This window comes from Heterocephalus glaber, unplaced genomic scaffold (genome assembly GCF_053883595.1).
Source record: "Heterocephalus glaber isolate CG9 unplaced genomic scaffold, H.glaber_assembly_v1.0 deba00001531, whole genome shotgun sequence".
In the NCBI taxonomy this organism is placed as follows: Eukaryota; Metazoa; Chordata; class Mammalia; order Rodentia; family Bathyergidae; genus Heterocephalus; species Heterocephalus glaber.
The window spans coordinates 10,185,806-10,329,984 of record NW_028258329.1 but is presented as its reverse complement, the minus strand read 5'-3'; the positions used below and the strand labels follow the sequence as shown (position 1 = coordinate 10,329,984).

The following is a 144,179-nucleotide window of genomic DNA, read 5'->3' as shown; positions in this document are numbered from 1 at the left end:
AGGATATGTTTAAGTAAATTTAAAAGAATAAAAGTTACCCCCTGTATATTATCAGACTATAGTGAAATAAAATTGGAGATCAATACCATAAAACACCACAAAACACCCACAAACACATGGAAATTGAATAACACCCTCCTGAACAACCAATGGGTCACAGAGGAAATTAAAGAAGAAATTAGAGAGTTTCAACAAGTAAATGATAATGCCAGTACAACATACAGGAGTCTATGGGACACAAGGAAAGCAGTTCTACAAGGGAAATTCATCACAGTAAATGCCCATATTAGGAAAAGAGAGAGGTCAAATAAACACCCTAATACTGAACCTCAAATTCTAGAAAAAGAAGAGCATGACAACTCAAAGCTTGTAAAAAAGAGGAAATTATAAAGGTCAGAGCAGAAATCAATGCAGTGGAGACTAAGAGAATGATATGAAAAAAATCAATGAATCAAAGAGGTGGTTTTTTGAAAGAATAAAATTGATAAACCTTTAGCCAATCTTATCATAAAAGGGAAGAAAAAGCTCAAATCCATGCAATTAAGAACAAAAAAGGTGAAGTCACAACAGATCCACCAGAAATCCAGAGGTTCATCAACACCTAGTTCGAGAACCTGTACTCTAATAAAATGGAAAACACAAAAGAAATGGACAGATTCCTATATACATACAAATTGCCAAATTTAAATGAAGAAAATATAGAAATTCTAAACACTCCAATTACAATGAATGAAATTGAAAATGTAATTAAAAATGTACCAACAAAGAAAAGCCCAAGTCCTGATGGCTTCACTGCTGATTTCTACAAGACATTTAAAGAAGAACTATCACCATTACTCTTTAAACTCATCAATGAAATTGAAACTGAAGCAATACTGCCAAATTCATTCCTGGAAGCAAGCATTACTTTGATTCCAAAACCAGGGAAAGACCCAACCTGAAAAGAGAACTACAGGCCGATCTCCCTAATGAATATAAATGAAAAATCCTCAGTAAGACACTTGCAAACAGAATAGAGAGGGTCATCAAGAAGATCATACACCTTGAAAAAGTCAGATTTATCCCAGGGATGCAAGGATCATTCAAGATACATAAATCAATAAATGTAATATACTATATTAGAAGAGCCAAGGACAAAAACCATATGATCATCTCAACAGATGCAGAAAAAGCATTCAACAAAATCCAACACCCACTCATGATAAAAACCCTGCAGAAAATTGGAATGGGAGGTCTTTATCTTAACCTGACTAAGGCTATCTATGAAAAACCAAAAGAGAACATCATACTAAATGGTCAAAAACTGAAAACTCACCAGGGACAAGACAAGGATGCCCACTATCACCGCTCCTGTTCAATATAGTTCTGGAAACATTAGCCACAGCAATTAGAAATGAGAAAGAAATAAAAGGAATAAAGATAGGAAAGGAAGAAGTTAAATTGTCATTATTTGCTGATGATATGATACTTTACAAAGAAGACCCAAAAAACTCCACCAAAAGACTTCTAGAATTAATTGACAGATTCAGTAGAGTAGCTGGATGCAAAGTCAACACTCAAAAAACAATAGCCTTCTTGTACACAAATAACAGACTCACTGAGAGAAAAATTAGGGAAACAATTCCTTCTATAATACATCCAAAAAAATGAAATATCTAGGAATCAATTTAGCAAAGGAACCAAAAGATCTCTACACTGAAAACTACAGCAATCTGAAAAAAGGAGATTGAGGAGGATATAAGAAAATGGAAAGACATCCCCTGATCCTGGGTGGGAAGACCCAATATAGTGAAAATGGCCATACTTCCAAAACTGCTATATACATTTAATGCAATGCCAATTGAAATTCCAACAATGTATGTCACAAAACTAGAGAAAACAATCCAAAAATTCATTTGGAACCAGAAGAGACCTAGAATAGCAAAAGCTATCCTAGGCAACAGAGTCATGGCAGGGGGTATTACAATCCCCAACTTGAAACTATACTACAAAGCTTCTGTGATAAAAACAGCATGGTACTGGCAAAGAAACAGACCTAAGGATACATAGAATAGATTAGAAGATGCAGAAACAACTCCAGACATACTCAGCCACCTCATTTTTGACAAAGGAGCCAACCACCCTCATTGGAGGAAAGATAGCCTATTTAATAAATGGTGTTGGAAAAACTGGATTTCAACTTGCCAAAGACAAAAACTAGACCCATACCTATCACCAAGCACTAAACTAAGATCAAAGTGGATTAAAGATCTAAATATTAAAACAGAAACACTAAATTTGCTGGAAGAAAAGTTAGGCAGAACTCTTGAAGATATTGGTATAGGAAAGGACTTTACTAACAAAACCTCAGTAGCATGGGAACTATCACAAACGATCAACAACTGGGATCTCTTCTCTTGCACTGCAAGAGAAACCACCAACAGAGCTAACATAAAACCTATAATGTGGGAAAAAAATTTTAGCAGCTGTACCTCACACAAAGGACTATTATCTAGAATATATAAAGAACTGAAAAAAATCAGACCCCCAAATTTAAAGACCCAATTTAAAAATGGGCATCTGAAATGAACAGACATTTCTCAAAGAAGTAAAAACAGCAAATAAACATATGAAAAAATGTTCAACATCACTGGTCATTCGAGAGATGTAGATGAAAACAACACTGAGGTTCCACTTCACCCCAGAAAGAATGGCTGCTATCAAGAAATCAACCAATAACAAATGTTGGCAGGGATGTGGGAGAAAGGAATCCTTCATTGTTGGTGGGAGTGCAGACTGGTGCAATCACTGTGAAAATCAATATGGAGATACCTCAAAGAACTAGGCCTAGAGGTCCCATTTGACCCAGCTATTCCCTTGCTGGGTATTTTCCCAAAAGAATTAAAAGAATCACACCACAGTGATATATGTGCACCCATGTTTACAGCTGCACAGTTAGTAATAGGTAAAGCTTGGAAACAGTCCAAGTCCCTATCAACTGTAAACTGGATAAAGATGTGTTTATTTTACAAAATGGAGTACTACTCAGCCATAAAGAATGAGAAACTAGAGACATTTATAGCTAAATGGACGCATATTGAGGCCATTCTCATAAGTGAAATAAATAGGACAAACGTGTAAATACCAAATCGTTTCTCTGCTGTGAGAAACTGAAAGTGTAAATAAGGATTAAAATGATTAAAACAAATTGATAATTTGAAATAGGAAGAAAAGATCCAAAGGGGTAGGGGATGTGGGATGGGAAGGGTAAAAGAAAGAAGGGAAAGGAAAATCGTGAGAAAAGGAAAAAATGGAAACAAAGTCTCTGTAAATAGGGAAGGGTGGAGGGGGTGAAGAGAGCACAGGTAATGGAGAAAAAATAAGAACCAAGATACATCATGTACAGGTACAAGTACCCAATGATAAATGTAAATCTATTATATACTTAAAATGTACCAATAAAAGAATTTAAGCAAAAAAATCCACAAAGAAATGAAAATATGGGTGGAAAAAAATTAATATTAACTTCAAGAGTTCCACTTGTGATCTTTCAAAGAACATAGATATCAATAGAAAGTGAATAAGTCCATTGAGATATATTGATAGTATGGTGTTCTTTTCAGCAATAATATAAAAATAGTGTGTGAATGACTCATTAGCTCTGGAAGAAAGCATCTAGAAAATACTTAAACATGTATCAATAATAACATGGATAAAAATATTGTGCTATAATAATACAAGGGGATACTACTCAGTGAAAAATGACATACACACATGCAAAGAATAATTCGTATAAAAATAGTGTTTATGAAATGAAGCCAGGCAAAAAAGATTATATATTAACTCCATTTGCATAATGTGAGAAAATTAAACTGTAGTGTTTAAAATACTTACTTAGGTGGCACAACCAAATGAGCAGGTGGCTAATCACAAAGGGAATGGTTACTTTTGCACAATAAGAGGTAGCAATAGGGAGCCGTTAACTTTTGGGAGGCTGATTATGTTCTGGTTCTCAATATGGTGGCAACTGCCACAGTTTTCTGTCTGTTATGCTCATTGAATTCCATTTCCTTATTTTATATAATTTTCTGCACAATTTTTCATTTTTATTTCAGAAAAGAGATACTATCAGGGGCCAGGGATTTAGCTCAGTGGTGCCGCCACCTGCCTCGCAAGCGCAAGGTCCTGAGTTCAATCCCTGGTACAAAAAAAAAAAAAAGAAAAGATATGCCTTACCAAAGAGATACTATCTGTTATATTCTCCTCACAAAATATATCTAGGTTATGGTGTCAAATGTCTCTATCATACCTGTGAATTTTGGAATTTAAAGAATATTGTATATAAATTTAAAGAATATTTTGTACTTAAATCACACTCAAATTTAAATATTGTTTTATGATCTTTATGCAATAATTATTCCAAGTTATTCATGTCAACAAAACAGCACTCTCTGACCATCTTTCACGATTTGCTTATATCTCATACAAGAGCTGTATGTCTTTGGAGACATAAAATGTTAACATAAGGTCATGTTGAGCATAGGGCCCAGCATGAAGCCATATTCTTAACTAAGATCATGTTAAGATCTGGGTATTTCACAGTGCAGACAACCTCAGGCACTGGAAATGTATCCAAACTATTTGACTGATGCTATAACTTTGAGAATTTTGCTTGAGACATGGAACAGATAAAAGATAAAAGCATAGCTCATAATCTATAGTTTAATCACCAGTAATTAATCACTGCACTTATTAATTTAATTTTAAAGACCGCCAAAGCAAATCCCTCAGAATGCACACTTTTAATCTTTTTTTATATGTAAAAACTGTAACACTCCATTCATTTATTAAGCCCTCACTTGCTACATCAAAACTCTTGCTTCTCACACAGAGAAGCTGTGTGTTATTTCTCTTTTTTTACCTCTACGAGCACAACTAACAGACACATTCAGTAAATGCACACTTGGTTTTTTACAAACTACATCAGAGGAAAAACTTGGTAAGGGCGAATTCTTAGAAAATGGTAAAGCAGAGTTAGGAAAGCCACAGCTGCAGTGGGATTATGACAGGAAAGCTGGAGTGCGAAGAGAAGGGTTGGGAGAAGCTAGCCATGTAGGCTCCTCTGAGGGGTAAGCAACATGGACCACTGGAAGTCAAACATCCCAGAATCATGTAAACTACGATTTAATTTGCAAAGTTAACTTTAAAGGGGGAGAGGGTGCTGCAAGAAGAAAAGAAAGGAAAACAGGAAAGGAGCATAAAAGGAAAGAGCTGCCTGGGAATTAGAGAAAACACAATTTTACTGAGGGTGACCTTAGAAGCTGTTAAACTGAGGAACAGAAGATGAGGTATAAAATTGTTTTGACCAAAACTAAATGTAAATCAGCTCTTTCCACAAACTCACAATAATTTTAAAGCTTTTTTGTTTTTAAAAGTTTTCTTTATTTCACTCAAAATGGCTAAAAGGGGGTAGAAGGAGATGATACTTTTATGATCAAATCAACCGGTTGGCACTTTTTTTTCCACTTTCAGACTAATTCTTTCAGAACCATGAAGACATAGATCTGACCATTTTTATCAGCCAACAGAACCCTGCCCCCGCCACCCGACACATTCATGGGAAGATCGTTTTAAATGGCTCCTTGGCAGAAATAGATAACTTTGTCTTTTCTAAGGAAAGTAGGAGAGCCATGGAGCATGCAGGTCAGGCGGTGCCCTGGAAGGGTCTCCAAGCAATGTGTTCCTTCAGCAGAGAGATTAGGGACCTGCGTGGCCAAGGGGCAGCAGAGGGCACTCCAGGCCAGAACAGGTTAAGTTGTGGTCACTTTATCTCGTGTTGTTGACGCAAAGTCCTGAGGCCATGGCCCAGGGTTTTCCTGCAGCAATCTGTTTACAAGCAGGTCAAGGACTTGGAGACAGATAACCATTAGCAAAACAACTTTTCTATTGACAACAGAGCAAAGAAAGGTGTGTTTGCAGATGAATTATCACTTGCTTCTTAAAGGAAAAATAAAGCTCAATCAAATCACTAAATCCCAGCTTTCTTACCCCTAGTACTGAAATTTCTGAGGAGCTAGGAGGAGTTGCTTGCTTTTCTCACAATCACTTTCCCATCTTATTCACAGCAGATAAATCTGTAAGGACACTTTTTAGGCTCCACTGATAGTTACAAACTATCCATTTGGGATGAAGAAATAATGTTATACTGGAATTACAAATATTTGGACTAATGTCAAAACAAAAAAAATCTCTGGAAAATTTTAAGAAAGTTTTGTTGCTGTAAAAATGAATTCTTAAAAAAAAGACAACTAAAATTTTCTACTTTGAACCTTGGGGTCGTGACCTTCATGCTGAAGATATTTTTGGTGAAATCTGAAGTTTGTGAGGACTAAAGAGAGTAGGAGTAAGAAACAGTCCAAATCCCTGAATGCAAGCAGAAGACAACAAAATGAAACAAATCAGCTAACAAACTAAATTCAGCAGAAGACTTAAGGTTATCAGAAACCATAAATTACAAAATAAAAAGCTTAATGAATGAATGAATAAAAAGCTTAATGAATGAGTGTAGTTAAGGCTTTAAAGACGAAGCTTGTTTCAGCTTGGAGTGTGTGCGACGTAATTCCCCCCAAACTGAGCAAAGCCAGCTTCTCATGGCGGGTCTAGGCTTATGTTAAGGAAAGCACTTGCATTTTCACTAAAGGAGAAAACTCTGAACTTGGGAATCTGCACATGGGTAAATATGAACTGTCTCATTAGAAAGATACTTCTCAATTAGTTTTCTTTTCATTCCTCTTTCTTTCGGCCCGCAGCCTTCTGACGCACACACACACAGACAGACACACAGAATCCTACACTTGCGAAGGGTCAGAAAGGTTCCTGGCGATTTCTTTCCATAGAAGTCCTGACAATGTGGCATGTGCAGTCTCGACAATGACATGCCACTCAAAATCCCTCCCTTCGGATTGTCACTCCCTTTAAAGGAGACAGCTAACGTGAATGAAACACTTCTTTCCCCCCGGAGACATCTGACTTGCTTTTATTAAACCCTGATACAAAGTGCCACTCAGAGGCCTCGGACAGTAGAATTCTTTATTCTCTTAACTAGCGATTCATTTGGCTCTCCAGAATAGTCTTAAAGCTCCATCGTTTTTTATATTTCTTATTTATTTTATGTTCCCACTGCTCCACCAAACACATTTATAAAAATATTGTCGGGTCCTGTAAAGTCTTTATATTAAAAGGACATTTCAAATGATCTCATCTTCACATGCTTCTGTCACTCAAATTGGAAAACTTTATGCCAGTTCCTTTTCAAGCTGTTAAAGATTAGCTTGATGTAGATAAGGCTATTCCCCGAACTCATTATCTGCCTTCCAAATGCACCTTAAGGACTCCTTAATAAAGTCAAGGTTACATGAAGAGTATTTTACTGAAAATCAGTGAATGACTATTAATAAATCTGCATTACAGACAAGTTATTTTGTCTGTCTTTCATCCTGACAATGGATGGGCTTCCTTTTTATCACTTTCTTTAAACAATAAGTCTATTTCCTAATCTTACATCATCAATGAATCAGTGATCATACTGGTTTGAAGCAGCTGAAAATATTATGGCCAATTTATAACTGATTGCCAGTCCTGCTGTATATATTAACCAAATATCTTTGACCTCTGCATCATTTCAAAATTAAAACTACTTCACCACTCTATTAATCTATTAATAGATTAATATTAATCCTAGAATTCATCTCTATTAATCTGTTAATTCACTCTATTAATCCTAGAATGTAGGCACACATACCTCTCTTTACTAAATAAGGACATGAATAGCTCCCATTAGACTGATATGTTTTTAGTCGTGCTAAAATAAAATTCCACTCCATATAATTAATGTAGCAGGTGTTCCTCCATCTTATATGAGTCTAAAGACACAACAGAGCTAACTACTTAGAAATTCTACTGTCATCCTCACCCAAGTTACTAGAACTCCACGCCTGACTTTATTTCCCAGTCTTTACTCTAAGTCTGTATGTTCCGCCCATACACAACAAATCTCACATGTCACTTTATAACAATCACCCCTTCTATTTTGGAAAAATGGTTTTTAACTCCTCAATTTCTCCTCTTCTTTTCACCCAATTAAGTGTTATTTGGAATGTGGCTTCATTAATTTATAAAAAGACAATAAATAGCAAGACCTACTCATCATGTAAGATTTGTTCATAGTGGAATAGTGGAATTTTTACTAGTTTGCTTTTATCACACACAACCAAATAGCAAGCAAATCTTTTAATGCTTGCTAACTAATAAGGAAATGTTCTCATCAATTGCTCTTTTCTGACAAACCTGACCCATAGTGAAATAAGTTTTGAAAAATTAAACTGAGGCTCTTCCAAGCATTGTTTTCTGGAATTTCTCCTCAACTTTCCAATGTACGCTTATAAAATGTAAATATAATGCGTTTATATCATGCTCCAATGTCACTGATAAACTTGGAATTTTATATAATTTTTTTAGCACTACAACTTTTTAAAAATTTGTTTATTGGTACATTTTAGGTATACAATATGTTTACATTTATCATTGGATGCTTGTACCTGTACATGATGAATCTTGGTTCTTATTTTTTTCCCCATTACCTATGTGCCCTTCACCCCCACCACCCTTCCCTATTTACATAAATTTCGTTTCCATTTTTTTTTCTTTTCTCATAATTTTTCCTTTCCCTTCTTCCGTTTCCCCTTCCCCTCCCACCACCCCTACACCTTTGGACTTTTCCTATTTCAAATAATGAATTATTCATTTTAATCCTTATTTACACTTTCAGTTTCTCACACTAGAGAAACTATTCGGTATTTACACGTGTCCTATTTATTTCACTTATGAGAATGGCCTCAATATGCGTCCATTTAGCTATAAATGTCTCTAGTTTCTCGTTCTTTATGGCTGAGTAGTATTCCATTTTATTAAAAAAACACATCTTCTTTATCCAGTCTCCAGTTGATGGGCACTTGGGCTGTTTCCAAGCTTTAGCTATTACAAACTGTGCCACTATAAACATGGGTGCACATATATCACTGTGGTGTGATTCTTTTAATTCTTTTGGGAAGATACCCAGCAGAGGAATAACTGGGCCAAATGGGACCTCTGTCTTTGAGGTATCTCCATACTGATTTCCACAGTGGTTGCACCAGACTGCATTCCAACCAACAATGGAGAAGGGTTCCTTTCTCTCCACATCCCAGCCAGCATTTGTTATTGGTTGATTTCTTGATAGCAGCCATTCTTTCTGGGGTGAGGTGGAATCTCAGTGTTGTTTTCATCTGCATCTCTCGAATGACCAGTGATGTTGAACACTTTTTTCATATGTTTATTTGCTGCTTTTACTTCCTTAGGAAAAGGTACTTTTTCAATAAAGCTCAATGTGATTCTCATTTTATGATGCAGAACTATTGGTTACCATGCTGGGAGTCTCAGGGTGGACCTTGAGACCAATAACGGAGCACAACCTTCCTTCCAGGTTCAAGAGTGGCTCCAGGTTGCCTTTTGGAATGATTCAGTTAGAGACAGGAAGGTACAATGGTCAGAGTAACAGATGAAATTCAGACCTCAGAACCCAGATCCATCATTTGCTAGGCATTTTTATGTTGCATAACATTAAATAAGAAAAGAAGCACTTAAAATAGAGGAAAATGGCACTTTATAAATTTCATATAACTCATTGATCTGTATCCTGATCTGCAAAATTGGACAGTATCCATAATTTCAAAAGTCTATTAGGAGGGCCAGGGATTTAGCTCAGTGGTTCTGCCCACTCCCTCGCAAGCTCAAGGTCCAGGGTTCGATCCCCAGTACCAAAAAAAAAAAGAGAAAAGTCTATTAGGAGAAGAAAAATCTAGCTCCATCATTTAAAAAGTAAAATTAAAATATATTAAAGAAGTGTTAAATACCTATCCCATGTCTTCTGTCATAGCCAACAAGTAATGACTCAGCTTGACCCCACATGAAACATATACATATACATAGCATATGCAAGTAAATAGAAACAGATATACACATAAGTTTATATATGTGTGTGTGTATCCATTTATATCTAAATTTTGTATGGATACATGTAAGTGCTATATATAGATCAAAATTTTTAATGTTGCCCCAAAACATAGCTAGGTGAAGTTCCTTGTCCTGTATCTAATGCCAGGCAGCTGGAAGCACAGAGATCTGCAGTATCCAGTACTTCCTAGGTGACAAGGCATCTGCAAAGCTTCATTTCCTCCATGAACACAGACTACAGAAGGCACAAGTCACATCCAGGACGATAATAAGCCATTTGGTAGCTCCTTGCATGATTCAGATCAGGCCATTTTCTCTGTAATTCTGTTACATATTTTAATTTTGTACATACTATTTATGTACACTAAAGTGCATTATTCCTTTATGTACATTGGTACATATATGAGTGCCATTTCAGACTTATTGTTTCTACCTGGCAAATTATTCTCTTCTTCTGATGACCCTTTTCATTTCTGGTAAAGATTTTGCTTTAATCTGTTTTATCAGCTACTGCGCCCAGGGTGGCTGTAAAGTTCTCTTTAGCTGTTTATGTGCTGCACTCACACACTTAGGCACGCATGCATGCACACACACAGAACTGCACACACACACCCATGTCAGTCCTCACTTTTTGCTTTCCTGTGGCCCTGGTTTGGGAACCCCTCTTGTAAAGCTCTGTAGGCCAAGTTATGATTGCATAATCCATTTGGGCTCTCCATCTTTTAGTTGGGAATCTAATCCATTCATATTTCTCACAGGTACTGATGCATATGATTTATTTCAAGTACTTAAGAGTTTTTCTCCTTAGAATTCTCTGACCTCATACTTTCTTTACTATTCTCTATTTCCTTAGTTGTATTTCTTTTTTCTTTTTCTTTTTTTTTGTTTTGCTTAATTTCTTTTATTGGCACATTTGAGGTACACAATACATTTACATTCATCATTGGGTACTGGTACCAGTACATGATGTATCTTGGTTCTTATTTTTTCCCCATTCCCTGTCCATCCTTCACCCTTTCCACCCTTCCCTATTTACAGAGACTTTATTTCCATTTTTTCCTTTTCTCATAATTTTCCTTTCCCTTCTTCCCTTTCCCCTTTCCCTCCCACTTCCCCTACCCCTTTGGACCTTTTCTTCCTACTTCAAATTATCAATTTTTTGTATTAATGATTTTAATCCTTATTTACACTCTCAGTTTCTCACACTAGAGAAACTATTCAGTATTTACACGTGTGTCCTGTTTATTTCACTTAAGAGTATGGCCTCAATATGCATCCATTTAGCTATAAATATCTCTAGTTTCCCTTTCTTTATGTACTTAGTTGTATTTCTTAAACACGCATGGGGGGGCCACGGCTGGTAGGGATTAAATTCAAGGCCTTGTGCATGGTAGCCAAGAGTTCTACTAGTGAATCACACCCTTAGCCCCTAAATATACTTTTGTTCATGATAAATAGCTTTTAAGAGGTATGGTACAATATGTACAAATATTGCATGTCAGTTTAAAAAATGAATTACTATATCAATGCTTATAATCACATTTACTTTTCTTTGAGATAAAATGTGCATACAATAAAATGCACAGTGCTGAAGTATTCAGTTCAATGAGTTATTTCAACTGCATATACCCTATAATCCTAGTAATCCAACAATGTAACATTCCTATCACGCGTTCCTATCACAGCAAGACTTTCCTTTGTTCAAGAACCCATTCAATTTTCAAGCTCCATAGGCAATGATAGCTCGAAGTTCTCTTCTTGGAATTCAGTATTACATCTTCTGAAACTTCATGTAAATGGTATCACATAGCAGGCACCATTTTGAAGGTCTGGATTCTTCCACATGACATATTGTTGTGGGCATGAACACTTCATTCCTGTTTATTCTTTCATATTCCACTGCCCGAATATGCCACAAATTGTGTATCTACTTTTGTATTGATGGAATTATGGGAGTATTTCCAGACTTCAACTATCATGAGTAAATTTGTTAGGAACATTCTCTCACTTGCTTTTGTGTGGGTATTTGATTGAGTACTCTTGTGGAAGCACCTTGGATTGGAATGGGTGGGTTGTAAGGTAGGTCAGTGTTTAACTTCATGAGAAATTGTTCAGTATTTCTCTAAAGTAGCAGTACTACTGGATAATCCTACCAGTAATGCACCTAAATTCTAGTAGTTTCATATTTATGTCCAATTTTTTTGTGATTACAAAATGATATCCCATTGTTTTTATTTGTATTGGCATGATGTCTAAATATATTAAGCAATCTATATTAAGTATATTCTTATGTGTTCTTTGGTGAGTATTCCTTAGTCTTTTGCGCATTTTGCTCTCTGTATTTTTTAATAATTGGTTTGTAGAACTTCTATAAAAAGACATTTAAAAATTTTTGACGGGGTGAATAACATATATTTCCAACCTGTAATAGCATCATCTCAGAAGCAGAATGATGAATTATGAAAACTTCCATATTTATCAGGTTTATGGCTTTGTTGGTGTAACCTGTCTTCTTTCATCCCAAGTTTGTGAGGTTGTTTTTTTCCATATTTTCTTCTAGAAATGTTAAATCTAAGTTCACACTCAGACCACATCCTAATTTTTTAAGTAGAATAATAAGTTTTCTTAAATGTGTCCTCCAACATTGTTCTGATGCTAAAGGAAATTCAGATGCACATCTGTACTCCTACCCCTCTGGGTGAGCTGAAGCAGGATGATCACATAGTCAAGCCCAGCCTGGGCAAATTGATATGAATCTTGTGTTAAGATAAGCGAGAGAGAGAGAGAGAGAGAGAGAGAGAGAGAGAGAGAGAAAGAGAGAGAGAAGAAGAAATGCAAATACTAAGGTTTTATTCTTCAAATATATTTTGCTAGAACATTGAAATACAATTGAAATCTTCCATTGCTCTCTTATTTTATATTGTTGCTAAAATTATTTATTTTTCTAGATTTTTATATACATATACTTTATGGATTTTTCTATGTATACAATAATGTCCACGATGAATTAGAAAGTTTTCTCCGATATTTATGCCTTTGACTTCTTTATTTTGCCTTATCATGTTGATTGAGACCTGCAGGAAATTCTCAAATAGAACTAATGAGAGACAGTGTATTTGCTTTCTCCCTAATATTTGAACATTGCACCCAAAAGTATGGTGTTTACTGTAGGTAATCTTCAGATATGTTCTATTTATTTAAGTCTTTATTCTACTCCATATTCTTGAAAGTTTTTCAATCAGTCATGATAAATGCATTTCTGAATCTTTTGATATGTGTGTATTTCTTCTGTTCTTTAATCTAGAACTACCCTGAATTGTGTTGATATTTCACTGTTAAACCAATTTTATCTTTCCGGGAGAGAACCCACTTGCACACCATGTTTTGCCCTTTTTATATATTTATTTGCTGGTACTTTGCAGAGGTTTTGTGAGTCTGTGTTCATGAGGAAAAATAACCTGGAACTTTCTTTTGTGTTTTATGCTTTAGTTCAAGATTTATCTGTGTACCAATTGAGGTCCAGAGGTCGAGTTCATTTTCATTTTTATGAAAATTTAATTACAAATTTAATTTATTTAATTGATATGTTATTCAGATTTTTTACTCTACTTTTTCAGTTTTGATGCCATGCATTTTTCACGTACTGTGTCATCTCATCTGAGTTGTTTTTGCTTTTGGTATAAGGTTGTTTACAACAACTCATTATTAAATTTTTTAAGTATATAAAATCTCTGTGAGAGCCACATTGCCATTCTTACTAGTTCTCTCTCTTTTCTCTCTCTCTTGTCTCTTTCTCTTTTTCTTTCTTTCTCCCTGTCTGTCTCTTCTTATTCATTTTTCTATGGGCTAATGAATGCTATTAAACTGTTCAATAAATTCACTTTTGAATTTATTGATTTTTCATTAGTTTTCTAAATAGTCAACCCCTATTCTTATTTTCATAATTACTTTTGCTTTACTTGCTTTGTATTTAATTTACTTTTTCTTAGTGGAGGAGTTCAACAATTTATTTTATAGTATCTTGATTTGTAATATATGCAATTTAATTTCCATCTCAGTACTGCTTGCATAGGAAACAACAAATCTTGATATATGGTGCTACTATTATTATTTAATCCAAAATATTTTCTGAGTTTTTACCTGTGATCTATTTTTGGATTCCTTATTAATACTGATATGTATTGAAAATTTTCCAAATATAAACGGTTTTTCCTATATTCGATAACTTGAATCTACTAGTTTCTAATTAAATTCCACTGTGGTCAGATATTATAAACTGAATAATTTCAACTTTCCAAAATGATTAGATATATTTCATTTCCCAGAGTATATTCTATTTTAATAAATGTTTTATGCACACTGGTTATTTGAAACATTCAATAGATATCAACTCCATCAAGGAGTGTAGATGCTTACAAATTGTATATATAGTTTGTTTCTTTTTTCTGCCTATTTTATCATATACTGAGAGAAGATTGCTAAAATCTCAAATTATCCCTTTTACTTTTTATTTCTCCCTTTATTGACACCAAGTGTATTTAGAAGTTTTAAAGATACACACATATTCAGTTCTATTATTGTTTTTGATGAACTCGATCTTTTCAACATTATTGAATTTTTTCATATTTTTTAAATCTGCTTCATAAATTGTAGCCATACTATGATATACTTCTTAAATTATTTTAAATTATATCCTTAGTTGTGCTTTAAGCATATAATATAGTAGGTCTTTTTTAAATTTAGTTTAAAATATATAACTTTCAGTGGATTTTTAGGCCATTTACAGCTAATGTAATTATTGGTATGATTTGATTAACCCTTCTATCTGAAATCTATTTTCTATTGATTCCATTTATTTCCTCAATTGTGCATGTGTTTTGGGTTTTATTTTTGTCTGTATTTGTTAACTTTTAGTACAGCATTTGTGTTGATTGACTTAGTGATTACATCATTTATTTTAAAGTGATCATGGATTGACCTTTAACTAATGAACTATTTTGAAAGCAATATATTAATCTTACTACTCTGATTCAGTTGATTCTTGATCTGATTCCATCCTTTATTCTCTTGCTCTCTTGTATTTTGTTGTTATAGATTCCATAATACATCATTATAATTTTGGTTACAAACCATCATTAGTTTTTTAAAATATATGTATATATAAAATGCAGGAGTTACAAAAATAATACTTTTATGTTAAGCAAGATACCTACTCTTTCTGATATACTTTAATCTTTACTGCAGTTTATCCTGAATTTCATCTGCAGTAATTTTCCTTTGACTAAAAGAAGTTATTTTAGTACACACAATAGTGTTGAACAATATATGCTTCAATTACTTGAGAATTAATTTCAGCTATAAAATATTAAAATTTTCTTGGAGAATACCTTTCAGTTTGGAATGCAACACAACAGGGTAAGCTGTCAATTTTTTTCTCTATCTTCTTATACAGAAACTCGAGAAGAAATACACCATTTTGCCAGTGTTCAGAACAATGGGCATTAGTCAATGATGTATCAAACACCAAGATTAATTCTCACTCTCCAGGCACACAGTGTTTCTTCCAACATACGTAGCAGTACATAACCTCCAGACAGCCAATAAAGGTTCCAGAGTTTCAACTGGGCAGTACAGAAGTTCAGTTGTGTCAGAGTGTGCTGGAGAACTGATCTGTACTCAGCAAAGGAAATTAAAGGCTTCTTAGGAGATAATTTCCCTAAAAGAAAGAAGAATCTAGCCACCGACACCATTAACCAGTATGGGAGCTAGTTCCCACAATATTTCCAGTGAGACTCAGAGCCGTTGATTTTTCTCAATAGTACATGTAGGAAATTCTTTAAGGAATCTCATAAGAATGTCAGAGATGAGTGCTGATGAAATGTTATAGTGAGACTTGCGCGGAAGACACCGAATCAGCCCACTGCAGACAGGCAGGTCTGTGCATGCCCTACCGGGGTCTCTACTCACAGGGAAGATGCCAAATCACCCCGCTGCAGACAGGCAGCCACCTGGATCCACACTACAAAGATGCAGAGGACACCAGACACCAGACCACCAGACCAAAGTACTGAGTCCTGCTACTCCCAGCCCAGAGGTAGGGGCTTCTGAGCTGCCATCCCACTGCTCCTGGTCCAGAGGAAGGGGCTTCATGGTCACAATACCTCCCGCTGCTCCCAGCCCACAGGAAAGTGCTTTTGGGCCACCATCCCTACCATTGCTCCCGGCCCCTGTCCCACCTGTCCCAGCTCAGAAGAGGTAATCCATGCAGCCGTTAACAGCCCCCCACCCCAGTTGAAATGAGAAGACACATAAATAAGTCTCAAAACCAGACTTCCAGATCACCTACAGCAATCCCAAAGGGAAATGAGATGGAACACTCTGATACTCAACCACCTGGACCTACTGAACTGGCAACAAAAGGGGAACTGGAAAAAATGAAATCAGAAATAATTTCTCAGATAACAGGAGAAATGGTGCCCCTAGTGTAAGACATGATTAATAAATCTAGAGGGGAGCTGAGGAACATGATGGAATTCCAACATAAGAAACAAATGGAATCCATAAAATAGATCCAAATAGATTTCCAGGACATGAAAAACTCCTTTGAAAGTCTACACAGCAGAATGAGCAAATGTGAGGACAGAATTTCAAATATAGAAGATAAGATTGCAATTAGTGACCAGGAAAAGAAAAATGGCTTCAAAATTATAAGGGAACATGAGAAATCAATCCAGCAGCTGCTAGATGATGCAAAGAAGAATAACATAAGACTGACTGGGCTCAATGGAGAAACAGGAGAGAGTGCAGATGACATAAAAAATCTCTTCACAGAAATAATGGCAGAAAACTTCCCAAGCAGGGGAAAACAGCTTGACATACAGATAAGTGAGGCATATAGGACTCCAAATAGCCTTGATCAAAAAAAAATCTACACATAGGCATATAATTGTTAAGATTCCAGAAACACAACAGAACAAAGTTCTCCAAGCAGTCAGAGAAAAGAAACAAATCACACACAAAAGAAAGCCCATCAGAATCACAGCAGACTTCTCAACACAAGCCATCAAGGCAAGAAAAGCTTGGAGTGACATATTCCAAGCCCTAAAAGAAAACAGCCTCCAACCCAGATTGATGTACCCTGCAAAACTATCTTTCAAAATGGATGGAGAAATAAGATACTTCCATGACAAAGAGCACCTTAAGAACTTCGTGAATCCAGCACTCCAAGGAATTTTACACAATATCCTAGGAACAGACATTGAGGATCACAGCCCCAGGAAGCAAAGCAGAATGAACCCACTTGGCATGACAAGAAATTAAATGCAAAGAGGGAGAGCCCAACAAAAAGAAAAAGTCATGGCAATGACAAGTCAATATGTTTCAGTTATAACCATCAATGTTAATGGTCTCAATTCACCAATCAAAAGAAATAGACTGGCAGAATGGGTCAAGAAGCAAAATCCAACAATATGCTGCATACAAGAAACACACTTAATTCAAAAGGAAACTCATAGACTGAAAGTTAAAGGGTAGAAAACAATACTCCATGTGACAGGAACCTGAAAAAAAGCAGGAGTAGCTATCCTCTTGGCAGATCAAGTAGATTTCAAACCAACACTGATTAAGAGAGATGAAGAAGGACACTACATCCTTGTAAAGGGAAGAATCCAAGAGGAAGAGATGACAATCATAAATATCTATGCACCAAACACTAGTGCACCCAACTATATAAAACAAATACTAATGGACATGAAAAGTCATATATACACTAATACAATTGTAGTGGGGGACCTCAACACCCCACTGTCACAAATAGATAGATCAACTAGACTAAAAATAAGTAATGAAATACTAGAACTCAATCGAACTCTTGAACAAATGAACTTAACAGATGTTTACAGTCTTCCACCCCACAAAATCAGAATACACATTCTTCTCAGGTGCACATGGGTCATTCTCAAAAATAGACCACATACTCACACATGGAACATGTTTAAGTAAGTGCAAAGGAATTGAAGTTATCCCCTGTATATTATCAGACCATAGTGTGATGAAATTGGAGATCCATAGCAAAAGAAACTCAAAAAATTTAATAAACACGTGGAAATTGAACAACACACTTCTAAATAACCAATGGGTCACAGAGGAAATTAAAGAAGAAATCAGACAGTTCCTTCAATTAAATGACAATAACAATACAACATATCAGAATCTATGGGACACAATGAAAGCAGTCTTACGAGGGAAATTCATAGCAGTGAATATGCATATTAGGAAAACAGAACGAGCCCAATTAAACAACCTGATGCTGAACCTCAAGCTTCTAGAGAAAGAACAGCAGGACAACCCCAAAGCTCATACAAGGGAGGAAATTATAAAGATCAGAGGAGAAATCAATGCAATGGAGACTAAGAGAATGATACAAAAAATCAAAGAAGCCAAGAGTTGGTTCTTCAAAAGAATCAACAAAATTGACAAACCTTTAGCCAACCTTGTCAGAAAAAGGAAAGAAAAGGCCCAAATCCATGCAATTAGGAATCAAAAGGGTGAAATGACAACAGACCCAGCAGAAATCCAGAGGATCATCAATATCTACTTCCAGAACCTACACGCCAATAAGATGGACAACACAGAAGAAATGGACAGATTCCTAGATACATATGAATAACCAAAGTTGAACAAAGAAAACCTAAAAATTCTGAACAACCCAACATCAACCAATGAAATTGAAAATGTAATTAAAAACTTATCAACTAAGAAAAGCCCGGGCCCTGATGGCTTCACTGCTGAATTCTACAAGACATTTAGAGAGGAACTGCTGCCACTACTGTTGAAACTCTTCAATGAAATTGAAAGGGAAGCAATACTTCCAAATTCATTCCTGGAAGCAAGCATCACCTTGATCCCCAAAGCAGAGAAAGACCCAACTGAAAAAGAGAACTCTAGGCCAATCTCACTAATGAACATAGATACAAAAATCCTTAATGAGATACTGGCAAATAGAATGCAGAAGATCATCAAGAAGATCATACACCCTGATCAAGTGGGATTCATCCCAGGGATGAAGGGATGGTTCAATATATGAAAATCAATCAATGTAATACACTATATCATAGAGCCAAGGACAAAAACCATATGATTATCTCCACAGACACAGAAAAAGCATTTGACAAAATCCAACATGCATTTATGACAAAAACCCTACAAAAAATTGGAATAGATGGTCTCTACCTCAAACTGATAGAAGCCATCTATGAAAAACCAATAGCCAATATCATACTAAATGGTCAAAAAGTGAAATCCTTCACACTAAAATCAGGAACAAGACAAGGATGTCCACTATCACCACTCTTGTTCAATATAGTTCTGGAAACATTAGCCAAGGCAATTAGACCAGAGGAAGAAATAAAAGGAATAAAGATAGGAAATGAAGAAGTCAAATTGTTTTTATTTGCAGATGGCATGATACTCTATATAGAAGACCCCAAGAACTAGACCAAAAGTCTTCTAGACTTAATAACCAAATTCAGGCAAGTAGCTGGTTACAAGGTCAACACACAAAAATCAATAGCTTTCCTCTACACGAATGACAGACTCACTGAGAGAGAAATAGGGCAAATAATTCCCTTCACAATAGCATCCAAAAAACTGAAATATCTAGGAATCATCTTAACAAAAGAAATCAAAGGCCTCTTCTCTGGAAACTATGGCACTCTGAAAAGAGAGATTGAAGATGATCTCAGAAAATGGACAGACATCCCCTGCTCCTGGGTAGGAAGGATCAATATAGTGAAAATGGCCATACTTCCAAAACTGCTATATAGATTTAATGCAATTCCAATTGAGATCCCAGCAGCATACTTCATAGACCTTGAGAAAATAATCCAAAAATTCATTTGGAACAAGAAGAGACCCAGAATAGCAAAAGCAATTCTAGGTAACAGAGACAGGGCAGGGGGTATCACAATCCCCAACCTGCAACTATACTACAAAGCTACTGTGATAAAAACAGCATGGCATTGGCAAAGAAACAGACTTGAGGGCCAGTGGAACAGATTAGAAGATGCAGAAACAACTCCAGACACACTCAGCTATCTCATCTTCAACAAAGGAGCCAAACACCCTCACTGGAGGAAAGATAGCCTCTTTAATAAATGGTGCTGGAAAAATTGGGCTTCAACTTGCCAAAGACTAAAACTAGACCTGTATCTCTCACCATGCAGTAAACTAAAATCAAAATGAATTAAAGATCTAAATATTAAAATAGAAGCTCTGAACCAGTTGGAACAGAGGATAGGTGGAACCCTTGAAGACATCGGTGTAGGAAAAGATTTTATGAACAAAACCTCAGTTGCCTGTGAACTAGCACAATCAACAAGTGAGATCTCTTCTTATTAAAAGGCTTTTGCACAGCAAGAGAAACCACCAGCAGTGTGAAGAGACAACCCACAATGTGGGAAAAAATCTTCACCTGCTTTTCCTCAGACAAAGGTCTACTATCTCAAATCTATAAAGAACTTAAAAAGATCAGACCTCCCAAGTTTAAAGACCCAATCCAAAAATGGGCATCTGAAATGAACAGACATTTCTCACACAAAGAATTAGAAATAGCAAATAAATACATGAAAAAATATTCAACATCACTGGTCATTCGAGAGATGCAAATGAAAACAATGCTGAGATTCCACTTCACTCCAGAAAGAATGGCTGCTATCATGAAATCAACCAATAACAAGTGCTGGCGGGGCTGTGGGGAAAGAGGAACCCTGCTCCACTGCTGGTGGGAGTGTAGACTGGTGCATCCACTGTGGAAATCAGTATGGAGATACCTCAAAGAACTAGGACTGGAAGTCCCATTTGACCCTGCTATTCCACTGCTGGGGATCTTCCCCAAAGAAAAGAATCATACCACAGTGATATATGTGCACCTATGTTCATAGCAGCACAGTTTGTATTGGCTAAAACTTGGAAACAGCCCAAATGCCCATCAACTGGAGATTGGATAAAGAAAATGCGGGGTTTTTTTTATAAAATGGAATACTACTCAGCCATAAAAAATGAGAAATTAGAGACATTTATAGCTAAGTGGATGCACATTGAGGTGATACTCTTAAGTGAAATAAATAGGGCACACATGTGTAAATACCGAATAGTTTCTCTGGTGTGAGAAACTGAAAGTGTAAATAAGGACTAAATGTATAATAGGTAATGTGAAATAGGAAGAAAAGGCACAAAGGGGAAGGAAGTGGGAGGGCTAGAGGAAAGGATAGAACGGAATGGGATTAATATGAGAAAATGGAAAAATAGGAACAAAATCTTTGTAAATAGGGAGGACTGGAGGGGTTGAAGGAAGGGCTGGGCAAGGGTGCAAAATAAGAACCAAGAGAGACTATGTAAAGGTGCAAATTTCCAATGATGAATGTCATTATATTGTATACCTAAAATGTACCAATGATTAGAATGAATAATCGATAATGCAAAATAGGAAGAAAAGGTCCAAAGGGGTAGGGGTAGTGGGAGGGGCAGGGGAAAGGAAAGAAGGGAAAGGAAAAAATGATGAGAAATAGGAAAAATGGAAATAAAGTCTTTGTAAATAGGGAAGCTAGGAATGGGGAAAAAATAAGAACCAAGATGCATTATGTAAAGGTACAATTCCCAATGAGAAATGTAATTGTGTTGTATACCTACAATGTACCTATAAAAGAATTTAACAAAAAAAATAGAAAATGTTATAGTGAATATGATATTTGTATGTAGGTGCTAGGAAATATAGAGATCCTTAAATTACATGAAAACAGAAACCTTGAAGAAAAGATGGCTGGGTTTGGCTGAATATAAATGTAAACTCCTGCAATCGAATTGAAACTTTGAAATTAATTGAAAGGTAAACGGTCACCTTAAGGAAAAATCAAACAAAATTATTAACCATTATGTCTATAGATGATTGCCATGTAGGCCACCACATTGAGGGGTGAAGACCCACTCTGATTGTGGGGAGCATCATTCAATAGGCTTTCAGACTGGACGGAGCAAAAGGGGAAGGAAGGAGAAAGCCAGCCTGCATTTGCAAGCTTGATTCTGCTTGAGCAGGTGCATTTTTTGCAGCTACCACCACCTCCAGCTTCATCAGCCTTTCAACACAGACTCATGCCAGCAACTCTCCAGGAGCTTCTAGGCCTTCACGCTTAGGCTGAGCCTGCATCCATGGTCCCTCTTGTCCTGAGTCCTTCATCTTCTTGGACTGGGCAGTGACTGCCTCCTCTAGTTCTCTATGTGCAGAGAACCACAATGGACTAGCCCATCTCTCATCCTGTAAGTCTAATAAATTTCTTATCATAATTACACAAATATGCTATTGATTTTGTTCTTCTAGAGGGCCTTACCCAATACAAATTTCATTTTATATTGTTTAGTTTTTATTGTTGGGATGAAATATCTGATATACACAATCTAAAGAAGAAAAGGTTTATTTCAGCTCTTCATTTCAGAGGTTTCATTCCATGATCAGTTGGTTCCAAGGCAGAAACCTCACAGCAGAAGTAGGTGTAGAGGAAAGCTACTCATTCCGTGACATCCAGGAAGCAGAGAGAGCAAGGGATAGCCAGGGAAGAGCTACATGGTTCAAAGTTATGTGACCAAGGGCCAGGGATTTAGCTCAGGGGTGGTACGCCTGTCTCTTAAGCACAAGGTCCTGAGTTCAATCACAATACCACAAAACAAACAAAAAACAAAGTTATGCGACCAGTAATCTACTTCCTCCAAATAGAACATACCTCCTAGTAGCTCAGTCAGCTGTGAACTCAATGAAAGGTTAATCCATTGATGAGATTAGTAACCCCAAGATCTAACCACCTTCCAAAAACCTTACCTCTGAACACATGAGCATTTTGGGGGACATTTTTTAACCAAACCATGATGTGCAGAGTCGTAGACAGGTGCAACAGTACATATTCCTGCTAAGTGAACGATGAGAGATATCATAGACCCTAAGAAAGGCATATCTATGAACTTTCCTATTGGCCTTAAAGCAACTGATAATAAAAACAGAAATCAGAAATGTGTGCTAATTTAAATTCAAAAATATTAATTTATCTTATTTATCATGCAGAAAAATTGTAGAAAAGGAAGGCTAATGAGAAAGAAAATGGGTGCTTTAAATGAGTTATGGTTTCTTCACTGATAGGAATTTATGTGGCTGTTCAAAATTATGTGGAAGAAAATGTAGCACTATGGGAGAAAAAATCTGTGTTTTATTGTTAACAAAAGAGCAGGTTGGCCAAAAAGTACACAAAAAAGTGTCCAGCATCTTTGGCTGTTAGGGAATTGCAAATCCAACACAATGAGCCTCCATCTTGCTACAGAAAGAATGGCTATATTAAAGATTTCAGGAAAAAAAATAATGTTGAGGTTGCTGGGGGAACAAAAGAGCCCTTCTACACTGTTGGTGGGAATGCAAAGTAATGCAACCACTCTGAAAATCAGTGTAGAGATGTCTCAAAAACCTAAAAATAGAAATTTCATTTGACTCAGACATACGTCCTCTGGTGTCTTCCCTACAGACTTAAAGACATCGTGTTTGAGTGATAAGTGCATTCCCATCTTCAGAGCAGCACAACTCATAATAACTAAATCTTGGAATGGACCTATAGGCCCAACAACAGGTAAATGGACAAAGAAAATGTGTATATAAACAATGGAATACCACTCAACCATAAAAAAGTGTAAAACTGAGTTATTTGTAGGAAAATGGATGCACCTTTAGAATATAATGCTAAGTGAAATAAATCAGACACAGAAGGTTAAATATCACATGGTTTCCCTTATATGAGAAATTCAAAATATAAATAATTTAAAGAGCAAAATTAAACATAGATTTTTGGAAATGGGAAGGTGGAGTTTGTGGAGAGAGGAAAGGAACACGGGGATGTGAGGAGATGGGAGGAAGAAGAGGGAGGGGAAGTAAAATTAAAAATGATTAAGATGTGATATGGATATGTACCACTTTCCTAAGATGAATCTAATTATTATGTACTATAAACATATAGTAATAAAACAAATAAAAACTTTAAAAATGTGTAAATATGTGAATACAAAGGACTGCATGAGTATTTACTGGTATATGATCCTTATCAATGTTGTAAATAAATTCTTAGAACCTATTAAATAACAAATCTACAATGATATAAAAAATGCATGGAAAATAAGGTTTTAGTGCAGTAAAATGCATTGTATTTCCAGCATGGAAAATAATTTGTTACATGGAAAGATATCTACAATATAAAAAACTATTTGTTTTGGTAGTTAATTATATTACTAATTTCCCTTCTTCAATATTCCAGTGAAATTCTTTTAGTACCCTTTACCTGCTAAAGGCAATATGTTTCAATAGCTTTATGTTATTTACACACTACTCTGGTTTGAATTTCTAAATCTCTATTCAGGTTTTGTTGTTGTTGAATATTTGGTTTTTTTAGAAACTTTCAGTGATTTAATACTTTTCCCTGGGTCTTTGTACAAAGATAAAATTTTGCACATCCTTTTACTTTTATTTCTAAAGGGTGGAGTTTAAAGAAATCTTATGATTTTTGCACTTGTTTAAGGAGATTTAATTAAATCTTGTACATGTAAGTAAGTTGTGGAATTTTTAATTTTTGCATAATGATACAAAATAATGTCATCTCCGTACTTCAGTTGGCCAAGCCAGGGTTGGCAAGGGATTATTACATCTCTAAATATAAACCATGTTTATCTGGGAAGAATTACAAATGATATCTTCTTTTTCTCACTCCATAATTTCATGTAATTTTCCACATTTTTACAGTAGCATCATAATCAGAAAAAATCATGTATGTTGTACAGGAACACATGCATAAACCTGTAGTCATTTTGGGGCTAGATCTAGAAATCATCTTGGGGTGCTCGATCTAGCTGCAATTGGGTGGGTTTTTTTCCCCGCACAAATCAGAAGACATAGCATCCTATAATGTCTTCTGGGGGCACTAGGAAGAGACAAATTTGTGTCTTATAGCCCTGAAAATATCGTATTTGTCTGGTTTCAAGAAGAAAAGTATAATGTAATAATTTGAGAAGTCAATAGCAATAGCTCACATAGGTATGCCCCAATTCCGTGGTGCTCTTAAAGCTTAGAGAAATTATTTAACCTGGTGCTGGCACAAATGAAGTTTGATGTATGAGTATGCCAATTCCCATCGAGATTGCCATTTTAAGAAATAGGAATAAATACCCCCAAAAAAATGGAAAAGAAAAAGAAAATATCCCTTCCTTCGAAACAAAATTGGATTTTCCGCATTTTGCCATTTTGAATTTCACATGAAGATGACCTTCAGAAAAACTGACCATTAAAATAGTTGTTAGAAAACTGTATTATTTACACACCAGGCACTTTTGAAATGGGGGTTTCAGGAAGACATAATCATACCGTACAGTGTAACCTACTTTGAAAAATGTAGGCAACATAGCAAAAAATATCCTTACATCAGACTTGTCAAGAAACAGAAGTTTTATTACCAAGGAATTTCACTTGTGCTGCTTCTTCTTAACACTAGCCCAGGGACTGAGAGGATTTGTTGATCTAATATAGATAGCGATGTCTTGGGTTTGTTCAGATTTATATGGACAGCATCTGAGGATCAGGAATTACATTTAAAATGTAATAAAATGTTCCTGTGCACTTTAACTTACAAATACTATACTTAAAAAAGTAAACATCAAATAATCCCAGGTATCTTTCAAGAAAATGTTGACATAGCTCAAGCAGCTCACACAGATATCTCTGCGTCGTTTCTAAGTAAACTTAATAAACTGATTTTCGTATTCTATTGCTGTACAATAAACTATCATATCTGGGAGAAGAGGAGATATGAAGGCATACATTCTCATTTGCTCCAAAATGTATGTTTTCTAGTTTTAAAAATGGTTTCTTTTCAAACACTACAAAAAAGTCCATTTGAACGAAAAGTATAGAGTTATAAAGGATGCTCTGTTACCAAAAGACTACTTTAAAAATAACAGTAGTCACACATAAAAGAGCAAAACTCTCGCACGTTATTCTCATTTTTGTAAAGCTCTCACAACCCAGTCAGAATTACTATTAAACTCTGATACTGAAGAACAAGGGGACTTTCCAGATTTAAACTTTTATTTAAACAGTCAGGCTAAATTTATTTTTAAACCTTTCAACTAAAACCTCCTTCCAAATATTCTGTGATGGCAAAACTAGGAAATCTACTCCAGTGGGACTTAAAAGCAACTGAACTAAAATCAGAAACAAAAGCAAACTCCAAACATCATTTTTCAAATCACAAGTTTTATTTCTCCTCTCATATCTGAGGGTGTTAACAAGAATCTTCCCCTCCCTACCCCTAATTCCAGTCCGCTCAATGCTCCTGCTTCCTTCGGTTTCATGGCCAGACCCAAGGAACACACACTCCAGGTAGGAAGCTGGTGATGCATCGGGGAAGGCTGAAGTCCTGTGATTTTACAGATCTTAATAGAACCGTTAAAAGCAAACGTCAACAAACCATATTTTAAGAGATCATATATTTAGCCAGAGTGTTTAACCCATGGAACCTCACAGAACAGAGAACAAAGAAATAAGCATTCTTTGTCTTAGTTTGAAGATCATGTTTCAATTACTCTTTTATTTTCAAATCACATTGAAAGATTATTCATTCTTAATGGGTTATTCCTAACAGAGAAATTTACTTTCTAACACCAAACTATGGACAACCATTAACATATTCCATTAAATTTCATTGATTGGAATCAATGGAAATAAATCCAAATACAAAGGTTCAAGTTTATATTCATATAACTGTACATGTACATGTACTGATTATATTTAGGTAACTGCACATGATATATTCTTTTAAAAATGTTGATTTGCATAGGTTTCATGTTAGGCGCTTAGATGTAAAAAATAATTTGAAAGAGCTTACGTGGTCTTAGTCTTATTTCCTTTCAGTGGGAGAAAAAATAACCCGTGTCACAATCAGACAAAAAATATTTTTATGTCAAGTTTTTTGTCATATCTTTTATTAATTAAATTTTAAATTCAAAATCTGCAAAAGAAATGTTTCGTGTATAGAGTCGTGTGCGTGTGTGTGTGTGTGTGTGTGTGTGTGTATGACAAAGAGAGAAAAAAATAGGGATGGAGAGAAGGTGAAATTTTTAGATTTTCCTCAGGACACAGGCTTTTTTCCTGTATTCTACAAAGCTGTTTTTAATTTTATCATATGAATTTGAAGTATGGCTGAACTTTTTTGATCTGAAACATAAAAGCATTAAAGTAGCATATTTTCCACATAGGGCCTATCATCCTTGAACTGAAGACATTTTTTCTAGTATGTTGATCCAAACATGGTGACTTTCACAGCTATTTCCCTGCAGAACCCAACAGAATGGAGTAGCTGCTATTCATTCATAAGCAAGCTGCACATTTCCATGTGGGGGGAGTGCACCAAGCACTTCAAAGGACTGTTCTTATTTTTGAGCCCCTTTTGAAAACCTAAAAGGCCATAAATAATTTCAATATGGTTAAAAATTTATTTTGAAAACATGTTTTCCAAAGGCTCATTTAGCAAGTTGCTACTCTGGAAATGGAAGGAAATGACTACTTCACCGACCCTTTGCGCTGGACATTAATTTCTGCTAGGCAGACATAAGTGTCGATCTCTTTCATTTATTTACCAAATTTTTGTTGAGCTCCTACTATGTACCAAGGGCAGAGATGGGCCCATTCCAATTTCTCTGACGGTAGAAATCTGCAGAATCTACTGAAAGTTTCCATTTTTTTCAGACAATAAAATTCATTTTGTGATAGTCATCCAGTAGATATAAAATTATGTAATTGACTACAAGTGAAGGCAATGACTACAAATAGAAGAAGCCACTAATTCATTCAAAGAATCTTGAGAATTCCCATGCCCCTCATAGCAAGCCTACCACGCCAGGACAATGCAGGCTGTAGGACTCTTTCTTTCTTTGGGCTGTTCTTAAGTGTGAACAGCACTTGTTGCTATCATGTTGACAAAATGTCAGAGATGCCAGTCATGTTATCATACCCCCAGCAGGCCACAATTACAGTCCGCCTCTTGTCACCCAGCACCAGCCAGTATTTGCTCACTGAATTTAACTTTTGGCTTCAGGAAGATTTGTTTAGGTTGTATATGTTTTTCCCCAGTAAATGTGGCCCAGGATTTTTATCATGAAGATTAAGAGTAAAACATAGAATTATGTATACAAATCACAGTGTTTTATTGTGGAATCGATAATTTATAGACATATTTTAAGAAGAGAAAAATAATAAATTTCAGATAATAAATTTATTTCCCTAAATATGGGCACTCTTTTAGAAAAAGAACAGAAACATTAAGGCAATTACTAAATAGTCCTTATTTTTTCTTTAATCCTAAACTAGCAAGACTTTATAGTCTGAATATTTTTTTCTCTTCCTCCTAGGAGATAAATTGAGATTTTGCCATCATATTGAGCCTTATTTAAATTCCAGCTTTGTTTTATATGGAATGCATCATTGTAAGCCTGTTTCTTACCCTCCCCGAGTCTCAGTTTGCTCACCTGAAGGTAGTGATGCCTTTCTCAGACAGTTGTAGCATGAATTTAAAGCAATTAGCATGGTGCCTGGCCCTTAGTAATTGTGCACTGCATGATAGATGGATAGCTAAACCACAGCACGCGATAGAATTAATGGAGTTTGCTTTTTGCAACTATAAAAATTCAGTCCTCAAATGACTTAAGAGGCAAAAGTGGTATAATTTTTCCGTTATAAATTCACTATTGCTCACCAATACACAGTTCTTCTCTGACATGGACACAGAGGCAATTGGACTGTACTTCCTCCTGGGTGATGAAATAAACAGGAGAGCCCTGTGCACAGTGTAGGAAATGCCTCATGCAGCACTGCTGCACCGGAACACGTTGTGTTTACGTGCATCTTCGCATGGTGGGAGGCAGAAGAGTAAGAGAAGAATTTCCTCATCGTGCTCCTTCATAAGGGCCTGACTCCCATCCATGATGGAAGTGGCCCCTGAATTCTGGAGGAGACTCATTCAACCCGCAGCACCAGCCTCAGCACCTAGCTTTCCACATCTGGACGGTGCACTCCTTTGCCTGCAGCAGTGGCTGAAGAAGCAGATCATACTGAGGTGCTGTGGGACCAATGGTCCAATGGCTAGGCCAGCTCTTGAACGACAGCCAGCTGGACAGCTGCCAGCCTCCTCATCACCAGCTAGTGAATAACAATAAATTCTGGTTGCCTGAAGCTACTGATACGGACAGTCTGTTGTGTTTTGTTTGTTCTGATTCATTTTGTTTTTCAGTACTGAAGATTGAACCAAGTGCTATTACAGTAGGCTACATCCCCAGTCCTTTTTATTTTATTTTATTTATTTATTTTGAGATGAGTTCTTACTAAGTTGCTCATGCTGGGTTCAAACTTGCAATTCTCTTGCCTCCACTTCTCAAAGATCACTTTTCACTGCAGCACAACTAACCTCTGTTCACAAGATGACTCAAGATAGGAAAATTATGTAAAAATAATTAGAAGTTGTCTTTGATTGTTTAGGATATATACTAATTTTTACAGTCCTCCTTTTTCTTCTCCTTATTCTCACTCCAACACTTTCTTACATTCTACTCTGATAGAAACAGTGGGTTGGCCTTACTAATTTAGGAAAGGTCATAAAAATACCTGAGTTTGGGAAGACAGCAAGAGCTAAAGAAGAAAACCTTTCTATACATCCAAGGTGGAAGATGAGAAACCAGGCAACAAAGTTTTAGGGAAGTTTCAAGACATAATTGTGAACCATGAAATAAATATTCAATGAAAACGCAGTTGATCAAAATTGATTGGGCAATAATTTTTATAGGTGTATGCACATATAAACACAAACCCATCTGGGAGCATAAAGCAAATAGGTTTAAAGTATAAGAAAGTTTTCTGCTTTTTCAACTCAAAATTATATGTATTTTCATTAAATCATAATTCTTTTAATCTGATTAGTGATGTTCTCTCACTGTCGCTCCCCCCCCCCCAACCTTTCCCTTCTTGTGAGCCGAGATCAAGTGCTTACAAGCACTCAGCATTCTCCGTATCGGCTGGACTTGTGGAAGGCATCAATTGAGAGAAATCCTGGTCTCTACCATTGGAGAAATTACAACATTCTAACTCTCATTTAATGGGATTCTGTTACTCTTGGGTCCTGTGTGGTCTTGAATACAATATGACACACAAATGTCTGGGATGTCTTAGAACACATCTGTAACTATGTTTTTTTCATAGATATATTACTGTGAAAAATTGAGACCTACTCTTTGGCCTTTAGTTTGTCATCTGTGAAATTAGGATGCAAGAATACATGCTGTATTAGGACCTAAACTTCTATTATTCTGAGCCTATTTTTTTCATTGTCTGCTTTTTTTTCTATGTAATTATTATTCTAACTTTCAGGAAGAGTCAAAGAATACCACAGTACTGACTATAGTTTTGTTTTGTTTATTTTTAAATCATTCTATATACATTACAAGTCTGAGTAGCAAGAGATAATCTCTGTAGGATTTTCTAAACACATAGGACAGATCTATATGTACTTTGAGGCTTTTTCTTAAATATTATTATATCGTTATGTGTCCTAAGCTTCCTTTTCTTATTCTTGAGGTAGCTTTTCACAATTATAAATTTTAGTTATTACATACATAGTACTGCTAAAATCAGAGAAGTTAAAATTTAAAATGTGCAGAAACTTTCACTAGTCAAAGAGACAAGTTTCCCCTGTATATATTCTTTTTCTGTGCTTGTACATTTATATGCAGGCATAGGTTTGCAGTTGTAATCATTTTCTGGATTTTTTTCATATTCTTCCTTTTTACTTAACTTCCATAATAGCCATTTTCTCATACTGTTCTGCTTTTCTTCACTTTTTCTCTAACACAAGTTCCTCCACTTAGAATATCCTTATATATTAGCAGTTACATTTTCCCCTTGTGCTTATCGATATTATTTATATATTGCCTTATCCAAGTACAGATAGTAATTCCAATAACAGATCTATAGGTATTATAGGCCTATTCCAATTTTGGGAGTATGGTGTGTAGTTTACACATACCTATTTTAAAATGGATAGGAAAAATTAAACCAGGTACACATGGAAACAATAAAACTGATTAAAGCATGGCAAAACAAGACCCCCAAGGAAAGATAAAAGGACATGAGATTATTCATTCTTCAGAAAAGAAAACCAAAAATGGGGGATCTTTTTAGGATGTTCAGAGATAATGTGCAGAATTATCATGAGAACAAATGTTTCTGGTTTTTTATTCTGTGTTGTAATAGAAAATGCATCAGTGGGCTTAATCAGTGATTAAGGTAGGCATTACAATTCTAAGATTGCATACCTCTGGGATAGAGGAACAAAACACTCATCAAGGAAACTTTTGAAGGATATAAAATACTCAGGTGGTACCCACTTCTCTAAAAAGGAATTTATCTTGCCACATGTTGACAATGAGAAGTTGTATTCAGCCATCCTCCAATTGCTTATGTTTGTTTTCCAGAGCATCTAACATCTAGTCTTATTACCCATAGCCTTTGATTAATTTATCATTGTTACAGACACAAATGTCATTATGAAAAATTTTCACAATGTATGTGAAGCTTATCCTTCAAAATAGATTTAGTCTCCAAATCCTACTCCTTTTTCTGGGACAGGTCGGTTTTTCGAGTACCAATTTCACAAGGAGCAAAGAATTCTCTGTAATAGTTTTCTACTCTCCTGTCCTTCTACCTTTTTGTCCAGTCTAATCAGCAGGTCCAGCGGGCTACTTAGATACAGATTTCACTCATGAAATTTTGGAGATTTTGTGATACTAAAAAAACAATAGCCACTATCACCACTCCTGTTTAACATTGAAACATTAGCCACAGCAATTAGAAAAGAGAAAGAAATAAAAGGAATAAAAATAGGAAAGGAAGAAGTTAAAGGGTCATTACTTGCTGATGACATGATACTTTACATGGAAGACCCAAAATACTCTCCCAAAAGACTTCTAGACTTAATTGACAGATTCAGTAGAGTAGCTGGATATAAGGTCCACACTCAAAAAACAATAGCCTTCTTATACACAAATAATAGACTCACTGAGAGAGAAATAAGGGAAACAATTCCTTTTACAATAGCATCCAAAAAAATTGAAATATCTAGGAGTCAATCTAACAAAGGAAGCAAAAGACCTCTACAATGAAAACTATACCACGTTGAAAAAGGAGATTGAGGAGGATATAAAAAAATAGAAAGATATCCCTGTTCCTGGATAGGAAGAACAGATATAGTGAAAATGGCCATACTTCCAGAACTATTATATAGGTTTAATAGAATCCTGATTGAAATTCCAACAATATATTTCACAGAACTAGAGAAAACAGTCCAAAAATTCATTTGGAACCAGAAGAGACCTAGAATAGCAAAAGAAATTTTAGGCAACAGAGATATGGCTGGGGGTATTACAATCCCCAAATTGAAACTATACTACAAAGCTACTGTGATAAAAACAACACGGTATTGGCAAAGAAACAGATCAGTGGAATAGATTAGAATATGTAGAAACAACTACAGATATGCTTAGCCATCTCATCTTTGACAAGGGAGCCAACCACCCTCATTGGAGGAAAGATAGCCTATTTAATAAGTGGTGTTGGAAAAGCTGGATTTCAACCTGCCAAAGATTAAAACTTGACCCATGCCTATCACCATGCACTAAATTAAGATTGAAGTGGATTAAAGATTTAAATATTAGGACAGAAACACTAAATTTGCTGGAAGATAAGTTAGGTAGAACTCTTGAAAATATTGGTATAGGAAAAGTTTTTATGAACAAAACCTCAGTGGCATGGGAACTTGCACAAAGAATCAACAACTAGGATCTTATCTTATTAAAAAGCTTCTGCACTGCAAGAGAAACCAACAGAGCTAAGAGACAACCTACAAGGTGGGAAAAAATTTTTAGCAACTGTACCTTAGACAAAGGACTACTATCTAGAATAAAGAACTGAAAAAAATCAGACCCCCCAAATTTAAAGACCCAATTTAAAAATGGGCATCTGAAATGAATAGACATTTCTCAGACAAAGAAGTAAAAGCAGCAAGTAAATATATGAAAAACTGTTGAACATCACTGGTTATTCGAGAGATGCAGCTGAAAACAACACTGAGATTCCACCTCACCCCACAAAGAATGGCTGCTATCAAGAAATCAACCAGTAACAAATGCTGGCTGGGGTGCGGGGAGAAAGGAACCCTTCTCCATTGTTGGTGGGAGTGCAGACTGGTGCAACCACTGTGGAAATCAGTATGGAGATACCTCAAATAATGAAGGCTAGAGGTCCCATTTGATGCAGCTATTCCCCTGCTGGGTATCTTCACAAAAGAATTAAAAGAATAATACCACAGCGATATATGTGCACCCATGTTTATAGCTGTACAGTTCGTGATAGCGAAAGCTTGGAAACAGCCCAAGTGTCCAACAACTGGAGACTGAATAAAGAAGATGTGTTTTTTTTTTATATATAAAATGGAGTACTACTCAGCCATAAAGAACAAGAAACTAGAGACATTTATAGCTAAATGGATGCATATTGAGGCCATCCTCTTAAGTGAAATAAATGAGACACACATGTGTAAATACCGAATAGTTTCTCTAGTGTGAGAAACTGAAAGTGTAAATAAGGATACACACTGGTGAAATTGCCTAATAACATATTTCTCGGACTGTGTTTCCATTGCGTGTCATATGACTGTATCGAAATATAAATTAGGGAGAAGTTTGGCTTATGTGGACTCTGCTAACTAACTGGAGTTTTCCAGGTCATTATTTGTTCAATGTTGATTTGGGGGACCTTTCTGAAACAAATCACATCCTCTAGTGTTTTATTGGTGCTTGAGATGCTTTTTTAAGTTATATGGAAAAATGTTTAAGTGCTTTTCAGTTTTCTTTTGGCTGAGTTCTACTGTATTTGAATATTATTGTAGTTTTTTTCCCCTTGCATTGTTCTTCTCCGAGTGGTTTTAATTTTTTGTATGTGTGTGTTTGATAATAAAGTTATTTAATAAAAATTATTTTAAAAATTGCCAGGTAATTTTCCAGGATTTTTTTGATTTTTTTCAATGTAGTTTTCTTGAATGAGTTCCTTTGGAGTTATTTGGTTCTCTTACTTTTAATCTCTATTCTAAGGTCTTCTAACTTGCCCAGGGTTCCTTATGGCAGAGGGAAAAGAACCTTCTTGGTAGAGGTTTAGAGCTTCTCATCATTAAGTCCAAAATTCCTTTACCAACACACTAAAATTTTTAGATCTTAAGAGTAATATGAATCTCAGCATTTTGCAGATTCTGCGCTTTAGAACTATTTATCATGGAGACTGTGGTCTCAGGCGCCACAAGTTCAAACAATGGCTGGGACATTGCCTGCTTCTCTAACCTTAGTTCTGTTATTCAACTTCCTTAATTATCAAATTAAAATTATAGCAGCACTCATGTCACATCTCCACCCCATTCTGAGTTCCAATACCTTGGAAGCACTGTTCTCTACTCCCACCATCTCTACGCCAACACAGATCTTACAGTGTTTTGCAAAATAGGCTCTTGTGATTCAGGCTGGGGGTGCCCATCAGATAGTCAGCACTTTTTCAAGGTTTTCCTCAGCCGATCTTTCTTGTCATTGCACTACTAAGCATTGGCCCACGTTCCCTTTGGCACCAAGAGGTGCAAGCCCTTCTCTGGTGTGACTCAAACTGTTGGATCAGCCTTTTAGATAAACACCCTCAGGGTTCTCTCCCAGGGAAGAATTTTAGCATCAGTCTTACAGTAATGACTCTGTGCCCTGCCTTTCTATTGCTTTAGTTCTGCTTTGGCTTTAAGTGTGTTGCTTTGGTCACCTCACCCCGTCACCTCTCTTCGCAGGCAGCAATCTCTTCACTTGTAAAGAAAAGATTATAACCCACAAGACATTGAGTGGATTGAATGTCTGTAAAGTAACCAGCATGTCATCTGGCGGTGGTGCCCGCATGGAAAAATCCACCCATCCTATCTCTGAACACACTGAATTATTATAAAAATCTAGTCAACCAAATCTATGAACAAATTTACAAACAATAAAGGCTTGATTTTTACTGATAAAATCTTAATCATTACTGAGAATTGTATCTTTTCCTGTTTGCATCTCTGGGCACCTTCACATTTGGTGCAAGGATTGTTGTGAATCTGGGTGACCCTGCAGGTGCAAGTAAGTTCTCCAAAGAGAATTCGGAGCGCGCCCTTTTGCAGAGTCGCCATTCAGCCCTGGGAAAAGGAGCTCCATCATGGTCCTGCTGCTGGGCTCTCTCACAGGGGTAATCGCGGTTCTTAATAACGACTCTAGGTGATTAGAGCAGACTGGGGCCACTTCGCAAACCCAAGTGCAGAGCATGTCATCATCTTTACTTTAAAAGGTAATTACTGACTCAGAAAATGTGAGCAATCTAACTTGGCCTTGTGAAAGTACTGGATTTCTACTCCTTTATTTTTATTCTTACTCTTTTTGAGATGACTGCAAAGAAAATCTGGCAATGACATGTCCACAAATAATTTACCGATCTTATCCCAGCACTCACTGAATTATTACAGTAATCTAGTTTTTAATAATCTATGAAAGAATTTGATTTTAACAGGAATTGATTTTTGAAGGAAGAAAAGACTGATGAAGGAAGTACGTCACACTAACCTGCTAATAGTAAGGGCTAAATATTTAGAACAAGTGAGAGTCACAAGACTTACAAGTAGATGTTTAAGGACCCAGAGGGCATATTGTTGCACTTCTCTGAGAAACAAGAGAAAGAAAAGCCTACCTTGGTGTAAATTCATTTGGAATGGGTCTAATTTGGCTATCATGGAGAACAGAAAAACTAAACTATGCCAATTAATGAAGAATAAACTGTGGAGGCTGTGTTTCAAAAGAAAATTTCCTCTTGAATGTCCTGATTGCCGTGTCACATCAAGTTAATATTTATTGAGTGCTCATTAGGAGCTAAAACTTGTGTTAATGATTTCTAGTGGAAAATTAAAAATTAATCAGCAAACTAGTCATTATTATTTTCTCGATTTAGCTGCAGAAATGACTCCTTGGTAGGAAAACATGACAAACCAGAGAAAGCTAGCATCAGCGCCTCCTCAGTCATCCCTGGACTCCAGCCACGACTGTGTCCTTGACTGTGGTTATCAGCATTCTGAAGAAATGCAAGCTCAAAGAAGACTCAAAGACATTGAGGGAGCCATGTCTGCTGCTTGATGGAGGATTTCCTGATGCCAGGTCCTCTCACTGGTTCTATTCATCTCCTCAGCAATCAGCTTATATTCTGGACTGTAGTATGGGGTCAGTAGATGATCAGCAAGTTTTATAATGTTTAGCCTTTTCATTTTATCTACCTTTTTAATATCCACCTTAAAATACAAATTATAAACATGCATACAAATTGTTATAAAATAGAGAAAAAAACTTGAAGGAAAAATATGGAATTGTGAATCTGACAAACATTATTTTAATTTTCTTGTACCAACTTCAACTGCATTTTCCACATGTGTTCTAAATCACAAAACTAGGATCCTATTGTATATTCTCTTTTGTATGTGGTTATTTCACTTATATCTTAAACATTTATCTTGTTATTAAATGGTTTTCTATGAAGTGATTGTTAATATCAGAACATAATTTCATTTTTTTCTTGAAATATAATGTTTAAGTCCTTGTTTTCACAAATTGCTTTGAAATTATAAAGCATTACATTTTATGGTAGGTAAATTTTGACTTTATAAAACTTAACTTCTTTCTTAATTATCAAATATTTCTAACAGTGATAAGTATAACCAACTTTAAGCAAATACCTAAGTTCAATATCAATCTTATGCAGATGTTAAATATTCATAAGTAATAAAATACCTCAACTCTGTCTATAAGTCTGTTCTCCTGATCTATGCTCCTCCTTTCTTTATCAAACATGACTACAGTGTGGAAGTTGATGATTTCCAGTCCACGACTGGTTTTAGTGCCTTTATACAAATGCTTTTATCTAAAACATGTACATGGCATTATTTTAAATCTTTTAAAGTGAAACAAATGTCAACATATTGGACAATTTCTTAAGATTTATATGTTTTAATACATTTAATAGATATAATGCATTGAATAATTTTTTACCTGTTAAGTTATACCACTATATAAAGAACCGTATCTGTTCTCCCATATTCCACTTATTTTCCTTTGGCAAAGAATGTTGAGGTGAACATTTTTAGCCTCTTTCTCTACGTAAGTGGAAACATTTCTCCAGAGGAGTCACACAGACATGACAACATGAGCCAGTGAAGTTTGTTTATCTTCAACTTTCTGCATTTTATCAAATTTCTTTCTAAATCCATTGTGCCAATTTCCGCTCCACCAAACGATTCAGGAATTCTTTCTTCCCACACATCATTCAAACTTCCAGGATTATTAGACATTAACTTTTGATTTTTTTTATTTTTTATTTTATGGCTTCCTTATCTTTTTCTTTTGTGGCTCTTTCTCATCTTGCACCACGTCATGCTCACTATATGATGATTATGCCCTCCCAGTAGGGAAAACTTTTCTTCATACATTCTTGTCTTTACACATCAGAAGTGTCTTGCTTGCGTATCAAGCTCCAACTGGAATGTTCACCACAGTGTCTGTGACTCACGGTTGGTTTCTGGGTTAGAGTAGATATTCTATAAGTAATCTTGATGAATGAATGAATGAATGAATGAATGAGAGAATGAATGAATGAACAAATCACTGATTAGCCTCTGTAATGATTCATCCAACCCAGGACTCTTGCTAACTGTCCATTTCTTTGGGATGTTTTCAAATTTACATTTTTTAGAGAAAATTTTGTGACAAAATATGTTTAGGTCTTATGCATGTCTGATGATTTTATTCTTGGCTATTTATGTATGAGTTGCTTTTGTGAATAAGCTCTTTTGTCTTTGGGGAGGTGACAATTTCTTACTTTTAGTGGGTAAAAAACAATAGACTCACTATATTTTGTATATCTTCATATTTTATAATGTGTCATTCAGTTGATTTTTTTCTCTGTATGGTAAAATATCTGTAAATAGTGATGTCTATTTTCTTACTGCTATTTTTTTGGAAATTTTTCACATTTTTCTTATCATGTAATATAGCTAGAAATACTTTTTGACTACCGATAGTATCACCTTATCTTGCCCCAAATTCTAAATTAATTTTTACAAAACCATCTATTTCAGATTTGCCAAGAATTTAAAAATGTAAGCGATATATAACACTTTTTATAATTTTGATTTGTATGTATTTGTTTGTGTAACGGTGATTGTTTTTATTTTCTTTTTTGGTTGCCAATTTTATGAATCATATTAATAGATTTCCAATTGATAACACTTCTTTACCTTTTATTAAATTCCAGTGGAACATATACTACCATTGTTTTGCTCATACTGGTGAATGTAATATGGTAGGATTGTATTTCATAATTTTGCTTCTAAAATTTAAATGATTCATTGGTATTCATGTTTATACTTCAGAAATGTCATTAATGAAATGAAAAGTATATAGCCAACTTCAGAGGCTACTGCCAGAAAGGTAGTGCTGTGTTTGCACAACGGTGCTAACGTGGACATCATCGGTGCTACCTACATTCAGAAATGAGTAGAGCATTTTCCCATCTTTTACCTGTTGCCATATTATATTATTTGTCAGGATTTTTACATTTTCACTGATAAATTGAAAGAATTTGCTACTCACACTACTTTAACCAACTGCATACTTTGGAGTCATCCTAGCAAAAAAAGTTTTTGATATGGTCCTTTGACTCAAAATCTAAATTATTTTTAATTAATGAGAGACTTACAGGCAGTGATAATTGTCACTTTATATTTGTTCTTATTATAGAATGCTAAACTTTCAGCTTTCTCTGTTTCTTTACTTTTTACTTTACTGTGTGTCCACAACTGGGTCAGAACACTGTCACTTTAATTTAATGATTGCCCTTGTAATTACTGCAAGTATATATGCGTCTATTTTTCCCTGATTATGCATGTTAGGTCAAAAGTAATGAAGTACATATTCAGAAATTTAGTATGCTTTTATATCTTTTTCCCACTCATTCACCCCCATTAGCAATGATTCATAGGTTGTGATTTACATAATTTAGAATTGTATCCAAATTCGAATTGAAAAATCATTATTTTCACAAGATTTATACTTCCTTCTTTCAAATGTTCTCTGGCATGCATGTTCATTCAATTCCAATTTTTTAATACCTAAAATTTCCACTGTGGTTCCTCCTCTCAGCTATCTGCTTCTACTGGTTCTTAGGCTACTCTCTTACCATCCTCCTTGTCTCCCCTCAAGGACTACAGTGTTTTCTTCTTAGATATCTTTCTTTCTTGTGGGAGAGGAATTGTTATACAGTACTTTTACTCTCTTAAGCACTACACGAGGAATTATTTCCCTTTCATTTCCAGAAATTCTTCAAAGCTCCCTAAATAGGAATGCCACTGTCCATTTTTCCTATAACTTCTTAATCATTTTCATGTAGAATTGCCAAATAAAATAGAGGATGACCAGTTAAATGTGAACTTCAAATAAGTAATAAATGACTTTTTCAGAGTGGTCTGTGTTATCTTGTTTAAGTTTAGTCTCTAAATCTGTTAGTCTGACTTTTGATGGACATCTATGCCCTCTTCCTAGAAAAGTCATGCTTTACCTCAATCCAGTTTGTGCTTCCTATTTTCATCCCACTCTTTTATCTATTATATAACTTCTTTATCCCATATAGCATTTATTTCTTAGTTCATGTTTGGAAGTCTTGTGTCACAGTGCATAGGCCACTGAGTCACCTCTTGCTTCAATTGAGGATCACGGGGCTGGGATACAGCTCAGGAATAGAGCACGTGAACTTCACATTCAAGGCCCTTGCTTCAGTCCTGAGCATTATTTTTAAAAATAAGGATAAAACTCTATTTCCTGCAGCTAAGTGAGCCTCTGAATGCTAGATACTGTGGGAGAATGGCAAAGAGGACCTCTTAATGTCCATAATTGCTTGTGGGTGCCAGAGTCACCTCTTATATTACAGCAAGCACTGAACATTATGAAGGGGAATATAGCACAATCTAAAGTTGAAACTATAAATTCCCTGAAGCTCAGAGAACATACATTCTGCTCAACTGTTTTTATCGTGCTTTCCTCAAATTTTTCAATATACCCCTGAAGCTCTGGTGTGATTCTTACAGTGCTTTGTGTGATATAGGACTCTTACTCCTAACACCTCCTTATCACTGCCATGTTGACTAATTTTGACCAACTTGTGAGTGTAAAACCACGTCACATGATCATTTATTTGCGTTACCCAAGTTAATAAGGAGATTTAACATTTTTGCAAGTGTTTATGGCAACTTGATAACCCCTTCAGTGAGTGACCTGTTAATTTATTCGTATACTTTTTGTTTGTCTCTTTTATTTCAGGAATTTTTCATATTCCAAAAACCTATTCCTATGCATTACATATCACTCAGTATATTCTCCAGGTTCTAGTATTTAGTTTTTTAGATTTTTGATTGCTAAGGTTACTGAAGTGGAATTCTTATTTGAGTACAAGGTACAATTTTGAAAACACAATACATTTGTTTACTTTAAATTTCTCACTTTATGAAGAGGAAATGAGAGTGGTAAAATATTTATCTATGTTTCCATTACTGGTTCAGGACACAAAGAAAATTAGAAATTAGAGCTCTTGATTTCTGGGTTAGTGATTTGGGATCATTTCAACATATTCTTCATTGAGCTCTGGATAAAACTGTACTCTTTGAGAAAAATATTACACACAAAGTACCTTTAATTCATTGTGTTTTGATACATATATATATGTACTGATTTTATTTTATTTTATTAACAAATGCAATGCTTAGGTGGAAATTACCTTTTGAGAGTTTGCCTTTCTTGTCTTTCTTCCCTGGTAGGTTTCATTTGATAGCCATGAACTGTGGATAAAGAATAAATATTGCTTTTCTGTACCCTAGGACCATCCTCTGCCTTATTTATGTCTGACCCAGTACAGAACTGCTGACCTTGGGAAGTTTAATTGAGACTGGAATTATATGGCACAGCTTGAGGCCACCTGAATTTAGAGGGTGTGACATACACAAAGACACACACATGTTGACGGCCTGATGAGCTAGTGTGTGTGTGTGTGTGTGTCTGTATGTCTTTAGTTCTGTTCAAATGACAGCAGTGAAACAGCCTATTGTAATTTTTATTGCAAAGAATTCTTATGAAACAATATAATACACCTACAGTCCTCTATAATTATAACATAGAATTTATGTGTTAAGTAAATGCTTAGCTACTTAAATATGGAAACTATTTAGGTTTTTAAAAAAGCAGTAGTTAGGTGTAATTAATTCAAGACATAATTATTATAATATTTAAAATTTTAAATAGCTCAAGTGCTTAATGAATACTGACATTTCCATTATGTTATTAAGATAATTTAATAATATAAAAGCAAACAAAAATTTGGTATATGATCTGTTTTAGCTAACCATTTAATTGTTTAAATGCTACCATAAATGGCCAATTACTAAAAATAATGTATTATATTTAATAAGATTATGACCAAGATTTCAGATTTAAATGATATATAAAATCAATGGTGCTACTCTTAGGAAGACAAAAATTAAATTAGTTTTTGTTTATTAGCTAAATTTAAAATCAATTGCATTCCTACTCATATATTCCCCATTTAACTACAAGGTAGATTTTGCACTTTTTTATTATGAGTGTTACTGTAAATAAACCTGAAGATTAAAGTTGGCAATGTTCATTCATGGTTCTTTTGTCTAATTATTGAAATAATTACACAATTACTTTCAGAAATATCATTACCTATCCCAAATAATTAGTTAACAGTATGCTAAAGCTCAAAAATATTGACAAAATGCTTCCATTTTGAGGAAAGTACAAAACTTAATGTTTTCATCTAACATAACTAAACCCAGTCCCAAAAGTGGTCTTTAAATAATCATAGATAAGATTAAATTGATCAGGACATAATAATGTCATATATATAGATATATTTGTGTGTGTATGAAAAGATTTCTAGAGAATTTAACTTCAATAACTAAAAATTTAAGAAAAATTTCTCTCTCCCTCCTCTTTCTTTCCCTTTCTTTCTTCCTTCCTTCCTTCCTTTCCTTCTCTCTTTCCTTCTTTCTTTCTTTCTTCCTTTCACAGAGAATCCTATGGGTATAACCAGTACTCAAAATTTGTGAAACAAAATGAAGGGCCCAAGTTTGCTCCCAAGATACTCACCCAGATAGAAGCTAGGCAGATGGATACTCACACAATCACCCACATAAATTCACCCATGAATGACCTTTAAAGCCATGAATGAGGTCAATACATCATCAAGTTATAGCACAGCTTTATTTATCAATATGTTACATGAAATTATTTTTACATTAATTGGAGGCTGACAGGATTTCTTTAGTCAAGAAATTCTATCTCATGTGATATAAAGTTATGAACACAGAAGCATACAGTTTTAAAATTTAGAATAAATGGTCAAATTTTTAGAAATTAAACACACAAAGAGTAAGGACCTATGGTCTTAGTCTGTCAAAAGTCCCAGTTTCTATACATTTTGTTTTGATAGGAGACTCCGAAAAAGTAGATGATTAATAAATGTTCCCTCACCTAGAAATCCGAATTGACAAATAAAAGTAAGAAGTATGATAATGATAATCAGCACTTATAGAAGGGCATGTTGCAGATACTGTCTACATACCTCACACTCGTTATTCATTTTACTCTAGCTAGTCATTAATCAGCTATTTTTGCACAGGGCAAGAAGGAACTCTATGTGGCTATTCAGATATGAGGCTGAAGTGGATTTTTTCACAGGAACCATAGGAAACATAGGGGTAAGGTTTTCAGCCTTTATTCAGTCTCACATTCATTTCTTATACTGAGTCATAGTATAGCACAGAAGCTGCAAATATTTATGAGATTCTTATTTATAATAAGTGGAAATGTTCAGCTGATATCAGATCTCAAATTGTTTCAGTAAGAGAACTAGATAGTTTACAAAATGGTACCTTTTTAAGTCACCAGAGTTAGACTGTCTTAACTGTGATAATTATATGAGCATCTCAATAGTTAACTTTAGGAAGACTGCATCTTCTTCATCCATGGTCCACATATAGTTAGATTTCTTAATGCCTTCTGAATAGCATCATCTCTCTTTACCTAGAAAATCTAAGACTTGATACTATAAAATAACAGGGCACTCAAACTTGAACTATTAACAAATTAGGTGTTGAATCATGACATTAAAAATGCCACAATTATCCACACAACCTATTCATAAATGGCTCTGGTTTTGCTTGTGGATAGTTACAGTCACTCATGATTTGATACTCAGAGCTATTAGCGTAATGTAACCTATTTATGGAACTGAATTTAGTACCCAGGAAGGATCTATTCCTGTGTTCAATGGAAATTATTCCTGAACATTGATAATAGTGTTCCAATCTTTCAGCTGGCATAATATAATGAATCACATAAGGTTTGGCCTATTTTTTTTCAAGCTACTAGATACATAGACATCATAGTCTGAAACTGTCTATAACTGAATGCTTTAAAAACATAAATCTAACTCCACAAAAACCATATACACACATACATCACGGAAGAACAAAAGATATAAAATAAAATGGCTTGAATACTACGTATTATCCAAATACAGTGACCTTTTGGGCAGATAGAGACTGGGAGTGAGGGAGGCTGAGGGTGGCTCATGCTCCATATTAGGCAGGGAGACACTTCATGGATTAGGGCAATTGCCCTTCTGAGAAGCAGCAGACACCACAGGAGCCCGTCACCTGAGCACAGATCAAACTCAAGGGGCAGACTCCAGAGACCCTGCCATCCGGATGCCAGCAGGGCCTCTTCTCGTCTAGATTTTCCTGTCTCTCCTCTCTCCCTAAGATCAAAGGCACCAAGATGGTCTCCTTGTATCTATGCAAACTTATTGAGATGGACCATATACACTTTTAAAGATCTATCTGATTTCGGTCAATTTCAATCCCATAATGGATCATGAAATATCTCTAAGAATCATTACTAACAGAACCTTGGGGTCCTTACAGAATTACATACATTGGAAATAAGATAATCCAATGAAATAAAAATTTCTGTATTTTCTTTCCCTAAGGAGCATCATAAGGAAAGTTCTCAACATTCCTTTGTAGATTTAGAGTTCTGATTCCTGGAGATCTCACTGAGTCCTCTTTGCTTTTACACAGGTTTCCATACAGACTTAGGGAGCTTCTTCCTTAAGTGTGTAAATAAAGTCTGTTTATTCAAATCTTAGACTTTGCTGAAAGACTCATAGGAAATCAATCCGAAGCTGTCATACCTGTAACATGACTCCAGAAGAGCATGTGTTTGCAACTGTGAATAGAATCTGTGCTTTGACAAAAATACTATGCATTTGTGACAAGCAATATAGGAACAAAAGTTCTGGACTAGGAGAAAATTTTGGATCTCTTATTTATTACATTTTTAATAGAAACTCAGAGAAAGCCTTATCTGCTGTCATTTGGTTTAAATTCCACAGTACTTTTTGTATTTGACCAAATTCTCTTATCTCTTATTTCCTTGTATTCTGACGTGCCAGACTCCTAGCAGTTGATATACTTATCTGTGGTTTTATAATAAAGTTTTAGCTTCTGCTGAGGGAAAAGGGGGAAAAAGTAGCAAGAAACAGAAAAGCTGCCCTTAGATTCTAACTATACCAGCTGCTTGAGTCCATTGTAAGACTGAAATCGCTCCCTGTTGTTGGCATGTTTGGGGAAGTTTGAGGGTTAATTTCTGCAATCAAGGCAGAGGTTTACACTGTACCTACTGTCATAGACTGATTTCTTTATAGAAGAGTAGGCAGGTATGATGTATAAAGTGTAAAGTAGGAAGCAAAAAGATAATAGAGGAACACACACACAAATGGTAAAACAAAAATACAAGAGAATAGAAATCACATAATCCTAAGGTTCAGTCCCAAGCAAGCCAATATTTGAGTTTCAAAATTAAAAACATAGATGGTTTTTGGCATGTCTTCCCTATTGTATATCAATCACTTTACTAATTTTAATCCCAATTCAAAAATTAAGGAAAATTCAAATACAAACCCCATTGACATATGAAAAAACGAGTTGAAAATTCAAACTGCCTACATTGTGAAAAAGTGTGAATTGAAAAAGTTTCACAGTTCTTGTGCAAGGAGATGAGACACAAACTCATAAACAAATAAACAAATAAATGAATGCATACTGTAAGTAGTTGGGGCCATGGACATACTTTTCCAAAGATTCACGGGCAGATGAATCCTTCACACTGGTTATTGGTCTAGTAAGATCTAATCCAATAAGCAATTGCAATATAACAATATCTGTTATGCACCAGACCCCATTCTGGATAGTTCTGGGTACGGCTGGTGCCAAGGTAAGCTCGCTCTAATCCTGACCTTCCACAGTCACACACCCATATGCCACAAGTGTAAACCCATCTGACCTCAGAATATCCATTTACAGGGACCCCACCACCCATCCCTCTTGAGGAAAGGAAACAAAACTCCATAACAGTTTAGAGGTATTGTTGAAATAGTTTTATGGCTTGAGCTATTTTCCTGATTCCCTGGAACCAAATACAGTTCAGTGAAATGATGGATTGCAAGAGGATTTCCTTGAAAGAAAAACTACCCTTTATAGGAAGTGGAGTTGCACTTCTAGGACTATACTGAATGTTGGGTAATGACAACACTGAGTTTATATCCCTTCTGAATCCTCTTTCTGGTTCCATTTAGCTAAATTTGATGCTGAGGTGCAGTTCTGCTGTGGAGAATATTCACACTTCGGTTTCTAGTAGTCATGAACCATTTGATACTTCTGCAAACCAGGGATCTTGGAAAGTGATAAGCTGTCACTTCATAGTGACAGTAAATTTATCAGTATTTCTTTGTGAATGTTCATAAGGAAGATGGAAAATCTCCCTCTCCTCCCTTGTCTTTGCTAACAGATGTTTTGCCTCTGTCACAGAGTACAATAAACCTGTAGAATAAAGAACGCAGAACTTATAAGGAAACATCAGCTGCTTTTGAAAGGAACAAACCTATTGGATTACTTCCAAGATAGTCAACTCTTACAGAATGTGACAACTCTACCTTTTCATTTCCTATTTGGCCTGCAGGAGATAGAAGATTTAGTGTCCTTTCATACACGGTAAGTCTATGAAACTTCTTCTTATGGCCTCTGGCGAGTACTGGAGGCTGGAAAAGAAATCACATTGCTTGAGATTTGCAGCAAGTATCCATATTAAGCTGCTTCAATTTGCAGTAAAGATGCTGGTGGCACTTTGCAAATATTGTCACCATTGACCTGCAAAGGTTGTACATCTAAACCTCTGAGTGCTGCTTTCATGTCAGCAAATGAGCTGTTTTCAATCCCTGTTTCACTCTTTTTTTTTTTTTTTTTTGCTCTTTTGCCAGGTTCCAAGCTGAGACTGTCAACATTACTATAACTTGTGATCCTGCACAGCCATCAGTTTAAAATAATTTCCATGCACATTTATTCAGGCTGGGACATAAGCAGGAGGTCCCAAAGTGGCAGGTTCTTGCATTACTCTAATCCAGTTACCACTGAGTTAAAATGCTTTCATTATGGTTTCAAATCCCTGGGAGAAAGTAGGTATGACAAGCCAGGGTCTGCTTATTATGCTTTAAACCAAGACTGACTCCATGAAATAGTAGCAAGACTGAACAAGTACATTTTTACATACTTTCCTTCTTCTGTCTTTCTTGGGTCATATTTTTAATTTTTCCTAATTTCAACTCTCTTCAAGGTTATTCAACCTAATTTTTTGGATATTTGGACAGCAAAAGTACAAAAAATTATACAGTAAATTACTTACTTATGCAAAGTCTTACACACCTTGGGCATGCATTAATGTGCCCTAACCCCCTTGTCAACTAAGATATTTTGAAAGCATCTAAGCCTGTTTATCTAAGCATTGGTGAATTATTAAAAATTAACTACTCCCTTTACTATGTCCTTAATTCAAATATTTAAGTTGCAATTTGATATCATGCAACTTATTTATTTAGTTAATATTTATGAAACAGCTAGCTAAGTGCCACTATTGTGCTACATGAGCTGTCTCAAAGGAAAGGTAGCCATAGTACAAGCCTGTTAAGCAGCTAACAGTCTTAAACAGGGAAAATGGACAAATCAGCAGATGATTTCCGTAATTTAAAATACATATGTGTGATATCAGGAGAAGGACAAAAGAGCGGGAGGGAAGTCTTGGGAGTACTGGCACAGATCCATCTCCTAAAGCAGACATGAAGGAGGCTTTCCTGAAGGAAAATGATGGTTCTCTCAGTGAGGCAGAGGGCTACAGTGTATTTTAAAGAAACAACAGAATACTTGTGTGCAGCATTATCACATGTGTAATATAGAAAAAATAGAAAGGATTTTGAAAGATGTTAGAGAAAGGAAGCAGGAGTAGAGGTGGCTTTATTTCAACACATCTATCTGAACCTCATTTAGACAGTGATGATACAGATGATTTCATTTTCAGAGTGAAATTTGCCCCATTCAAGGGTCTTGTGTTAGTACTCATCTTTATATCACTGTTACAAAATACCTGAGGTCAACAACTTATATGAAGGAAAGGTTTATCATGACTCATCATTCCAGAGTTTTCAACCTTAGGTCACTTGGATGCGGTAGCAGGAGAGTACATCATGGCAGCCTCCTTGGAAAGAAAAGAGAAGAGGCTAGAGTCCCAATGTCCTTTTCAAGGGCATGTCCCCCAGTGACAGAACTTTCTCCACTAGGTTCCACCTCTTACATGTGCCACTTTCCCATAGCACCAAGGAAAGGACCGAGCCTTTAACACAGAGGGCTTTGGAGGAGACCCAAGATGAATACCAGTGTCCAAAGTCAGTGTAAGTTAGTTCCTCATTCCTTGTCTTCTCGCCTAGTTCAGCCCAATTTTTTTCAGTATTTAATGTCTAGTAAAAGAAAGCAAAAGTCATAATGAAGGTGATATATTTCTATCTAGTTAATACATTCTTTGAAATTCTAGATCTTATTTTTATACTTTGTACATTCTTAGGGTAAATTATACACTGAATATAATAGTTACGGAGTGGGGAGGGCTTGCGTGAATGCACAAATGAGCAGGTGAATTTAAAATAACCAAAAAAGTTTGCTTCTTATTCATATGGACAACAGCTTAGCTTCAAAAATATATATGCAAGATTTATACTTTGGCATTTCTTCAGTATTTGGTTCAATAATTTCATTAATCATTGTAAAAGAATATGCTCAACTATCACCAATTTTATGCTTTTAAATACATATCTTGGAATCTAATAGAAAGTTATAAGTTTGAAGAATTTTATATAAAACTCACAAAGAATGGATTCAGCATCTGATTAACTACAGTGTAATACACAGTCAAAAATACGAACATCGTTGTATTACATTTTCTTAAAAAGTACTTGCATCGTGTCTCTCATAGAAATAAGATAACTGACAGTGTTTTTCATCTTTATTGTGCTGTTTTCTTTTGCAATAGTAAAATTAAGATTGCCTGACACTAAGTGTAAATGTCTTTGAGAAAGCTATAATTAGAGTCTAAGGGTAAACTAGAATTTGTTTCAGCACCAATCTACATTTCAGAAGGTTGAAAGCAATTTTGGTTAGAGGAAAGCTCTATAATTTTTCTCAAGTGACTGGTAGATAGCTTACATGAAAATCTAAATTACTCAAATGCTAGCAAGATAATAAACCAATTAACCACAGAAAATCATTCCTGCTATTTTGCTACATAAAGTTGTAATTATCAATTCTAAAATATTTTGAAATTTCTTCTTCAACTAGTTTGAAGGGCAGTGGTAAAAAAATATGACAAGTTAAAATACAAGAGTTTCTGATTCTACTATATTTTTAAAATGCCTATTGTATGCAATGCTATGACCCCGGTCCTAGAGAGGATTTTCGGAATGTACCAAATAGAAAACTTTGGCCTCAGGGTGTGTCTCATTCTACTTGGTTAAAAGAGACATTAAACACATAACCAAACTCTGTAGTACATTAGATGCTATGTGTTTAGGCAGTACATAAACGTTAAAAAGAAAAAAAAAAGTAAGAGTGCATAATAACTTAAAAGTTTACAATCAGTAGAGGCCTCAATAAAAAGGGAGACTTAATTTTAAAAAGTTGAAGAAAGTGAGAAATAAATCTATTCATTTCTCCTTGAGAAGAGATTTCAAGACTCTTGTGATGATTAATACAAAAGATCTGGGAACGGGCCACGAGTTGGAGGTGCAGAAAGAGGTGGCATAGCTGAGGTAGAGAGCAGGCCAGGCAGAGTAGGAGAGGGCAGCGTCACAAAAGTGAGGGTGGACAGGGGTTACAAATGGTGTAGCACCATTGGAAAGATCTGTCCCTTTACTGTGATCTCAATCTGTCCCTGGGATTAGGGACAGTGTGTGACATGGGATGACTTGTTCATTTCCTTTTTTGAAAGAACACTCTGACTTCTGCTAGGGATTTGTCAGCAGGGATGCAAGAAAGACACTGATAAGAGTGTGGATGACACGAGAATCTCGAGTTGCCACTAGCTGGGAGCAGGCTGGTAGCAATGGAAATCATGGGAAGTGGTGAGACTCTGGATCAATTTTGTAGGTGGAGATGACAGGGTTTGCTGATGAGTTAGATTTGTGACATCAAGAACAGGAAAGACACACACCTCAGCACCCATAAGAAAGGATTAAATTTTCCTGGGGACGAGTGATGCATAAGAAACTAAATCAAACTAAACTCAAACTTTTGTCTTCTCTTCCTAAAATGTGAAGCATGAAAATAGATGTCTTCCCCAAAGTAAAATGAAAGGGAACTTATGGGGTTCAGGGTACAGGTCCAGTTTTGAGTGTAGTCTTTACCACCAACTCAATGGTCAGTGTGATCATAGCAGCGTTATTTCACTCTGTTCAATTTTCTTATCTTTAAAGGGGTAACAATAATAGTGCTTATGTCTTAAATGGCTTGTGAGTACTACGGAGAACACCCATGAAAAGTAACTATCACTGTGAAGGACATATAGTAATCACATAGTACATATTAGAAAATGAGTTCTTTTTTGTAAAATGAGAAGCAAATAACCATTTCAACAGTGGTAAAACTCCCCACAAACTAGGAAGAAATAATTCTAATATTGGATATATATAAATATATATTTTAAAATATATTTTATATAAATATATATATTGGAGATATATATATATATCACAATTTTTTAGTACCACTTGCTGAACACAGAAATGGAGAGGTGCTCATTGAAGATAAATTAAACAGCACAGTCTTGGTTTACAAAGAACTTATAGGTTGGTGGGGAAAGAGGAAAATGCAAATACAAGATATTGTAGGAAGCAAAAAGCAAAGGAAAACAGTAAGGATGTTTGCCCTGAGAGTGGAACTAGATTGGCTAAAGTTTCCAAGTGGGCATATAGTAAATTTTCGAGCTATAGTGGCATTATGTTCAAAACCAAAAGTCAGTACAGGTAATTGGAGACACATAGCTATATGGAAAAACAGGGTCAGATTCTTGAAAATGGGATTATCCCCCAAAGTTCAAATGTACAATAATTTTAATGTGTACTACATGAGAGTTATTGTTACCTAAGCTACTATAAAAATGTTTGTCTTATCTTCAGACAGGTGAACATCCAGGGTACTCAGGCCAGATTTCCTCAAACAGAAATTCAGAAATACAGTTAGGGGAGCCCTAAATTGGAAGTGCTTATCTGAACTAAAATCAAAACCGTCAAGTTTGTCTCTCTCCCATTATTAATGGATGTTTAACACCCTGCTAAGCTGGTCTCCCACTCAGCTATTTTCTTAAAGTTGGTTGAATAACTGGTATTCTTCCTGCTCACAAAGTCTTTGTTAATGTGCATATTGCAAAATCACCCTAAGTCAACATTCTGTGTCATCTGCATTGAAGGGAACTAATGTATGGATTAGAGCATAATAGCATGGGTTAGAGACAAAAGTGAGTCACTAAAGTAGTTGGTTCAAAGGAATAAATAACTAAATCATTACCTTGATGCCTGACTTAGAAAGCTTTAGCTCTCAAAGGAATAATGTCTGAAATACAAAGACTTCTGTAAATAACAGACCCCACAATGGACTGCAGTTTGGTGGCTTATGATGGAAGACCATGGACCATGCCTACACTCAACAAAACACAGGATTTAGTAGAAAAAATGGGATGAAATTATGTTGATATTCAGCAAATTTCTTGCTAAGGATGAAAATCTGAAGCCATTATTATAGAAGAAATATGGTAGGTAGGGATAATTGCTTTGTATATCAAGTTTAGATATATCTGGACATACCTCCCTGGAAAGGATTTTACTCATTTATTGTAATCTATTCAGTGTGTCTGATGTCGGGGACACTTAGACAAATAACATTTGTATCTGAGGATGTCACATTAAGGAGCAGATATAACCCAAAGATTATATAGCTCTCTCAATAACAATTGGTTAATAGAGCTACTTGTGTCACTGTTTAAAGGGGTGCTGTATCTACATTTGCAATCCCAGACATGTGGGATGCTGAAGCAGAAGAATCACAATTTCAAGCTTGTCCTGGGTGACCTACTGGCTTAGCAACACCTGATCTCAAAATAAAACATGAAAAATAAAGGGCTGAGAAAATATCTTAATGCAGATTTCTGGGTTTAATACCTAGGTCTACAAAAAAACAGGGGTAACCTGCCTCAGGAGGAAAGGATGTGGTCAGTTAGTCATGCCTTGTGGGGATGATTTGAGGGAGACAAAGACCCCAAGTATCAGATATTTGACAGATGTTATCAAGAGAGAGTCATGAATATGTAAACTAATGTGTGCAAGAAAATGATAAGACGAAAAAGTTCAAGGAATGCACGTAGAGGTGATGAGAGCCAGAGAAGGCTTCCAAGAGGAGATCACACCTGATTTGAGTCTCAAAGGGCAATCATAGTTATACAAGGTAGAGGAAGGTGTACAAGCCACTCTAAAAGAGCCTAGTGTTAAGCACACCAAGAGGAAGATGAAGAAGAGGAGTGTTCAAGTACTCACAAGTAGTTTGGCCTTTCTAGAGCTGAGAGTCTAATCCAAAATGACCATGCTCCATCGATCCTCCATTCTTGCTCATTCTAATTCCTAAATATGTCTTAGACTTTGCCTGTTCTCTTCCTGTAGGCTATCAACCAGCATCAGCCATCGTCTTTCATGTAGGCTGTCACAGTGACCTCCTCACTGGATTTCCAGTAAGCACAACTGATTTCTCTAGCTATCTGTTTACTTACTGATTTATTCATTCATTTAAGCATTCACCAGCTTTATGGAGGAATTACTTACATGTCCTAAAACTCATTTACTTTGAGTGTAGAATTTGGTGATTCTTATTATATTTAAAATATTGTGCAGCCATCATCACAATCCAATTTTGGAACACTTCCATTAGTGCCCAAAGATCTCCTGTGACCATTAGCTCTCACAGCCATTCCTGTCCACCTCTATCCCTTGGGTGAGCACTGCTCATTGTCTCCATAGATTTTCCTACCTGGACAATTCACGGATTTGAATTTGTACAGTAAATTGTATTGTGTCTGTTTTCATGGATTTTGCATGCTATTTTTGAGGTCCATCAGTGTGGGAGAATGTCTAAGAACGTTGTTCCTTTTTATTACAGAAAGTATGTCATTGTATATAGATATATCCTGTTTTATTTATCCACTCACCAGTTGGTGGGTGTTGGAGTTGTTTTTACGTTTAACTATTATGAATAATACTACTAGGGACAGTGATACACAAGTTTATGTGCAGACACGTGGCTTCTTTTGCTTAGATACCTAGGAATGCAATTTCTAGGTCAGGTCACAAGGTAAATTTAAGACACTGCCAATTTTGCAAAAGTGGCTGGGAAAATTTTTAGTTCAATCAGCAACGCACACAATATTTTGCTGTTCAGATTTTTACTCCACACTACTGCCAGAGGGTTCTTTTCAAAATATATATATATATATATATATATATATATATATATATATATATATATGTCATGTTATTTTACAGCTCCAAAGGACTTCAGTGTTTTCTTGTTCTCAGAATAAAGCATCAAATTCTGAACAGAGCCCATGAGGACAAAGGAGAGACCTGGTCCTTACTTTTCTCTTTAGTTCCCTCCTGCTTTCTTGATGTGCCCTCTTTCACTCTATTCTGGCCACACTCAACCCCTCTCATTTCCTGAAATGTAACTCACTCCCATTGCAGGGCCTTTGCAAATGTTGTATCTAAGATCCCGAAGGCTTCCCCACCACACTAACATCCTTGATTTCATCTTCTTTAACTCTTAGTAACACCTACCCATTGGTTAGATATTCGATCTAATGCCACTTGATCAAGAAAACCTTCCCAGCTCTCCAGACTAGGTCAAGTCTCCTCCTGATATATTTTTTTCACTTTCTTGTTTTATAATTATATATCTATTTTTAAAATATTTTCGCTCCACCAACACAACCGGGTTTCTTGTACAAAGGACAATGCCGACCTTTGCTAACATTACATGTAAGAAGCATTTAGTAAACACATACTAAATGAAGGATAGTAAGAATTGAAGAAGTAGGGATGTATCAAATCATGCAAAGACTTTGCACACCTACTGAAGGAATTTCTTCTCTATTCTGTAGGTACTATGTCATTGAAGTGCTTTCAGATGGATAGCAATATAGGTATTTGTTTAAAGCAGCTTGTTTCAATTTACTTATGAGAAAACTATTTGAAGAAGCACAGGCTAAAAGCAGATAATTTGAGTATGTGGTAGGCATGTAGAGCAGGTTTAAGATTCAAGAGTAATTAAGGTGATTCTCATTATTCTAGCTTGGTAGATGGGTATAAGACACATTGAAATAGAATCACTGAAACATGAAAAAAATGATTACTATACAATTGAATTTATAAGAGTGCCACTCAGAAAGGAGTCTGGCGACTGGGTAAAAATTGCCCATGTAGATAATCATGAAACCATTGAGCTAGGAGAGAATGTTGGGTGTAGGCCCAGGATGGAAAGATGGGGGATCCCAACATGTCATGAGTCCCAAGTGAAATAAATAAATAAATAAATAAATAAATAAATAAATAAATAAAAAGATAAGAAAAAAGAAAAAAACCAAGCAAATCAGGGAGTCAAAGCAACAGTGTTTCAGTATGGACAGGTCAAGTACCATGGCCTTTTTCAGTTTCCCATGTACCCATATGCAGATTTGGCTCTCAGACAAGGACTATGTAGTCCCATGGCTTTAACAGGAAGAAAAGAAGTTGGTCCACATGATTTTACCTACCAAATTGTTGAAACTTGCAGCACAGGAGGATTTCTGATTAATTTTCTGTGGATTAGTAGAAGTTTTATTTTGGATACTCACAGGGTTTGTTTAGGAGATAATTGAGAATAAAAAAAGAAAAGGAAAGCTAGATTTAACTCTGCCCAAGTCTCTTCTTTCTTTCTTCCTGCTCCATCTGTTTTGACATCAAGACTATCTTGTTTTGTCAACTGTGCTGCAGACAGATAAGGATGGCAGATTTGCAGCTTAGTATTCATTAAGTCTCAGGTTGCCTTGACATCTGCCAATAGCTAGAACACTGTATTTTTAAATCTGAATTCTCTGCTCATTCACTTTTCCTGCTATTGAGGTTTAGTGACACAGCCAAAAAGCACCACTGTCACCCATGACAAGCTGCACTGTAACAGGGAGCAAATGAATGTTTTTAGAAAGCCAAATTACTTTGTATGTAATTTGAATTTTTATTTTTTTAATTTATTTTAAATTATTACAAAGATTTGTTAGAATAATTTAACTATGTGCATCTTTAATGCTTTTTGCTTATAAACTCTTCAAAAAATTAAAATCTATAGCCAAAAGGAATCATAATAAATTTAGGGTGAAATTTCATACATATTTCTTTTTTTTTTTTTGGTACCAGGGATCGTACTTGGGACCTTGCGCTTGTGAAGCAGGTGCTGGAACCACTGAGCTAAATCCCCAGCTATACGTATTTCAATTTTTCAACATGGCCAAGAAAACCTTTATTTAGCAAATATGTGCACCAATAATGCCCTTAAAATTTAGGAAGATCTCTTTAAAAAGGAAAAGATCATATTTAAGTGAAAGATCATATTTAAATGAAAAAATGCTTATTTTATATATTTGCAACTGATACTTTCATAGATGTACTGTAAATTTTCAAAGGCAGTATCTATTTATTTTCCAGCATGATCAAATGTATGAATTAATCTTTATGTGTAGCATAAACAACTATTTCTAAATATCAGTTATTCTATCAAAGTTTTAAAAATCATTTCTGATAATATTTCTCACTGGGGGAGTTATATTTTGAAAGATACAGCTTGAAGTGTTATTTGGGGGTAGAATTAAAAACTACAAATAGCCCTTAAAAAATGGAATAGGTAAGTTTCAACATTTTTCTATGAAATGAAATTCATATTTGTATCTTAAGATGAAGTCAATAGAAAAATAAGCTAAAGGTTTCTGTATATTTAATGAAAGATTTCTTTGATCTGTTAATAATCAGAGGAGTAACGAATACAGAAGTGAAGAAATTGTGGGTCAAAACTAAACTACCTGAATAAAAATCACAAACACACATATGCACACATAAAATATTTAAGAATTCAACAGCTATTTATTGATAGGCAGCAAAGATAAAGAGGCTAATATTCCAGACAAAGCAAACCACACAGAAATCAATTCCACATTTGATATTACATTTCTCCTTGAGGTAATTTCTAATTCTTTGATAAGCAGAGCCAGAATTGTCAGCTGAGATGCTGAGAATCTGCACTGAGGTCCAGGCAATTTCTAGTAGCCCAGGAACAATATTGAAGTTCAAAGCCCAGAAGGTGAAAGGGCTCTGGGAAGCAGCCAGAATTGTCACCTGGCACTGCAAAAATATAAGCCCCAGGATTAAATAAAAACTGAAAATAAATAATTTGTAAAAGGCCCAAGTCCAGTTTTAAACCTACCTAATTAATGATTGAGTTAAATAAATATAGGTCATTTTAAACTGCAAAAATAAGTGCTCATAGAAAGATAATAATGCCTTTCTTAGTTCCAAACTGTCTCTAAAGTTTTATTACGTGAGGTTAAGTATTCAATTAAAAATGCATTGAATGCACAATGAGAAGTACCAACCAACAGGCTACAGAAATAAGAATAAAATAGAAATAGACCATCAGAGATTGAGATATCTGACTTACTGGGCATGAACTTTAAAATAATTATTTTTAATTATTAATATGTTCAAGATTAACATGGTCAAAAAGGAGATACAAAGGTGAAATGAGTAAAGAATTAATATAAATTCTGTAAGAAATGTTACAATCAGAATTAAGAAATCAAATGATAGGTTCTTAGAAAATTAAATACAACTAAAGAGAAGATTAGTGAACTAGAAGATTGTTTAAAAGAAAATATTCAGACTGGAGCACATAAACACCAAAAAAAGGAGAGAGGGAGAGAGGAAGAGAGAGAAAGAGAGAGAGAGAGAGAAAACAAAAGAAAAATAAATGGAAAATACCAAACAACAACAAAACAGTGAAAAAAATTTGTATCCAAATAAAAAATGTTTAACATATATACAGTTGGAATTTCAGGATGAAAAAAAAGAGATAATAAGGCAGAAGACATATCTAAGGGATAATGACTAGGAATTTTTCAAATGTAATTAAATATATTAAACTCCAAACAAGATAAATACAAAGGAATGGCATTTGGGTATATCAGATCAAAACTTTTAAAAATCAAAAGCAAAAGTCAACACTAACAAATCATAAAAGAAGCCAGAGAGGGGCTGGAGATTTAGCTCAGTGGTTTCGTTGCCTGCTGCGCAAGCACAAGGACCTGAGTTCAATCTCTGGTACCAAAAGAAAAAGAAAAAAAAAAAAGAAGCCAGAGAAAGGACATACATTTTTAAAGAATCATCAATAAACTTGAAAACAGACTTCTCAACATGGTGATGTTCAGAGAGCAAGAGACTCCAATCCTCAAAGTGATGCAAAAATATTTCTATTGCCAACATATAATTTGATGCCCAGTGAACATGTAATCATGATTAAAAACAAAATAACAACAATCTCAAACAAAAACATAAAATTCACTGTCAGCTCATCTGCAATAAAGGAAATCCTTTAGACAGAATAAAAATGAGGCCAGATGGAAGAATTGAAAGAGGAAAGAAGATAATATGTGGGTAAATAAAAATAATTATGGACTACATAAAATTTTTTATAATATCTTATTGTATCTTAAATACAGACCCAATTAAACTACATTTTACCCATAACATACAGTTGAACATTCTGTGTAAATTGAATGGAAGTATTCTAAGTTTTTTGAGTGTTTCAAAAATTGTTAAAACGATAAATTTCTTGAAGAACACATGATGATATTTTCAGGGAACATGAAAAAAAATGAAATTTGTTTAAAAATACTAACAGAGGGAAGATGAAATGACAAAATAAAAACATAGAAGAAAAAATAGAGAAAATTAGACAGAAAGCAAGATTAAAAATATACAAGTATAACAATAATTACATTAGTTGCTAGTATAATAAATATATTAAGTAAGAAATATTTGTCAAACCCTGTAAAAAATAATTCTATAAGTTCTTTGAAAGAAAAATACATTAAAAATAAGAATGCATGAGAATCAAAAGAAAGTTGTTGTGACTAATATTAGGAAAAGTATATTTTAAGACACAATATACAACTACAGATAAATCTAGATGAATCAAGACATTAAGAAAGTAAATCTATCAAAAACATATGACAATTAAAATGCGTATGCTCACTGACAGAATGAAAAAGAGAAATAAACTTTAACACATCTTTCTCAAGCTCTACTGTAACAAGAATTTAGAGAAGATATAGGAATTTTTATTTATTTTATTATTTTATTTATTGTTTTTATAGTACTCATTGTAATAAAATTCTAGTTGACTTTAAAGTCTTATCTTTGATGCTTAAAAATAACTAGAGGGGTGGTTTGGGATGAATCAAAGTAGAATTTTGCCTAATAGACTTTAAATACTTTCTGTTTTTAAAAATAAAGTTTTCATTTCACATTACTAAAAGAAGCACAGTGCTCTGGATATTTTTTCATTGACTTATTTTTAAATTAAAGTGTAGCTTAAATTCAGAGAAGTCCTTAACTAACAAATTATTTTATTGATAAAATTCACAAAAAGATCATATAACCATTACCCCAAATCAAGAAATAAAACATTCACAACATCAAAGCTGAGTCTTTCTTGCCCTCATTCCAGAAATAACTGAAGCCTTTGAATTATGCATTAGTTTTCCTTTGTAAGAACTGAATATAGCTGGAGTCATATGGTAGCTGTTCAGTCTACATCTTATATTGTTCAATCTATGTTTTGTTACATTAGTGAGATTCATTCATGCAATGAAATGAAATTTTTTTCATTCTCATTCTTGTATGGTGTTCCACTGTAGGAATATTTCATAATTTACATACTCTTCCTGTTGATTGGCTTTGGGATGGTTTCCAGTTTAAGATTTTTATGAATAATGTCTTTATCATATTCTTAACAGATGTCTTTTGGTATATATCTGAACTCATTTATCATGCTTAGCCCTCATATTACTCATATTAGTCATTATATTTTCTTTTATTGCTGATTAATCTGGTCAGAATTGCTTGAGTTTTAGTACTCTTATAATATGCAATAATTGGCTGATTTGAATCTTTCTATTATATATTTTTTATTTCATTAATTAATGCTCTTATTGTTAATATTCCCTACTTTCTACTATATTTGGGTTCCATGTTATATTCTTCATCTAATTTCCTGTGATGTAGATATAAGAATTTTTTTTTATTAGGATTTTCTAAAATGTATATGTAAGGCTCAAAATTTCCCTCTTTGAGGGACCAGAGATTTAGCTCAGTGGCACCATGCCTTCCTTACAAGCCCAACGTCCAGAGTTTGATCCCTGGTACCAAAAAAAAAAAATTTCCTTCTTTGCATGTCATTAATTTCATCCCATAAATTTGAAATGTCATATATTAATTGTCATTTATTTCAAAACATTTTTAGACTATATGTATTTTTAATACAATGTTATTTAAAAGTTTAAGGTTTTATTTATATATAGAATGACATTATTTAAGGCATCTTTTTGCAAAATTAATTTCTAGTTTGAACCTGTGTAGTCAAGCATGTACTCTGAATTATTTAAAAACTTCAAGATTGGGGCCAGGGATTACCTCAGTGGTACCGAGTTTGATCCCTGGTACCAAAAAAAGGTCAAGATTGTTTTAGACATCGTGTTATAGGTAATTTTGATAAAAGTTACATTACAATGAGTATTATAAAAACATTACTCTCAAAGTATTTTTTAAACATTTATATTTGTTATTTGTTCATTATTTTTAAAGAAAAATAATATATGAGCATGAGAAGTAATTTACAAAATATTATATTAGATAAGCATAAATGTAGATAAATTGCCTATTAACATTTCGCCTGTTTTTTTCTCTTGTAGATTTGTAGAGGTTTCTTACAGATGAAAGGTACCATTTTCTTGATAGTTTCTGATATTTCAAATAACTTTTCTTACATGCTTCTCTGTCCTTCTTCTTTCTCCTTATTATTACTAATATTAAATCCCTATTTAGTGCAATCTTAGTGCAAATCTATTTTTCTTACAGCTTGTGATTTTAGTGTTTTGTTAATAAGCTATGCCATATCACTGAGTCACAAAAGTTACCTCGTATTTTCTTATTTTTTCATTTAAATTTTACCTTTTATATGCATATCATCGATCTATGTGGAGTCTGTGTGGTATAAGAAGGTAATATTTTCCAGTTATTTTTGCCTCCTGTTCTTCTTAATGGGTACATAAATGTCTCATGAGATAAATGCACTTCAACTTACTGGATTAGTGTGCAACTCATGACATGTCACATGGTCTTTTAGACCTTATTAAACCTAAAGTTGTAAAGAATAGTTTGGAATATCTAGATCAAAATTTTTGTCACTTACTTGTTTAAATTGCTATTTCCAAGCTACCCACCAAAGTACAGTTCCATCTATGACATGTGCATTACTTCATAAAGTATATTTTACCCCTTATCAATGTAATTTTATATAAAATCAAAGAATACCCACAATTTGAAATTCTCTTCTGGTATTAAAATTCTTTAATCATAGTGTATTATTCCATCACTCATGCTAATGGTTGGATTATGTTTTTACTTAAGATCTTTAACTTTTCTTGATATCACGTGAATTTTATGTCATAATACATTTTACACTATTTTCTATTTTTTACAAGATGAAAGATGATGATAAGATGAAATGTTGTATTACTTCAAAAACTTGAAAATAACAGTAAATCATAATTATGTCCTTTTGTTTGTAGTGCTACAAATTAAAATGAACCTCTGAACACCATATATTAAAATCATACATATCACTTGCAAAGTAATCATACAATGAATTTTTGTGTATTCTCCAAAGGGTTCTTATCAAATAGAATGATGGTAATTATTACCAAATATTCTGAAGGTACTTGACTGTAATTTTTGGCCCAAAATAAAATATTTGCTAAAACCAGAAAGCTCTTAGCAGTTGGTCCTAGTCTCAAAGACAGATTTTTAAATTATTTTGTGGAGAAAAATACACATGGCGTATAAATATATCACTAACTCAATTTTTAGTAAAATTCAACATTTTATTTCAGAGAGGAAAAATCTCCTATATGAGTGAAATATTTAGAGTCTGAGCTAAAACAAGACAGTAGGGATATGTTTTTATTTTAACAGCATATTGGCTAGGATCTGGGGTGACAGTCTCTGTCATTCATCGCTGATGGTGCTGGAAAGTATTACAAACTCTCTGGAAAACAATTTGGCAACGTAGACCATACATTAAACATAGGGTGTCGGTTAAAAAGCATGGAGTACTTTTTGAATAGAGTATATTATCATACTATCAGAAACAATATGTTTATGTATAGAAAAGTAGTGAAAATCATTAGTGAAAAAAAGAAATTTAAAACATTGGCTGCTTCCTTTTGCTCAGTAGGAAGCTGAATGTTGTAAATCCTACATACTCCCCTTTTAGCATCAATCATGAATTAATATTTATGCCACAAAATATGTTGACTGACTATATTACTTTTGCATTTCTCCATCATTTGTAGTGTTCGATAATCTCATATTTGATTAAACAAGTTAACATCGATAACTTCCCTTTACTTTATTACTTTCTCCTTCCAACAATTATTTTTAACACATTCATAATATTCCTTTACTGTATTTGGTAATGCATATTCAAAATAAAAATTCCAACTTTTGTGGCTTTCATTTCTTTCTACTCTTTTGTTCATGTCATATTCTTTTAGTTGTCCATTATTTTGATTCATTTCTAGTTGACTGGAAAATGCCCTCGAGGAACTTTTCCTTGTACAGTAGATTTCAGATGAACTTCCTGAAACCCCGTGGGTCTGAGAACACGTTTCACCCTCATCTTTGAAAGAGTCGTAGCTTCTCCTCCTTGGAAAGCTCGCCTCCCACGTCTGCACCTTCAGAGGGTGCAGAGATGTGGTTTGTATTGCAAAGAGTCTGTGAGGAGGAGAAGTTTACACCAAATTTCTTTCTTCCCCTTTTCTCGGTAGCCTCGTTTGTCTAGGTGTTAATGTAATGTGTTGCTTACATTTTCATTTTTTCTTCAAGTGCTAAATTCCTATCGGAATAAAGTTAAAAATCATTCTCTTTCTAATGTGGTTTGGATCTTGAATGTTTCCCAAAGCCTCGGGGATTGAAGGCTTGGTCCCAGCCCCCTGGACTTCTGGCAGGTGATGAAACCCTCAGGAGATGGGGCCTAGCAGAAGTGAGCTCATCTGGTGTGGTCTTGAGGAGAACATTAGAACTCTGGCCCTTTCTCTTCCATTCTTTGCTTCCTGGCTGTGGAGAGGTACAGACCTCCTGGACCACGTGCTCCCACCAGGATGTACTGTGCTGCCAGGGGGACAAGGGACAATAGACTGAAGTCTTTGAAGCCATGACCCTGAATAATAGACCTTTCCGTCTTTCAAGTTGAACATCTCAGGAATTTTGTGACAGTGACAGAAATCTAACATGATGTCCTTTAATACCTTTGCTCCAAACACTTGCATTTTAAATCTGAAGACTTTTCTTAACTTCAGTGGCATTCACCTCCTAAGGGGGCCTCTACACTGCTGAAGTGAGAACTCTGAAATCTCCCACACAGCAGAAATGTTGGAGAACCTACTGGGAAGAGGAGAGCCACCTCTTCAGTCTCTGAGGACCTGGCAGGAGCCAAAACCTTCCAGGTGCATGTGCTTTATTGGGAGCTAATGTTTGTAAAAGAATATAGAAAAAAAAGGCAGAATTTGATAGAGCCCCCTGCTGCAAGACAGACCTGACAAAATATAACCAGGAATCATAGCATGCACCCTGCCATGTAGAAGGGCCAAGCATCAGCCTTAAAATTCTTCTGCTCTGCTCAGGTATTAGATAAGACTGTGAGGACTGGACTTGCCATACCACTGGACTTACCGCTGAATCTGCAAGGTGCTTTGCCTGCAGGCTCCTGGCTGGCTGCACTCCTGGAATTTGAATGTCACTTTTTTTTTTTAGGAAAGGAGATCTCAATGGCTCAGTCCACTGCTGCTATAGCCAGCAAGATTCTCCCACAATGGGAAGTTAAAAGGAATTATGGCCTCATGGGGATATATCAGACTTGTAGATGGCATCTAAAATAAACTGAGCAAAATAGCCCAACACATTGGGCTCTCTCTCTAAGGTATTTATCATTTAATTTTTCACAAGTTAAACATTTGCTTGCATGATTTCATAGCAGGATAAATGTAAAAACTAAAATTTTTTTCAGTGTTGTTTACCATCTAGTATTCATCCATACTATATATTCTAAATGTCTCTATCTTAAATCATAGATTTTAAATTATTACACCTACATCAGATCTTAATGTTTGTCAAGTTAGCCATAATATTTATACAGTAATCACATGTAGGAAGAAAAAATGAAATTTGGCTCAATTATCAGACTATAAGTAGAAAATACAATTTTTTTTTTTTTTTGGTACTGGGGATCGAACTTGGGACCTTGCGCTTTCGAGGCAGGTGGTGGAACCAATGAACTAAATCCCCAGCCCACAGATTTCTTTTTTGAATTTAGGGTTACTGAGCTAACAAGTAAAAATACAGGATGCCCAGTTAAATTTTAATTGCAGATAAGCAAAAATATAATTATTTTTAGTATATCCATGCAATATTTGGAACTAGCTCATCATAAGAATCTATTCACTCGCTATCTGAAATTTAGACCTGATTGGATGTCCTACATAGTATCTGGCAATATTGTCTGTGTTTCAAAACCAGTATGTCTCCTTGCCACTGAGAACTTCACACCAAAATTCTCTGCGTTCTGCAAACCTCTCTTCTGCACTAAATCTAAATGACTCTGTGTTGGTCTGTATAGACCACTGAAAACAGACAATAGAGAGAGCATCCACAGCCTTTATAAAACTGTGTTGTCCAAAATGTATTTGTTGATCAAATACTTCATGCCATGCACCTCGCTAGGTGTTAGAGATGTGCATCTCCCACTGTGTGTCATGGTGGAAAGGTAATGAATCGTCTGGAAATGAAAATATCATCATGCAATCACATGTAGGAAGGATTAATATTTTGTGAAAAAAATTTTCACTATAGATTTGTGGAGAGGGTTAGGGGGCAGTGGGAGGTGGTATGCACTAGATCACTGGATCATAACTGTATCAGACCCATTTCTGGCAACAGGAAATTAATCATCCACAAGTACTGATGGTCATCCTTTCCTTCAGAGTTCCCACTCTCCACAGAATGTCAAAGGCTGGGGTCACGATGACCAATGGAGAAACCAGAAGCATACAGCTCACTACTTATCCCTGCAGCGGAAGAAAAGGGCCTGCATCTAAAGACAACAGGTTTAGAAGTAGGTGTCAGTATACGGTGACAGAATACCCCGAAACAGCAGCCAACACGCTGGAAAGTTAAATTCTCTTGTGTGATGAAAATTAGAAAAATACCAGAGCAAGCAGGGCACGGTGGTGGATGCCTGTAATGCCCCCACGCTTGGAGGTTGAGGCAGAAGGATCACAAGTTGGAGATCAATTTTGGCAACTTAGCAAACCCTTGTCTCAAGATAAAATTTCAAAATGGGCTGGGGATGCAGCTCAAGGCAATGGCTGTGGGTCCAATTCCAATGTGTATGTCTGGGGTGGGGAGGGCATATAATCGATTTTTCAGGGCTACAATTCTTAGACATCTCATCTTCAGAATATTTCCTTTGGAACTGTGATTTTAAACACCTCAACAGTTTGAGCTCTCACCTTAGATTTTTTTTTTCCCTATTTAATAGCAAAGCATGGTATCTTGCTAATGATATTGTAATAGAGTGATTATAAATATTGGGCTTGTTTTCCTAATCGGAGTAACCTTTTAAAGAGTAGGATTATTTATAGAATAGAAACAATTGAAAACATGTAAAAGTTTCTGGTGGCCTTGCTCAGAAGTGTAATCTGCTCAGGACCCTTGACTAAAGGAATAAGTAACTCCAGCTCACACTGTTATTTACCAGGCTGAGAGAAGAATTGGTCATATATATATATATCATATATATATCACATATACGTGTGTGTGTGTTTCCCTCTCAATAATGTTGGAATTTTCTTGTTATTGTTACAAAAATGATTAGAAAATCTTGTTTTCTTTCTACCAAATTTGACAACATTTGATCAAGTGAAAGCATAACAAAATAATTATAAGCACATCTAAGCATAGTGTCTTTTTCTGTTTACTTTTATTGTTGTTTTTTTTTAATCTCAACATTGAGGCTACATCAAAGAAAAAGACTTTTCTAGATGTGTATAGCACCTATCAAATAACTAAATTAAAGACAAACTTTGAACTGCACCCTATACAAACTATCTACTACACAGAATCATGCATGAATTTTAATTTAAAGCACTAACAAACAGAAATATCACAAAGGAATGAAATCAGTGCAATCAAAGGAAAATGATTTAGACCCTGGTGTATATATTTTTGAACATTTATACAATACCATAGGACTAAGAATCAAAGGTTTATACCCTTGAAATTGTGATGTTCTACATCCAAGACAATCATATGAGATATTATTTTAGGGTATACCTATCATTTTAGGATTATTTCTTTTTACAGGGCCAATACAATGTTGACAGTTGTAGCAAGGGAAAAAATAACAAAAAACCTCCACTCTCCAATTTCTAAGTGCTCCTTTAGAGTTGAGCATTTTTACAGAGAGCAACTTCACACTTGCCAAAGAAATAATATCCTAGAAAATGAATATGGAATAAATATCCTCAGATTAATGCTATATAAATACATTTGCTATAGATTTCATCAAATATTCATGGTTCACACATGTACAGGTCAAATTACCTTTAAATATTAAATTTCTTTCCAGTAGTGGAGAATTTCAGAGTTTTTTTCAGTGTTTGCAGGGTGTAGAGATGGAACCCATATATTATTATCTGCTGGGAAATTCAGTTTCTAGTTTAACTGGATCTCTAAGGTTAGAGGGAATGTCACTCACAAAACTGGGGAATAGCTTCATGTTTCTCTCTGTCCTGCAAATTCCAGCTAGAATTTAAAGATGTACTGAAAACATAAGCATTTTACACATATTTTAAAGAAGAAATAGGCTGTCAGGTACCTTGTGAATAATATGCCAGAGGCATAGTACACGGATCTCATTTAATACAACCAGACCTCTGAAGTAGGAATTATTATCCTTCCTATGAATACAGTAATACAAGAAAGGTTCAGAGGGACAAGAGATCCCGGGAAATGGTAGACACTAGGTAGAAACCTGATTCAACAGGGTCCAGCAATTTGAGTCTGTCACTGGCAATGTCAGTTGTCACACAGGGCACTACGGATCACAGTATGTTTTCAAAGCATTAACAAATTGAACAATGAAACACTGGCTACGTGTTCTTGCACTACAGGAGGGGAAATGCTCTGAATTCAAGTCTAATAGATCCGGGCTTGGATCCTGCTCCGCCTCTGACAGGTATGGTGTGCTCAGAAATTTGGCATCTCTCAGATACTCTTTTCATCAAAGATAAGGCAGGGAGAGTATTACAGAGACTGTGTCCTTCATGCTAGTGTCCCAAGACAATGTAGGAGTTAGGAGGGTCGCCACGCATTCCTGAGAAGAAGATGGGCAGCACCTGTCACCCATTCACCACCTCAAATCTTGATGTTACCTTTATGCAGATGACCACATATTCATTCCCCAAACTCCTTCCCCTTATACCTCCATTGGAGATTTTTGATGTTTCACTAAATATACTTTATTTATTGTTACAGAATCACTTAGTGAGTATGCAAATAAGACATTCAGCGTGCAGGTTTAAACATATCAGATTCCAAATTTGACCAAACAATTTATTATCTAAACTGGGCCATATTTTGAGTACTATCAATAATGAAATTGGAATACAGGTGTAATCCAGAACTATCCCTACATAAAGACAAATGATCAAGTTATATACAAACTTTTTTTAGTAGAACCATGCAACTTAACTCTCTATGCATAAATATACTTTAGGAACTCTATAATCATTTTCATAAAACACAAGTGAGTTGTTTGTGTATAGCAGGGGTGGCGAACCTATGGCACACACATTATTTGTTTTTCTTTGAGACAAAAGATGTTAATGCATGAGTTGCTGTGGGTGGCAGTTTAGGCCATCCCTGGTGTATACTACAGGAATAATTTTGCTAAGCATAAAAATGTTAAATGTGTCACAAAGTCTATAACTTTGGTCTACAATTCTTTTTCTTTCTTTTTTTATAGTTTTCTTAATATGGCAGCTGTTTAAAAAGTTAGAACGGGTCCAGAACTTAGCTAGTCCTTGACCCAGGTTCTGTTACTGCAGTTTACCTGAACATCCTCTCTCTAGTGTAACTCTAGTGTCTCTAGTGTCACTTCCCCCTCGGTGTAAGTAGATCCCACCCTCTGAGACCAGCTCATCTTCCTCCATTGTGCTGGGGACACCAGTGACTCCCTAGCATTGCACTGTCTCTGGGACCAACACAGGCCTCAGGTGGAACAGGCAGACATTTGACAATCTCCCAGCTTCAAAGGAGCATGAGGAGAGTAGAGATGTAAATGAGAGTCAGGGCTGGGATTCCTGTTTGGTGGCCCCTCTGTGGGCCTCTGGTGCCTGGGATTTCTTGCCCTGGACAGGGCACAGTGCACACAAGACAATGTCAAAGAGAACTGCAGGAGCAGGCGGAGAGCCAGGCACCTGCGCCTTGCTGGCAGCATGGAGGGACTCGGTGAAGCGGCTTCAGGAGGAGGGGAGGTGACAAAGACACATGCTGGTTCTCCATCTGACACTTACCTGCAGGACCATCTGTAACACCTCTTCAGATCAGAGAAGTCCAATGGGTCTGGGTGAAATGGGAACCCTCTGCTGCCACCACACAGGCCTTGAGCTGATGCATGGCTGCTTTTGGAGATCAGTGGCAGCCCTGGTTCAGAAAACCCCATCCGCCTAAAGATGCCCTTTGAGAATCCCCCAGCAGGTGCTGAGCCCTGATGCCTGTCTAATGGGCCTCCACATAGCTGCTCCCTTCTGCTGGTTGAATGAATCACTCACACACACACACACACGCAATCAATACTTACATACACAAGTGGGAACAACACACATAACACAATGTTCTGATGACTTTGAAACTGACTTTCACAGTATTGTAATCGCTACCTCCCCATTTTGTATAAAGTACACACGAGCAGGAAAAAAAACCAGGAATATCAAATGATTCAAATGATGATCGTTACCATGAGGAGGCTGCAGGTGGTGCTTGGAAGGTAGATGAGATGGGAGGTGGGGCTGCTATAAGGCCATGGGTGCTCTCCCAGGCCTTCAGGTGACCACTTCTCTGAGGATCTGTGTGGCAGCAGAGCAAATCGAGGTCCCTTCTATTCCTGACCAGCTCCTCTGGACCCTGAGTGGTATTCCCTATCTGTCTGCTTTACCTGTGCTCACAGTATTCATGGTAGAAATGTTTGATTATAAGCCAAGGTGAAACCTGGCTGGTTCCTCACTGCTGAGTAGCCATGAGCTACCAACCAGGGTATATGAAGGAGGAAGAAACTTGCATTTGTTCACATCTTTGTATTTGAAGGTCTTCGTCACAGACACCCTAGCCTTCATCCGATCAAAACAGTTGTTAAACTTTTATGTTTTATTGTTAAAATGACTTATTAATCCATTCTACACATAAAGAAATTGAACTGCAAGAGGTCAAATTACTTTTTTAAATCACATAACTATTATAGAGTAGCTTAAACTTAGACTCCTTTTGGCATGCCTACATTTGGCTATTTTGCTCAAACATCAAATATTTTCTCTTAATAAAAATAGTTATTTTGTAATTGTTATTCCATTTTGGTTCCTGAAAAATAAAGACAAGGAGCTTGGATTCAGTGGCCATGGAATTTAACTGCCATAAAATTAGGAAATTATTTATCAAGTATATTATTTTTTGTTGAATTGAAAAAATGTTTTGTATAGAGGGGCTTTGTGGCATATCTTCAATTACCTGGGGTTTTCCAGTCACAGTTTCCTGTAGCATCAGGGCTGAGGATCTTGGAGAAGTACTATGTCGACTTATCTGGCAAATAAATTACTAATACAGAAAATTTTAGGAAAACTCTATGACTAAATTTTTATCTTCTCTAAGACCAAATTATTTTCTCCTAGACTTTAACTTTCTCAAGTATAGAATCTCTTTAAGATTAGCCTTTTCTTATCTACAAAATGCACACAGTTCTCAACATAGCATAGTATTAAAATATGCTTATTCACTTAAATTATACAATATTTCACTTGTAGTTCTAGCCCTGAGAATAAATAAATATTTTCCTGCTGCTTTGCAAATTATATATGAAATTTTAAATGAAATTACTATTATTATTTTCTATCTAAGATATTGCAACTATCACTGAGAAAATTGAAAAGGATTGGTCAAGGTGACCTGGCTTTTAAAACTCGTGTTTTGAAAAGCCCAAAAAGCATCTTTACAATCCAGATCTGAAGATCTTCTGTATATCATTTTGCACTTTGTTGAATGAATAGAGACATCAGTGAATCAATCAATCAGTTGATCAATGAAACTATCATAAAATGAGCAGTAAAATCATGTTGTAAAGAAACCAGATAATTGACAATCAGTGCCCAGATTTTTATTTATGTGTTCTTAATTATTATTTTTTTTCAGAAGAGAGCCAGGCAGATGAATAATAAACACAAAAACACACCTAAAAAGATATCCCACCAAAAACAATTAGTCAAGAAATGTAACTAGCTAGATCAACGTGGTTGTTGAGGACCAAGCATGTGTATTTGCATAGAAGGGGCTTCTCAGGCTGTTTCTTGATGAAAAATACTCACCATGAACTGATTATCTGGCACCCAGTTTAAGTGGTTCCTTGTTGGCTATGGCCATTGTCATAAGCCTGGATTTAACATCAGAAGTGCTGCCTGCCATCTGCCTCCAAAGAGCAAATCTATTTTTATAATATCAAATTTGCAATAAAGCAAAACTACACACATGCTCAGTGTTGGATGAACTTCCATTTTTAACACGACTGACTTTCACTCATCTTCCTGGGGGCCTCCCGAACTGGGTGGCCTCCTTTCTTCTGCTCCAGGCCTTATCTCTGTTAAACTGTATGATTAAGATCCCACAGTCACTGAACAAACAGGGTAGGATTCTCCATAACAGACCTTTTGTTCATATACATTTCCCTGGCTTTCGTTAGAGAAGTCAGAGAACGGCTATCATCTCCACACTAATAATATCCTTCAGTAAATGATAAAGTCAAGTCCAAAGTAAACTGAGAAGCTTTATCAACATGTCAAAGCTATCCCCTTACAGCTCTGTACTTGCCAACTGTGCATCCTTTTCCTAGACAAAGGCTCAATGCACATTTAAAGGCACTTACCAGAGTGGGTGTTTGTTTGCCAAAGGAGAACAGGCTGCCCTCTGATTCCAGTCACCCTGGTTGTCACTCTCATCAGAGGAAGAAAGGTATAAGTTACACTCGGACTCCTTCCTTGATGATCTCTTGAATTGAGTCAGGGCAAGAGTCAGAGCTTCCTGCCAAGTTCCTCCTTCTCTTTCTCCTTGTAAATATTAACTGATGGACTTCTCAGGAGCAAAGTGAATTTCTTACTGTGAATAGCAAGAATGCTGTGGTCGACCAGTTACTCTTCCTCTCTATTGTCAGAGAAGATGAGTCAAAAGGGATTTACGGACCCAGTTAATTCTAACAGATGGCCCTTCCCCTTGTATTCTGTGAGGAGTTCGAAATCCATCCACATTCCTCTCCAATCCCACATTAGGCAGATTAACACACTGGCTTTGATTTTGGTAAACAGATTTTATAGGATGGACACAATACAAGACCCGAAAGACGGAAAAAACTTAGAAAAGCCTGTATCACAGAACATTGAAATTCTGTGCCTCTTTTGACATATAAACGAGGCTTATCTAAAAAGCAATGGAAACAGTGATCATCTTTCCCTGCTTTTTCTTCTCTTTCTTTTGGTGCATGTGTGACATATCACTCTAGATCCAGAAAAGGTTTCTGTGTACATGCATATGCTTGTATAATTTCTGCTGGACAGTATAAAAAATATACAGAATATATGCACCACGTAGGCACTACAGATCCAAGTTGCATGTGGCCTTGTGTAGGCAGTAACAGGAACAATTGAAAGTCGCTTTATCGGAGAACAGCAGTATGCTGGGTATTTTTCTTTCTTTTTTTTTTCATTGTGATTGTAAACAAACTTCCCCCTGGGATAGGATGGCCCAGGCAAGGTATGGTGAGGATAATCCCTCATCATAAAATCCCCATCTAAAAATCCTGTCAAGATTGATAGGGACTGAAGTGTACATAACACTGTTGCTCTGTTGGTTTTGTTTCAAGCACAGCATGCCTCTGAATGATCTGTCATTACAATTGGACCTGAAGGAAAGAAAAGCATTGGAGAGAAACCTCTCATTGCCACCTATAGGCTGGAGCAGGAAGATCTTAGATGGTAGCTCCAAGGCTCCAGAAAAGAGCAGCAAGAGGTGTTGTCATGTTCACATTCACACTCCTTCATTTGCGTTTTCACAAAGCATTTCTTAGGACAGCACCAGGCAAGATATTGGAGAGGATTCAAAGGTGAAGAAGGAAGAGTCTTTATTTGGGGGGAGCAAATATTCTGAGGACTAGAAAGACATTGAGGCATAAGCGCTTGACAGATGCTCAGGACAAAGAGGCTTTCCCGAACAAGTGACATTTGAATATTGCTAAGTGCCCTAAAAGGTCAATAGAGTTCTTTGGGGAAAGAGAAACAACTGCATTCTTGATTAGGGAAAATGACGTTAGCAAAGAAGCCGCACAAAAATGTGTCACGTGTTCAGGGAACTATAAGAAGATCACTGTATGACTGGAAGTTTGTCTGTGCTACGTGTCAGGGTAATTGGATGGTGTGAAAACAGGAGCTAGAATGTGAAAGGAGAGATGTAGACTTTGAAGGACCTTGTGCGCCATGCTATGGTATTTAGCATTGATGTGAGAGTCAAGATTGCACCCTCTTCTGAACCCATGGTATCACTGGGTCATGAGACTCTCCATAACCCATTAGTGTCACATATGGAATCATCAGGAACCTAACCCACAAGGCGTTGGGACAAAAACAGATTATGCACTCTTGATCCAAACTCTGCCATGTTGTAATACACCATCATTCTGAAACTTACATTCCGCTAGCAGTTGTTTCTCTTAAATGAGATCAGCATCTGCATAAAATGCAAAGCTTTTTTATTCCCACATTGTAACTGACACATTTTAGGGTGTCCGTCCAACTCACAGCATTACTTGCTTGAAATCTTTCTCCCTCCCCAGGGAAATCTGTTCAGTGACCTCTTGTAAATTTGACTATCTGCTCCCCTGCCAGCGTGTGGCATCAAACTCCCTCCCCAAGGTGGGCCAGTCAGGTTCCCTCTTACATACATGAACATTTTCACTTAACCAGAGAATTTCTGGGCACTGTATTAACCAATGGTTTGTCACCAGAGGGAAGACCTAGAATCAGCTCTTCCTTGAGATGCCAAAGCTGACATGTTCCCATACTCTCTGAGGCCCTTCAACCCAGGCTAACCCTGAGGTTCAGAATCATTCCAATGAGTAGCCTTTTTGCTTAAGTGAGCACAAGCTATTTTCTGCTGATTGCAAATAAATCTAATCATTAATACAGTTTATTTCATTTTTTACATTTTATTATTCTTAATTGGTATAAATCCTCTTGCTCATTTCCCCTTGACAGGTAATGATATATTCCCAGGGGAAGGGAAAGAAAACCTGTTCCATTTATTTTCAGAGTAATAGCATGACAGGACAACAAATACCAACTCAAAAATTTGATTTTTATACTCCCGAGGTAAAGTGACTAAGTCTAGTACGTTTTAGTATTGTGCCTGTACAGTTCCCAGAATTGTAACTAACCAGTTATGTCCATGATTCAACAACCCACTAGATACAAAGCCCAATTTACAAAGCTGGGCATGCACTCTGGAAGGGAGAGATAGGAAGATCTCAAATTCAAGCCCAGCCTTGGCAGTTTAGCAATACCCTATCTCAAAAACTAAACTTGGCTGGGAATGTAGCTCAGTGTAAAGACCTTAGGCTCAATCCTCAGTACCACAAAAAAAAACTTCCTCCAATTTTTTGAACATTATATATCACTTACTAACCTACCAGAAGGAAGATCCTAAAAACCCAAATCTTATGAATTAGAAAGATCTGTCTGTTTCTGTGTTCAAGTATTTTATGGAACTGGCTTTTTTCTATTTCATGAATGTACTAAATAACAGCCAATGCATCATGCTCCTGCCTAACCGCTTAAGAAAATTCTGAACAGTCAAATTGACCATTGTCCGTATCTCCCTAATTAGAGTTATCATTCGAGAGAGGTTGTATTTTGGGAAGGCCTTCAGCAGTTCTCAGAATTTCAGAGGAAAGTTTTCATCCATATGATCCTTCTACCCTCCCTCCGTCCTTCTTCCTGAGCCACCATCTGTGTAGCAGTATATTCCAAGATTGCCAGAAATTGCTTTAGCCAACAATAGATGTCACTATGTGACAGCATCCAAGGTGTTATGTTATGGTGGTCACAGACCAAGCTAAAGGGCTATATAGACTTTAGTGGAGATAGAATTCTACTGGTAAAGCCAGGAATAGTTTATATCCCATCAAAATAGATTCATATTTGTCTCAATCTCTGCTGCTCAAGGGGTTTCGGTGATTGGGGAAAGTCAGTACTGCACATCTTGCCCATACCCAGGCGCTAAGGATACAAATCCTACAAACCCTTCACTTAACAAGCAGCTGTAAAACAATATCAGCCAACATGCAAGTTTCAACTCCATAATTTTAGCAAAGAATGAAATATCACCAGGAATCCTCCATGATAACAATTAATTTTGCCTTCTCATTTATGAAAGGCTTTCATTTCCAAATCTACTTCCCCACACAAACACACCAGATAGAGTGTGAGATACATTGAGATGAGAGTGTTAAAGTCCAGACTGTCAAATTCCATCAGGCCACCCGAGTCTCTTAGAAAGCCCCAAGCACTCTCCTTTTACATATATTATAATGAAACAAATTATTCTGGTGTCGAAGACCTTGAACACAGACTAACCTTGATAAGCACTTACATCTAAACAAAAAGAGAATCAATTTGCATTTTCCTTTCTGCTGGCTAGCATAAAGCTTCATTTTACAGTTACCATTAAGGGTTAGTGCTATCTTTACATACTACATTAGGCAGTTTGTGTCCATTGTTCATGCACAGTTCCATTGGAATGTTTCAGGTTAAAGGCATTTTCACAATGATGTTGCTTTTGTCCTGCCCCCACGTTATTATCTTGAATGTGTTTATCCCAACAGGTCTCTTCAAGACCTGAAAACTGTCCTTTGTGGTAATATGTCAGACACCACCTTCAATCACAATTGGAATTGACAATGCTCAAGGTCTCAGGCTACACACACACACACACACACACACACACACACAGACACTCACATGTGCATACGCGTTCACATAGTTCACTAGGTTGGCTAGATACAGTAGGTAAAGCTGTAAAGCTCCTTGGACTGACCTTCATGAATTGTAATGAATTGGAACCTATATAGGCTAAAGACATCCCTTGAACAAATCATAGGATTCTAAACCATTTTCCAAGCTGACAGATGCTTCAAACCATGCCATGCATAGCCTTTGAATTATCATCTTCTCTGATCTATGGCCTCTTAATTTTATGGGGCAGAGGAAGCAAACCACAGGCATTCATTAAGCAAACATCTATATATGGGAAGAGATGGGAAGCATGCTCCTCCTGGAAACCACAAATACGTGAGTTAGAATAATTGAGAAATGGCCCCTGGCAGGTAGCGTAACACAATTATTATAGATGTAACCTTTTGAGAGGTAAAAACAGAAAGTCTTAACCTAGAAAGATAGATGCACTCTGTGGAAAAGAATGATCACCAAAGACCCATTTCACAATGTAGCAGCACATAAGTAGTGGTTACAGAATAGCATTCCAACATTGACAAATAGCTTGGTCAAAGATCAAAAATTAAATCATAAATATTGATATTTTAAAATTGAGTTTTCAAAATAAAGAAACACGAAAGAACCATTTTCTCCCAGTATATTTGACAACCACATTTCAAAACATACACAGCCATTCTTTATTGTGTATTAGTTCTATTCTCCTCTAATGTCCTGGTTCCATTTTAAATCAATAAAACATATATCTAGGATATTTTTACACTTTGAGAAAAAACTGACTCTTGAATGCTAAATACTTATTCTCTTAATTATTTTAATCGCATTATACTATGACAGAACTGGACCCTCAGATACTAAGGGACAGATAAAGTATCTTTGAAAATTATCCAGGGCCTTGTGTGAAACAATAATGATGGAGGAGAGGCTGAAAAACAGAAATATAAAAAACACTGGCAGAACTATTGATCCTTGGAATAAATGAGCATCCTCCAATCAGTTTAAAATATATTAACCCTCCACTCAGAAACTGCTGTATACTCTCTTTGTTGTCCAGTGAACAAGGAAAAAGCACCTATTAAACAAGTAAAAGTGAATGAGGCGTCATACCTATTCTGTAGAAGTGTAAGGTAAAGGTAGAGTTGACAAAGAAAGTAAAAAGTGTAATACAGTAAATGCTCAATTTCCCTGTACAAAATCAAAAATCATTTCAATATTACATCTCCTTAATCCTCATGATTTTTTTCTTTGAACTTGGTATTATTTATAACTAATTCTACAGTGGGCCGTGTTGGGAACACTGGAGACTCCATGAGAGTTAGGCAAGTAGTCTCGGCATGGAACCCAGTTTCCCTACTACCAGTGTCTAACAAAAGAGAGAGAGCAATGATTTTTCCCAGAAATTCCACAGGAGTGCAGAGCCCATGGGTATTTGTGAGTTCTTCCCTAAAGAAAGCAAGGCTTACTTGAACTGTGTTTGCAACTTGGCCAATAAGCTCCAAGCCAGGTCAGAGACATCCACTAAAAGACTGGAAGAATATTTATGGAATTTCATAAATAGCAATTCAAAGAATGTGAAGACCAAGTGCTGTCATTCAGAATTCTGCCGCAGCCAACAGGCATCTTCTCCTCACAAAACTAACTTAAATTTTACTAAAGAAGACTGGGAAACAGTTATTCTAGAATAACACAAGTGATTTTTTAAAAGAAATAATATTTTTATGATGATTGGTAGCTTCATCGTAAGGATTTTTATATAAAACTAAAAGCAAATGAAAAATGTTTATGGGTGAATATATGTGCTATGCAAAGACTTTTCCTTTACAAAAGACTTTTCCCTGCAGAATTCTTCTAAATGGTAAACTCCCCTGTTGCCTTTAAATGGTTGTTTACAGATCATTAACTACTCACAAAAAGGCTGGTAGAGAAAAGCTGGCAAACTCAGAATCTCCCATTGATTAGCCAGACTTCAAGAGAAAGAGTTCTGAGAGATAGAATTCAGTTTGCCAGAAATGAATTTTCATCATCAATTTTGGAATGAAAAATTGTATGCAGGTCATCTTTATATAAGATTTCATCCTTGCAGGCAAACAGAGCCCAAATCTTAACATTATTTTTCTTTTCTTTTTTTTTTTGGTACTGGGGACTGAACTCGGGTCCTTGTGCTTGCGCAGCAGGCAGTGAAACCACTCAGCTAAATCCCCAGCCCCTTAACATTATTTTTAATTTTGAAACATTTGGGCACCATTTAATATTAGTAACTCTTTTTTTTTTTTTTTTTTTTTTTTTTTGGTACCGGGGATTGAACTTGGATCCTTCTGCTTGCAAGGCAGGCGGCAGAACCACTGAGCTAAATCACCGGCCCCAAATATTAATAACTCTTAAAATTTGAAGACCTATTATCTAACTGGTGTTATGTAGGCTATTTTCAAGCTTATTTTTAATTCAATAAATAACACTATTACTAATACCCTAATACACAAATTTTTGTGCACATTTCTTCTTGATCCTTTAGGAGCAACTTGTAAAGGTAGAATTAATGTATAATACACACACAATTTTTAATGGTTTTGATACAAATTGTCCAAATACTTTTCAAAAAGGTAAGAAGTTTCAACATCTTTCCTTCACCATGAGCCTTTCTTATTGGGACTTCTTAAAGTGAACATTTTGAAATTCATTCCCAAAATTTTAGTTGAAAATAGTGCTTTTTATCATTTAGTATGAAATAATTAAATTATAAAGTTGAACAAATCTGTTATTTTAATAAACTTTAAGTGAACAATGCTGCCCTTGTCATTCCATTGCCAGTCCTTAGTAGTTCCTTCTTGATTTGTATGAGCTCTTCACATGTTAAGAATAGCATACTAAAGACACACTTAAGGACATGAAAATTTTCATATCAGCTATACTTTTTTCTACTTAAATATTTGCATTTCAATTTTGTTTGTCAAATTTTTAATGTGAATTTTGATTATTTTATCAAGTTGACTTACAAAATCTTTTCCCCAGTAATTAACAAAAAGTCATTCACGTTTTCCATTGCTTCCTATGATTGTATTAAATGCCTCTCCCAGCTGGATGAAGAATATCACTCTCATAATCTCTCTAAAACTGTCTTCTCCTTGACAATGTAGAAACGCTGTCATCTATTTTGCAGAATTCTACAGAATTTGGGGCATCCTAAGAAATGACATTTAAGAGCTTGTTGTCCTTAAAAGGTGATTAAAATAAAAGTTCAATAGTATTTATGATTATCAATGACAAGATCAGATATGTAAAAAGAAAACTCTGGCATATCTTGACCAAGTGAAGCCAAACAAAGTGCATCTTTAATAGCTATGAACAACACAAGAGTTAATATGCTCAAGCCAAATGTAAAATAACTAATTTTTATGAGCTGCTTTGAAATAAACTTGATGATGACCTTTGTCCTTTTGTGTTTGTTGCTTTTGTTTTTGTTTTTCTCAAAAAACCTCCTCCAAATACAGTGCAATAAGAGGCTCATGCGTCCCAGAGATGAACTGAGTCTCCCGCACCCTTTGCATTTAGGATCTTGGGAACAGATTTTCTCCCCTCCCGTCCACTGGCCCCAATCCCACTTCGCTGCCCAGTCTAATTCAGCTTGGACTGTCTTCTTGTATCCCCAGCTCCTATATGAATCATTCTCAGCACTGAGTTCTGATCATTATATACAAGGTCACTTTTTAATTAGAACAATATAGTAAAACATATGCTCGGAAGATAAATGAGGTACAAAGCTAGCTGTGCTACAGTGAACCCTTTTATTGGAAAGCCCTTAAAAATAATAAGCGTCATGTATAGTCCAGGGGCCTTTGCAACATATTTCAGCGTAGCAAAGAGCCTGCCACAGTGAATGAATACCCTGTTATAGTGAACAATCATTTGGCAGCATAGGTTATTTTAATGGACACATCACTTTAAACGAAGCCTTCACCATCTGTTCTGCCCTCTAATTACAGATGCAAAAAGAACATAATTCACAATTGCATCATAAAAAAGTAAGATATAAGTGATTTAAATGCATGTGTATCTTCTTTATTCAATGCAGCATGCAGCTGTTATGTTGTTTCCATGTTCCAAACACAAATGAGGAAAGAAATCGTTCTTCTCTGATGGAGTGAATTCATAGTTTCAGGATATTTTGGGGTGCAAATAAATTTGAAAATGTGTGTTCCCCTGGTACATCCACATCAGATGAGAGACGAAGCCAGCCTGTAACATACTCCATGATCAGGTACCACACTGATGGAGTGGGTGTTTGGGTTGAAATCTAATTTTCGGTTTGTTCCTCACTAGGCTACAGTTTTTCCATGACTGATCAGGCAAATGTACTTTTCTAATAATAGATAAGATAGATGGATAGATTATAGCAAAGAAATCTTCCTATAGAATAATCTGAGAGCCCAAGTTACCCCAGTACCACAGAGACAATTCTTGTCCCACATAATTCTTACATGAAACAATTCGGACCTCCCAAGATTCTAGCAAGATTAACTCCTTGCTAGAACTCTTCTTTTCCTCTAACGTCTCAAAAATTCCCTAGTATACCCTAGTGGATTTGCAATTGAAAAGTTACTTATTTAAGTGAAAATGCCTTAAAACATAAAGTTCAATGCAAATGTAACTCCTCATAAAGGATCTGTAACAATTCCGCCATTATTTGATACTGACACAATCATTTTTCCAGAATACAATTTTGCTTCTTAATGAAAAAGTTTCTTAAATTCACTCTATATATGCTCAATTTTTTTTCAGACAAAAAAATTGATAGTGGAATAAAATTTGAATACAGTAAAATGATTACTTTTTAAAGCAAATCCTTGGGAATAGTGCTAAAAAATGAACTAGTAAAATGTACAAAGAAATGATTTTAAAAGTCATGTAGATCATTGGAAATTCCATTCTGTAACTCTGTCAGTAATAAGAAAATATTGTTCAACCAAATTTCTTCTCTCAGCTTCACTATGATCTTGCTAAGAATGATATATATGTCACATGATCATTGTTAATTAGAAATTATTAAGCAGTTTAAAAATTCACCCTCCTCAACCAATTTAATTTGCATTTCTAATTTGCCTAGTAATTATTCTATCTTCATAGATTATTTAGAAATAAACACTATTTGGAAAAGTTTCAATATCAAAATTATAATTACTGAGTTCAAAATGTATGAGATTGCATGCTATATGTATATGAGTCACAGCTAATATAAAATTTTATCAATGTATGTGCTACTCATGGGCATATACACACAACACAGGTGATATTCAGCAGAATATGATTTATCCAGATTTCCCTTACAGGTAGCTATGCTTTCCATTGATTAATGCGTAAGCAGAATATTTTAAATAATCAGGAAAATGTATTGTTTACAACCAAAACACAAACAAATTTGAGTGCTGGAGTACTCTAATCCATTTCCAAACCCACTATTGAATTTATGTTTTTATGATAATCTATTTTAATTGGCCTTCTTCATGACTTTTCTTGATCACATATTAATTGATATCTGAAATAATCATTACATCAATTAATTCATAAAATTGCTTGATAGTAGCTATTATTTATTTAAATTGTCACTATTTTAAGAAAAATTTAGCACACAATGAGAAATTTCCATCAAAATCACTGGAACATTCTTATGTGCTTCAATATTACTCTTGTTTAAGAAGGTACTAAAAGGATACTTCTCTATTCCAGGGACTCTCAAATTTTAGCTAGAAGCAATATGAGAGAAGTATGAATATATTTTACATTTTATATTTTAAATAAAATATATTTAATATTTTAAAACTTTATATTGAAATTATATTGCTTCCAATTTTTTAAATTCTAAATTTAAAATCATAATAAATACTGGGCTAGGGAAATTTATGTTGCCCCTTCTAACACTGATTTTTATATAACTTCTGTTAGAGCAGAAATCCATTTAAGAATCCTTAAAATTGAAGGATTTCCCCCTTGAAAATGGGGGAAAAATTTTTGAAATATAAAAGAGAAAGCATCCCTTTTTATTTTTTCCTCCTGTTCGCAACGATCAAATCCAGACCCTTGTGCATGCCAGCCAAGTGCTTTACCACTAAGCTATACCTCCACCTTATTTTTTACTTAAAAAAATTTTTTTTGGTTAATTATCTGTGTGGGTATATTCTTTAATTAGCAATAACATGTTGAGTAATTTCAAAGTGTAAAATATTAAGATTGTCAAATATAAAAATGAATAAATCCAATATGGTTAATCCATAATACATTTTAGAGTCTATTTATTTAAATTTTTATTTTAGGCAATACATTTTACTAGAAGAATAAGAATTACAGAAAAATTGAACAAAAACAGCCACATACTGATGAATGCTTTGAAGTGAGACTCTGTATTAGGTTTACATTGGAAGAATTAGGAAAAAGTCAAATCATTATTTCTGTACACATGGCTTTCTGGAGACAAGACTGAATAAATTTTTTGTGTGATCAGTTCTCTTTAATAAAATATATATATATATATTTTGCTTTAGAAAGAGCAAAATGGATCAGCAGCAAAATTTTTACCTACTTGACACATTTTGTTTTCCATGTAAGTCACAGATAAACTCTCTCTCTCCTCACTTCCCTCCCTTTCACTCCCCTTCAAATTCCTCATTACCTTTATTTAAAGGGCAAAATTATTTGTGAAAAACGTGCTAATCATTCATAAATTCAGTCTACTTCCAACATTTCAGAACTGTTGTTACTAAATTTGACACGAGCATAAAAACAGTTGCATTCATTGAGACACTTTTTTTTCTGGTACCAGGAATGGAACTTAGGACCTTGGGCGTGCCAGGCAGGTGCAGCATCGCTGAGCTACATCCTGGGCCGCAGCTGCATTCCATGAATAATGTGTAAATGGAATTCAATTTTGTCTCAAGAATACCGGGTCGTAACAGACAAAATCAGAGGAGGGTTCGTGTGTGCAGGGAGTCATGCGAGCTTTTTCCAAGAAGAAGACATTGCAACCCCACTTTTCCACAAAGAGCCTCATGCAAGATGCATGAGAAGCAATGGTACGCAATTAGTGAAGAACATCTATCTTTGTCCTGAGAAGATTAGCGGAATCTAGTATTATAAATTCTCTACTAAGACCACACAACCCAATGAGGTGTTGATCTTAGTACAGGAACTGTGGGCACAATTTTGGTCATGATATACAGTGACACTTAAAGATGCATGGAGATGAGTGACGCTGATGTCAAGGACATTTCACACTTATACAGCAGTAGAGTGTGCTGCACTCTAAGAATTTACTGTATCTTATTCCACTTACTCTTTCCACCAATCTAGTGGAGAGAGTCCACCACCACATGAACAAAGACACAAGATGAGAAACTAGAGAACAGCAATGGTTCTGTGGAAATCTTTGGCAATTCATATCAGCTCACCTATACCAGCCCTAGTCCTTTCTATTCTAAATCAAACTCTGCTTAACAAATAATTATGACCAGACTAATAATTATGACTAGGAGAAAAACAAGACCAAAATATTTCATTACAAATTAGAACCAGAAAATATCATTATCATTGTATTTATATTGGCAGATGTACATTGTATATGCTAAGCAACCTACTTCTAGACCAAATGGAAAACTAACTCAAAGCATAGACCTAGAACAGTAACAAATACAGCTGAAAAACAGCATCACTGTATTCATCGGCGACAAAAGGTAATTAATTTCAAGCCATGTAATCCAGCTGTGTGAAGAACACTGGTTTAGACAATGGAGAGGGGACAAGAAGGTTTAATATTAATCCTTAAGGAGCTTAACGTCCCCTTAGACACCCAATAGTGAACTCATTGAACTATAATAATATAAGAATAAAGATATAACATTCTTAATTAATTCAAGGAACAACACCAAATCACTTTGGTATGTTTTATAACCTCTTTAACAGCCTCCCTCCCACCTGGATGGTGGTCACTTCTCTTTTTGTCCTTTCAAAATCATATGGGATGTGATTTAAACATGTACCTCATGGTTCTGAGCCAGGCTGAAACTTTGTTCTTGCATCTGTAAAATGAGATAGTGAGTATCAACCTCAGAGAGTGGCGACAGAAATGAGTCAAGAAAAAAAATGTTGAGAAAATTTCCTGGCACATGATTGACACTCAGTCAATGATAACTAACTTCAATATTATTATCGCTACCTAGCTCTATACCAAACTTCCTGACAAGATTTATCATTGTCCTGTGAGCTTGTTCCTAATTCTAACAGCTCCTAGAGACTACACTGAGTATTTTGTTTTCTCAAATGGGAATAATGAAATATGGTAACTTCCATGGTACAGTTTGTATGCAAAGAGAAAGCATTCACTGGGCTTGTAGAGGGTTCAAGGTTGGGTTGAAGAGAAGGTGAATGGAATTGTACCAGAGAATGAAACAAATCTCATTCTGCATGGAAAATCAAGGTTGTGGCATAATTCCTCAACACATAAGTAGAAAAGAGGTACTGTATCAGAGAATTATATTAGGTTTATATAAAAGAACACACACAAATATGTATATAATGTATATTAAGTTTGATAAAAAGGAACTAGAGGTTATTGATGTAGTTTAGGCAAAAAAATCTGAGAACAATAGAAATAGAAAGGTTATAATCGGGTCTTGGAATGAAGTAAGAAGCAACAGGTTTAGATCACTGTTACATATATTTTAACATATATGTAAGAAGCAAGAGAGAAAAGAAAAATATTCAGTTCAGACAACAAAGGCAGTGATAACAGTGCAAACAAGAACAGAGAAAACAGAACCTATTTTTCTAAAAGAGAAAAGGAGTTTGAAAATACTGAGGTTGAGATTTGCAGATTGTCAAATTGGATATGTTCACTAAGTCAGTATCATGTGATGTGGAATCACAGGGGAAAACAAAGCTTGAGAACTAGAAACAATGACCAACTCCTTAATTCCAATGATCTTCACCCGGGTACAGCTAGAATCAAGGTGCATAAGTAATCACAGGCCTCCCACAGAAGTTTCTTGGTGCCAACGTCAGTGAGAAGAGAGACAAAAACCCATCTAGCCATTCTTTTTCAGGTAATGCCCCTATAGCCTTGGTTCTACTTGGCCTCTTTGCACAGAGGGAGTTCTTTGGTCTTTGGTTCAAAAGAGTATCTTTTCACTTTATCTGCAGCCATAGTCCAGCTCTGAGGACAAAGTGAGTGAGAGACAAAGGAAGGTGTTGCTGGCTCAATACAACTCCCAGTCAACAGATCAGCCTCATGGTGTGGGTCCACAACCCATATCAGCACACAGACAAAAGGACTGAAATATCTACTTAACCTGAAATAAAGGTTTGTATCATGCAAAGTGAAATAAGCGTTTTGGGGAAAAAATAGTAAGATCTGTAACAAGCCAGGAAAAAAATGTTTATTTAAAATAATTTTTATACTCTGATTCAGAGGAGTGACATCAGGTCAATCACTGAATCCCATGGGGCTGTTCACATGCCAAGTCCCTGCCTGGAAAGTTGGCTTTTAATGGTGTGGTTACAAAACTATGTATCATTAAGTAGGGCTAAGAAAACTCCAAAGGAACGTCCATTCCAATTCCATGACACAGGCCTAAATATACATTGGTTGAAAAACTTGATCATGGACATAAATCAAATTCACTGTCCTGTCTAGATATCATTTAATGATACCTTAAATGAGGGTACAATCTTCAATATTCAGGTATTCTGAACCAGTATCTCATTTACTGTCTATGATTACTTATGAAGTAGGTCAGTGTTAGAATTTAGGAAGCAAGAAAGAAGACAACATAGTTTATTTAGATATAAGTCTAGTTTGCTTCTTTTACTGATAATAAAACTGAAGGAGGTTAAATGGTTGTCTAAGCTCAATAATGAGAACATAGAATAGGACTGAGGTCTTCCCTGAACACAACCCATGAGTTTTCATAAGTATCTTGCTGTCTCGCAAGTTAGAGGGGTTCAAAAGAAAACAGTGAGGAACTTTCTTGGGGCTGTGGTTGGCAGGATAACCCACGTGGAAAGTTCACCCTGGTTTGAAATCAGGGTAGAAGGTATAAGTGGTGTGAGGTTGGGAAGGATGAGAAAGAAGTCCCACCACTTTCTTTTTGTCAGCAGAGGTGCTCAGAATATTCTCTGCTTCTGACATCACTTGGCCCTGAAAACATGTGGACCCAGGTGACTTTGCTAGAAGCATGGACTAGAAGAGACAGACCTAAACACAGAGAAGTATAGCAAATTTTCCAGTCCTTCATCTCCTCATCACACAAAAATCCCCTATATATACCCTCCACCTGTTCTTTTTATATCTCCAACCAACTCAGGTTCCTGTTTGCTTGTCTTCAGTTGTTTTCCCCTGCTACAAAAAAAGCAAGTCTCAATAGCATGTCTGAGAACTGCCAAATGACTACGTTGGAGAGATCAGAGGACTGTGGAGCTAAAGAGTCAATGTCCCTGTAAAGAAGAGCAAAGCAGTGGACAAAGCAGAGACAAAAGATCATAATTAGGTTCATACTACTATTTCCCTAGAAACCAGACTTGCCCCATGAAAATGAGAGTACAATTCTGAGATAATTTGTAAATTCCTAGAAAAATCAAGGCTTTACTTAGGTAAAAATGAACATAAGTGTATCCTAAAAATAATGAATTCAGTGGTCTCAAAGGTAAAAGCAAAAGAAAATTACTGAAGTCAACCTTCTAAACATGATGCATTTACCAAAACTACTGTTGTAATTATGCAAAAGCTAACTATGGTAAGTGAGAAACAAGTGCTTTAAGCTCATGATAAAATATGTCAGCTTCAGAATTCTCCTAAAGAGAAGTTTAAATTGATGAGGAGAATCTAGTCAGTATAATCTGTTTTCAAGACACTTGTTTCCCATCTTGCAACTATTAGTTTTTAGGGTAGACATGTTTACGTAAGATACTCAAAGAAAGGATTCGGTCTCAAATATTTTCCCATCAAAGGAGCAACATTTAAGTCTCAGCCTCAAGCAATGTTCTCTGGAATGAAACTGTAGCAGAGTTGTATAAAAGAGAGTATTTGAAATACTTTGCATTAGTAATTTCTAAAATATATGTTCAGTTGTCAAATGAGGGAAAGAGTTGCCTTAAGTAAAGGGGTCTCTAAAGTTGAGCGCTGTGTGGGGAACAGGAGGGAAACCCAGCCAGAGGTTAGAATATCTGCCACGAGTTCGATCTGAGTGCCACTGTTGGTATTTCAGTAGAACTTTCTTCTACCATTCACGTCTCAACTCTGATTTCTCCTAAAGCAGGACACAAGGGGCTTGTAAGTATTTGAGTTTCCACATTTCCTCACTCTGCACGTAAAACACTGTTGGATAGCTTGGTAGAGCCTAAACTCTAAGCTCTTGGAATCTACTGTGGATACAGACAGGCCCACCTGGGGACAGGTGATTCTACCTGGGCATAGCTCAAACATTATCTTTCAATGAGCTTCTTTAGGGAGTGAAAAGACAGATCCAAATAGACAATCTGTAGTCAGAGGACTCAGCATGACATTCAGGCACAAGTATCCTCATCGGCCAATCCAGTCATCAAACTCAAAATGGGTCCTGTGTCCTGTATTTCAAATTCTGACAGTAAAGGCAAAAATGCTGAAGTTTTCTCTATGCTTAGACTCAGTCGACAACACACTAGTGACCATAGCGATCAAAGGCAGCAGACCACACAGCTGATGTGCTCTGGCTTCTAGCATGCAAAATTCTTACCTCTCCTTAAATTACTTGTTTTAAAATCCTATTACAAAAACATTCTCGGGAAAGCATTGTACTTTCTGGCTTAGTGATAATCAGACAAATACCATGGTAGTTTTCAAAAAAATATTCTAAATCATAATTGTACATGTTTTCAATTTTGCTTCCTGTGTTCATTTTTCTTCCTTCTAGTACCATTTTCAGGGATCTCAAGAAAATGAAAGAAACCACTGTGACCAAACTGGAATGCATAAAACCCCTACTACCTCCTCCTAGAGGACAAGGAACAGATCCCAGGACTCTGCATTTGTCCCTCCTTTATGCCTTCCAGCCACATGTCCACTCTGCACCCACAGAGCTATCCGGGCTCTTGCTCCCTAGCAAAAGGAAAAATAGTTCCATCTCCTGAGGCCGTAATGTGAGGCCGGGGAGGAAATGTTGTCTTTTGGGAAATAGCAAAATTGTGTGACTACATTAAAGTCAACACTATTTATCTTCACCTCTTGTCCTATGGGCTGACAAAGAGACACCACTGTTAGGCCCCACCCCCGTGCGCAGCTGCAATGGAAAAAAGGCAGGAACTGGTACTTTCAAGTGTCAGACCTTTTGTGCCGACTACTAGTTTATGAGGCTGATGTCAAGCACTGCAGTCAATGAAGGCTTTGTCCTAGGTGTACGGGGCAAGACAGTGGAAAAACTGCCCTCTCTTATATCCCAGGCCCATCCATCTTCCCCTTACCCTGTTTCTCAACTTTTCTGTCCCTTAAGCAGACAGAGAGAGGATCCCTCCTGGGTTAATGTACTGGAAAATTGCTCTGCATGTTTATGAGGGGGTCCCTTGCAAATGAAAGAAAAAAAGAAAGGAAAAAACCTGAGAAGAAGAGTCGTTTTTCCCACTGAACTCATTGGCCTTAAGCTTGTGGGTCTGACCCTGATTAAGAAAATCTCAATGTCCTGCTAGGAGGTTTATTGTGAAGTTTGGCAGAACATACTTCCGATTGAATTTTTTTATTATTTATAATCACAGAGTGGTTTTGGACAGCTCTCGTCCCCCACCCCACCACCAACTACCCTGACCCCAGAGACATGAGTGCGCACGCGCGCGCACACACACACACACACACACACACGCTCGTTCACATGCACTCAGTCCTCACCTTTGAAGAGGCCTCATCCACTTGCATCTAGTTTGCCTCTGACCAAACTATTCTGCTCCTTGGAGGAGCTAGCTTCCCCAAGGCGATTCCCTATAAATAGCAAACACGTTGTTTTCATATAGTTCCACGGAACCCTGGACCATGTGAACTGTGTCATGGATGGATGTAGAAACCAGAGGAGGCCGCGTTACGTGATATCACTCACTTGCTTATTTTAACATTTTTTTCTAGCTAAAAATAATATTCTCCATCTCTAGCCTCTTTCTCCCACTTCTATTTTATTCCTCCTTGGGAGGCGTTAGGCTAAAACAAATGTCATGTGAGTGGTTAAGACATCAACCATGTTTGCTCAGGAAATAAAAGCCTACAGTGGTACTAAGAGATTATATAAAACTGAGCCAAGTTCTTCCAGAAAGTTCTGTGCAAAAATCACAAGAAATTGGAACCCAAAGGTCTGAGTAATTACATAAAATATTAAAAAAGTAGAAAACGTTCACTTTAGAAGGCAGGCAACACAGAGCAAGTGTATCCTTTCAGAAAATGAAGGAAAACAAACTTGGCACTTTGACACACTGTCTTCCTCCTTCCATCAGGTTTGCAGGAATTACTGGCAGTCTCCTTTATTAATTTGGCCAGAGAAAGCAGAAGTAGGGAGGTTACACATAAAAGCTCTATGTCTCTGGGATCTGGATGAACGACCGAGAAAGATTCTTCCAAGACAATTTTGTATTTTAAGAAAGCCTAAAAGTGACCCAAACAAACAGGATCAATAAAATGGTGAAATCAGTCTTCAACTGTCTGAATTGTGAGTTCTGTCCCCCAAATCTCAGATAAAAATATTGACATAAAGTTATAATTTCCTTACAAATGAGTGACCAACTTTTCTCTCTTGCTAGGCAGTATATGCAGAAGGAGACAGAGCACAGCTGGGCTGTTTTGTTTCTGTTTATGATGTCAAAGCGGGGAGTTTCTCTGAAATGATTCTACTCTAGCATGGGAAGAGTTTCTTGTGCCTCCTTTCCATCTTCCTCAGTCTATCCATTCTGCCAGGTTTATCCCTGTTGAGATCTAACTTTCTTTACTGCAGTTCCAAACTCTTATTCTACTGACTCGGGGCTCGTTTTAATATTTAGTATGATTATAAAAATAAATGGGGTGAAGCTGCCAAATCGTGCCCAGGAGAGTGTGGGGCCATTGTGAAGTCAAACACACACATGAATAGGGACCCCTAACCTCTTAGCCTGTCCCCTTTTATAGAAGGGGGTCAGAAGCTTTTGGTCCCCGGATCTGATCCCTGAAGACCCTTAAAAAGCAGATGTTACTGTAACGTGCTAGAGAAATCAAGCATAAATATGACCTCTGACCTGGGTGTCAGCTGATCCAGCAATTCTCTTAGAAATTTACTTTTCACTTTTCTAAACGCCACTCTTTCCCACCATCCGCCTCCGATGGCTGGGCGTCTTCGCCTGGCTTTCTATGCCTGTGGCTGTTGCTCCAGCCCTTGCACACTTGCTCTCATTGTGACCTTTCTCTTCACAAAGGTCAAAGGCCGGAGACCTTAGGCCAGCCTCTTTTCTTGCTGAAGGCCACCTGATGAATCATTCCCAACTGGAAGAGAACACAGGGGAGGGGAGGACCCCGAAGGCCTTTTGAGAGCAACAACTGTGGCCTATACATCAGCATTTACACTGTTCTGACACTTTCTGAACTCAGCCTCCTGTCTGGGAACCACAGGAAGAAGGAAGGAGAGGAAGCACAGGAAGGTCTCAGTGGAGGGAGGCCAAGAAGGAGGACACTGCCCAGGAGAGAGACCGAGTTTAGTCTTCAGAGTCATGTTTCACAAAAAGTAAGAAAATGGTAACATGCGTGCTTTTCCTCCACTATAAGGAGTTTGGTCAAAAGGACTTTAATTAGCTATGTATTAAGAATTCTCTTGCTTCTCATTTACAAAAATATAAGTGATTTCATTTTTTCCAAGACATTGTAACATGTCACCTACAAGACAGCTCCATATGGGCAGACTGAGTAAGGAAGGACGGCGTTGGAAGCTGTGCTCTTTGCCTAAGCTACCTAGAAGGTACTTAAATTTTCATTGCTCTATTCTTCCTATAATGGTCTGGCTTTTGACTTAATCCAGGGGCCCTATATATTTAACCTGATACTGTTTCAGAAAATCTTTAATAGCCTTACAGGAAAAATTTGGAAATATTATTGGGGAGCATCGGCTGCTGGAGATAGAACAGACCCCCGAAAGAAGCCCCAAGATGTTTCTTCCAGGAGCCCTAGAGGAGCCACATTGCTTGGACTAGAACATGATTCTGTGATGGATGATTTAAAGCTCTATTGATTTAAAGCTCTTTCAAAAATCAACATTTGTGATTCTCTTTGATCATTTCAAAAAATTAGTAGACTAACAACAAGCAATCCTATCCATCTAAGACTATATGGTTTGAGAAGGGAAGTTACCCATTTTGTCTTTATCAACACTTAAAAAATAGGCTTGTGATCATCCTTGTTAACTTTAGATTTCTTTTATTGCATTGATTTTAATAATCAATCCTTAGAAATAGGAATTATATTTGTTTTTGCTAGAAAATGTGCTCACATACATAAATTCTCTTTATTACTTGCTTTGGCTTTCCTTCTAGTTTTTGTTTCTTCCCTTCATCTATTTAATAGTGAAACAATTAAATCTAGGGAATTGAGATATACTTTACCTTACACAGTCATCATTATTTGATAGTAAGAATGTTTAAATTCTATTCTCTCTTGTATTTTGCTGAAAGAATTTCCCTGCTTCACCTTCCTTTCTCTTAGGCAAATGGCCTTCCACAGAGGAGTCTTGGCCCAAAGTTCAATTCTCCATTGGCACATGGTAGGGTTCTTCCTCTTTCTCTCTCCAATTCATTTTCTCTTGGTCCATGTGCACTCACTGTTTCTCTAAAATTCTGAATTCAACGCAACTCAGATTCTTTTATGGGCCTATTTTAAATACAGATGTCTATCACATTTTTAACTCCATATGTAACTATATCATATAGTTGTCCATTAATTATTCATTTGATTTAAGAAGTCATACTAAGGATTCAATGAAATAGCATAATTATACCTGATGAGGGCAGATCTGGTAATACATAGATAAATACAAAATCAAGTATTAAATACAAATGTCATAGCAGAGATGTTGACTATTGTGAGAGAGGAGAAGATATTATTTGAATTACATCTTAAAGAAGATTTAAGAATTGAACTTGCAGAGCTATCTGTATAGCATCCAATTGAAACAGAGAATGCAGAGGTAGAAAAGGTATTCAAGGAAGGCCAGCAAGTTTGACTTGCCAGTGGCAGAGCCACACAGAAGAAAGAACAAAGCAGAAAAGATTAGAATGCGTAGCCACCTGGAAAGGATGGAAGGCAAAACCAAAATCCCTGAATGGAACAGATGCCTCTACACCTTTCAGGGGAAGCCTGTCCCACTGAGTACTGCAAGAACACCAGACATACAGTCTGAAGACCAAATTACTATGTACATTTCCCAACATTAGTTCTTCAGGTTCTTAAACAAAGTGTTTAATCATCTGACCTCTGAAGAATTCCTATTCATAAACAAGAAGAACAAAGCTCCAATACAATAATAGCTTCTCCCTTTCTGATATTAGATTCTGTTCACAAAATGTTCTCTGTCATTCCCAGGGGTCTCAACTCCATAAACAAGCAAGTCATTGTGACTTCTCATAATGCTCCCTGACAGCAAATGTTGGCATCCTCATGTTCTTGCGTATATGGTCTTCATCAGCTCAATAAGTGAACATCACATTTCATTTTTATGAATAGGGTTATAATTACTCAAACCTTAGAAAATTAAGTGGAGTCTGCTAATGCAAGTGAATTTGGGGCTGAAAAAAATTATGACCACTATATCAATTTTAAATGAAAAGAAATCATAAAAGGGTTGTTGTCAGACCACAATGTGATGAAAGTAATCTGAATGACAACATGAAACAGTATTTGGAAATAAACAATAAAGTTCAGAAGAAGTCACAGAAGAAACTCAAACACATTTTTAAACTATATAAAAATAAAAATGAAACTTATCAAGCTATGAAGAAGGTAGTAAACACAGTAAACAGAGGGGTATTTACATCTCTCTCATATATATACACATACATATACATGTGTGAGAGATAAATACAGATATGGAAAATGTATAACAAATTAAAAGCTTAAGCTTTAATTTTAAGAAACTTATTAAAGAAGAACCATTTAAAAATGCAGAAGAATATAAATTAGAGTAGAAATCGGTGAAACTGAAACTAGAAAAATAATAGAGAAAATCAATAAAACTGAAAGTCGGTTCTGCAAAAAGCTCAAAAATTGAAAAACTCTGAGACAGGCTTACCAGGAGGAAAAAAAATGGCACAAATTACCAGTACTAATGAGAGCTATCATTAGCATTGATTCTATGAGTATTGAAAGACTAATAAAGGAAAACAGTAAGAAAATCTAGAAAATCCCACAAATTTCCTAACCTAGAAAAAAGAAACACGTTAGATAACCTGAATATCATTATATCGATTAACCATATTCAATTAATAATTAATAGCCTTCCCACAAAAAGACACCACATCCAGGTGGCTATGCAAATGAATTCCAAGTATTCAAAAGGAAACAATACCAATTCACCAAAATCCTTTCCAGCAAATAGAAGCAGAGGAAATACTTTTTAACCTCACTCTAACCTTAACCTTGACCACATGATGTCAACATAACTTTAATCAGGTAATTTTTACTACCTGAATACTGAAACCAATACAGACAGTATATATTTCTATCAAATAATGCAGAAAAAGCAATTGTCAAAATTCAATAGCATTCATAATAAAAATATCAGCAAATTGGAACTAAAGAGGAACATTCTCAACTTAATAAAATAAAGTCCACCAAAATTTAGTGCCAACATCATACTTAGCGATAAGAAACCTGACCTATTGATATCAGGAGCAAGAAAAGGCTAATGTACCTCACCATTCCTGTTCATAGCACACTAGAAATCCTAGCTAATGCAATGAGACCAAGAAAAGAAGAAAACAATATACAAACCGAAAAAGAAATAATACAACTCTCTTTATTTACAAATAACAGGATATGTGTATAAAACCCCAAAGAATCTAAAACATACAAATAAACAAAAAAGCAACCTCCTAAAAAAAAGTAAGAAAAATAAGATAATAGGATGCAAAGTCAATATATAAAGATAAATTCCTTTTATATACAAAAATGAATAATTGCATATATTTTTTGAAAATACCATTTACAATAGCACCAGGAAAAAAAAAACAACTAAGTTTTATAAAATGTGTATAGAATCCACATATGGAAAATCACAAAATACAATGAAAGAAATTGAAGATCTAAATAAGTGGGGGGTTATTACAAAATCATGAATTCCAAGATTCAATTCTATAATGTCAGGGTCACACTAACAGAGTACACAGCAAAAGAAAATGCAACAAAAGCAAATGCAACAGTTTGGGACAATAATAGTTCTATGCATAATAGGCAAAAGTTTTCAAGTTCGCATTTTCATAATTAATACAGATTTTCTAAACCTTTCTCTTGAACAGAAACTACTTTAAATTTTTCTCACAGTAAAAGTTTTATAACATTTGAAAAACATCACATTTGTTATGCTTTTAAAATCACATTTACTAAAAAGAAAGCAATTATTCAAAATTAGTATTCTCTCATATAGTTGCTGTAATCAAAAATTATTTTATCAATCCACAAGGGAAAGACTACAAACAAGAGGTAACATAATACTTAAAAAATCATCTTCTTAAAATATGAATTATGTTCCATATTGTGGGTGTGGTTGCAATGAGTTACAAAAGTACTGAATAAGTAAAATACTTTGGATAAGTAAAATACTAAGTATTATTGTTATTACTATTATTATTTCTCAAGTGGATAAGTAAAATACTAAGTATTGTTATTATCGCTATTATTATTATTATTATTTCTCAAGTGTTGTAAAGGGAGATGTTAATGCATTTCTCCATGAGCTTTTACCCCAATCAGACTTATGTATTTATTATGCTTTCTAGTCAAATTACCTTACTTTGATTATTTTCGATACAGTTTCCTATATTTTCAGGAGGCATTAAAAGAAAACGTCAACTTGTTTTAGTTTTTAATTAGTTTCTCTTCAGGTTACAACACAGACCTTAATGGAAGGAAGGAAAATAAAAAGTTAGGAAAGTTCTGTGTTCACACACCTTTAGCCCTGACAGAATCTCGTTGGAAAAGAGGTTGCGCTTTGTCACTGCACTACGTTCTTTAGCCTCACACCCAGGCCGAGGCTCATATGCTCTCTTTGATCTACTCTTTTGAGAAAATCTGAAGTGAGACCCTATTTAGCAGAAGAAACTAATGAGAAGATATTTGCCAGTGAAAACAAAGTCCAAAGCAAGGAAACCCCACCCGCCAGCAAGACTCTTGCTAATCAGAGGCCTTCAGAGAAATGGAAACACGAACTCTGACCTTCTCTCAAGCACTGGCCTCTTGAGGACCCGACCTCGCCCGCTGGACACACTGGCTTGTGTCTCACATCAGGGGCGATAACAGAATTGGCTTTTTTTTCCATACCAATTATTATACAAATGATACTCATTGATAATTGTTTCCATTCTCCCAGGGTGTTCTTTCTCGTGGACATTTATTTTATCTTTTCAAATATTGGATTATTCCATATTCCATTGAATTGGCACAACTTGAAAATGACGGGATACAGAATTCAAAGCCAGGTTTGTCTGACCCTGAAGCCCTTTATGTTTCCTGTACACTTGAATTTCCTACGGAAAAAGTCTTCCATGTAGAAGAAATAATGATTGATAGCCATCTCCATTTCTCACCTTTAGCAAACTTCATCCCCATGGGAAAAGAAGAAACATAAGCTGGAAGGTACATGAGGGGCAGCAAGGGAGAAGTGGCAAGGCTGGAGGTTTGTATGGGACTCAAACTGTGTTGAGAGGTCAAGAATCAAGAAAGAATGTAGCATTCATTATATATGTTGTGAGATCAAAACATTTCTCGAATTGTGCCTGGGAAAATGAGAATTTTCAAGGTCTATTTTAGGGAGCTGTGTGCAGAATTGCTTAGACGAGGTAGAGGCATGAGAATTCAATTAAGAGATTAATTCGAGCGGGAGAGTAACCATGTGGATCTGAACCCAAGCCATCTCTGTGGGAAGGAAATGAATATGACAAACAAAAATACATTACCAGGGAGTATTGATAGGAATCCATGACAAAATAAATACTGAGGCTAAGAGATATGTAGGGAGCAAAGAGGATGCCAGAGACTACATACCCACGAAACTAAAACGAGAGTGAAAATGCTGTGAGATAAGAAACCAGCAGGTTGGGCTGGGAAGTTGTGGTTGCATTTTGGTCTGGAATCAATTACTTTGAAAAAATTACAACTAAGAACTAACTTTCTAAAGATCACTAAGTTAGAAAACCAGTTGATAGAATTTTGGTAATGTTCTGTAATGATGATGATTTACAGGGGAAAATAAAACATCCGTCACTAGAAGAAAGCCCAACTGTGACTAAAATAGTTCTAGACCCAGGGTAGGATTAAGTGAGAAAATGACTGTGTGTACTTAAGTGTTAGATATAGCTTCATGGGAAATGACAAATACTTGGGAAAGGACACAGAGAAGGAAACCCTTGGGGATGCAAAATAGGATCAATGAAATTCCTCAGCTCTACATTTTTTAAACCCCGGGAGCAATGGATAAACAGATGGTTGTTTAAAGCATAGGCTGAACTTTTGTTTTTTCATCTAAGAAAGAAAAACTCCACTTGCCCTTAATTTACCCTTGATAATTCCATAGAGCCATGCAATACTTTTACTAATACACTTGTCAATAAACATGTTAATATTTAAATTTTTATTTCCTATCATGTTATTGCAAGAAGTACATCAATCTTCTTGATGGATTTTCTAAATGATTTAAATTTTAAAAAGAAAATAACTTGCTTAGCAAAGTTTTTTTTGTTTCAGTAGTGATATAGTGATGAAGTGTTCACTCAATAACTCTGTGCTTATACATATATTTTTTAAAACAAGATTTACAGAAATACGTAAAACCTTTGCAGTCAGTCAATATGATTTTTTGAGAAGTTTCCTTGTTAGATGAGACCAGGCGTGTTCAGGGTGGTATGGCAGTAGACAGAAGTTTCCTTCTTCAGATCATGGCTCGTGACCACATTACAAAGTATGGCTTTGTTTCCCCTTCAAAGGTGTCACTTCTTAAAGTTGGTTTGGAGTTCCAAAAAAAAGAAAAAAAGAAAAAACTCCCTATTTTATCAGGCTCCAGAATCCAACTCAATTATAAGATCATAAAGCCAATGAAAATTTGAAAACAAAGGCCATATTTTCTTAGAGTAAGCAAATATCTGCATAAGGTTTGCACACATCCCCAAAATGTTGGTGAGTTGGATTTGTAACTTTTTGATTAATATCTGCATTCCTGGATTGCTAAATTGACATATGGATTTGTTCAATATATGACCATTTGTCCCACTTCTATTCCTGGACATTGTACTTGAAGACCTTCTGTGCAGTGGAGGACAATCCAGTCCCTCTTTCTCATACAATTTGTAATATTCAGACACTACTTTATGCAAATTCATCAACTCAGTGAAAACACTAACTCAGCAAATATTTATTGGGTGCGCATAATATTAAGCACATCAGACAAATTAATCTCTGAAATGACTTAGTGGGTTGTTTGCCCAAAGTCACTGGAGGGATTTATAAAAATGGTTAAACTAACAGTGTGTGGAAACAGCAATGGAATCAATACCTGAAAAGACCTAGATGTTTAATGAGAGTGGACACAGTGATCTGGGAGTGTTATACAGGGTATCAGGCCAGTTTCAGATTATTTATTGCCTTAAAGGCAACTGATATAATATTTTAATAAATCAACTACAGTATAGCATGGAACCTGGGGAGAAAACATTTGTTTTTCACTATATCTTTGATGACTTTTTTGTTCTCTGATTTGACATGTATGTAATCAAACAAATTACAAAACACATACAGCAGGTGAACAATGCCTTGTGCACTAAATGCCCCCAATGCAGATTTCTGTTACATAAGAAGATACACAAAATACAGGATGCATTTCTTTAGATTAGATTATAATTGCTGCTGGATTCATATTGTTTCTGTGTCTAATGTTCCTTTCTATTATTATTGTTACTTTTACTCATTTATTCAAATATTTATTGGCACAACGCCATATTCCAGGCAAGTATCTAATGCAGGATGGTTCATACTAGGCTGGATTTTCAGGAATGGCTTTGTGGAGACTCCACGGTGAGGACACAAAACCAGGGTGACTTGGTGCTTCCAGGGGTCTTTTCAGAGCTAAGACTTGATGAGTAGAAACTGAATCACTGGGGTGGAGGGTGGAAGACAGAGAACTGACTGGATCCCTTTAGGTTCTTCACAGGGTCATTCATGACAGGCTTGGCTCCAGATCATAACCGAACTTTAGAACAGGAGTTACTGCCATTAAGCCACATGGATTCAAAGCTACTTAAAACACATTATTTTTCTACACCAGATTTTGCATTTAATGAAGGTTTTCAGTGTTGTAATCCAAAGTTTTTGGAAAGCAAAGACTGTGACTTTACATTTTATGCCAGGGCTTCCCATGGGATCACTCATATACCCCAAGAAGTTTTGAATTGATGACTCAATAAGTGGAATAAGTCATGTGATACAAAATTAAGTCTATGAGAAGGTAAGTAGGTAGGTACATAGATACATACACACATACATGTGTATGTACATACAAAGCAGTTTAACAGATGACAGATAGATGTAGATATAAATACAGATTGTAGCGATCAGAAACATATGTGCAATTTCTCTGATTACTCCAGGAATCAGTTTCTCAAATTATTCCAGAAATTCATCTCTACAGTTGATGCTGATTTTACTAAAGGTGCTGGGCAATGGCTTTTATTACTTTTTTTCAGGATTATAACGTACTAGTATTTCTTTTTTTTTTTGTATTAAATTCTTTTATAGGTACATTGTAGGTATACAACACAATTACATTTCTCACTGGGAATTGTACCTTTACATAATGCATCTTGGTTCTTATTTTTTCCCCATTCCTAGCCCTCCCTTCACGCCCTCCACCCTTCCCTAGTTACAAAGACTTTATTTCCATTTTTTCCATTTCTCACCATTTTTCCTTTCCCTTCTTTCCTTTCCCCTGCCCCTCCCACTACCCCTACCCCTTTGGACCTTTTCTTCCTATTTTGCATTATCGATTATTCATTCTAATCATTGGTACATTTTAGGTATACAATATAATGACATTCATCATTGGAAATTTGCACCTTTACATAGTCTCTCTTGGTTCTTATTTTGCACCCTTGCCCAGCCCTCCCTTCCACCCCTCCATTCCTCTCTATTTACAAAGATTTTGTTCCTATTTTTCCATTTTCTCATATTAATCCCATTCCCTTCTATCCTTTCCCCTAGCCCTCCCACTTCCTTCCCCTTTGCCCCTTTTCTTCCTATTTCACATTACCTATTATACATTTAGTCTTTATTTACACTTTCAGTTTCTCACACCAGAGAAACTATTTGGTATTTACACATGTGTGTCCTATTTATTTCACTTAAGAGTATTGCCTCAATGTGCATCCACTTAGCTATAAATGTCTCTAATTTCTCATTTTTTATGGCTGAGTAGTACTCCATTTTATTAAAAAAACACATTTTCTTTATCCAGTCTCCAGTTGATGAGCATTTGGGCTTTTTCCAACTTTTAGCTATTACAAACTGTGCTGCTATGAACATGGGTGCACATATATCACTGTGGTATGATTCTTTTAATTCTGTGGGGAAGATCCCCAGCAGTGGAATAGCAGGGTCAAATGGGACTTCCAGTCCTAGTTCTTTGAGGTATCTCCATACTGATTTCCACAGTGGTTGCATCAGTCTACACTCCCACCAGCAGTGGAGCAAGGTTCCTCTTTCCACACATCCCCACCAGCATTTGTTATTGGTTGATTTCATGATAGCAGCCATTCTTTCTGGAGTGAACTGGAATCTCAGCATTGTTTTCATTTGCATCTCTCGAATGACCAGTGATGTTGAACATTTTTTCATGTATTTATTTGCTATTTCTACTTCTTTGTCTGAGAAATGTCTGTTCATTTCAGATGCCCATTTTTCGATTGGGTCTTTAAATTTGGGAGGTCTGATCTTTTTAAGTTCTTTATAGATTTGAGATAGTAGACCTTTGTCTGAGGAAAAGCAGGTGAAGATTTTTTCCCACATTGTGGGTTGTCTCTTCACACTGCTGGTGGTTTCTCTTACTGTGCAGAAGCCTTTTAATAAGAAGAGATCCCACTTGTTGATTGTTTGTGCTAGTTCACAGGCAACTGAGGTTTTGTTCATAAAATCTTTTCCTACACCAATGTCTTCAAGGGTTCTATCTAACCTCTGTTCCAACTGGTTCAGAGCTTCTATTTTAATATTTAGATCTTTAATCCATTTTGATTTTAGTTTAGTGCATGGTGAGAGATAGAGGTCTAGTTTTAATCTTTGGCAAGTTGAAGCCCAATTTTTCCAGCACCATTTATTAAAGAGGCTATCTTTCCTCCAGTGAGGGTGTTTGGCTCCTTTGTTGAAGATGAGATGGCTGAGTGTGTCTGGCGTTGTTTCTGCATCTTCTAATCTGTTCCACTGGTCCTCAAGTCTGTTTCTTTGCCAGTGCCATGCTGTTTTTATCACAGTAGCTTTGTAGTATAGTTGCAAGTTGGGGATTGTGATACTCCCTGCCATGTCTCTGTTACCTAGAATTGCTTTTGCTATTCTGGGTCTCTTCTTGTTCCAAATGAATTTTTGGATTGTTTTCTCAAGGTCTATGAAGTATGCTGCTGGGATCTCAATTGGAATTGTATTAAATCTATATAGCAGGTTTGGAAGTATGGCCATTTTCACTACATTAATCCTTCCTCCCCAGGAGCAGGGGATGTCTGTCCATTTTCTGATATCATCTTCAATCTCTCTTTTCAGAGTGCCATAGTTTTCAGAGAAGAGGTCTTTGATTTCCTTCATTAGGATGATTCCTAGGTATTTCAGTTTTTTGGATGCTATTGTGAAAGGAATTATTTGACCTATTTCTCTCTCAGTGAGTCTGCCATGGGTGCAGAGGAAAGCTATTGATTTTTGTGTGTTGATCTTGTAACCAGCTACTTGACTGAATTTGGTTATTAAGTCTAGAAGACTTTTGATGGAGTTCTTGGGGTCTTCTATATAGAGTATCATGCCATCTGCAAATAATGACAATTTGACTTCTTCATCTCCTATCTTTATTCCTTTTATTTCTTTCTCTTGTCTAATTGGTGTGGCTAATGTTTCCAGAACTATATTGAACAAGAGTGGTGATAGTGGACATCCTTGTCTTGTTCCTGATTTTAGTGTGAAGGATTTCAGTTTTTGACCATTTAGTATGATATTGGCTATTGGTTTTTCATAGATGGCTTCTATCAGTTTGAGGTAGAGACCATCTATTCCAATTTTTTTGTAGAGTTTTTATCATAAATGCATGTTGGATTTTGTCAAATGATTTTTCTGCATCTATGGAGATAATCATATGGTTTTTGTCCTTGGCTCTATGATATAGTGTATTACATTGATTGATTTGCATATATTGAAACATGCCTGCATCCCTGGGATGAATCCCTCTTGATCAGGGTGTATGATCTTCTTGATGATCTTCTGCATTCTGTTTGCCATTATCTTATTAAGGATTTTTGCATCTATGTTCATTAGTGAGATTGGCCTATAGCTCTCTTTTTCAGTTGGGTCTTTCTCTGCTTTGGGGATCAAGGTGATGCTTGCTTCCAGGAATGAATTTGGGAGTATTGCTTCCCTTTCAATTTCATTGAAGAGTTTCAACAGTAGTGGCAGCAGTTCCTCTCTAAATGTCTTGTAGAATTCAGCAGTGAAGCCATTAGGGCCTGGGCTTTTCTTAGTTGATAAGTTTTTAATTACATTTTCAATTTCATTGGTTGATATTGGGTTGTTCAGAATTTTCAAGTCTTCTTCATTCAACTTTGGTAATTCATATGTATCTAGGAATGTGTCCATTTCTTCTGTGTTGTCCATCTTATTGGCGTATAGGTTCCGGAAGTAGGTATTGATGATCCTCTGGATTTCTGCTGGATCTGTTGTAATTTCACCCTTTTCATTCCTAATTGCATGGATTTGGGCCTTTTCTTTCCTTTTTCTGACAAGGTTGACTAAAGGTTTGTCAATTTTGTTGATTCTTTCAAAGAACCAACTCTTGGCTTCTTTGATTTTTTTGTATTGTTCTCTTAGTCTCCATTGCATTGATTTCTCCTCTGATCTTTATAATTTCCTCCCTTGTATGAGCTTTGGGGTTGTCCTGCTGTTCTTCCTCTAGAAGCTTGAGGTTCAGCATCAGGTTGCTTAATTGTGCTCATTCTGTTTTCCGAATATGCATATTCACTGCTATGAATTTCCCTCGTAAAACTGCTTTCATTGTGTCCCATAGATTCCGATATGTTGTATTGTCATTGTCATTTAATCGAAGGAACTGTCTGATTTCTTCTTTAATTTCCTCTGTGACCCATTGGTTATTCAGAAGTGTGTTGTTCAATTTCCACGTGTTTATGAAATTTTTTGAGTTTCTTTTGCTATGGATCTCCAATTTCATCACACTATGGTCTGATAATATACCAGGGGATAACTTCAATCCCTTTGCACTTACTTAAACATGTTCTATGTGTGAGCATGTGGTCTATTTTTGAAAATGACCCATGTGTAGCTCAGAAGAATGTGTATTTTGATTTTGTGGGGTGGAAGACTCTGTAAACATCTGTTAAGTTCATTTGTTCAAGAGTTTGATTGAGTTCTAGTATTTCATTACTTATTTTTAGTCTAGTAGATCTATCTATTTGTGACAGTGGGGTGTTGAGGCCCCCCACTACAATTGTATTAGTGTACATATGACTTTTCATGTCCGTTAGTATTTGTTTTATATAGTTGGGTGCACTAGTGTTTGGTGCATAGATATTTATGATTGTCATCTCTTCCTCTTGGATTCTTCCCTTTACAAGGATGTAGTGTCCTTCTTCATCTCTCTTAATCAGTGTTGGTTTGAAATCTACTTGATCTGCCAAGAGGATAGCTACTCCTGCTTTTTTTCAGGTTCCTGTCACATGGAGTATTGTTTTCCACCCTTTAACTTTCAGTCTATGAGTTTCCTTTTGAATTAAGTGTGTTTCTTGTATGCAGCATATTGTTGGATTTTGCTTCTTGACCCATTCTGCCAGTCTATTTCTTTTGATTGGTGAATTGAGACCATTAACATTGATGGTTATAACTGAAACGTATTGACTTGTCATTGCCATGACTTTTTCTTTTTGTTGGGTTCTCCCCCTTTCCATTTCATTTCTTGTCATGCCAGATTGGTTCATTCTGCTTTGCTTCCTGGGGCTGTGATCCTCAATGTCTATTCCTAGGATATTGTGTAAAATTCTTTGGAGTGCTGGTTTGGTATTCACAAAGTTCTTAAGGTGCTCTTTGTCATGAAAGTATCTTATTTCTCCATCCATTTTGAAAGATAGTTTTGCAGGGTACATCAATCTGGGTTGGAGGCTGTTTTCTTTTAGGGCTTGGAATATGTCACTCCAAGCTCTTCTTGCCTTGATGGCTTGTGTTGAGAAGTCTGCTGTGATTCTGATGGGCTTTCCTTTGTGTGTGATTTGTTTCTTTTCTCTGACTGCTTGGAGAACTTTGTTCTTCTGTTGTGTTTCTGGAATCTTAACAATTACATGCCTATGTGTAGATTTTTTTTGATCAAGGCTATTTGGAGTCCTATATGCCTCACTTATCTGTATGTCAAGCTGTTTTCCCCTGCTTGGGAAGTTTTCTGCCATTATTTCTGTGAAGAGATTTTTTTATGTCATCTCCACTCTCTCCTGTTTCTTCATTGAGCTCAATCAGTCTTATGTTATTCTTTTTTGCATCATCTAGCAGCTGCTGGATTGATTTCTCATGTTCCCTTATAATTTTGAAGCAATTTTTCTTTTCCTGGTCACTAATTGCAATCTTATCTTCTATATCTGAAATTCTGTCCTCATATTGGCTCATTCTGCTGTGTAGACTTTCAAAGGAGTTTTTCATGTCCTGCAAATCTATTTGCATCTGTTTTATGGATTCCATTTGTTTCTTATGTTGGGATTCCATCATGTTCCTCAGCTCCTCTCTAGATTTGTTAATCATGTTTTACACTAGGGGCACCATTTCTCCTGTTATGTGAGAAATTATTTCTGATTTCATTTTTTCCAGATCCCATTTTGTTGCCAGTTCAGTCGGTCCAGGTGGTTGAGTATCAGAGTATTCCATCTCATTTCCCTTTGGGATTGCTGTAGGTGATCTGGAAGTCTGGTTTTGAGACTTATTTATGTGTCTTCTCATTTCAACTGGGGTGGGGGGCTGTTAACGGCTGCATGGATTACCTCTTCTGAGCTGGGACAGGTGGGACAGGGGCCGGGAGCAGTGGTAGGGATGGTGGCCCAAAGCCCTTTCCTGTGGGCTGGGAACAGCGGGATTCAGTACCTTGGTCTGGTGGTCTGGTGTCCTCTGCGTCTTTGTAGTGTGGAACCAGGTGGCTGCCTGTCTGCAGGGGGGTGATTCGGTGTCTTCCGCGTGACTCAGGACCTAGGGTAGGGCATGCACAGACCTTCCTGTGTGCAGCGGGCTGATTTGGCGTGTTCTGTGCGACGCCGTACTAGTATTTCTTAATCATTACTGCCTCTCCTCATTGCCAAACTAAAGTCTCAGAAGCTCTTCTCTTGTCGTTGTATATTTGATAAATTCAAGACTGTCAGGAATATTATAGGAACATATTAACACCAACATCCTTTGTCAGAAAAAGGCCTCAGATACATAAGGCTAAAAGTGTGATGGAAAAGCCATTTCTACATGCAAGCAGGAAGAGGAGGAGGAGGAGAATAGAAAAAGGAGGAGGAGAAAAGAAAGAGAAGGAGGAGGAGGAAGAAGAAATTGTAAAGAAACAGGCTGAAACTGACACAAGTTTGCATTTTAATCACAATACGTTGGGATGGTTAAAACAATTGTCTCTCTCTAATGTATGTTTTAATATTATTTCATGGGAGTTACAATGTCTTGCCCTTATTATCTTCTATTTAATATATTTGAAGGAATACTAAGGCAACTTTATTAATCTTAGCAGAGCAAAGAAAACCAGTTTTGGAGGAATCTTGGACTTTCCTCACTTATTATCACAGATTAGAAAATACAATCACTTCAGTAAATAATTATATATTTCTTAAATTAGGTGTTGTTAGAAATGTATCTCATGTCAATTAAAATTTAGATTGATCTGTTAAATTTTTATTTTTAATAATTTCAAAAATAATTAGCTACTGGAGGGAATATTCCTTTTTTCATTGTTTACCCACTTGTGCTATTAATAATATTCTTTCTTCTTTTTACTAGAAAAAAGCCCACTTTGATAATGTTTCCAGAGAGTCATAATATTTTTCTTATCCTTTACTCCTATGAGGAAAAATGTTTAAATCTTCAGATAGAATTTCTTTAGCTCACTTAAGAGGTTCACCTTCTCAACACCCTTGCATTCAGCTTAATGTTTTTCAGATTTGTGAACTCTATCATAGCAATGCTAAATAAATAACTATAGTTCAAGGGTCAGTGAAAGGGACCTATTAGGTGAAAGGCTGAATAACTTTAAAGAAAAGAGTTAGCATTTTAAGAAAGAGGTTTAACAGGTTTAGGACCTCTTGTGTGCTGAGCAAGAGTCACGCCTTTCCCTTTCTGGCTCCTCATCACTAAGGTGGTAGCTTTTTGGCTGCTGGAGACTTGAGCTTTATTAGGTTTTCTCCTTCTATCTACTTATTAAGTTACCTTGCTATTACCTCATGACCAAAACAATATTTCAGATTTTACGAATCAGCTTGCCTTAGGGAAAGACCTAGTAAAATTTGTACCCTAAATTTGTTCTCATATTTATAACGAAATTAATTCTGTAAACATGATTCTTAAGAAACATATTGAACTATTCGAAACAGATGTTACTCAGCCATGTAAAAGAATACAAATGTGATTTGTTATGTGTCTATCTATTTAGAAGAAGAAAGCAACAAAACAAGTAGACCCAAGGAAAACCAAGAGCATACAGACAGAGGTTTACTATTCTATTCAGATTCTTCTATTCTTCTTCGTGCCTTCCTTGAAATTTTAGCAGAGAGGAAAAAGATACATTTTGCTGAATCTGTTTTCAATGACTGCCTGCCTATGATTTTGAATGAGAAATAACTAGGTAATAAATTATGAAGGAGCCGCAGACTAAATAGAGAAATGGGGACCTGATAGGTTCTCGGAATGATGAGACCATGGAAATTTGGCACCAATTAATTCATTCACTTATTCATTCATTCAACAATGACTAAGTATGTAAAACATGGAGCCAGGTACCATATATGCCCTGCACTCAAGGATTTATTTCAGATGGTTGAATGCAAACAGACTCTAAAGTTCAAAGGAAGTTTATTATTTTTTTACTTGTGTAAAGCTAGGCAGTAAAAAGTACTTTAAGAATACTATTTAGGTTAAGAAAGATATATAATGTGATTGTCTAGGTAAATCAATGAACTATATATATGTATTCAAAGGAAATATACTTTGTTTTTTAGTTCCACAAAACTGGACAGTAAAAAGTACTGTAAGAATACTATTTACACTTTTTAAAAGATAAGGAATGGGATTGTCTAGATAAACTATGACATATATATATATATATATATATATATATATCAGAATTTATATTCCAGATGTTCATCAACTGTGCTGATTTCTATTTATGGTTATACTGAGAGCACCCAGTGGCTACTACACAGCCTTGGAATAATCCTTGGAGGTGTGGCTATGTTATACAATTAAGTCATTTCTGCCACTAGATATATTTTTATGCTTTAACTTAATTATACAAAAGATTTCTTTCCCTCTTAGAAGTTGAATTTTATTTTGAGTAACCTAGATTACTAATGAGGACAGGATCCATTTTTTCTAGCCAGAAGATATCTCTGCTATATCCAGGTTATTAAAAAATATTCTGAAAAAATGTTGTGAGTTATACTTGGCATATCCCTTCTTACTCCATTTTCTTGTTTTATTATAGATACTTGTTTTTATATGTTTCCCCTTAACATGCTTCAGTTAGGTATATGAGCATTCAATATTTGTGATTGCATGTGCCCCAGAGGAAGTAGAGCTGAGTTAGCCATGTAAAAATTTCAGCTGGCCTCATGAACACCTAAAGAGTAGACAGTGGATGAGCTAGGGATTTAGTTCAGTGGTTCTGCTGCCTGCCCCGCAAGTGCAACTACCAGAGTTAGATCCCCGGTACCAAAAAAAAAAAATAGAGTAGACAGTGGAGTCATGCCTGCCTACCTGAGTTAAGTGAAAATGCAGGCACATATCCTCAAAGTTATTCTAGAACTTAGTCTCTAGAAGCTGTGGGCTCAGCGTGGGATTGGCTGACACTTCCGGGCCATTAAGCAGCCAAGAATTTCCTGGGTGGTTTTGGCAAAACACTTTTCAGAGAGACCCATCTAGGACTAGGCAACAAAAGGGAGAGCAAGAAAAATACGTTTTTATTGCCAGCAGTATCTCCTCCCAGTGATGAGAGCAGACCTTACTCCTAGAAGAACATTCAACCATAGATATTGGCAGTTGCTGTCCAAGAACCAGGCCCAGATCTTCAGATCTTCACTTCTGGAGAGAAAGAAGCAACTGTCACTAAATTTATAAGCAGTCTTTGTATTTACCATGAAGGTTTTCCTGGAAAAGTCATCATAGTTCCAAATGATGTCAGGAGAATCTGATTTTCCCATTGCTCCAATACTGCAGCAGGAGGTCTTGTGTCTGTTTGAAGGTTTGCTGCTTAATGACTTTCGGAAATGACAGCAGACACCAAATTACATGCAGCATACCTGTGTGGCGTAAGGTCTAAAGCTTTCCAAGATGTGTTGGAAGGCATTTAAACTGGGAGGATAATGACAAGTTCTTAAACTTATATCAACTCGAATGTTTTTAAGAGTGTTCCTGAAGAGGATAAAGGAGACAATGTGGAAATGAAATAAAATATTTAAAGTTGACATTAGGAAAGATGATGTACAATGCCAGCAGAGAGGAAAGTATGTCATGATGCAGAAAAACCAAGGTGTACAGTGGGCACCCTGACGGCACAAGAAGTGTACACAGAAGACAGCTGTGGATGGACACAGAAAGCTGCATGTATGAGCCACAGTATCAAGCTCAAGAAATAATTAAAAACAACCAGGAAGATATTATCACATGAATAAGAAATTTCATTTCCTGAGCTCTAAATTAAGAGGGGAGAGGTACAGGAGACAGGAGATAGGAGAGAGGAGGGGAGGGAAGGGAAGGGAAAAGGAAGGCAAGGAGTAGAAAGAAAAGAGGAAGGAAGAGAGGGAGGGAGGGAGGGAGGGAAAGGAAGAAAAGAGAGAAAAAAGGAGTATGGAAGGAAAGAAAAATTGAAAGACCCTCTGGCTAGGCATAACAGATTTACTGCATTCTAGCAAGAGTTTCTTTGCTAGTGTTTCGAAAGTAAAAGGTAAATTAAGTGTGGGGAGAACATAGAGGTGTCAGATACATGTCCATAAAGCTGTGAGTATTTTCAGAGTATAAAGGTTAACATGGTGACTACAATGAGACAGAAAAGAATTTTAGACTTTAGAGCTATTGGTAAATAAAACTAAATAAAAAGTGAAAAAAATTCTTTCCAAATAGAGTGAAATCAGTTGAGAGAATTCTGACATGATCCCAATGTTTTAAATTTATTTAAATCTTCTATTTATCTTTAATTGACATTTAGTAATCATATATTTATCTTTTTTTGAGATGAGAACATTAAAATCTATTTCAACAGTTTTTAAATATACAATATATTATTATTAATTTTGGATACCATGCACTGCAATGAATCACTGAAACTAGTTCCTCTGGTCTAACTGAAACTTTGTACCTTTAACCAATCTCTTCCCTTTCCTCTACCCTTTCCCTGCCCAGCCTTGGTAACCAATGCTCCAGCCCCTTTTTCTATGAGAATAACTTATTTGGATTCCACATACAAGTGAGATCATACAGCATTTGCCTTTCTGTGTCTAGCTTATTTCACTTAGTCTAATACCCTCCATAATCTCCATAGTGGAGAAGTTCCTTGAAAAACTAAAAATAGTATTGCCATAGGTTCCAGCAATCCCACTTCTGGATATACAGCCCAAGGAACTGATTATATGTTGAAAAGATATCTGCACTCACATATCCACAGCAACCTGATTCCTGATAGGCATAGTACAGAAGAAGTGGCTTAAGTGTCACCAGTGGGGAAATGGAAAATGTAATGTGATGCATACACACCAGGAAATACTAGTTAGACTTTCAATGAAAGAAATCATGTCTTCTGAGATGACATAGAGAGAACTAGAGGACGTTATGCTAAGTGAAGTAAGCCAAGGTGATTTTAAATGGAAATGAGAGAAAATATACACATGCACCATTAAGTGATTATTTCCTTCAATTCCCCAATTGCAGAAGGAATGAAGGAAACCCCTAAAAAATTATTTCTTTTATACTGATAAACAAGGCACTGTTTTTCAAAACTCTTTAAGAATTTTTTCCTTTCTAGGACTGGCCCATAGACACCTGTCAGGACGTATTCTTTTCACCTCCCCCAGTGACCTCGGCAGTCACCTTCTGAAGAAGCCAGAGACTCATGGTGGAGGAATCTGAGACTCTGCCTCAGTTTTCAAAGGAAATCATCCAAAATGCTCACTTGGAATCTCTGTGATTGAAAAGAGTTTGTGTCATATGAAGCCACTGACATGGGAGGATTGTCATGTACGGCAGCCACTGTGACCTAAACTAAGAAAGTCACCCTTTTCCACACTTAGATTCCTAGAGGGCTTGAGTCCTGGGCATCCAGGTCTGCAGGACTCAAAGCAATTGAGTGAGATCAGTGCCATAACCACTGCTGAGGACCTGCGTTACCACTTGATACCTGTCCCCTAGGCACTGAATGAAGGGAAGTAATCTTTTGAACCCCCTGTTCTACTCCAGAAATTTTCAGTTCTCTGAGTGTCCCCATGGTTAGCATGTTAACATCAGTGTCTTGAGGTAAAGAGGCCCTCCTCCGTGCACTGCTAACCTCTCAGAAATCAGGACTCACATAGATTCTCATCTAAATTATACTTTGTAAATATGTTTCATTTGTAATCTGCACAACCAAATTTAAACTGATAGGTAGTATCAAGAGGAAATCTCTTTTTCCCTCCTGACAACTTTTCTTATCTTCATTTCCAACAAATCTTTCTCTGCTTCCTCCTTCCTGGCATCTCTCATTCCTTGGGAAGTGTCAATCCTAAGTTTAATGAACTCTGAGGTACAGCTTTCTTCCCACCATGGAGTCTCTACCACAAAGGCCCACATTTGGCTCTTTCATGCCATTGAAAACATCTAATTCATTGGGAAAATGGGATTTCCCATTTTTCTAGCCATAAAAATGATTTTCTATTTCTCTAAAGCAAAGTTTTCACTAGAGTGCTTATTAAGCATTCAGATACAACCTGATAATGACCCATCAAATAGACTGTGGACCAAGCAGGAAGATGGTACAACAAAAATTTTTAAAGTGTGCTATTCTTCAATTATCAACCAATAAATAGAAAAATTGAGGCTGAATTATCTTTTACATCTCCTTATATCTCAAGGAGGCCAACTTCCCAGTTGTCATGTGCAAACTTGGCCCACAACAAAATTTCTGGAAATTTTCCCATTGGTCATAATTATCCTAAGAGTATTACAGCAATGCTTCATTGAAAACAACTCCTTCATAAATTGAGAGTTCAGAGTGGGGTAATCCACCCACATAGAATAAACAAAATCTGTCATCTTAGCATTTTGTTTTAGGCATAGTACAAATAAGCATTTTATGCATTCCACCATAAGTTGAAAGGTTCTAATGATTTTATTTTTAATTGCAATGATTAGAAGAGTGTAGCTAAATAGAATCACACTAAGTGAGAGTATGAGCCATAAAAGTCAGAAAGTATCGTCAGACGGGGCCTCCTGCTGCTGGGAAGCATCGGGGAGTAGCAGCTCCCAATGAGCTCTCCAGTACCACGCACAGCTGCGGGAGATTGGAAAAGTGACAGGTTTCTCCACGCAATCTGGGAAATGTGTAATCTGTCCTCAGAGATTACCAGAGATAACTGGATGGATCACTGAGGTTTCCACTGAGTGAAGAATAGTATTTAATAATAAAGAAAAAATGAATGCATGAGAAATACAAAGTGATTGTCTTATTTGTAAATGACAAACAATGCTTTATGCCAAGTTTCCATCTAATTGTGTTGAACAAGTAAAACACTGAAATATTTCTTTTGCCTCTGCTTCATTGACTATGAAACTTGTTAAAATTTATTGAAGACCCACTACATGTGTGACGCTACCTTGAGCACTGGGAAAACATAATAGGATTTAATGTCAAACAAACAATGTTTTCAGAGAACCTACTAAGAGTGAGGTAGTTGATAGCAAAATACTAAAAGAGAATCAAATAAAGATGTGTTTTCAGCTCTCCTAACGTCTGTCCATATGACCAGAGAAATGAGATGGAATGCATATGGGAACCAGTAGAAATTAACACATGAGTTAGTGATAATACTGGCGGAGACAGGGAGAGAGAAAGTGAGAGAGAGGGAAGTAGAGAGGAGGAGAGTGAGAGAAAGATCGGGCTGGATAGGCTGTCCAGGAGAGACCCTCCACTTGCAGAACTTTGGAACGATCACAGGTAACACCCAAGGGTGAAAGTCTAACTGCAGAACCTGAGCTCTGAGGACAGAATTATGAAAGGTACATGCAAACAGTGGGTCACTGTTTATCATCAGGGTACCCAGTTTTACACAGGGTTATCCAAACAGCTCATCCATAATTTTCAATTTTTCATATTCCCCACTTCCCCACACACAAATTTTAAAATTCTTTTCAGTGACATATTGACTAATTTATACACACACACACACACACGCATGCGCGCACACACATACACATACACACATCCCAAGAGTTTTTGTTTCTACATTTGGCAATTCATAAAGATAAGATAAGTCAAGTCGTTGCTTGTTTTGCCCTTTACTTTTAGCCAAATACAATACTTATCTGGTAATCTTGGATTCAAAAAAGTCTAGTTTTTGAAATGGGCAAATAGAAATCTTTACTCTGTGTGAGCCAACTTGTCATACCAGTTTTTCATTTCACTTACACGTTTACATGAGCAGGGGTGGGGCTGAGATTCCTGACTATGCTATGTACATAATTAGTGCATAGGTGAGAGTCACATAAACGCGGTACATTTACCTGAGTGCGTTTCTAATTGGTCGTGTGAAAATGAAAACTCGTATCTTGATGGATAATTATTACAATTTCTCTGTAAGAATAAAATACTAAACAGCAGCAGGACTCAGGGAATAAATATGCACCCAACTTTCATGAAATTTGCGCACAATGCAGGTCGGATGGTTAATGAGGCCATAAACTGTACAGTATCTGAAGCACTAGACCTCACCTTATTCAGTTGACGAGGGAGTTAAGAGAGCCAAAGATGTTTATTGCCGGAAGCCATCCTTGGAAAGCCCATTCAAAGTCAGCTCTTTGTAAATAAACATATAACCTTTGCAAAGGTAATTTAAAGCCAGGCCTTAAAGAAGATGCTAAGAGCGCAGGGAGAGGGAGAAAGACTATAAAAAATCTCATGAATAAAGTCTAAGGCTGCAGGCTAAGGCGTTATTAAGTCTCAAGCTGTTTTTCCTTCACTTTTCCTCGCCACTGAAATAAAAACAATTATTGCTGCGATGCACTAAAATTAGAACACATTTGTCGTTTTTAAAGGCGGCTAGGACTAAACTTGAGCTCAGTAGTAAATGCAGAGGCAAAGAAAACAGTGGTGCCCAGGGGCTGCCCTCTCCCGGCATGGCATCAGCTAGAAAGGAGAAAGAGCAGCCAGCTGGGTTTGCACTGCAACTTCCTTGGCAGGGAAGGCCCTGTGAAAAGGATTTAAGAAATCCCACTGGATGGTTCCGGGGCCAGTCGCACCGTGCGGCACCATTCAGAGGGCACAGGGATTGGCCGCTACCCCGCAGGCAAAGTGAGCTTTACCCCTGCAGGTGAAGAACCGTCCGGAAATCACCTGGAGAACCACAGGTTGTTAAGCAAGGTTGTTTCCTCTCCCTTCCTCTAAGGCTGTGCAGAGACAGATGTGCTTAAATGATCAAATATTAATTACCCAAAGCCTCTCCTTCACTTTGGCTAAGTGGAAAAAGTCAAAATGTGCGACTCTGGTTAGACCATCAGCGTGAATTGGCCAAATGAGGCTTTTATTCCGAACCTGCAAGTGTTCCCCTTCCTGCAGCTCGTATTTTCCTCAACTTATTTAGGCATCTCAGCCAAAAGAGGTTTGGCTGATGCCCTTAATTACTGAGATAATTGCCTTATTTCTCTCTTCACTTTGCTAATGCAGCCTTGGCTTTGAATCTTATACTTTATCCATTACATTGTTGTCATTGAAAACCAGAAAAGAAAAAAATCTGGGTTATGACCCAATGAATCCTAACTATTTTTTAAAAAAACGTTGTAAGGGAACAGAAGATATGTGTATGTGTGTATATAAAGGTATATATATATATATATATATATATATATATCACATATGTGTATATATAGTAATATAAAACATAATGCATATTATATAATATTTATATACATTTAATCTGATACTTGAAATAAAAATAGATTTTCAAGGGAGAAATATTTTCACACATTGCAAAGCATGAGCTTCGAGATGGCTCAAATAAGGAAATTAGCTTTCTGTCATCTAAATATTATAAATATTCCAGAATTTCAACATGAATATGTGCTTTGGTTTTTGCAAAAAGAAAAAAAAAAAAAGCAGATCTTACACAGAAGGATCTAGACTGTCATAGACTGTCAGAATGGAGAGCCCTGAATTGACACCTTCCCCGAAAGCACAAATCTTGCTGGGCTACCACTAACTGCAGTGACATCCTTGGTTTGGGCCAAGGATGCCCTAGCCAGGGTCATCCTGGATTAGGAGTCCTCCAGCCTCCCCTCCCTTGCAAGATACAGCAACAAACTGCTGTCCTTTACTGTGGCCCTTGGGGAAATTCTGAGAAAAGAACTGGCTTTCTTTTTAAAGTTATTATGAAATATCCAGAGATGCTTAGCTATAAGGCGCTGTAAAAATTGAAGAGACTATTGTTCAATGGATACAGTAAAGATGAGCCAAGTGCAAAACCACAGTGGCTAAAAAAAAGTAGGAAGAGAATCCAGAGGGTTTTTGTGGTTGATGATGACGTTGCTTTGACTTTCAAATCTTTCTGTCAACAATTTTGCAGGATGTAGCTACGTAACGTGCACTGCAACTGGGACTTCACATGTACTTTGTACTAGGAAAGTTTTAGTTTGCACTGAAAAACATAAAAGCATCCATCACCCTCAGAATGATCAAAGACTACAAGATGAATTTATTAACTCACAGACGAATCATAATGGTCCTCATTCTGGCCCCTAATTCTTTCACACTATTCTTCCTTCCTCAGAAATGCTGTTTTGGTGATGATGGCAGATGTTGCTGCAACCACATCTTTATGACTATCTCTATGATGTTTCTATACTGGAAATCTGAACCACAGCCATTTTCTGGGTAATGAAGATTCTAACCACCCTGGGAACAGAAAGTGTATTTGAGTTTTCAGGATCATTCCTGCAACACATACTGAGTATCTTCTGTCTACAGGCTCTCTGCTTCCTTCTGGACACAATTTACTGCCTGCCCTCATGAGTTTTGTAGCCAAGTCAGGGAGACACTTTCATCAAATCAGCACACAGAAAAATACAAAGTTCTAACTGGTATGGATGCTGCCAAGGAGTAAAGGGCTGAGAGTATCTATAGCAGGGACCAATACCTAGGTAAGGAAAGATTTCCTAAGAAATAAGAACGTTATTTATTGAAACTTCATTATATAAGTATTGTTCCAAGCTCTTAGACATATTGTTTGTCTTCAGTCACATGAGACAGATACAATCAGTTAATACTCCCACCTTATAAGTGAGGAAGCTAAGGCACAGAGAAAACCAGGGGCTCTGCAGTTGAGATCTGAACTTTGAATGGACTAGATCAAGATAGGTGAGATTATGCTATTACCAAGCATTCCTGCAATACAGAAGCATTCCCAATCAGGAAAGGAGCAAATGAACTGAACCGATGTTTCTCAAAAGAATATAAATGACCAATAAGTCTATCTTTAGCCATTAGAGAAATACAAATCTACACTATACTGAGATTCCATCTCATCCCAGTAAGAATGAGTGTTGTGAAGAATACAAAACACAATAAAAGCAAGCATTGGGGGAAAGGGGGCTTCTTTATTGTTGAAGGAAATGTAAGCTTGTACATCCACTATGGGAGCCAGTATGGAAGTTCCTCAAGACACTAAACATAGAGCTGATTAAATGCTGTATATTCATTCATGTAGTCTTTGTAACAAATCAGGTGGATGTTATGTCTATCTCTGCTTTACAGAGGAGGAAAAAGAGTTACCCCAGTCATGCTTCTTGGTGCAAAACTGTGATATGATCCCGGACACATCTGTCTCCAGGACATTATGATACACAGCTGAAGGTAGAAAGAGTTGCAGAGATTTCACAAGTGGTAGAGCAAAACTCAAAGCTGTTAAATGATTTGGGGTTTTCATGGGAGCCCCGAAGGCTCACTCCCCAATAGTAATCCCTGCTCAGAGATGTGTGATGCTACGTGCCCAAGTACAGGTCTCCTAGTTTCTCAGAGTCACTTCTGATTAACTTACCTCTGTCCTGCTTTCTAGTAAGTTGTCCTTTGCTTCAACATTGCTCCCTTTTCTCTGGGTCAAGTGTAAAGACAGTGAGGAGGTTAATCAGACCCAGCCTTCTCTCATAAGGGCTATTGACAGCTTGTGTTACTCCTCGATTCCAACTCACCATTCATGTTACTATGAAATGAATACTTACACCCTGCGGTTAATCTGTGTTTCTCTATTAAATGCTGCCAAGAAGGTGAAATTACCCATTAAGAAAGGCCTAACTAGATGTGGAAAAAGACCTTTTCTCCTTCTATTGCAGACCCCTATATGAACCTGGTAAGTTCAAACTCAAAACCAAATTGTAACTTTGCAACTCAAATTCCATTTCCTTTCAGCTCAAGTTTGACATCTTTATGCAAATAAAATAAAGATGGGTTTAAAAACCATTCATTGAGTATTTTGGACATCAAAAATATTTTTTTAAAAACACAGTTCAATGAGTTAAGTTAAATGGATCAGGAACATATGGCTCAAATTTTCATAATATACATTTGGGCTTAAAACTAACAAGTACATAATAAGGGAGGAAAAAAACTTTGTCTCAAACAAGAACAGGAACCTTTACAAAGAAGTAGCAACAGTTGATACCGCCAAAGTCAGGGACTTTCACCCATCTCTGGAGGAAGAAAACCTGGATAGCTCAGTCAACATCAGAGCATCTTGACTGAAGAGACAGGAGAAGTAAACACCATGTTTTTCTTCCGGAGTTTGAACCCTTGTATGTTTCACAATTATTTCATTCTCGTAAAATAGGGATAGAGACATTTTCTAAGAACATTTTAACTTGGCTTCTCATGGTATATATAAAGCATACTGTAGAGAAACAGACTTAAAGCTCGCAGGTTTAATTCCAGGGAGAGAAAATTATGGTTCCCTCCATTTATCCATGAACCTTGCAGCTGGTAAGACTGCACTCTGTTAGTAATTACACTGAACAGATGAGGGACTTTTTAATTTTTTTTTTATTTTGACCTGCAGTTAAACAAAATTTGCTTGTTTTATTTTTGGTTAAAAAATGATGAGGCAGCACCAACCCCTGTTTCACCCCAGAGCTGTTGATTTTTCCCCCTCCCTCCTAATTTGTTTCAGGCTATGAGTGCACAGAGTTCCATTTTAGTGGGAAACATTTACTGCCAAGACCTTCGGGGGTTTTATCTGCAGTTTATTTTGTTAACTACAAGTTTAAGATTGTTGAGAGTTTTTCTTCTTCTCCTCCTCTTCCTCCTCCTCCTCCTCCTCTTCCTCCTCCTCCTCCTTCGTCCTCTTCTTTTTCCTCTTTCAAACTTTACAAAGGGAAAGTTTATCTTTTGGTTTTAGGAAAAAAATTTAAAGCAGAAGAGAAGGAAAGATGGATTTAGAGTAGTCCAAATATCAACAAAGTACTGAAACTTAAAGAGAGATAATTAAAATAATACAAAGTGAATTCACTGCCTTGAAGGTTTAGCATGTAGTCCTCACTCCACTCCCACCCTTCCCCTTGTAATTCAGATTTAACACTAATAAAAGAGAGGAACTAAAGATAATTGGCTAGAATCAAGCATTACATATCAGGCATTTCACAATTGACCCAGCTAAGCAACTGCAACTCAGTGCATTATAACTTATGAGCTCAGAACAGAAAACAACGGTTGATGAGGTGGAAAGAATGTGGTACAACACCCCATTGCCCTAGCTGGTATTTATAAAGTTTTGGCAAAATTTCATAACAATTTTTAAAATAATGTGAAAGTGGCCTGTTTCCGGTTTCTACCATGAACCATGCCTGTCATGAGGATGTTGCAGTCGGGCAAATGGCCAAGGATTTGCCTGGCAGGAGAAATGGAACAGACTGGCTGCTAGTAATCCTTGCATTTGTACAGAGCTTTTTTATTTTGTGTTCTAAAGAACTTTCACATCGATCCTTCTACAACAAGCCTGGCTGGCTTTATTTTACTGATGTGAAGCCTAGATTAAGAGAGAGGACACATTTGGTTAAGAGTACAGAGTTGTAAGGGTCACTTCAGAAAATTAAACCCACTTTCCTGACTCAGACTAATGACTTCTCTATCTGTATTCAAATCTGGAATGACTACACGCAAGACTTTTCTCCACTTTCTTCCCTCCTCCTTATAGAACTTCGGCTTTCTATCCCTACAATCCCACAGGATTCTGTGGGGTTTTCTCCCCCAGGACCATGGAAGAATATGAAACCCCTACAATTCACCTGCAGCTGACGCACATTTCCATGAAAGTTACAGCTTTCAATGTACTGATCCGTATTTCAAACAATTTAGGAAGTCATCTAATCTAAAGACGAATGTGAAAATTTCAGGCTGATGGAATCAATGGATGCCATCCCTTAAACCCTAAGTAAGTGACCCAATCTATAAAATGTAGCCAAACAGTTATCTTCCTCCACAACATGGATTTTTTTTCAACTCAAAATATGTATTGTGCCCTTGGGTGAATGGTACTGTATCCAAAGGACACACAGTGTGCTGGAAAGAACAAAGGCTTTATAGAAAGAAAACATCTAGGCCATTGTCTCATTTCTACCACTTAATTGTTATGTGCCTTTGGATGTGTTTTTTAACCTCAGTGAATATTAGCATCTTTTCTATACAATTTTTCATGTACTATTTAGAGGATTATTGTGAAGATGAAGTTAGACAGCACATCTAAAGTGGCTACAAAATGTTAATACCTTTGTTCTATTTTCTTTCAGGCAGTTTAACTCTCTGATGGTCAGGAGGCCATCCTTTAGCTTTGGCTTTCCAGAAGTAGCTATGGTCTGCAGTTCTGCATGTGTAAATGTCCTGTGACCAAATTAATTATGGTGTCATTTGTATGGGGAAAACAGTGCCAAGTCGGATGATGCTGAGATACAGGTTATTCCCACGAGGAATCTGTCCACCCACTAGTGGGTAGTGGTGAGAATGAGATAAAGTGGACCTGAGGTGAATATACAGAGCAAGCACTACTCATTCCTTTAAATATACTATTGCATTTAATCCTCTCTACAACCTGGAGTGGAGAATTAAGCAATTATATAATTACACAGCAAATAGATCAACTTTGATAGCCAAACTGAGTAATTAAGACTGAAAACATCATTAACTGAGTTTGTAAATGAATCCTTCAGGTATTTATCTTAACTCTCTGTGTTTCTGTTTGCTGCAAATTATCAGCCCCAGGATAATTTATTTGGTTAACTTAACTGGCGCTAAGTCCCCATCAGATAATTCAGGCCTAGATTATTCACATTGTCATTCAGATTACCCCAACATTAAAAGAAGTTTTCCACTTTTCTTTCTCTTTCTGCACGAGGTTTCATCTTCTACGGGACAACCTACAATAGACATGAGACTGACACACAGTATCTAGTACAAGCTGAGTGTCTTTTACCCAAAAATTCTTTGGACCAGAAGTGTTTTGAGTTTTGTACTTGCTTTTTATATTTTGGAATATTTCCATACACATAGAGATATCTTGGAGATGAGCCCTAAGACTGAACATGAAATTCATATATGTTTCACATACCTCATATACACACGTGCTGAGAGCAATTTTATGCAATGTTTTTAGTGCACCTGCCATTGACAGTGACTTGTGACATGAGGTTGTGTGTGCAACTGTCCACTTGTGGTGTCGTGTTGGCAATCAGAAATTTTAAGTTTTGAAACATTTTGAATCTTGGAGTTTTGGATGGATTACACAGGTTCAAAATATATTTTAGGGCCCTGAGCCAAAAGATTCTCTGTTGGTTTAGATATAGTATTTTGCTAGAAGCCATAAACTTGATGGCTTTGATGAAACCAAAAGGCGGACAAACTGAGGCATTAGGCTAGAAATAGGGGCATGGAAGGATGAAGAAACGTCTGCCTAAAACATGAGAAAATCTTCTGTTTTATATGACTTTTCAAAGTTGAGGCTTCTTTCAAGGCTAAATATCATTAATACAATCCTAGGAGGAAAAAAATACACATAAAAAGAAACTAAAATTATAAAAAGGAAAAAGGAAACATATCCCCTGTAGACTCATCATTTTACTTTCCCCAGATAAATCATTTTGATATCAGTTTAAATAATCTTTTATGTTTGATAAACACCAGGTTTAATGGCAAAGTAGTGCATACATTGCTCTTAATACCTCTCTGAACTCTGAAGATAACTGGGTAAAAAATGAAGATACATTAGTAAATACAAGGAGCGTTGTGTGTATGCAGGAGTGTGTATTATTCTTTAAGAAGTGAGCAGAAATGTAACCAGAGCTGATAAGGTGCAAGCACAAACATGTTTTATGCCGAAAAATAACTAATTTCATAGAAAGAAACCATCCCTCTAATTTTGAATTAGAGATATTTAGGACATTTGTCAAGCCTTTGCAGTTTCAAAGCTCTGGTTTGGAGCATATCTATTTCAAACCTACTTTTTAGATTAACATGAGGGCATCAGTATACATCTGGCTTAAGTATCCACTTAACTTCAGAAAGGAGGTGATTCCTTCTAGAAACCTGCCAAACATAGGACACTGTTCCAAAACATGCCAGGTATATCCACAAAATAATAGGAATTGGGCCTAGAATTTAGTGACAGTGGGGCAATGTCTTCTCCTCCTCTTATAATTATATTTTTCTTAAACGACCAAGCCTGGAGGTGAAGAGACTCTAGATCTACCCATTTAATTTGTAAACTGCATCAGTTCAGCCAAAGTTTTTTACAGAAACACATGGCATTATATTTGATCATAAAATGTCTTTTATTTTGCATTACTATAAAAAAGTCTACCCATAAATAAGAGAATATTTTTAAGGACCTGTGACCTATTATAATCTCAGCTTATTTCAGCTCCCTGATCTAATTTGTGGTTGAGCGTAGCTGCTCTCTCACATCTGCAGATGGAAAAAATGAAAATGACCTATTATGGATGGAAATATTTTTTTCTATTTACATAATATATGAGTGTTTAAGAAGAGAAAAAATAATTCACTCACATTTGTAAGCAAGGTTCTGATTGTTCCGGTAATGGACTCACTACTGTAAATGTTGGCACATTCTTCTATTTCAAAATTAATTAGAGAACATACTCAACTGTGTACTCTCTACCTGTGTGTACACAGAATTGGCATTTGAAGAAATCACTTAACTATTTCAAGCAAAAAAATACTTTATTGAAAACATACTATTGATTTAGGGAAAGAAGAGAATTCTGTTTAAATTATTAAGAGAATTGTGAGCTTTTAATTACATTTTGTATGATTAGAGCCATACTCTAAATAATTCATGTCTCCTCGTGACCAAGTTTTCTTCTTCTACTTATAGGCACTTTAGAGATGATTATAGAATTGGACGTTGCAACACATTGCCATGAAAATTTAAGACTCACTCAATGAATTTCATACTATCTCAAATTTTTAATTCTTCCCTTTCTTCACTTGAAGCGTACATCACATTCTGTACCAACAAACTGAGAGAGTGTAAAGAATTCAGATTTAGGGACTTTGCTATATGTGCGTGCATGCATGTGCCTTTCTGTGTGTGTGTGTGTGCGTGCATTCTGTGTAGGTTTCTTCCCCTTTTGAGAGATGGAGAGTCTAGTTTCTGTTTGTTTCAGTGCTCTCTTCCTTAGAAGGAACTGGAAGCCGTTACCATCTGAAAGTTTCCACTCAGATGGGAAAGTGAAGCTGAATCTAGATGTCCACTTAGCATGAATCCCTTTACAGCTTGTGCTAATTGGCAATGGTAGGTGGTCTTGGTAGACAGACTAATAATTGAGCAAGCAGGAAGTCACAATTCCCAAAGTGAAGCCACCAGTCCCCACAGTGTCGCAGTAACAAGATGTCTTAGGTGTTCAGCTAATTTCCCCCATTTACCAGCTGAGGAGGCGGAGCGGGAATTTGAGCTTTGCTGTTGAAGTGCTATCGTGTCACCAGCACCGAGTTCAGTCAAGAGAAACTGAAAGAAACTATGTCAAGCTCTTCTTGAAGCATCTTTCTGACTCACAGCCCATTCACAATGTTCCATGAAGGGTTTGCAATAAAAAGTAATATGTTGAGGAAATTAAATCATGAATGGGAGCTGTTAATTACACACACATTGGTTTAAAGTTGAAGCAAATACTTCTATCTGCCCTTTGTTGCACATTCTGCATGCCTGCCTGTTCTGTTTCTCTCTAATCTAAGCGCTCCTAACACTTCCACTACCCAATTCCAGGAGCTAACACAAACGTAAAATGCAAATTGCAGCCTCGATTGCTGCTATGGGAGTGTGGAGAGAGATGCAGGGTTCTGTAATAGCCTGGATGTGTCAGGCATCAACTTCCTCACCCTTGTAGCTTGACACCCCTCCTTGGATCCACCACTTGGCTCTTGGGTTTCCTCTCTAGGTCTGTGATTTGGCCAATCGTGTGCATTTCCTGTGCTAATTACACATGTTTTTCTGGGCACCAGCAGGCAACTCCTCTGTGCTGGAGACCTCCAAGCCAACTTACTTTGCACTGAAATTTCATTCGTTCTCATTTCCCTATTATGACGCCTGAAGGAAAATTCTGCCAACATTTCCTTCTAGCAGTGCTCATCTATGTTACTATCTGTGTCGTCCATCCTCACCATGCTAAGATATAATTGACAATGATACTACGCTATATTAACTTCCACCTCTGCCCTCTAAGAATGCTAGTTTTGTTCTTTTTTTGTTTTTTTCTGTTATCGTTGCTTCAGCAAAGTGGCTTTGTTGTTCCAAACTTAAGGATGACTGTCACGTCAATGAGAAGAGAAGACTACAAATGGGCAGGCTCAATGTGCTCAGAGGAGGGGTCGATGAGGAAGGAGGTCATGGCGGTAAGTGACACTGCAGGACCAGTGTGGTGGCAGGTTTATGTTCCATTATCATGAAGAACCTACATTTCATCCAGTAAGCAGCGGGAAGTCAATGGACATGTTTGTCCAGAGATCGTATTCCCATTGCTTGTTCATTGAAGTTTGTTCATTCAGTTGTTGGATTGAGATAGTCTCATTGTGTAGCCCAGACTATCATTGAACTCAAAATCCTCCTTCTTCAGCCTCCCCAGTGCTGTGATTATAGGTATGCACCACAATCCAGTTTATTTATTTGGCATAAAACACGATTTGGAGAATTAATGGGGAACAGAGGAACAAGATATATGTTGTAACCATCAGGGCAGCGGGAGCATGTGAATGATGGGGAAAGACTACTTTCAGTACCATTCAGAGGCAATACTAATGCCGCCTACAGTGAAGAAGGGAGAGAGAGAGAGGAGAAGAGGGGTCAAAGTAGATCATGACTTCTTAACCATAAGAAAACAAGAAAAAGATGTTGCTAAATGATATCAAAATGCTAAGTGGTATTCACTTTAGTTACCATTAATCTGAAATGCCTTAGTACCCTCCAAGACAAGATGCCTGTACATAGCTAATAACACAAGCCTGAATAAGTACAATAGAGTCAGGGCTACAGAGATGTGGGAAAATCAAAGGCATACAATGTAATAAAATCACCTAGGAAGAGAGTTTAAAGTAAATAGAATTGGGAACAGAACCATCAAATCTACCAGCACTTAAAATTAGACAGTAGGATGAGGCAATGATTGAATTTGACAAAACTGATAGAAAAAAAATCAAGACATGACAAGTGCTCTAACATACCAAGAATGGACTTGGGAACTAAAGAGCTGGAGTGAAGATGAGTTTCAAGTTGAATTTTGGGTATATTTTATCCCTGTGGAATCCAGACTTTTAAAGGGAGAAGAAGTAATGAACACCAACAGGCAAGGACACCTTGGAAAGTATACCACATGATACAGTTAAACATCCACCAAACTCTCCCACAAGATCAACTGCTAATACTGGGTATCATTTGCTAATCTCGGGCTACACATGTACCCACTGTTGTACATCCCACTGCCAATTGGCAGTGTCTGGGAATTGGGGGGAGACAGGAGGTAGGAAGAGGAAAGCGAAGTAAAAAGGATCAAGATGTGATGAGGATATGTATCAATCAATGCCCCACAATGAATATAGTCATTATGTATAATAAACATAGTAATACAAAAATGTTTTGGCCATTGCTACTTTTGACAATTTTTCTGCTTTGAAAGCTTTTAGACCCAAAACATATTTAAGGAGCTAGTATCTAAGAATTCTCATTTTAATGGGGAACATTAATGCTTCTGAAATAAGCAAAAAGTATGGAGATATTTTTCCAGATTCTTCATATTATTCAGACCATAGAAATACACTCACCAATGAATTGAAGCAGAAGCGTTCTGTTTAAATAATAAATAGAATTATATCAGTTTTATATTTCATTTAATAAATATCAACCTGATCTAAGTTGGCTTCTTTCACTTACTAACGTAAATTTCTACTTTTATTTATTTTTTATTAGCTTAGGAATCCTAGTGACTATTTACTGCAGCTGACGAACATCAGGTCAGAAAATTCTTACTTAGGCTGGTACTGAAAGTACAATGCTATATCTGTAGTGGCTACTTCTGTTCTCAAACTAATGCTTTATTTATTTAGCTGTTCGTTTTAAGTACATGAAAAGCATGTTTTAAAAACCCCAAAATTAGCCTTGGGAACAGATGAATAAATATGAAAACAATTTATCCCTTTAACAGCCTAATAAAATATGTTTTCATTATGCTAACTGACCCTGATAAATTCAATAGCCATCAGTTAAGTATATCCATCATTTCTGAGAAGTATAGCCAAATGTTTGCTCATTTTCTGGTCCTCAATGTGCCTTGGTTACATGATGATCATTAACTGTGACATCTATAATGTAATACTTTTGACTTTTATTTTTCTATAAAAGGGGTAAGATATCTTTTTACTTTAAAAAGGGAAAGCTTTGAAATACTGTTTCAAGCCACTTTGAGAAATCGAAGTTGCGATTGAAGCATATTTGGCATTCTCTTATTCAGGTTTTTCAGATTTTTTTCAATAGCCACCTTAATTACCGTTTTCTGTTACACAGCTAATGGCATCAGTTTTTTTTTCTAAGCAGGAGGAACCAGGCATTGACCTGCCCTTTATGTGGCAGGGATACAGTGCAGTCTAGCTTCTCACTCTTAGCAACAGTGAACAGTTTCCTTAGGATGCCAATGGAAGGTGTAACACTTTGGACATCAGTTTCTGCTGGAGCAGCTAATCTTTATAGGAAGGGAAGAGGAACATGTCTGGGTGCCTGGTAACCAAGTGACTCAGGTCACTTCTGAACATGAACACATCAGCTGGGATCCTGACAAGTAGGTAACCTAAGTTAGAGGGAGCCCTGTGGTAGCGAGAATAGAGCTGCCACACCAATCAGCCCAGCTGATGGGCCTGGGGAGATGATAGACCGCATCATAGGCAACTCTCCCCGGTTAAAAAGTATTGATGAATACCTGAACATACGTGATATGAAAACAACCAAAGAGAGCCTTTGCGTCCACTGCTGGTCCTTTATTTGAGAGCCTGTGACATGGTTTTATCTTCCTCCCCTCCCCCATGGGGCACTGTGGCTCCCTTCTCTGAAACCAAGAACACGTGCTCTTGTTTGCACATCTGGCCTGAGCGAGCCTGGCTCCAATTTACAAACCTACATGTTGGTCCAATTCCATTATTGGACAAGGAAATTCTGTTAACTGGTGGGCTCATTTGCATGTCATTACCCAGAATGCCTACCCCAGTTCACAGATGTTCCCCAGACATGGGCCGAGGGTGGGGGAAAGGTGACGCTTTGGAAACAAATAGAGAGATTTGTGTATACGTTCCTCAAAATTCTTTTCCCTCTGTTTTCTTTCAAGAAACAAAATGTAATCCAAACTTAAGAATTTTTACCAAACTTTGTGAGACATTTTTCACCTTATTTTCAGGAAATTTAAACAAGTGGAAATGGGAAAGACTCAACACTAGGTAACGTTCTATGAACACATGTGGATGAAAGGAGAGCCACAGACTTCCATTCTGTTTTCAACATTTGACACAAAACTTTCTTTTCCTTGAGGATCAAAGCAACTTTTTAGTGATGCTAAACTGATACAAAAGTGTGTAGTGTCTCTGTGGAACTAAATTTTAATAAAAGCCAGTCTGGAAGGCCTTCAGCTGGATAATTGATAGTCACACCATTATGTCTTCAAACCCAGACTTATTTAGGCCCAATGTAAACTTCTCTGAGAAGGTTTTTGCTATTGTTTTCCAAAAATATTTAAAGGGTTCTGAGGGAACAGCTGCAAAACTAGACTCTGTACAAAAACATGACAACTTAGCATGCCCACCCTTAAAATTTCAGGATGGATTTCATTTACTAACATTTTATGAAAGAAAGGAATGCCTCATTCATAATGGAGAGACCTAGAAAATAAGATAAAATAAAATGCTATAATTGCTTTGGGGACTGAAGTTAAAATGCAGGTGTTTTGAGGGGAACATAAACATTTTTTCCGAAATGAGGCGTTGAGGGCTGGGAGAGGGGCAGTAAAATTAGTGGAATTACTGCCTGATTTTAACCAGATGATTGCTCCAGTCGGACACCAGCGAGTTTTCATTAGGGACTCTAATTTACAAGCCATTCAACACATTCCAGTGGAACACAACAACTCCCCCAGGTCCTAAAGAATGCCAGCTCTCCCACTTTATGGCAGAGATACCGAGCTGCATGACTTTTAGAGGCCAGCATGACTATGGAATGGAGTTTAAGACCCGTGAACTAGAGCTGGTCACACCATCTTCCTGAAGGAGGTCGTTCCAGGGAACCAACTTCTAACACACATTTACCCTTGGTTTACACGCATATGGTCACTTGGTGTTGTGATAGCACTGATAGTATGCCAGGAGATGTTTGTGTGATGTTCAAGGAGTGTTATTTGTTTGCACATAGCAATGACAGACTTGCTTCTAATTGGCATCTCTAAAATAATGGCTAGCTTTATTTCCGTCAACACCTATGATTGCCGGTTATGCAAGCACACTTGATAAATAATTTCCTAATGTTACACAGCTTTTACATTCCTGTTGGGAGTTAGGATGTAGGTGGTCTATGTCTCATTGGATGGTTTCTAAGAAATAAAAACTGAGATAGTCAATGCATTTCTAGTGCAATTGTGCCAGCACACAGGATAAAAACACAATGTCACAAGGCCATGAGCTTCAGTTCTTATAGACTCAGACTGGTCACTCTCTAACAAAGTTCACCTGCTATATCCTTGACAAATCCAACATAGTGAGAAACTGCATGAAATCATCCCAAAACAAACTTATCTACTAAAGAGGAAAAGTTGGATCTTGGTTGAACAACAAGAGCCTCGTTATGTAACTTGGAAAACAGAGCAGGCAGGCCGAGAGCAGTTGAAATCTACAAGACCCTTGGATGCAAGTGTGGTATATATGAAGCATAAGAAACATTCCCAGCACCAAATGAGCATGACATATACTGAAAAATTGATACAAATCAGGCACCTAAGTGATCTGAAGTCACAAAACTCTGTAACTATAGGAAATGGCCCAATTTTTGCTGGTTGAAATCCAGTTGCTGAGCACTAGTTGAAAACAGCCATAACATTAAGAAAAGTTAGTAGAGTTCACTAAGCCACATTTTACATGTCCTACCCAAAACACACCAGCTCTTTGTTGTCCTGAAAATACAGCCCAAAAGTGCTGCGATCATCTGAACTTTCACTGTTTCATCTTTTTGTCATAGCCGGTGGAGGGCGATAAAGATTCTGAGCTGTAATATATTGGAGCTTATGTTTGTTTATATCTTTGCTGCATGGGATTCTACATTGTAGTTGAAATTTAATTAAAGGCTGCTCTTCACACCCACCAAATAATTCCTTGGTAATTGGCCAAAAACTATAATAAAAACCAATTGAGAGCCTAGGGTGACAAAACCCCAGAGCCTTATTTATTTTGTATCCTGTATCTACATAACCAATTTCTAGAAGAAATTAAAATATAACAAACATCTACATAGGTCAAAAAGGCCCAAAGTTACTTTCTGTGATTCACACCTGAGAAATATTTTTATGTGTTGTATTGGAATGAGAGAGATTAAAAGTTTTCCATTTCTTGGTTTCTCCAGTTCTGTACTAAAACCCAATAATTTTTTTCTTAATCAATTAGCATTGAATGAAGTAGACAACTGATGATTTTCTCAGGTTAATATTTACCATTTGCATAAGGTAAATAAAAAACCCTCAAATTCACTTTATAGCTATATTTCAGTAAAAATCATAAACAATTTTATGAACAAATATGGAAATCACAACACCCTGATTTTTAACCATGAGTTAGAAGTTATGCTTAGATGAATTTATGCATAAAATTAATTATTCACATTTATAAAAATATTTTATAAATATTTCCCAAGATTTTATCATTATTGAACTGGGCCTTATTACAATAGTTACTTTACCTGAAATTTAAAACCAAGATAATCAATACAAAAACTCTCAACAGCTTTATAACAATTATTTTTCCTTTATTGCTTCAATACTTGAATCTTTAAAGTAGGTAATGAGGGTGTTATGGCATTCATCTCTTTTTGGTACCGAAGATTAAACTCAGCCTTTGTAATAAGCTACATTTCCAGCTCTTTTAAAATTTTTATTTCAAGACATGATCTGCTAAGTTGCTGAATTGCCCAGGCTAGACTTGAACTTGTAACCCTTTCACGTCAGTCTCCCAGAATGCTGGGGATAAAAGGATGTGTCACATCTGAGCAGAAATTTGTATTTTTACATATTAACATATCAAAATATTGGCAGTGACTTCTGCCATTTTAGTATATATATTTCAGGATTATTGAACTGTTATTCTTATAGAGTATATGCTGCTTTCTAACTGATTTTGACCTTCTAATTCAACTGTATATTAAAAGCATTTTATCTGGAAATTCTTTTAAACAAGGATTTCTAATAGTTATAAAGCTATTCTGTTTTATGAATAAATTCCATCATACTGTGCTGAACTTTTTGGTTTTGAATTTTCACTATTAGAAATAATACCACAGAATAAGAAAACATTACAAACATTTTACATTTACTCTCAGTTTATATTTATGATGATTTTCCCAGGGTAAGTAGCAAAATTTGAATTTTTAAGTAAAAGCATTTGCTTAAAGCTTTTGGTTCATGTTAATAAAGTTTCTGCTAGAAGTGCTGCAATTTTTACAATTATTACCCATATCTAAGAGAGCATTCCAGACCACAAAGTGCTTTTTAAAAAATCTTAATATTTAATACAAAAACTACAAACTCTGCAGAAGTATGTTCATAATAGGTAGGCAATCAATTCTATTAGATCAATAGTTACTTCTTATGTACTTACTCTTTAACAGATTCTATGCTATATGTTTATTTCGTATAAACCATCCAATGTGCCATTTATAAGAATCCCATGATACATATTCTGTCCTTAGCCCCATGTTATAAGAAGAGGATAAATAACCAGCTCAATATCACACATCTAACATGCCTCAGCCTGACCATGAACGCTGGTCAGCTTTCCTGCAAAATCCAGTCCTTAACAAGCACTAAATTGTCTGGTCCTATCTTGCACCGATAACTATCAATTAACCGAGCACAAAACATCTTGCTGTACCTCGCTGTATGGCTTGTCTGCTGGCCAGCTCATTAGCCAGAACAGAGATACTCTTCCTAAAAGGAATGTCAGAAAGCTAATCCATTCAGTCTCCACACTCATGTTTTCACACCTTGAACATTTTTGCTTTAGCCCAGGCACAGGCTGGATCTGTGTTCTGTTCACACTTACAAGGGCCTCATCAGCAATATAACCACAAGAGAAACAAACACAGTGAAGAGGCTTCTGCCAACAGCACTCTCCGACCTGCTGAAAGAAAACCACACCACCAAAGGCAGGGGAATGTTTAGTACTGCCTTAGAAATGGAATTTTTCTTCCTTCTCCTGTCTTGGAAGTTTTTAACTATGCGGTGTGGTTGATATTTAAACTTTACCCAAATGTATGTGTAGCCAGATGGACTATGAGATTACTGGGATTTGATTTTCAGATAAAACACAAACCTGGCTGAGGTCATGCTACTCCAGATGTGTTACTTCCTAATCTTCAGGAAGAAGCACATTCAATGGGAAGGGACAAGGAAGATTTCTCCCTGAAAAAACAGAAATAGCCTTGTAAAATGCTGCTCCATCTGGGAAGAAAAATGATCAGCTCCCTCCCATGTTGGGGCAAGAATCAGAATCCCTCTCAAATTCTTTTTTTTTTTTTTTTTTTTTTGATAGGGTCTCACTATATCATCCAGACCAGCCTTGAACTCACTGTGTAGCCCAGGCTGGTTTTGAACTCAAGGCAATCCTCCTGCTTCAACCTCCTGACTGCTAGGATTATAGGCATATGCCACCACACCCAGCTCTTCTCAAATTCTTAAAACACTGCAAGATAAAACAGGTAGAAACCCTAAACAGGATTCATTCTTGAGTTACTAAAAATGGAATGTGTTATATCAGAAGGAAAATTATAAACAATTTCATATTCCACCAGCAAGGAAACATTTTTAGCTGAATAATCAGAGTATGGCTCCTGACCAGTGCTTGGAGAATGTACTTACCATAATGGAACCTAATTAATTTAATCACCAGAGTAACCAGGTAGTTAAGAAAATAAACTAAGCAATTCATTCCTAAAGTGATTTTCTATTTAGAAGAAAGAGATTGCAATATGTGTGCCAATAACTTTCAAATAGCAAAGATTCAACGGTCAACTGTATAAATAATTTTTAGCCACTGCTTCATTCGAGTCTTCTCAAAGCAAGAAGAGCATTCATTCATGCAACAAGAATTTATTGAAAGCAGCATTTTCTAACCATGGTTTCTGCACTCAAAGTGTTTACAATCATTTGGACTATAAGTTTATTAAAGCCATTTTAGGGAAAAAATTAACTTTTGATAAATGTTCAAAGTTACTCAAACACAGAATGAATGGCCAACAATTCCCTTCAGATAGACCATGGCCTTGTAGACAGATTTTTTACAATGATCTGCCACTGAATCCCTATAAACTTCACACTTTTCATTTTTAAAATGATAGGGAGACTGAAGGTGGAATTGGCTAATTCCAAACTCCCTTCCAGTTCTTATAAAGTACGATGCTTAGTATTTACTGAGCAATTACACTGTGCATGGTGCTAACCTGGATTAAATCAGTTGTTGCCTGATTTTAAGAGCAATAGAAGATGGATCCATGAAGGGCTATATGTTTCATGGCATTTTTTAAAAGATCTTCAAGCTGATGGCTCCCTGGTCATTGTGACAGCAGAAAATGGCTCCTATGGTTCAAAGAAGAGTCAGGTTGCATTCTTCAAAACCTTCCCAATTTCAGTAATTTGCACAATCTGATAAAATCTTTTTGTCGTTATTTTTCTGATTTATACAAGTACTCATTTCTCAGTGGCTACAGTAATTTTATTTTGATGATCACTCACTTCTGTTTTGCTTCATAAATGCCACACTAACTCCCTTTGGGGTGCATGAGGATCCTGTACTCTGATCACTGCTGGATTCTGCTACAGTGAATCTGACTGTGTCTGAATGTCCAGTTCATTTTTCAGCAAAGGTTTCCTGAACATTTACTGACCTTTCATCTCAGCCCACACGTCAGACAATTAGTTAGAATTACTACTCTTTTTAGAGCATAAAATGGATAAATATTAGGGTAGTGACTCCTGCTAAATTAGCTTGACCCAATTCAACTCTTCCATTAGATTTTAGTGTTTGCCAACTTCTTGTGTTAGTCAGCTGTCCACGACTATAACAAATGTCAAGACAATCAACATAGAAAGAGAAAAGGGTTAGTATGCCTTCACAGCTTTGGAGGTTCCAATCTATGATTGGTTGGCCCCACTGATTTTGGGCCTCTGGTGATTTGGGGTCAGCACATCATGGCAGAAGAAAAGCTCTTTGCCTCATGGCTTGGAAGCCAGGGAGAAAGAGGAATGGTCCAGTGTTTCATAAACCCCTTCAAGACCAAACACCAACATCCTCAGCCTTCCCACCAGGTCTCACCTCTTAAAGATTATACCACCTCCCAATAGCAGCACCCTGGGGACCCAACCATTACCACACAGACTTTGGGGGACACATGAGATCCAAACTTCAGCATTCTTTTTCTTATTGCCACTTTTGATTCACACATGTTGCTCTCCTGCTCTCATTTTCTTCTGCATGCATTCTTTCTCTCTCCCTCTTGCTTTCAATTTTTTTTCATCACAAAGAATTTCTTTTTTACTTAGCTAAAGTGCATGTGTAATAATACTCTGTGATGATCATATTCTGCTGCTCAGATCCTCAAACCACTGTACCTTAAGATGAAAATGCTACGCCTCAGGGCTAAGGCTCCCTATAACCTCAGACAACTTAAATTTCCATGTTTGAAATTGCCCTCTTCCTGTTCAGACATGTAAGCTTCCTGGTTTTCTCTTGAGTAAAGTGTGGAGAATCCAACCTCTTCAGTTGCATTCACAATAGTCCCCTCTTCCAGAGTGGCATCTTCCTTTTCTGTGTTATTCTTCTCAACTTGCTAAACTCCCAAATTGAAATTTCAAGGTTAATTTCCTAAGGTCATCAGTGATCAATTTGTCCTCTATACTACCTACCGGGGCATTTTTTGTTTTGTTTATAGGATTATATCGATTATATAACTTATTGTATTTTCATATCTTCTTATTGCAACCAACAGTCTATCTTTTTTTTTTTTTTTTTTGGTACTGGGGATCGAACTCGGGTCCTTGCACTTGAGCAGCAGGCAGCGAAACCACTGAGCTAAATCCCCAGCCCACTCTATCTTTCCCAAGGTCATACACCTAGAACCTGGCAAAGCCCAGATTTAAATATTCATCAAGTTGGTTGCAAAGACTATGCTTTTTCTATTTTTCATTAAGAGAAAATACGAAAGAAGAATCACCAGATGTTGGCAATTACCTTTAGATAGGTAGAAAGAAAGAGATAAGCACCACCAACAGCCAATAGGAAAGACTTTTGTCAGTCTTTGGGTTGGGCTGGATGACACCAGGGCCTACAGAAGACACGTCCAGTAAGAGTTTAGAAACGTGAGACAAGAGCCCAGGATTAACAAGTGCAGATATGTAGATGTGAAAAGTCCTAATAATGACAATCGTAAGATTTTAATTTTGGAAGCGGTATTAGGAAGTAATCATCAACTCCTTTATTTCTTAGATGATATACACACACAGAGGTCAAAAGTATGAAAATAGTAATAGAGGAGAAAAGAAACAGAAAAGGACCTTGCTTTTTAAGGAAATCTATAATTTGGGAGAAGAAGGAAGGAGAGTAAATGTGAGGGACAAAAAGAAATAGAAGACCATGATAGCTTGAGGTCATGACAACTGTAACATTCCTGATTTTAGTATAGATTTTGTCGCCTCCATTTCCCACCCTTAAAGATCTTGCATCGAGGGGTCAAGATAAGCACCACTAGACAGACGGTGCTACGGGTTTCAGAGGCCTCCTAAAGGATCTATGTAGACAATGATTATAAATATAACTAATTTATTGGGACATTAGCATAAATATTGATAAACCTTATAGGCCAAAAAAATACTAAAGATATTGGAGTTTTAATTCACTATAAGAATATGTAAAATAACCTATTCCAAATCGGACCTTTTTGTAGTATTTAACTTCCTCTAAAGAGACATTCTAAAGTACTTTCCAACATGACACTCCTACTATTTTTCTCCCGGAACAAAAGTGGTTTGAAATTTATACATTTTATCCTATTCTAGCAGTTTTCACAACAGTTATTTCCAAAACATTTTTGTGCTGGCAAATCTTAAAATATATCTATGACTCTTGACAATCTCAACTAAAAATCAGTGGCTTCAATAGCTTCCTACAAATTCTACATTGTTAATTGGATGCTTATCCAAATACCTTTATCTGATAAGCCTTTCTGCATGGTCCACAGAAAAATTAAAGAACATATTACAGTGATGACTCCTAGTTGCCTACCTAGTATTCATGTTTTGTTTTGTTTTGTTTTGTTTTCCTTCTTCTTTAGTAGCAGAAGCTGAATTTTTTCTGGTTTTAAAAAACCAAAACCACTCCTCAGCTGGCCTTACAAATAGTTGTAGCCATGGGATCAGGCCCTTGCCAATAAAATATCAGAATAAATTCTAAGGTTTAGTAGAGGGATGTAATTCAACAGGCATGTACCTTTTTTTTTCCATTTCTTCCATTCCTTTTTTCCTGCTTGTAATACAGACATGATAGCTGCCACTGCTGTAAGTTATTTTCCAACCACAAGGAAATCCTGTGCTAAAGATTTGGAGTAGACTAGCAGAGTTAGGCTTGTTTTGATTTTAAGGAAGCATAGTGTTCTAAGAGGGGAAAAGATATCATATGTCTGTGTGTGATACCACAGGTGGATATATAGCTGTATGCATGTATTTATCCATATGTATTCATCTAGGTAGATATAGAGCCTTCAAGGTCTCTTCTACTCCACTGATGTCATACATATATGTCTTAGTTACTTTTTTCATTTGCTGGGACAAAATACCTGACATCCACAAATTAAAGAGAAAAGATTTATTTTAGCCCACAGTTTATAAAGGTTTCAGTCCATAGTTGGCTGATTCCAAGGCAGGGAGGTATGGCAGAGGGGTATCACAGAAGAGAAACAGTCCATGGCAGTGCAGGCAAGAAGCAGGAAGCAGTGAACAGTGAGCCTTCCTTTCCTTTTTTATTCTGTTCAGGCTACAAGGCCATTGGTTGCTGCTACTACTCTTCCATTACCCACACCCAGAACTATGCTAAACCAATCAGTGTACTAATCCAGTGTTACACACCCATGATCCAGCCACCTCCCAAAAGTCCCACTTGGAAGCACATGAGGCTTTGGGTAGATACCTGGATATGAGCCATAACTGTGTGTGTGTGTGTGTGTGTGTGTGTGTGTGTGTGTGTAAGAAACATTGTTTGAAGTCTTCTCTGATAGACTATATAGTACCACTCAATGTTTATTTATCTAAGTAATTAATTGACTTAATTGATTAATAGGAGAGTCATAACCCTAAGGTACCTTACCACTTTAATTTTCCTGATATCTTTAAGAAAATTATAATCCACTGGTTTCTAGTCTTGCTGAAATCTTCTCAAAACCAACATGATTTTTTAGGGTTCAAGACTTATACTGCACATTAATGTCTTCAAGAAAAATCTGCTCTAGAAAAACTTGTTTAACTTTGTCTTTTCCTAACTTAGCCAATTATGAAACACTCTTTCAAATAAATGAAGCTACAAAAATTCCTCAGAGGAAATTGGCACCAAAATGTTTGTGGGAGGAGTTCAGATCTAAGAGGAAACATAGAGTGAATGATCACTCAGTAATTGTGTTGTGCAGGTTTCTCCACAGAAGTCCAATAGGGGAGACCTCAGGGAGGAAAGGCCCAGCTGGAGATCAGTGTAAAAATGACTATCCAGGAGCTCCAGGAGAGGAAGAACTGAGAAAAGACCAGCAGTGCTGCCAAGTCTTTGATGCCCTGATAGCCCACAGCCTAAGTTTAAATTCATTTGAGCCCCAGTGAGCCTTCAGCTGGTCTCTGGAAAACCTATTTCTAATGTCTGCTTTGAAAAAAGAAAAGGTAATGTTAATACACATTTTGCATGGCCTCTTCACAAGTTTCCTGTATGCAGGAGGAAGTGGGAAGTGGCTAAGCAGTTGCTCTGTCTTTCAGATGACCCGGTATGTACTTGGAGAGCTAGTTAACCTTTGTAAAAAAAATTATTGTCAGCAATAAATATTTACTTTTCAAAAATATCCTGAGGAGACTGGAAACAATACGGGCAAATCTCCCTGGTACTGTTTTTTCATTTAGAGATGACAAAAAGTCTAGAGAAAAAGTGACAGTTTTAAGGGCTTTAAAAATATCTAATGCTTTAGGTTTGAAATTGGCAGCGAGCCAGGCCCTGTCTTAAAGGAACAGGCACTTTATTATACTTTCTAATTCTTCCAAAGTCTGTCTTTAGGATATATGAGCTGCCTCTAATATGACTACTCTATTCTCATCCTCTAGTGGTATACTCTGGTCTCAGCTCATAAATTGAAAATTGAGGATCTGTAAATCAGGGCAGACTATTTCAGGGAGCCATTGTGAATTTCCAGTCAAATCTTCCAGTTTATCTTAAATATTTCATCTTAATGTCACCTTAAGAAAAGTCTTCCACTCAAGTAAGTTACAACATCGAGTTCTAAACTGATTACACTCCTCCACTGACCTTCTGCTAGGAGACTGCTTAGTTGCATTAATGTTATTTCTGCTGACCTACTATTGGACTACAGGTAGTTTTCTTTTTCCAGAAACCTAACTTGTTTGATTATAAACAGATAAAAAAGAATGACCCAAATGTTGAAAATCTACTAGCTGCATTGTGGAAAAAAGCAACTAAAAGAGGTGCTTTTTGTCTACTATTTGCTATTTATATTTTTATTACCATTTTGTTTTCAGTGTCCAAGCTAATATGAAAGGTATGCTGGGTCCAAGGTGAGTGACTTGGATTATAGACTCAGGCATCTATTCCTAACTGATTGCCAGACATCTGTTGTAAAAATTAAATTTATACCTTCACAGTATATTCATAAGTACATGAACTTCTGCCAACTCTGATTACCCTTGGATGGCTTTTTAAAAAATTGCTTCACTCATTTTCCCTTCCCTAAAACCCCTATTCAACAGGTTAAATGGAGTTGAGGATATTTCCATGTCTATTTGTTTATGAAAGAATCTACATATTCCACTCTTAACTCACACACTAGCAAGTCTATGTTGAATTCTCTCGTCATTTGATCTAGCATTTAATGACCTGTCAGTGGAAAAGACTTTAAATAAACATTTTCATATAATACTTAATACAATTCAAGGGTATGTGCCTGCAGGCTAAAGATGAATAGACAAGAATAACAACCCTTCCTCAGTCATAACATATATGTATTTCTACACATCCTAATCCTTTAGTCCTTGAGACTTATTGGCAACAGTCTTGGATCCACACCAATCCCAAAATAAATAAGGTAGTAATATGCTTATGATTTAACTTCCTGTACAAGAGCCTCTAATTGCTGTTCTCTATTCTCTCTAGTCGCCTCCCACCTACAATCAACACAGGAACAAGGAACAAGGCTATTCTATTTTTACCCAAATGGGTTGAGATTAACTTGACATTAAACTTTAAACCTGTGAAGTATACAGTTTTTCCAGAGTCAAGAATTCTAGCTGGGTCAAGGTTGGAGTAGGTGGACTAATTAACTAGTCCACATCAGGCCTGAGAATGGAGTGAGGACAGATTGAGGGCCTGCATCAAGTCATGAACTGTCAGAGGACTGAGGTCTGGGTGAATTCATCCAGGCATAAGATAATAGAGAAGTAAACTAAAGGCAAATTGAAATATTTATACCCACACCTCCTAAATGCATTAACTTCATAGTCAAATAACTGTGACCACCAAATCAACGAAAAGAGAAGACAGAATGTGACTGCCAATCTGAGAGCCTGGTTTTCATGAGAAATGTGAACTGGACCAAAGGTTATGAATTATTATTATGCAATCTTCCTGGCCCAACCAAAAACACAATAGATATTTAAAATTAGCTAATCAGACAATACCATGAGCCATAATTTTATGCAGCTAATTCACTGTTTTCTTGTGCTTTTAAGACACCATGTGTATAGAATTTCAAAAGTGGACTTGAGAAATTTAGATTCTTGTTTAATTCACAGGATGAACTGACTAGTAGTTATTCTTTTTCCTTGCAGAAGCATCCTACTGACATTATCAGAGGCCACACAGTGCCCTGCATGTGAATCATAAAAAATGGCTATGGAGTATCATTTTTGGCATACAGTTTGCTGAAATCTCTGTAGGCTAAATTCCACCTTGCTTGCTCCTTATGGTGTTTCAATTTTATAATTAACACATTGTAACAGTCCCCTACAGCACTTTACAAAACTTATTCCTATGTTGGGGCAGTTGCAAAAACACTTCTTCCTTCTTTCTCTTGAAGTTAAAGTGACTGCTCCCCTTGTTAGACCTTAGCTGTTAATGCAGACAAAATGCTCAATCTGTTAGTTACATGAATTTACACATAATCTTCACATTTCTTTATGTTTGGAGGTAAATATTTTCTGAATTTCATTTTGGTATTCATGTTAATCATTATTTTACTTTTGCATTCAGAAAAGTGAAAGTATTATCTAAATTCAATAAACTATGCAAGGAATGATTTTGAAAATATAGTGAATTTTTAATTAACTTTTAATTTAAAATATTATTATAGTAAAAGATACATTGCCATTAATTCCCCTCAAAACATACCCGTCACTTCACACACTTCCTAGGTTCTTGCCACTTTCTCAAGCAGTTCTGGAAGGCTAATTTCATGAGAGTCTTTAGTTGGCAACCTTGATGTCCAAAATTGATTCAAAACATTTACCTTTCATGCTTATTTTAACTTTGGGGAAGAGCTAGAAGTCACCCAGAGCTAGATCTGAAGGATAAGGTAGATGAGGACACACCATAATGTTTTTCTGAGTCTGCTTTTCTGTTAGATGGATGCACTCTGCCTTCACACTCACAGTATTTTTTATCACACCTCATAAAGACACTCACAAAAGACATCATCCAGAACTGCTTCAGAAAATGTCAAAAATGTTGGGATAAGTGTGGTGGAAACAAAGGCGGGATATTTTCAGGGAGATTAATGGTGTTATGTCTTCTAAATAAAATATATCAAGTGTAAATTATTTTTTAAAAAAATTTAAAAATCCCCCACAGAGAATGTCCACACTGAGTTATAAGCACATCTCCTGTTCCACAGGTAATTCTCAACATTCACTAATTAACTTGAGCTTCTGCATCAACTCTTCCTTCCCCACCAGGGAGTCAAATGGTGTTGCCCCCAGGTAAGAGCTGCTGCCCACAGTCCTTTTGCTGTTCCCTGCTGCAAAGACAACAACTCCCAGCCTATAGGTAGCCACCTAGAGTGTATCTGCTAAGGAATAATAGTCAAAAGAGTATCTTTACTCTCACATCTCCAATATCTCATCAGGAAGGAGAATGAGGAGCCAAGTCACACACCAAAACAAAATCCCTGAACCCAACCTCCAATTTGCTGAGTTTGACAGGCTGTTTGCTAAATTAAATATATTTGAAACTAAAGCTTTCAAATTTTCACTCTACAAGAAGAACAAAATCATGCCAACTTAACATTGGACCTTAATAAATGATCCTGAGAGCGTTTATGTTACTCAACAAACTTACACACTGGACAACCAAAAGCGTATTCCTCAGTTGTACATTGTCAATGCAATGAAACATTCCAAGTTGAAATATGGAATTATTATCATTCTCTTTATTTCTCCCTTAATCTCTTCAATCCTCTTCATAATTTTCAAACCCAAAACTAAACTCAAATGTGCCCAACTTTAAACATGAAATGTGTATCCTTTGTCTTTTTCTTTATAGCTGCTTATTCCCTTTCCTTTTTGGGTTGAATCAAATACAATTCCATTTTCCCATTGTGATGATTTAACAGTTGTCTCAGAGCCAACTTCTTCCTCACAGATATCTTGGTCTCCATCATTTAGAAATGGTTTTCAAAGTCCAAAACACTTTATGTCAATTCTATACACCACCCTATGTTCCTTCATAAAACGCGCTACATTATTAGTTCAGTTTACCATAACCAACAGCCTGTGAGCTATAACATGGAGCCGCTGGCAGAGAACGCAGAAAAATCATTTTTATTAGGTTTTACCCCAGCAGGAAGGAGCAAAGTGACCCCCAGATGCAAAACTAATGGCCAATGAACAAAGAGGGTAAGACTGGGTTTTCCTTACAAATCAACAGGCTCTTGTTCCCTAGAGTGGGGATCTGCCTCCCATCCAACTGGCTGAAGTGTTATACCTGGCTGGGTTTAATTTGTTATTTATGTCAGCTTTGCATATTTGTAAGGTTCAAGGGTTTATTGCCCTGGCCTGACCTTGGCAAGTCAGAGTTAACATGTGGCTCTGTAGTAGCAGTTTCTTTCTAATAAACTTTACTTGAAAGAACATGTGTGATAGATTTTGCTCATGATTAAAAAGAACAGCTCTGTGTTCATTGTTCCTCAATTTGGTTTTGAAGTTCTGTTGAGAATCACCTCTGAACTTAAAAAAATAAAAAATATTGTTCTCTTTTAAATTTCATTAAAGAAGCTTTATTGTACTTTGGGTTACAGAATGTTGCTTTATTTGTGACTGCTCTGAAGGATTCATGAGATCTTGTAAGGCCAAGCTAAATAATGTATTTCCAAATGGCTAATGACATTTGGTAAATAATTTAATTTTGGTTGTGGGGATTATTAAAGTTGGTTTTGCAATCTCCAATTTAAAAAATATAACAATAATTCAATTAGTATGTTTTGCCCAATGATAGTACTTAAGACAGCAGAACAACCGAAAGCATTCTTAACGTGCTTAGTTTGCTAACATAACTGATATTTGGCTGGAACTACTTTGAAGATAGCATGAGCCCCATTTATGGTTATGATTCCAGGACCATTAGGGTCAGATTCCCACCTTCTGTAGCACTAGGGATTGGTGACTAGAGAGGGACTTTTATACCTAGTATGACCTGGTTTTCTTGAAAACTTTTCTGCTTTTTAAAATTGAAAATCCCATGTCCCCAAGATGATTAGTTAAACTACAGCTCCCTTTCTGACTAGAGAGATTTCTGACTACCTTTTCTTTATGTTGGGTACCTATAAAATGTAAATACTGTCTTGCAGAGCTAATGGACAGACATCAATTAAAGTCTAACTCAATTCAACCAAGCATGGTGGTAGCACACATCTGTAGATCTAGCACTCTAGGAGGCTGAGGCAGGCCCAGATTGCAAGTTTGAACCCAACCTGGGCAATTTAGTGATTTAGAGAGACCTTGTCTCAAAATGAAAAAGGGCTGGGGATGCAGCTCAGTGCAAAGCCCCTGAGTTCAATCCCCAATATTGGAAAAAAATCAATTTGCCTGTTGATTTAAGTAAAAATGATTGGAGCTTTAATTTAATCTGCCAAACCAGATAGCAACCTGAATGTCAACTTTTAGTTCATTTTGGAATTATGCAATTAGCCTAGGTAAAAGGCATCTTAAATATGTTAGCCTTATTGATTTTCTTCTCTTTAGTTTCTTCTTTTCTTTCTTCCTTTCTCCTTTCCTTCTTAACTTTCTTCCTCCTTCTCCCCCTTCCTCCTTCTTTCCTCCCATCCATCTCTTCCTTCCTTTCTTGTGCTTTTTTGCATTCTTTGGGTTTTGAATCACCAGCTCCCTCATGGGGACTTGGAACCATGGCAGAGGGTCATTATGTTCCCACTACAATCTAGGCAGTACAGAGAAGTGGCCAGACTTTGGACCACAAGGGAACATGATTAGATCAAGCTCGTGAAGGTCTGCACCACTGGTAAATCATTTAAGTTTATTCAGAAAATCCAAATAAAAACTGGCCCCCAGCTTTTCAGACAATTGTCCCCACAAAACCCTCTCCTCAGATAGCTCTGTTTTTTGGTTATGATAAAAAGTTTATAGATAAACTATTTTATATTATATATGATTATTTAAAAATAAATATCAGATTCGAACAATTATTGTCTCTACAGTAGGAAACAAATCCAATTAGTGAAAAATCATGTGACCTGGACCTTAAGAAGGGAATATACATAAGAAGGATAGATACATATGATATAATATATGTCATATATGCAATTTGTAGATATTTAAGAGATATGTATACATTGCCTACATAACATATTTCCACATATGAGACTAGGAAAGTGAAAGGGAAGACAGTCATGGATTGGATTTGTGTTTCAAAATCAATAAAAAGGACTGCAGGTGTACTCAGGGATTCCTGGAAGTTATGGAGCAGCAATGCCTTAATAAGGGAACGGAGTGAGGAAACTTCTCTACACCTCTCCAGCCCTACCACTTAGGCTCCTGTAGCCTCTTCGCTCTTCCCCTCTGCTCTTGTCCGTTTCTGCAGCTCCAAAGGGAGAGTAAAGCAAATGCACTTCTTGCACAGAACCCTGCACTCCTAACAGCATGCGCTTGTGCATGTGTGTGTGTGTGAGTGTGAGTGTGTGTGTGTGTGTGCAGGAGGTGGGGGGTGAACTCAGTGGGGAGATGAAGAGCTGGATGTGAATTGGACCATAAGTGCATTATTGAGGGTTTATATCTTCCTTTGAAGTCTACAGCATTAGCCACTGTCAGGGAGAAGTTACCAAGCCAGACAGTAATTGCAATAATGGAACAGACAAATGGTCTATGTCCCCATTAAAGTCATCAACACCTCTAATTTTTGAAAGGGGCTTGTTTGAAATACAGTAATTGTGATTATGTTGTCCATAAAAGCTATGGGTGATCAGCAATTGTCAGCATGCCCAGTGTCTTTCCAACATCCTTCTGGACAGAGCTAACTAAATCTGAACGCTAAAGCCCAATTTATTTCTGAATAACCTTAGAGAAAGGGCATTTTATAATGTTTAAAAGTTTAATACAGCATCCATGTAAAACCTTCCTGTGTAATACCTTCTCTTTTTTTCTGATTTTTTTTTTAACTCTCTACTTTCAGTTCCTTTCAGCTGTAGGATTTATTTCAAAACCCAAAATAGTCCTGGTCCTCCTTCTTTGTCCAAATTCAAGCCCAGCCTTGTGGATAATTATACTTCCCTGTGTTTCCTTCTCTTTGTCCCTATGAAGTTTTCTTCTTTCTCCTTAACCCCTCTTCCTCCCTAGGAGCCTTATCATTATGTTCCAACAAGATCACAATCAGAAAATATTGACAATATAACATCCATAGCATTTTGTAGAGACACTTGTTAAAGCCTAGTTCCAAGAGGAAAGGAAAGTTCTTGTTCTGGAACAAATCTTTAAAGTCTTTCTCTCCAAGCTTTAAGAACCTAATTGTGGATATAAATATATGTATCCCCAAGGAGCAAAAACTATCAGGAAATCTAGTTTCATTTCATAGCTTTTTGGGCACTTTGAACAGATGGTTTAGAGAGGACCGCACGCTATGAACTTCTTAGTTCATCCCAAAAAACAGTATCATTCCCTCCAGAAGGAATTTCATCACTTAGGTAACATAAACACATGGAATAAAAATAATTTGAAATGAGGTGTCATCAGCTTATCCTCCATTAATTTTTTTCTAAGAATCTAGTTCTTAATTTAAGAATAACTATGTAATCTACACACCATCTACTAGAAGGGCTCATTATTAACGAGATTCTTTCATCTTGATTCTCTTGACCAAAACTCAACACTTTGCTGTTTAATCTTTAACGAGGTCCTAGCCCCTTAAAGCCAGTATGAAGAGAAATTTATGGGCTAACATTTAACTGTTAAATTATTCTCCACATCTTCCCAGGATGCTCTCCATTCTAGCAAACCGATCTTTATTAGCAAGAGTAAATATATAAAAACCTACTGTTAAAACACTTAACAGTCTTTCTCTGTCAAGGCTGTGAGCTACAGTGTCCACTCCATTCAGAGGCTTCTGCTTCTCTTTTTCTTCCTTTGTTTAAAATATGCTGACCACACAGTGACCTCTCCTAACCCATCGGTCGAAAATTACAACCAGCCACACAAACAAGCAGCTTGGGGTCAGAAGGAGCAGGGTCTGCTAAAAGTTAGTAATCATACATTAATTCCCTGACATAATTAATCAAAATGAACCACCGTTATCTAGCAAGAAACCTTTAACCTATTACAAAGGGGTCAATTTGCGAACCACTTGAGCCTGGGAGTTTGGTACAAATAGCATACGCCCTTCATCCGGGATGCCCTAAGTAGGGAAAAATGCCTTTGAAGTCCCAAATCTACTAGATTTAGATATAATTTCATCAATCAAGTTAAAAGCCTGCCTCCCTCCAAAAGGATTTCGTAGAGTTCTGTCAACCAGCTTCGTTGAGTGGTGACTGAAAATCCATTTGTAAGGTTACTTCAGCTACAAGTCCACTAGAGTTTGTCTGACCTGACAAAGGAGCTGAGAGTTTATCAAGTTGAAAAGGAAGAAGAAAGATTTGTGGAGGAACTCATTTCCCCCTTGCCAGAAGAGTAGTGAATGGGATGTTTGTTATGCACCAAATATTTGTAAGCTTTTGTTTTCAAGACTTAACTTGCCAGGGATTTAAGATGGATAGAATTAAATCTGCCAGGCTGTAATGCAGGGTAATTTTTTTTTTTTTGTAGTTTCAGATATTGCAAACCTTCTCAAGGGATACACATAGGTGTCCAACTGCAGAAGACAGGTGAGTGTGATTTTGATTGTATGCTTCTCACCAACTAGCACATCCTACATCTCCAGAGACTAACGTGGTTATCAAGTGTTCCTCAAACACCTTCAGTAGAGATTGTGACATCATTAATGTGCTTGGAAACTCATTTGTAGCACATCGTCATTTCAGAGTTTGAACACATTAAAAATCAAACACATAGAAGCATCATCTGTATTTCATAAGGATGAAATGTATCAAATAGTTCAAAGGAAAATGATGGTGATTGACTTTAGAATTTAAGTCTGGCCAAGTCTTGGCACCACTTTGACCATGGCGATCTGAAAAATTTATCCAAACTAAAAAGTTACATCTTTTCTAGTTATTCAGCTCAACCCTGGCCCAAAGATTCCATCCACTTTGAACAGTTTCTAGACAGTTGCTCTGTTTTACTTCACTTTCTCATTCTTTGGACATGACACACAATTCCACTAGATACATACTTCAGTTCATCTGCTCATTCTAGGAGGAAGTTCCTCAATGTAAAGAATCAGGCCGTAGACCTGTGGATAAGGCAACCCAAAAGATGCATTCAATTCAGCCAAAACAATAGATCCTTGAAGGCTCACTGTCATACTGTGTCACACTGTGTCCTTTTCAGGGCCCTTACCTTCCCTGTCTCCTAGACCTGGAAGTCTCTTCCTCTTACAGGGGTCTCTGCTGGCCCTTTCACTTCCCCAGCAATACTTTGTCTGCCCTTCCTGGAGTTGGCCAAACCTTTCCTGTCTCTTAGTCACTAATTCTCACCCCATTATGTTGCATTCACAGCATTCGTCACAGCCCTCAGGGCACTGTTCATTTCCTTAGTTTAAGCTCTTATTTCTTGCTCTCTCTGCTACTCAGAGCAGGGTCTTGTGTGTCTTGCCAGCTATCCTAGTTCCACCACCTAGCGCTGTGTCCAGAGACACGGATAATTGAGCGACCTCATGCTCAGAAGTGGAACTTTTAGAAGCTTCTTTCCTATTATTGCTCATATGGATGTCAAGGAAAGATCAGCCATGGCTCTAGACATTTCTGTGACTTGACTAAACCAGCTCCTTGTGCAAAGGCTTGGAGTTTTCAATTCATGGACTCTGCTCAGCAGAAATTGTGGGGGAATTTTACTACTCTTCTCCAAATGGGTCTCTAAGAATATACCCATTTTCATACTTTATTTTACCATGGGATCCTGCTAAGTCTGTTCTGTGGATGCGGACCTGCTGCAGGAGGACTGTGGCAAACAGCATAGGAGGTTGACTTCCCCTGAAAGATTCCCTGTGCCAGGATGTGACAGACCCTTTCCAGGTCTTTTTAACAAGAAACCACTCCTGCTC

At 36.5% G+C, this 144,179-nt stretch overlaps 2 long non-coding RNA genes across 5 annotated transcripts; one reads left to right on the top strand and one right to left on the bottom strand.

Moving 5' to 3' along the window:
- The first annotated feature begins 36,212 nt into the window (after positions 1-36,212).
- LOC147824859 (uncharacterized) lies at positions 36,213-77,940 on the top strand. Of its 3 annotated transcripts, XR_015441709.1 has the most exons (5): positions 36,213-36,465; positions 46,236-46,418; positions 52,454-52,521; positions 59,839-63,125; positions 64,186-77,940. It is a non-coding gene; the product is annotated as an uncharacterized LOC147824859 (long non-coding RNA). The 3 variants fall into 3 exon arrangements; XR_015441707.1 differs by having other exon boundaries at positions 59,839-77,940; XR_015441708.1 differs by lacking the exon at positions 52,454-52,521 and having other exon boundaries at positions 59,839-77,940.
- On the bottom strand, positions 41,737-87,713 carry LOC110350726 (uncharacterized). Of its 2 annotated transcripts, none has more exons than XR_002397505.2 (3): positions 87,416-87,713; positions 46,361-46,465; positions 41,737-46,247 (listed from the first exon to the last, which is right to left on the bottom strand). It is a non-coding gene; the product is annotated as an uncharacterized LOC110350726 (long non-coding RNA). The 2 variants fall into 2 exon arrangements; XR_002397506.2 differs by lacking the exon at positions 87,416-87,713 and adding an exon at positions 47,842-49,101.
- Positions 87,714-144,179: the final 56,466 nt, after the last annotated feature.